General features: G+C 43.5%; 1 pseudogene; it reads left to right on the top strand.

Moving 5' to 3' along the window:
* Nucleotides 1–60,429: 60,429 nt before the first annotated feature.
* LOC147664892 (uncharacterized) lies at nucleotides 60,430–130,224 on the top strand (annotated as a pseudogene).
* The last annotated feature ends 13,955 nt before the right edge of the window (nucleotides 130,225–144,179 follow it).

Below are 144,179 nucleotides of genomic sequence, written 5' to 3'. Positions count from 1 at the left end.
CGTAGCTCAGCGGGGACAGCAGTAGGGGGATTTGGGCCTGCAGAACATGAGCAGATCATCTCATGCGGTGCTTGTTAGGACCTAACATAGGCTTTTCAAATCCCTTTGGAGTAGTGATTAAGGGCACTGAGGTTACCTTGCGCCAGTTGCAGGTGCAGGGGATTGTGGGGCAACTCAATTTTGCTTTATGAATTATGCCCATGGGCAGGGTCTTCTCCAGGAATATTGACAGGGCAATGTCAGGTTTAAGGAAAAACACCACCACACTAGGCTATCGTGGGGGTATAGGATGACTTGGTCACATGGAGAGAATTTTGGAGTGTTTCAGTGGTTCGGGGATTGGGCAACACCCGGCACAGGCGAACGGTGAGTTAGAGCGTTACACAGATGCGGCAGGCAGTGTGGGGTTCAGTGCAGTGCTAGGTCAAGGTGACTAGAGAACAAGCGCATTGTGTTTTGGTCAGGCAGCATGTCGGTACTCCTGGCAGTAAACAGTCAAAGGGCACGTGGGTACTTCGCTTGCTTCAAGAGATGGTGCGGGGTTGCCTCAGGCGTAATGTGTATTTTACTGCCAAACATGTACCGGGTGTGGATAATGCAGTGGCTGAGGCTCTGTCTCTTATTAAGTTGACAGAATTCAGAGCGCGATGGCCGCAGGTGGGCGTTCAGATGACGGTCTTCCCGGAAAGCCTATGGAGGTTTGGGGCCCCATTGCTCCCGAACTTATAACGGCGTTGATGGCACGTAAGACTAAGTGGATGTATGAGAAGGCATGGCAGGTATACATAGAAGTGGTGTGGAAAGATGGGAGCACAGTGGAATTCACAACACAGGGGGTGCTACGGTTCATAGTTCATCAGAAAGAGAAGGGGCGGTTTGTGTTTTTTGTGTTTTTTGTATTGGCCAGGGCCCAGCCACTCCTGGGGGGCTATGGATTTACATTCAAAAGTATAGACCAGAGCATCACAAATGGAAGGTGTAGCAGCTTGGTGGGGAGGGCAAGAGCGCCAGTGGGCTACTTGCCCTGTGGCGGGGTCCCGGACAAGAGGAAAAGGCCAGGGGACTTCTTTATGCGGAAACTGCCTGACCTTGCAACAGGGAGGCAGTCATTGGGGCTCTGGGCTGGCTGGAGAGGGGGCCGTCCTGCTGGTGGTCCTGGACTCTCCGGCCCTACCCTAGTAGCCGGTGCTTGGATGAAGCAACATGGTATCTCATATGGACGAAGTGGTAAGGGGTTGGGTTGTGTCCTGCTGGTACAACACGCCTCAAGTGGATCTAGAGCTGACAAATTGTAAATACATGGTAACCTGTGGCGCAGATGGATACTGCGCCTCCTTATGTTCAGTAATGGTATTAAGTGGTAAGGGGTTGGGTTGTGTCCTGCTGGTACAACACGCCTCGAGTGGATCTAGAGCTGACGAATTGTAGTGCAGATGGATACTGCGCCTCCTTATGTTCAGTAATGGTATTTTGATGGTTAATAAAATTGGTCAATAGTTGGAGGTTTAATAACAAATAAAGATGGTGTTATTGACAAGTAATAAAAGCTACGCAGTGAACACCAAGTTCGTGTAAAGTGTATTTGTGGTGGGGGGGTGTGGTGGACGAATGGCACGGATATCCCCACTATAAGTGTCAATGCGTTCCCTTCTTTAGGCAGCACGGGCAGACTGGATATTTCATGGAGTGCCATTGAGTGAGGGTTGGTTGGGTGAAGTCCTCTGCGGTCTTGCTCTGGGTGTTTCACCTGAGATGACACAGTCTAATATAAGGGAAGTGAGGAAGTCACCCCTGAACCAACCGATATGGAAGCAAGGCACCTGCTTTCCCCAGATACAAAGGGCTGGTGTGCAAGTGCCGTACAGAATAGGAGTGAAACACTGAACACCGTAAAAGATAAAGCCAGTCAAAGTTAAAAACATTTAAAATATTGTAAAAATAGCAGTTTCTTTGGTGAATATTTAAAGTAATGTCAGATTAAAATAAGGAGCCTTGCCCTAGTCTGCAGCGCGGCTGTGATTCTATAGCCTTAAAACAGCCTAATGGCCGAAGGATGTCAGGAACATTATGACCTGTAACAAACTAAACATTAAATAGCCAGTTAGAGTTAAAAAAAGCCAAAAGATCCATATCTATTTTTGTTTGAGAAATTAGTGCCTTGGTGGGAAACTGCAATGAAGAGCTCTACTGAAGTATTTGCAGAGATCATCAAGGAACAAAACCTAGATGGTGGACGTTAATAGCAAGGGTGGTAAGTGGACTAGTATTCTAGCTCACGGGAATCGCTCTCCCCATTAATGGTCATGCGTGAAGTTCGTGCTGCACACTTCAACTGACACTTTTTCCTGAGAGGCAGCCTCTCTTGTTTTGTGTCTCTTCGAAACATTCTGTGTAGTGTTTCTATTCAGGGTTTTATGAAATTATTGAAACACATGCTCCAACAAGTGAAATCTCGTCTTTGTGCATTCTTCTGAGATGACAAGTGAAGTTCTTTATTGAGAACACAAATTAACGGAGGGAGAGGCAAGATGGGGACTGCATGAGCCAGTCACTTTGCTGCTCTCTGACCATGGTCCCATTCTGAAGTGAAAACGGCAGCAACGGATAACTACAAGTCGGGGAAAAAAGTATGTTTGCCGACATAGGTAACTCACTAAAAAGCCAAAAAGAATCAAAGGAAGACGAGCGGAAAAAAAGGGAAAAAAAACGAAAAACAGAGCCAAAAGTAAGAATAGGAGTGGAATGGAAGCGCCGCTTGAATACCTAAAGCTCTGTCCCGGTCCCACCCAGCGTGGAGCTGCATTGTGCCGTGTGGAGCTCAAGAGGGCGTTCCTCACTTTTTTTACCACATTGATGTCCGGCGGTGAGAAGAGGAAACACTGCCTATTCTGCTCGGATCACTGCCGGGTGTGCTTTGGGGAAACCATGTCTCCAAAAATCCCAGTGGCTGCTGGAGTAAAGGTGAAAATGCAGTCGGGCACGGGTAACGGCGCTGGCTTATCCCCCAAAATGATAACATCTTTGGACCCTCACCTGAGATTGGGTGAGGGAAAAAAACAAACCGCGTGGACTGCGGTACTCAGGACTGAGAAGTTTGAGGAAAAGAAAAATCGACCTGAAGTGCCACCCGAAAACGAACCCTCTGTGTTAGATCTCCTGCAAGTGGCGCCAGGAGCAAAGCTGCCACAACCACAAAAAGGTATAACAGGTGAGCAGCTCCAGGAGGGGAGAGATACAGAAAGTGGTGGCGTGATCGGGGAGGCTGATGGGACAACTCTTGATGTTTCACAGGAAACCCTATCTGTGACTGTGACTGTTGATGAATCTAAACCCAGTCAGCATATTCAGCTCCCTCCTGTTCCCGTACCCCCCCTGTCTGCAAACTGGGCCAAGAGGCAACACTGATGGATGTACTTTAGAGGTGTCTCGGGCTCAAGCAATAGATATAACGCCGGGGGCTATCTCGCTCAATCCCCCTCCTGGAGAGGCTATGGCTATAAATCATGCAACCTCCTCGAACCACAGTGAACAGGATATGGATTCTTTTTTCTCGCTTTCAGAAGGGATCTGGTCAGCATCAGGCTCAGAGTCAGGGTCTGACTCACTTGGAGACTCTAGCGAGGAGGTCTTGGACAGCAGCAAAAGAGACACAATAGCCACAAAGCGCAAGACAGTGAGAAAAACAAGTCACCTCAGCCTACAAAACAAAAGTCTAAAATGGGACCACTCGGGAGCAGACCTACTTAGCACCTGTACAACACCACCCTCTAAAAGCGATAGTACACCTTCCCCAGTATCTCCAACGTTAGACACTGTCCTCCAATGCATACTCTCCCATTGTGAAGAAACGTGCCAAGATAGCAAACGTGCACAGACAGCTATGCGGAAGATTCAAGGGGCTGTTAGAAAAGTCACGAAGTTGTGTGTTGTCAATAATGAACGCCTCACAACCCTTGAAATGCAAACTGAAAACTTAGAGAACGATCTAGCAGCCACATGCACAAGTGCTACTGCTCATGATGCCCAACTATCTGACATACAGAGGGATTTAGAAGACCACGAAAACCGGCAATACCGAAATATTCTGTGGGTACTAGGTGTAGCAGAGGGAAAGGAAGGGTCAGATACTCAGGAGTACATGGCTGATATGCTATCTAATGCATTTCCGGATCTAGATAGTTGGAATTGGCCTCTAGAGGTACAAAGAGTCCATCAGGTCCTGTTCAATCTCAAACAGCCTGTGAAACCCGACACGAAGTCCTGTGCCATACCTGTGTATTTTGGCAATTTCTTACTGCGACAAGCAATAAATGATAAGGCAAAGCCAACAACGAAGCACAACAGCGGGGATTATTCTTTCTTTGTCCAACCAGACTTTTGCCACTACACAGTGGAGAGACGATGGCACCTTCGTCAGATGATTAAGCCAGTACAAGATCGGGGGGGCAAGCATATCTGCTGCATCCAGCTCTTCTAAAAGTGATCAAGGGAGGTCATACACAATTCTTCACCTCCGAGATCAAAGTGAAAGAGTACTTGGAGGACTGGTACCTCAAATCTTAGACTAATTCACCTGATATTCGAGCTTTCTATTTTTTCCTGTTTCACTATTCTAGTGGCCACTGAATATTTCATTTGGATTTTGCTTCTCTTCTTCTCGTTCTTTTTTTGCCTTCCCTGAAAGCAGGAAAAGGGAGAAAGGGGGAAGGGAAAGGGGAAGAGAGAGAAGGGAGAAGGGAGTGGGGAGAGAAGGAGAAAATAGGCTTTTTTTATGTGCTAGCTACCAGGAAACAAAATATATGGGTCAGGGGGCAGCAACCATCACAACAGACTAACCAGTCTGGATGCGTTTCTACAGGGGATGGGGTGGGGGAGGGGTTCAAGGGTACCGGGGGTGGGAAAGGTGGGAACGGAGTTGGGGGAAGGGGGGTTTGGGGGCTGGAACACAAGGTAGAGGGTGAGGAAAAAGAAAAAAATGGAGAGGATACAAACAAAAGGAATGAGATAGCAAGTATAAATAAGCAAGAGCAATTAATTCAGAGGAAATTAAATAACTCAAATAGGTAAGATCGCTATTTGTTCAGTCAATGTTGGCGGTCTTAATGACAAATTAAAGCATATCAGAGTTGTCAAAATATTAAGAGGCTTAAAAGTCAATATAATATGCCAACGAGAAATGCATATTCCCTGGGGGAAACGAGATATGTTAGCTATAAGGGTATATGATCTTGTAGCTTGCTCTACACAAACTTAAACTCTTAGGGGAGTTGCGATTCGTGTAAAGAACTGCATCAGTCCTGCTGAACAGGTCCTGGAAGATAAGTGTGGGAGATGGGCTATTGCACAACTCCCCATGGGATTGACCATCTGTACAATATATGGATCTAATTTTTTATGATCTAATAGCCAAGCTAGCATCATGGACATGCCTGATAATAATCTGTGGAGATTTGAATATTCACTATGATACAGGCTACGGTAGAACCCAGAAATACCAGGGGAGGAAACCCCATGTTCACCGAGCCCTTTTGGCTCTGCAGGCTATTTATGACTTGAAGAACAATTGGGGGGTAAAGCATCCTGCCGACCCTTGTTATACATATTTTTCAAATCCCCATAGGAAATGTGTTGGGCCAGATTACTTCTTGGTGTCATCCTCTCTGATTACGACTGCAGGGGTAAAGAAATTACCCAAATTACTATCAGACTACAATCCTTATTCATGGATTTAGTATTTCAGACTGAAGACCATCCACAGGCGAAGTGGACGTTTGATAGATCTTTATTATCCAATGACCAATATCTTAAACATATTAAACAATGGGCCACAGAATATTATGAAATGAACCAATATAGTTCTTCGAGATGTGTAGTTTGGGATGGTTTTAAAGTATGCCTCCGGGGAGAAACAATTAGTTTTGGGGGAGGACGATGAAACAAGAGAAGAAGGAGATTAAAACTTTGATAACTGAAATGGGGGAATTAGAAGAAGAACACACTAGCGCAATTAGACAAAAACAAGAGAGGGCAGAATTATTAATGCGACAAAAAATAATGACCACAAAAGCCGAATTAAGTAGCTATTACATCAGGACGGGGGCAGCTATCTATCAGACACACAAAAGTGAGAGATATGAATATGGCGAGACCGTAGATAAGATTCTCGCTCTGCGGACTAAACAAAGAGCAACCAGAAACAACGTAACGGGAATTAAAGGTCAAGATGGTCAACATCATACAGAAATAAAAGACAATATTAAGATCTTTGAAAAGTTTTATCAAGATTTGTAGCAGCAGGATGGTCTTGATCCTATGCTCTCCAATGAAACTGAGTTAGCTCTAGGAAATCACTGTAGACTCAGTGAAGAATTGCGGCAAGAAATCAAGATAGAAGAGGTGCTAGTGGAGTAGTGGAGGCTCACTGGTTAGAGGCGGCAGACCCGAGAGCAGAGGACGGCCTGGGACCAGGGTTCGATTCCCGGCGCGGCAGGTTTCTGGACCAGGGTCAGCGGACTCGATAATTCTCTCGCCTCGGTGCCCACTCTGATCAGCGTTCACACTCGGCAACTCTGGGCATTAGCTTGCCTCATCTTCACTAACGGCCCCCCAGACCGCCGGGGATGCCTGGTCTCACCCTGGAGATACCCATTAAGGGACCATCTCTCAGGGAAGCCAGGAAGGGTTTCGCAGCGGTCGAAGCGCCAGGACGCCTACGGGTAGCAGTGCGCTATATAAATGCCTACACATTTACATTTACATTTATCATCCCTGAAATCCATGGCTTCAGGAAAAGCGGCAGGTCCTGATAGGATTCCATTATAATTATTTAAAGCAATTCTAGAGGAAATAGCTCTGATACTTTTAGACCTGTTTCTTGGAATATAACATAGCGGGATACCCCCTGAGTCTTGGCAAGGAGCAGATATTGTGGTCTTCTTAAAAAAAGGGAAACCCTCTGACAATCCTGCATCCTACAGGCCCATATCCCTCATGAACGTTGATGCCAAACTTTACTCAAAAATCCTCGCAACTCGTCTAGGGGGATCATAGCCCATCTAGTCTTACCGTGGCAACATGGCTTTATACCAACAAGAGGTACAACAGACCATACCAGGCGTGCTATAGCCTTGTTTGATATGACTGAGACAACTGGTAAGAAGATGGCTATGATCTCCTAGATGCCGAGAAGGCATTCAATCGTGTCTCATGGCAGCATCTTTAGGCAACTATGGGCAGGATTTGGGCCTGGCTTTTTGACAGCCATACAGGCAATGTATCACAGACCATATGCAAGGCTAAAAATAATGGGTCCAGAATCAAATACCATTGACATTGCAAGAGGGACAAGGCAGGGCTGTCCCTGTTCTTCAATATTATTTGCCCTTTATATTGATATTTTCATAGAGAAAATATTCCAAGATCAGATAATCACACTAGTTAACTGTAATGGATACGATACAAAGATAATGGCCTATGCTGACGACCTGGCAGTGGTAACTACTGACCCAAAAAACGCAATTAGTCAAATTCAGAAATTAGCCAGTGAATATGGTCGAAAATCCGGTGACCTGCTGAATACTGGGAAAACTCGAAGATTAAATGAGTTAATCTATCTAGGCATTAAGATCAGTAGCAGTTAGAAACCATTTGGAAAATAAATATGCTACCCATGATTAATAAGATCAGCACAGATCTACGTAGTTTAGATAGATTACATTTATCACTTATAGGACGATGTAATATACTCAAGATTGTTATGCTCCCCAAGGTCCTATATATGTTTAGGTCTATCCCACTAGAAATGAAAGATTTATTTTTAAAGAAATTAGACAGTAAATTTTGTAATTTAGTTTGGAAGTATTCAAAAATCTGATGCTCTCTTAAATTTTTAGCATTACCACAAGATCGAGAAAGATGGTCTGCCCCTAATATTAGATACTATTACTAACCAACCTTCTTACAGCAAATTTCTTTTGTGATTTCATCTGGTGCCGGTAACAGACAACACAATGTAAACGGGGATCTCCCCCCGATTTATGAGTTAGCAATAGGAAAAAAAGCACAGGGAGTACTTCTCTGACAGATAGAGACCAGTTACTACAAAAAAACTAAATTTAAGGTGATAATTGCAGTCTGGAACATATGGAAAAGAATGATAGAGCTCATGAAAATATCAAAATATAATAGGTATTCGCCATTGTGGCGATCTCCTTTCTTTCCAATATTAATGTATGATAAATTGGCTGGGCAATGGGAGGATAAGGGAATCTTGAAGGTGGGGAATATCTATTTAATTGAACAAAGGCTTTCGTTCTGAGAGCTACAGCAAAGGTTCGGTATAGTGGTCAGAACATACTTTAAATACAGACAGCTTACAAGTTTTTAAATCAAATTAAGGAAGAGGGATTTTCCGTATGCAGGAATTTTTTAATAGAGACTATGTTTCGGCCCCAGACAAAAATTAAAAACATATATAAAATGTTGTAGATACGCATCCTGACGACCTTGAGGTAGTAGAAACTAAATGGGCTACCAAAGTAGGGGACCCTGACATTGATCTGTATAATTTGTTAGCTTTAGCCGAGGGAACATTCCTCGCAGCCAACTTGAAAGCTTCCGGCTCGGAGGTGGGTATTGAGCCATGGCTGAAATCTCCACCTCTGGGCCGGAAGCTCCGCCTCCAAGCCGCAAGCTCCGCCTCCGGGCCGTAAGCTCCGCCTCCGGGCCGTAAGCTCCACCCCAAGCCGGAAACTCCGCCTCCGGGCCGGAATTTACGGCCCGAGTGCGGACGTAAAGTTAGTAGTCTTAAATCTATTCTGTGAATACCGAAAGTAGTAAGTTCACTTTGTGAATCCCGAAAGTAGTAAGTGCATTCTGTGAATACCAAATAGTAGTAAGTTTAGGATTTAGTCTTAAGTTCATTCTGTGAATCGGGCCCCAATACCCCAGCAAGTCACAAACACCCTTTAGTATGTTGCTCCTCATCTTAACTTATCTTTTACTGCGGAATTTCGAAATGTTGAAATTAAGGCAATTGTCAGTCATGATAGATTCAGGAGCTACTGGTAACTTTTATGACATCAAGTACACTAATTGAATGGGAATCCAGTTTGTTAAGAAGACATGTTTGAGTCAGTTTGTGCAGTTTATTACACTAATCTTTCTTTGGGTCCAATCACAGATGAGACAGAATCTATGCAATTGATTGGGGCTAATGGTCGTAAGGAAGTAATTGTATTCAATCTGATTTACACCCCACAATTTCAATTGATTCTGGGATTGTCTTGGCTCACTGGGCACAACCCAAGGATTGCTCAGGGTCAAAGAACTTGGTAATGGACTCCCAATATTGTAAGGAATATTCTTTTCATGATAAGAATAATTGATCTGGAGTGTTTCCAGCTGCAAATGTATCCTCTAGCTGTACTATAACCTGTGCTTTGGATACACAAGAAATTCTTTCACAGTATGATGACCTAGCTTCAGTATTCGATAAAAAAAATAACCTGGTCATATGATTGTAAGATTGTATTGGAGGCAGGAGCAGTATTGTCTTGCAGTAGGATATACATGCTAACAGAAGCAGAACATCTATACCTAAAGCAATATCTGGATCGCTACCTCACCAATGGATTCATATGACCTCCGCAATCTCCAGTTTCTTTTCCGCTGTTTTTCATCGCTTAAAATAGATTGAATCCTTTGTGCTTGCATCGATTATCAAGCCTTAAATCAAGTAAATCAGTATTCCTTACTATTGGTTTCTGTATTGATGGATCAATTCATGAAGCCAAGATCTATGCCAAGCTCATTCTTAGAGGAACATATCACTTAACTTGTGTGGCAGAAGGAGAGGAATGGAAGACAGCCTTCCAAATGTGGAATGGTCTCTTCGAATATCAATTGTTGCCGTTTGGGCTCTGCAATGCTCTCGCCACATTTCAACATTTTGTCAATGATGTCCTACGTAAATTCCTAGATTGCGTAGCAGTGGTCTATATTAACGATATATATTAATCTTTTCAAACAATTTGAAAGAACATGTCAGACATGTGAGAGCCATCCTAGAAAGGTTGCAAGAGAATCACCTATATGTGAAGCTGGAAAGATGTTCATTTCATGTAGAACAAGTGGAGTTTTTGGGATTCATTCTATCCCCGAAAGGAGTTGGCATTGATCCATCCACAGTGAAAGCTGTTCAAGCATGATCTGCCCCAAAGAATGTGAAAGATATCCAAAGCTTTATTGAATGAGCTAATTTTTATGGAAGATTTATTCAAAAAAAGAATTCTCAAAGTATGTCTTATGACTAAACCACTAAATAAAGGGGTTAAGCTAAAGAACAAAGTTGAATGCAAAACTATATATATATTATTAGCTTATATATATATATATATACATATATATATATATATATATATATATATATATATATATATATATATATATATATATATATATATATATATATATATATATATATATATATATATATATATATATATATATATATATATATATATATATATATATATATATATATATATATATATATATATATATATCCAAACCTCATCAGAGTCCCAAAAGTGAAGGAGACCAGCCTGGAAGTTGAACAATGAATGCAGGTTTATTGACAGCACACTGGCAGCAGGACACGAGGGGAAAACTCCTCCAAAGTTAAGGAAACCAGACGCGTTTCGGGAGTAACCAGCTCCCTTCTTCTGTGGTTTTGTTTGCATTGAAAGAGCCTCGCTGCAGTCTTTAAATTAATGCGGGGCACCTGCCCCTGGGAAGGGGGCGTGGCCGACCATCGGACTCATGGGTGCTGTAGTCCAACAAAGATGAATCCCAAGTGGGTGTGCAGCTCGGTTCAAGGTGAGCAAAAAATAAATCCCCAGTGGGTTGGAGAAGTTGCCAGGCGTCCTACTGTCTTGTTTTGTTGCTGAAAATAGCATCGCGGCGAACACGCACTGGCATAGTGCTCGCCTTCCTTCCATCCTTTCTCTGTCAAGCCCCACCGGAGCTGACAAGGTCCGTGGAACCACGGGCGGTCTCCTCCGCGGCCGGGAATGACCGCTACTATCCAAACCTCACCAGAGTCCCAAAAGTGAAGGAGACCAGCCTGGAAGTTGAACAATGAATGCAGGTTTATTGACAGCACACTGGCAGCAGGACACGAGGGGAAAACTCCTCCAAAGTTAAGGAAACCAGACACGTTTCGGGAGTAACCAGCTCCCTTCTTCTGTGGTTTTCTTTGCATTGAAAGAGCCTCGCTGCAGTCTTTAAATTAATGCGGGGCACCTGCCCCTGGGAAGGGGGCGTGGCCGACCATCGGACTCATGGGTGCTGTAGTCCAACAAAGATGAATCCCAAGTGGGTGTGCAGCTCGGTTCAAGGTGAGCAAAAAATAAATCCCCAGTGGGTTGGAGAAGTTGCCAGGCGTCCTACTGTCTTGTTTTGTTGCTGAAAATAGCATCGCGGCGAACACGCACTGGCATAGTGCTCCCCTTCCTTCCATCCTTTCTCTGTCAAGCCCCACCGGAGCTGACAAGGTCCGTGGAACCACGGGCGGTCTCCTCCGTGGCCGGGAACGACCGCTACTATCCAAACCTCACCAGAGTCCCAAAAGTGAAGGAGACCAGCCTGGACACTGAACAATGAATGCAGGTTTAATGACAGCACACTGGCAGCCACGAGGGGAAAACTCCTCCAAAGTTAAGGAAACCAGACGCGTTTCGGGAGTAACCAGCTCCCTTCTTCTGTGGTTTTGTTTGCATTGAAAGAGCTTCGCTGCAGTCTTTAAATTAATGCGGGGCACCTGCCCCTGGGAAGGGGTCGTGGCCGACCATCGGACTCATGGGTGCTGTAGTCCAACAAAGATGAATCCCAAGTGGGTGTGCAGCTCGGTTCAAGGTGAGCAAAAAATAAATCCCCAGTGGGTTGGAGAAGTTGCCAGGCGTCCTACTGTCTTGTTTTGTTGCTGAAAATAGCATCGCGGCGAACACGCACTGGCATAGTGCTCGCCTTCCTTCCATCCTTTCTCTGTCAAGCCCCACCGGAGCTGACAAGGTCCGTGGAATCACGGGCGGTCTCCTCCGCGGCCGGGAACGACCGCTACTATCCAAACCTCACCAGAGTCCCAAAAGTGAAGGAGACCAGCCTGGAAGTTGAACAATGAATGCAGGTTTATTGACAGCACACTGGCAGCAGGACACGAGGGGAAAACTCCTCCAAAGTTAAGGAAACCAGACGCGTTTCGGGAGTAACCAGCTCCCTTCTTCTGTGGTTTTGTTTGCATTGAAAGAGCCTCGCTGCAGTCTTTAAATTAATGCGGGGCACCAGCCCCTGGGAAGGGGGCGTGGCCGGCCATCGGACTCATGGGTGCTGTAGTCCAACAAAGATGAATCCCAAGTGGGTGTGCAGCTCGGTTCATGGTGAGCAAAAAATAAATCCCCAGTGGGTTGGAGAAGTTGCCAGGCGTCCTACTGTCTTGTTTTGTTGCTGAAAATAGCATTGCGGCGAACACGCACTGGCATAGTGCTCGCCTTCCCTCCATCCTTTCTCTGTCAAGCCCCCCCACAGCTGACTACTTTTACCAGAATGCCTGGGGGCGCGCCCACGCCCTTTAAGACACGAGGTCAAGGTGCCAAAAAGACAATCTATGCTGTGAGCAGACGATCAACTGCCTCTGAGGAAATGCGCTATGCGCATGAAACGCGCCAGGCAATGCAACTTTGGTGCACACTTCTTCACAGCATGTTTGCAGCTCTCTTCGAAATAAAACACTGATTTGAACCTACCTGAAGTGGTTTCTCTAAATGGGGGCAATTTATTTTTGGATTTACTAACGGCCAGTCCCGGTCGTAGAGAAAACCCGACCATGGCTTCCTGGACCCGTGCAGCGTCAGGTGAGGCTGCACACTGAAGGGCAGGAAGGTCGTGTTGGAGAAAGCATCACAGTGCAGACTTGCTGGTGTTTGAAGTCTGCCCAGCCCACTGTGGTTTCAATTTGGATCCATTTCACTGCCACGAGCAACTCACTCCAGTTTATAATTTAATGGCTACTTTTACCAGAATGCCTGGGGGCGCGCCCACGCCCTTTAAGACACGAGGTCAAGGTGCCAAAAAGACAATCTATGCTGTGAGCAGACGATCAACTGCCTCTGAGGAAATGCGCAATGCGCATGAAACGCGTCAGGCAATGCAACTTTGGTGCACACTTCTTCACAGCATGTTTGCAGCTCTCTTCGAAATAAAACACTGATTTGAACCTACCTGAAGAGGTTTCTCTAAATGGGGGCAATTTATTTTTGGATATACTAACGGCCAGTCCCGGTCGTAGAGAAAACCCGACCATGGCTTCATGGACCCGTGCAGCGTCAGGTGAGGCTGCACACTGAAGGGCAGGAAGGTCGTGTTGGAGAAAGCATCACAGTGCAGACTTGCTGGTGTTTGAAGTCTGCCCAGCCCACTGTGGTTTCAATTTGGATCCATTTCACTGCCACGAGCAACTCACTCGAGTTTATAATTTAATGACTACTTTAACCAGAATGCCTGGGGGCGCGCCCACGCCCTTTAAGACACGAGGTCAAGGTGCCAAAAAGACAATCTATGCTCTGAGCAGACGATCAACTGCCTCTGAGGAAATGCGCTATGCGCATGAAACGCGTCAGGCAATGCAACTTTGGTGCACACTTCTTCACAGCATGTTTGCAGCTCTCTTCGAAATAAAACACTGATTTGAACCTACCTGAAGTGGTTTCTCTAAATGGGGGCAACTTATTTTTGGATTTACTAACGGCCAGTCCCGGTCGTAGAGAAAACCCGACCATGGCTTCATGGACCCGTGCAGCGTCAGGTGAGGCTGCACACTGAAGGGCAGGAAGGTCGTGTTGGAGAAAGCATCACAGTGCAGACTTGCTGGTGTTTGAAGTCTGCCCAGCCCACTGTGGTTTCAATTTGGATCCATTTCACTGCCACGAGCAACTCACTCGAGTTTATAATTTAATGACTACTTTAACCAGAATGCCTGGGGGCGCACCCACGCCCTTTAAGACACGAGGTCAAGGTGCCAAAAAGACAATCTATGCTCTGAGCAGACGATCAACTGCCTCTGAGGAAATGCGCTATGCGCATGAAACGCGTCAGGCAATGCAACTTTGGTGCACACTTCTTCACAGCATGTTTGCAGCTCTCTTCGAAATAAAACACTGATTTGAACCTACCTGAAGTGGTTTCTCTAAATGGGGGCAACTTATTTTTGGATTTACTAACGGCCAGTCCCGGTCGTAGAGAAAACCCGACCATGGCTTCATGGACCCATGCAGCGTCAGGTGAGGCTGCACACTGAAGGGCAGGTAGGTCGTGTTGGAGAAAGCATCACAGTGCAGACTTGCTGGTGTTTGAAGTCTGCCCAGCCCACTGTGGTTTCAATTTGGATCCATTTCACTTCCACAAGCAACTCACTCGAGTTTATAATTTAATGACTACTTTTACCAGAATGCCTGGGGGCGCGCCCACGCCCTTTAAGACACGAGGCCAAGGTGCCAAAAAGACAATCTATGCTGTGAGCAGACGATCAACTGCCTCTGAGGAAATGCGCTATGCGCATGAAACGCGTCAGGCAATGCAACTTTGGAGCACACTTCTTCACAGCATGTTTGCAGCTCTCTTCGAAATAAAACACTGATTTGAACCTACCTGAAGTGGTTTCTCTAAATGGGGGCAACTTATTTTTGGATATATATATATATATATATATATATATATATATATATATATATATATATATATGTATATATATATATATATAAATATATATATATATATATATAAATATATATATATATATATACTAGCAGCCCGTCCCGACGTTTTCCGGTGTATGAATTGCTGCCGGCCAGTAGTATATTGTTTTGTAGGATTTCGTTTTGATAGCATTTCTTATCTGTGACAGGCCTGTGGTTTTTTCAGTGAATTTTCAAGGTTTTGTAAATGCTAATTCCTAACTATATATGGTTTATAACCTATGGTTTTTTCAGTTAATGTATATATATATATATATATATACTAATATTATATGAAGAAGAGAGGAAATGGAATAGAATATTATTACAAAAACATTTAAGAATGAATCCTATCTTCTTAACAATTTATGTTCCAAATAACACTTTACATTGATGGTCTTCCTCTCAACCTGTTTTGATGCAGCCTTTTAGTCATACAGCACAATAATTCATATTTTTCTGTTCCTTTTCCCCATTTCTTCGTATATTATTAGCTTTTATGCTGTGGGATGATGATGTATAATATTGTATGTCTAAATGTGGCGTTAGTTGATGAAAATTGTATTATGGTTTTAGCTAAGATTCTGTTTAAAAGTTCTCAAGTATGTTGATATTAAGAGATTATCATTTCTTGTTTTTTTTTTTTAACAAACAGCCCTGAAGAAGCGAGAAACTCATGAAACACGTGTTGGCTAGTTGTAGAATATACACATTTGAATGGAGAATTTTGAATTGCATATTAAGCGATGAAGCTTTTGAAAATAAAGACTTTATATGGACTTCTACATTTCCAGGTATGTTTTTCTCAAAACATGAATTAAAGTGGACCATATGGATAATTTCCTGTAAGGGAGATGGAGATGGGGATCTGAGAAACAGCGCTGGGATAGAATTTTATTTTCTCTGTGTCAATTCATATATAACACAGTTTAAAAAGGGTTCCAAAGAAGCGGGTTCATAGTTCCATCGATTTATTGCATGAACACCCAAATGGTACAGACAAGTGTCCGCCCCAAAATAAATATATATATATATATTTTCTTTTTTTTCCACAAAAATACCAAAGGTTACAATGACGGTATATAGTTAGGGTCATATTTACTCATACAAAACTATGAGAAATGCAGCCGTTATAGTTAGCTGACCTAACTATAACTTGTGTACCCGCATTGCTCTGCTGATGATGTCACATATTTCATCACTCATGACATGGCCATTGACATCACTGATGGGCCCCGCCCGTTTCTCCACCACTGTGCAAATGCACCATCTGGCTTACTACTATATGGGGTATGAACTCCCCCTGCCCCTTGAGGGTCCCTTGGAGCTAACTAGCCCTCCTGTTATCTCAAGTAAGCCCCACACAGTGGGATTGCTGAGTGGTGGTCAGAGGCCACGCCTTCTTTCTCCACCACTCTGCAAAAGCACCTCCTGGCACACTGCTGCTTGGGGGATGACGTCCACTTTAGTCCTGAATCCTCAGGACACAAGGGGACCTCATCGCCCCACCAGCAGTACACCAAGAGGCATGTTTGCAGAGTGGTGTAAAAAGGGGCATGGCCTCTGACCACCTACCAGCAACCCACTGTGTGGGGCTTACTGGAGGTAACAGGTGGTTTGGTTGGCCCCTAAGGACCCTCAGCATTGAAGGGGAATTCATCCCCCAACCAAGAGCGCACCAAGAGGTGCGTTTGCAATGTAGTGGAGAAAGGGCAATTTTTTTTATTTTAGGAAGGGGGCCTGTGTTGCCTCCCTTCCCTTACACCCTTTTGGGCTCCGGACTTGACCCCTTTTTTTTCCATTAAAAAGGGAGGGGGATGGGTGCCCCCTCCCGAGGCTCATTTCGGCTTAGGGACCCCATTCCCTGGGGCTAGGCCTATTTTTTATTTTAATTTAAAAGGGGGGGGGGGCAGAGTGGCCCCCCTACTCCAGGCCATTTTTTTGAATGTCACTTTATTTTAAGGGATGGGGGGCCTCGCTGCCTCCCTCCCCAAGCTGATTTCAGCCTCTGTCCAAAAACAATTTTGCTTCGCTTCATGGAGGCAAGAGCATTTTCCCTGCTCTGGCTTCCATGAAGCAAAGCAGAATTTGCTATGGCTTGGTGGGAGAAGCCATAGCAAACTGCAATGTCATGGGGTGGGCACGCCAGGACATTGCTGGAGCCAGCCCTTGGGGGTGGTGGTCCCCAGGGCTATTTATGGCTCCAGAAGAAGGGCCGTACAGCCCCCCCTCCCATCTTTGAAATAGCCAGCAGACATGGTGGTCCCCAGGGCTGTGTGGGGGGGATGGAGCCCCCTGCACATTATTTTTTAACATAACCACGGGGAGGTGGCAGTTCCTGAGGCTGCATGGGAGGGCTGGAGCCCCCCACACATGATTGTAAACAGAGCCCTGGGGAGCTGGCAGTCCCCGGGCCTGCGGGTCCCACGTGCCCCCTCACAGTTCACATAACTAGCCCTGGGGACATGGCGGTACCCGGCACTGCATGGGAGCTGGAGCCCCCTACACATTTTTGTACAAATAGCCTAGGGGAGGTGGCAGTCCCCGAGGCTGCGGGGCAGCCACGTGCCCCCCACATTTCCAAAGTATTAGCCTTGGGGGAGTCTGAACAAAGCTATACCTCTCTGAAGAGCTCTAATGAGAGCGAAGCCTGTGTCAGGGGTTGCTTTTATTAATTTCAGGTTGGCTTGGAAGGTATTTTACCAATCCAAAGCTGTGATACTGTGCCTGGAGTGGTAAAAGCCTTTGGTCATTTTACAGCTCGGCATGGATAGCACTGTGCAAATCCTATGCTTAAAGAGTTTGCTCTAGAAATGGCAAAATACTTTGTCCCTTTCTATCTCAGCATGGATGCCACTGTGCTAATCCTATGCTTAAAAACTTTGATAGAAAAGCAGACATTTAAGGTGAGCAAATCTAGAGTGTTGCTGGTATTGAGAGTGCTCTATAATGGAGCTGATTTCCACCTAAATTTGAGAACTACCCAGAGTTCTCTGCTTCTTTTTTTGTATAATATATGCATCCCTCTTTGCCTGAAAGGGTTTATATACACACACACACACAAAATATATATATATTTCTACTGAGATTTTTACCAACATAAGACATTAAGCATTTTCATTGATGTCTCTTGTTATTCTTTATTCTTATTTCCTTGATGTGTCACACATATACAGCAATACTGACTCTCAGTGGCAAGCTCTCTTTTATCCACTTTCCCTTTATCTCCTGCTGCCTGCTGGTGTGCTTGGGTGAATTCGAAAGTTTTATCTGACACCCTGTATATTGGAATTGAGGGCTACTCCTGTTCCTGTGGAAATCGCAATCTGAGTAGTCCTGACAGAGGAGCACTAGACAACAACTAAACAACAAGCCCAATGCCCGTTAAAAGGAAGCCTAGAACCAAACTAATATCTTATTATAAAAAGTCCAACTGATGGTCAACATCCAAAATTGCCAAAAAGGCTATAATAAATACAAGCAATGGAGCAGAAGGCACGTGCAGGAGGCAGCGCTAACACAATTGTGACATTAAGAGGTGGTGGGAGGGAGGAATGCTATATTACATGTAAGCAGCTGTGGTGCCAAAGCTAAACACAGGCAAACAGTAACCGAGCAGGAAGCCAAGAAAAAAATATTCACCCGAAGAACAGATTAAGAACCATAGCTTAATGACACAGTACTTAGTCTCTGCTCTGTGGGAGGAAAGTAAGAGAAAAGGGAGGGACAAACAGGCAGGACTGGAAACTAGCAAGCAAGGAGTTCTAAAGGACACTGACATAGACAAATAAAATGTAATGGACGGAGTTTAACCCCACAAAGCATATACAACAGCGCACTAAGCAACAGCACAAGCGTTGCCTAGGTTCAACCTAAAAAGGTACAGTAATACAAGAAACAAAGAGGGGTGGATAGAATTAGGAAAGGTGAGGGAAAGAGGGAAGAGAATTAAGTAGAAAGGGTGCATTTAAAGAAGGAAGCTTGAAAAGAAGGAAACTTAAAAGGATGGATAAAAACAGCAAACTATGGAACGGTAGAAGGATGGAGAGGTGGATGAAAGAGTTGATGCAAAAGTTTACAAATGGATAGATGAATGGCTTGATGGATATGTTGGGTGGGTGGATGAATGAATCGATGTGCTAATTAAATGGTCTGTGCATTGCTGGAATTGGTAAAGAATGGATGGGATAAAAAGATGGATGTATAGAAGGGTGAATCAATATAAAGTTGAAAAGAAAGAATGTATGAATAGAATTGTGGATGGAAAATTGCCAAGATGAATTCATATGGGTGGCTATAAGGATGAATGTGATTATTTTAGGATGGGTCAGGCTTATTTTCTTAACTTCCCCTCTCTCTTAATGGTTTGGTTTAAATTGGGGTGTGTTTTAATTTGTTGGCTACTTCTTTGCTTTCAATTCAAAATATGAAACATAATGGTTCAGACAAAACCTGAACAGAGGTCTGCAAACGTTTTTTTTTAAAACAATGCAAACTTGGTAGTCTTTGGAAATGTTATTAAATTACAAATAGTTTGGGAACAGTTTTCATGCAAACAAAGTTGGAAAAAGTGAATGCCAGCAGAAAATGTGATGTTTGTGCAATATGTTATGACCTGATCCATCACACTCTTCGTGATAAAAGGTAGGATGGTTAATTAACATTTCCTTGAATGAGTTTAACCTTTTGCCTAATGACTCTATCTAAATGAAGAATACATTTAAGATTCAAAGTCCTGACTCCCATGGTGTGTAACAAAAACAGAGGCACCTACCAATATGTAGGTTCTTGCTATAACAACTAATGTATCACTTGAAAAAGACAGATGCACTTGATCATGTTATGCACCACTGTGTTCTGAGTGTCATAATTTGTCAAACTGAGGGACATAAAAGCTACATTTATAAGGACAATGGACCATAGCCTCAAGTTTTGCAAAGCAAGTCTTCTTGAGAACGTGGCATTTTTTCCTTAAATCTCCAACATACATTGGCACAATAAGCCTGATTTCTGCATGTTATTTCCAAAAAAGTGATGATCACCACGTTTCCTCACCTCCAAAACTACAGGAAATCCTTGTAATGGTGAATTTCAGGGGAGGGTAATTAAGGGGATTTTAATATACTACTTGTAATCAAGGCCCTAAGGTGGTGTGCCAGCACCTGTTCACTTGCTAGCTCTCGCTCTCTCTAAGGTTTGAAGGAGGAGAAATAGGGTCTAATGTAGAGAACAGTTTACATGCAAACAAAGTTGGAAAAAGTGAATGCCAGCAAAAATAAGTATCCCTTTTTATTTTTTTTGAGAAAACTGCACTCACATACCGGTAGCGTACCAAGCTCCATCACCATGTGAATCCGATCCACCATATTGCTAAACTCGTAAATGATACGCATTTCGTATCCGACAGGTTCGTGACACCGCGTCCCGCGTAACATCATATACGCCTGAAGTCGCCCCGGCTGCTACTTTGGTATCCAACAGATAGCAGTACCAAACTATGCGTATCGTCATGTACGTATGGGGTCGAGCCCGCTGCGCATTGCGTATGAGACAAGTGCACGCCGCCAGGCCCTGTGTTACGTCACAGACGTGTGGTATCGCGCCGGGTATGCCATTCCCTCTTTTTTTATCTCAAAAGTATATCTAAATAACTTTAAACAGTATATGACAGCAGCGATGATCTAAAATATTTTAAACATTTATATATTTCTAACTGTAATAAACGTATATTATGATAAATATATTTTCTCAAAATCGAGTCGGGTGCGGCCTCCTTGCACGCTCGGTGCCCGATTGCCATGTGACCTTAAAAAAACCATTTGATTGCTTCATAACATTTCCCATTGTAACAGTTGAACGACCCCACCCATTTTAGTCATTCTCTTTACAGCGTTTGATGAGACACACCTCTTCAGCTTAAACAGCTTTTTAAAAAAGTTTTTTTTCTGTGTACATATTATACTACACACAACATGCAACAATCATCTTGATCAATATTCATGGTCTGTACATTAACCCTCCACGTGTGATGGCCATGCATCTGAAACGTTACATCAAAAAACAAATGTGTGTTACACTATGCCCCTGGTGTGTGTGTGTGTGCACATTATTGTGCTGCCTTTCGTCCTGGGTATTGGTGGCTTTAAGGAGTATCATCTGCCACGGGCAGAGTGCACATCCTAGATCACATGTAACAAACAGTAAACAGTAATATATAGATTTGTTATTGCTGTACGCTCTGTTGTCAGGCTTTACCAATATAGTAGTAAGTTATATGTGAGACTTTAAGGTTCACGTTTGACATACATTGCTTGACTGTAATGAAAGCTATCACTGTGTATGACGTAGCCTCACTGCTAATCCTCCCTTCATCCGAGCACATTCACATGTGTAGCAATACTTTCAATAATACCGCACACCATTGACATGCATGTCTACGCATATCCACAACCTTGACAACGACATGTGATGTTCGCCATTCAATCTTTTCAAACAGCATCTCACAAGCGATAGTTGCTGCCCTCCCGATACATGCTACATTAATCTAAATTGCGCATTCTGCGACGTCAAAACTGCAAAAGAAACACACATAAGTACACTTCCTGGCCAGGCAGGAATTGAAAAACGCCCAGATCCCTGCAACAATTATTCACACCCCTACGCTGGCCTGGCGTACACGAGCCCAACTCACTTTACGTATGTATAAATTGGATAACGACAACGCCACATGTTCCAGTTCTTCCACACTGCCTCAGGTGATGTGGCCGCATCCACCTCGCGTATCACAATGCACAATAAAAAAAAGGGATCCATGAGGTGTACACCATCCTGGCAATCAACAGTGGTTCTAAGTTGTGAACCCTACTGGACGTTGTGTTTGGAAAGGTTCAATGAGGTGTAAACCATCCTGCAATCAACACTACAACTGAATTGTGAACACTGCTGCCCGTAGTGTTTGCACACACAACAATGACAGCAGGTGAACAGTGGGGCCTGGGTGCACCGCAGCTCCAATTGAGCGCGGTGCTGCGGGAGGGGTGGGCTGCACCAGCCTGAGAGCTCAGGTGCGAACAAGCAAGGTTTCCCTGTGTAATGATGTGTTCTCTGACCTCATTCAGTCACATCTCTGTCGCATTTTAAAGACCTGCTGGACTGTACTGTAGGGCTGAGCCAGGGAGCAGCACTGCCCTGCAGACACATGTAGAGCGTGGTGCTGCAGGAGGGGTGGGCTGCATCAGCCTAGGTGCGCAGGTGCGACAAAGCAATGTTGCCGTGAGTAATGATGTGATCTCTGACCTCATTCAGTCACATGTCGGTCTCATTTTAAGGACCTGCTGGACCATACTGTAGACCTGAGCCAGCGGGCAGCGCTGCCCTACAGACACATGGCGCTGGCTTTTAGGCCACTGTAGTGAGCTCATTACTAAGTGTACATGCACACAGGCTTCCGTCACTCCATTACACATGCACATTATGCTTCTAGCATGCACTCTGTTCCTTTGTATGTAACATTAGCATGACATATTATTATTTAACCTTGTGTATTGTCGTGCACTTCAACCCGTCTTTGTACCATGATTACCGCTAACAGTTGGTAGAACGTACTCCAGAAATGAAGGATGCACTCAACTGGTGTTCTCTATTAAGCTTGAAATAAACCTTCATTTACCTCCAGACGTTTCCACCATTAAATTATTTCTCCATTTTCAGACACTGAATTAATTAACCAAAAATGGGCGGAGCGGGTGCTCACCCCGTAATGATGCCCTTGGCATTCTGACGCCTTCCATCGTGGTATCAAGACACCATCCCCGACCGGAGACCTGCTCTCTCACCCGACAAAAGTACCCCGGACTCGGAGTTTGCACCAGCACGTCGTTGGACACACCAATGGTGGCAGGTGAGCAGTGAAGACTCTGTGCGCAGGACCTACAATTGACCATAGTGCGGGGGAAGGGGTGGGGTGCAGTCCCTGGTTGCAGAGGTGCAGGCAAACGATGTTCCCGTAGCTAGTAATCTAATCTCTGGCCATACTGCGGGAGGGGTTAGGTGCATCAGTCTGGGTGCGCAGGTGCGAACAAGCGATGTGACCGTCCATAATGAAGTGATCTCTGACCTCATTCAGTCACATTTCTGTCTCATTTTAACGACCTGCTGGACCATACTGTAGGCCTGAACCAGTGGGCAGCGCTACCCTACAGACACATGTAGAGCCTAGTGCTATGAGAGGGGTGGGCTACATCAGCCTGGTTGCGCATATGTGTAAAAGCAATGTTGCCGTGCGTAATGATGTGATCTCTGACCTGATTCAGTCTCATCTCTGTCTCATTTTAAGGACCTACTGAACCTTACTGTAGGCCTGAGCCAGCGGGCAGCGCTGCCCTACAGACACGTGACGTTGGCTTTTAGGGCACTGTAGTGAGCTCATTACTAAGTGTACATGCACACAAGCTTCTGCCACTGCATTACATGCGTACATTATGCTTCTAGCATGTGCTCTGTTCCTTTGCATGTAAACGTTAGCATAACATATTATTATTTAACCTTGTGTATTGTCGTGCCCTCCAACTCCTCTTTGAACCACAATTACCACTAACAGTTGGTAGATCATACTTCAAAAACGAAGGATGCACTCAACTGGTGTTTTCTATCAAACTTGAAATAAACCTTCATTTACCTCGAGATGTTTCTTCCATTAAATTATTTCTCCCTTTTCAGACACTGAATTGATTGAGCCAAAATGGGCGGAGCGGATGCTCACCCCGAGATGATGCCCTCTGCATTCTGACGACTTCCATCATGGTATCAAGACACTGTCCGCAACCGGAGACCTTCTCTCCCACTCTACAAATGTACCCCAGCATCGGAGCTTGCACCAACACGTCGTTGGACACACCGGTGGTAGCAGGTGAGCAGTGAAGCCTCGGTGCACAGGAGCTGCAATTGAACACAGTTCTGGGGAAGGTGCTGGTGTGCAGCACCCTGCTTGCCCAGGTGCAGGCAAGCGATGTTCCCGTAACTAAAAGTGTAATCTCTGGCCTCATTCAAATGTTTTATTTTAAGGACTTGCTCAACAACACTGTTTCTCGCGGACCCCAGCGTCCTAGACAAACAGGTGACGGGACGTAAACACTGAGGGCTGGATGCAGTAGGCTGACACTCTGTCTCCTCCTCCTTCTGTTCTTTTGACTCTCCCACCCCTTCTGCCTTCCACCCACTCCATCTCCCTCAAATTCTAACTATCTTCCTTTCATTCAGACTACCTTTCTTTTCCTCTTACACATGGCACACATACTTATGTTTCATTTTTGTCTTTCAGGTTTTGTACACTACTTCCAAAGTAGTCCCACCCACGTATTTCATGTTATACTACTGTTTGTTCTAATTAACTTGCTTTTCCATGCATTTGTGTTGTTTTAATAAAGATATATTTTTTCCAATAAATAAGTGAGTGTATAGGTCTTCTTTTTCTGACAGCACTTGTTTGTAGTTTATTGTGAAAATCGTCTGTTTATAGGAGGTTATGAGTGAAAACATTTGTAATTTTGTGGTGCACCTACCAAATATAAACCAACAGACTATTACATAAATGAAGCCTGCATAATTCTACAACTGCAAGGGTTCTATGCATGTATCACTTTATAACACCATGAATACTGCCCGTGTGATTAAAGAACCAATAAGGCACTGCCTATGACCACTGCGGCTTCAGGAACTGCTGAGGCCGACCCTGCCTATTTAAGTAAAGCCTCGGAGGGTGGCGATCCCTGGGCTTCAGTTGGCCTCAAACCCCCCTGAACAATTAGTAAACAATACCCGGCAAGGTGGCAATCTCCTAGGCTGCGAAACCTCTCTGTGCCCTTCGGTGCCTAATTTGCATGTGACATTAAGATCCTCAGTCCTACAGAGACCCCACAATATAATATTAGGTTTATCCACGGAACATTACCCACCAGGAGCCTCATTTTAATCAACGAGTGAGACCCCTCTTTTTTTTTTACTCCATTTTTACCATCCGGATCCGCTCTATTAAAGTGATACGAGGTTTTCCTCTTCTCGCTTCAACTAGTCAAACAAGGATTTGCTATCACAGGGTGAAAGCAATGCAGCCGCCCTCTAATAGCAAACATAAATGTCCCACGGATGCACAACCAGGGACATTGTATGAGCTGCGCCTGGGAGGTCGCGCTCCCTAGGACCATGATGCATTGGTTAGTATAAACGCATACTAACACTACTTACACATGTGTAGTACAGGGACCAGAGTGTAGTGAAGAGGCAGAGGAAGCGCAAAATCTAAAAATATAAATCCTACCAGCGGTCCAATGAGCATAGTTCAATGAGCCGACGACCCTGGGATGAGTAGAAACATCCACACGAAGAAAACGGGTCTACAGCACAACGCAAGCAACTTTTAAATATTGGTGAATGCTGCCTTCTTTTTATCTTCACCCGCTCATCGCCAAATTTATGTAGTGAAGAAGCAGACAGTAGTGGATCCGATAAGTAGATTTATTGCAAGAAAACAAGACACCTTAAACACCCACCAACAGGAGCAGACAACAAGGCAAAAGTCTTCTCCAGGACCCTGTACAAACTCCCCACGGTTCCCCTCATGACTGCCCTACATTCTAACATTACATACTTGCATTCTAGTAGAATTCCATACTAACATTTGACTATGTCTTACATTGGAATACTACACAGAGCACATGACTTTACAGCAATGAGCTCATGGTTTCATCCAAGAATCTTGATACCGATAGGGGTGAGTAGTTCGCTTCCCACTCCAAGTATTATATAAACACAAACTAACACTACTTCCACAGGTATGCTACAGCGCCCAGAGCTCATCACTTTACAGCAATGAGCTCCCAATTTAGGCTCACAGTTTAATCCCTGAGTCTTCAGACCAGTAGGAGAAAGTAGTTCGCTACCCACTCCCAATATACTATAAACGCATACTAACACTACTTACACAGTTATACTACAGCGGCTAGTATCCTACAGTGCCCAGAGCCCATCACTTTACAGCAATCAGCTCGCTTTGATCCCCAAGTCTTCTCACCGGTAGGCGTGAGTACTTCGCTTCCGGGATAGTATAAACACATCATAGCAGTCAGTAGCTCGCTTCCCACTCCCTGTATATTATAAACGCCTACTAACAGCACTTGCACACGTATACTACAGCGCCCAGAGCACATACCTTTACAGCAATCACCTCAGTTTGATCCCGAAGTCTTCACACCGGTAGGCGTCAGTACTTTGCTTCCCGCTTCCGGTATAGTATAACCCACGATAGCAGTATGTAGTTCGCTTCCCACTCCCTGTATGGTATAAACACCTACTAACACTACTTCCACATGTATGCTACAAAGACCAGAGCACATCACTTTACAGCAATGAGCTCACGATTTAGGCTCTCAGTTTCATACCCGAGTGTAGCAGCATATCATCTCAGCACCATATCACTCTGAGCAACACTGCACTTTCAGACCGGTAGGAGGGACTACTCCGCTTCGCACTCCCCCACAGACCTTACAGTGCTCCTACCCTCCTTTCCTACTTTTTCACCCTTTTTTCCCCTTACTTGCTTCAATGAAATCACTAGTTGCAACCGCTCGCAACCAATAAGCAGCAAGCTCGTCCTCGTAACGCCTCAGCCAATCAGATGGCAGAATTCCCAAATATCGATACCTGTAAATTTCAATATTTTTCAAAAACTACTGAATGGATTTACACCAAATAAACAAGGGTGTGCTTTCTAGACAAAGGCCCTTCTCCCTGCCAAATCTGGGGTAATTCCGTTCATCCATTCGACCTGTAGCCTTGTCTAAAGTTTCCAACGGAAGTTAACATAAAGAAAACACGTTTTGGGACCCCCTTTTTTCTCACCCCCCCTTGACAAATCACCCCCAAACTTTCAACATAAGAGCTGATATGAACAATGAATTAGTTAGGAAAATTTCACGAAGATTCATCAAATATATATACATATATATATTGAATTGTACATAAAACTATCCGCATTCGAGTGTATAATCTCATAAGTCAGTTGCTGGTGTTCACATGTATTCATATTGATGTTATCTTTTAGTATCTTTATTACACACATTCTTATAATGCATAAAGTGGCTGACAGCTATGCAGGTCTTTTCTGATTGCACCTTTATATTGTTAGTCTGGGGTTCACTTCTTTATCTACTGGATCACAGTTCACCTTGGGGGGGTGGGTCACATCATTCTTTTCAGCCAGAGAGGATATGACTGCATCCCATGCAGTCACAACAGTGACACCACCTTCTTCCCTTGGTTGGTTTGTCACAACAGTGCTTTCACAGTCAGTCCATTTCTGTAATTCAAATTAGAATTTGTGGGCCATGTGGTCATTTCTTGGACTTTGTTCTGCGTCTCGTGGTCCGTAAGAAGGCCACATTCCCAATATTTACTTTCAATTTTTTGCTTTTTTACCTTGGCATTAAGCTTCAGCCCACAATCCAGACCTTGGTTTTCACACACTATGCCACTCTAGACAAGGACCACCAATATGCAGATCAGTCTTGAACCTTCTCCATTAGGAACTCTCCAGCCTTAATTGCTAGAACAGATCACCTCCAGATGGGAACACAAGCACAACTCTAGAACTATTTCAACCTTCCTAGGCCTTGCCAGCAAGGTTTAGCTTGAGTTGTGTGGCACAATGAGAGCGTCCTAGTCTAGCTGGTCTGTAATTGCACTTGACCAACTCTCTCTTGATCAAGTCTCTAGGATCGGCAATCAATTACAGCCCTCACCCCACCTAGAATCTCAATTTTTTTTTAATTACACTGTACCTTAATTCTTCTATGTTTTTTAATGCACCCTTCTCCCTCACTGCACTCATTTCCTGGTCTCCCAACGCCCCATCGATTCATCAGCATATAAAAACTTTTCCTGACTTTTAAATATGTATGTGTGTGATTTTCAACAGCGCCCTTTAAATTTAACACAACTGAGCTGTGAGGGTGAAAGGATCAGGCAATGTTCGCCATCTTTGCTGATTTGATTAAATTCTGTTTTTTTTCTATCAGCTTTTCTAGAGAGTGGCCATTTTGCTGGGACAAATAATTTGAGGTTATTTCATAAAACGTAATTGTCAGCATTGTTTGTTTTGCTGGTGACGTGTTGGCAATATTGTCTATGGGAATTATAATGTATGACACAAACAGAAAGAGGCCATGAAATGTGCAATCATTGGACTATATACTGAAAATACACTTAGTCTGGGTGCTTTGTGTCCTAAATACATAAAATACTTAAATGGCCAAAAATGTTTTGCTCATTGTTACAGAGTGGATATATAATTATAAGCATCTTTATAAAAGCCTTTTAGTACTTGGTTACATGGTCTTGCCGTAGGCAGTGCTGAGCCTCTGTCAGACACTATATTCTTGTTGTCAAGAAAGTTGACATTTAAAAGCTTTTTCTGAAAAATATGAATTATTTATGAAGCCTTTGTGTCTGTGAAATGTATTTTAAACAAGTGTAGGAAAAACAAAAACGAACATTTAAAAGGACGTCGCATGTTAAAATGGAATACAAAAACACGTGTTTCTTCGTGTTTGTTTAGTATTGAAAATAAATGCTGTTGTGTCTTTATGATCATATATGTGTGCAACATTATTAGATTCTTCAGTGAAAAATATATTTTAGGGGCACTTTGAAAATGTTGTATTGTGTCATGGTTTTACTAAAGTTGGACGTAGTTACCAAGAGTGAACCTAATTAACATTCAATTCAGGATAGCTTCATGATTCTTCAAAAAATAAATATATATTGCTTTGTGTTCTAGAAATGCATCTTTTTATTGTGTACTTGAGAAAAAACGTTTCATGTAAAACAACTCCTTCATATAATAGGGCCTCATGCTCTCAAGGATGTATAATTGAAACAATTCCCTACCTTGTTGTCATTTTGATTCCCTCTTCATTCTCACCTGCCTACCAGAGAGTGAAGGTTATGACACCCCTACTGCACCTTTTTTACCTTTATGTGTAGCAAAATAAAAACTGTGGGCATTAGCTACCTGTCACTCTGATGATACAGTGTTGTTGTTTCTCTCTTCTCATGCTAAAATGCCAGCAGGCATAATGTTTGCCTATATTGTTTTGAAACTAAAACTATAGATGGAAAGTAGGAGAAATTAATTTATTTTGAAGTACTGCTCATGGGTCTAAATGCATTTATTCTATGTTTGTATACTGATGAAAGTAGGTCTCCTGATCCACTCTCATACCAGCTTCTTTTGAATGCACCAAAGATGCTGCATGTGCCTTTAGGATGTGGACACGTAGCCCCTTTTATATACTCTCCCAATGTTATAATCGTGAAAGCATTTCTATTATGATGAGGTGAGTCTATGTTCTGACTGGTGTCTTTATAATACATGCCCTGGGTATTTATTTGATTCTATTTCATGAATTTGTACAGGGAACACTGGTTAACGTGAGTGCACTTGATGCAATGAATTTGTATGGAAAACGCACTGCGCTGGGAACATCCACCTGACAAGTAGCTGAAGGACATAGCACATTGGAATGGTCAGTGAGAGGCTGATTGTGATAGAGGAATAAGTGGGGTTGTCTGGCACTGTTGACCTCTCAAAAGCCAAGCCTAAAACAATCCCAGAGCAGTGTTGACCTAAAACCTTTCCTAGGGTCCTCCTCATAAAAAGGCTGGGGCTGACTTTCTTACTTCCAAAGCAAGAGATGGGACCTAGATTACAGGATCTCATTTGAACCCATGGTCATCTCCATGTTCAAGTTCAAAATATTTTAATGACATTTTGCATGAAAATAAATAATAAAGACAATACAAAAAATATTATTGTTAATCAAATAATACCAAGAATAAAATGCATAAATTAACCATAGGCATTCAAAATATTACAATGGGTATTACAACAAGCGAAATCAAAAGAAAAAAGGGAAGGAGGGGGGACGAGGAAAGGGGAGACAAATAGCAAGTACTTAACAAAAATAGTTATATAGAGCTACTATAATATAATTCAAAATAGTCTATATAGTGTAAAACTGAGAATCAAGTTATAACAATAACATTAAAAGGAATTATGGTTAATCCCATTCATAGACAATTAAGCACCTCTTCTAGTGAAAATAACCCAAGACCACCATACATGAACAGATAACATAGAAACATCTTTCCAACAATAAGTGATAGATTTTAGTGCTGCTGAGATTAGAAAATTGAAAAGTTTGCATTGTAAATCACACAAATCTGATGTTAAAAGCACAGATTTACATAATATTAATTGATAAGAAATATCTGCATTAATAGTAAAAATCTTTTAAATAATTGCCCATAGTTCAATCCAAAATTTAAAAACTAAGGGACAATCAAAAATTCAAATTCATATTCAAAAGGCTTTATTTGAATTGTAAAAACAAATTCATAAAAGCAAACAGATAAAAATACACATTAAAAAACTGTAAGTACTATACATGTTGAGTTACTAGACTTACAGTAGATAATTAAAAGGAATGCACTGGTTGTTAAAAACATTAAAACAAAGATTTCATAATATAAAACCGGGACTCTGTTTGAGAATTCATTTTGATTTTTGATTTTTACAGTTACCATGGGCTAGGCATGGTGAAGAACATGTTAAATTTACAACGAATTTCTAAGACATTAGGTCTCTTGTGTCCTTTTACACCCCAGTCAGGGTCCTGCGCTCTGCCAATAAAAACCTTCTGTCCGTCCCTCGAACCGCCAGGGCCAGATGGGGAGGGAAGGTCTTTTCTTCCCTGGCCCGAAACTCTGGAACTTGCTTCCAGCAGAACTCAAGGGCCTGGCTTCCCTCGACTTGTTCGGTAAAGGTCTAAAAACTTGGCTTTTCGTAGAAGCCTACCTGTAACCCGTCATCTGTGTTCACATTTCACTCAGCTGTTTTCCATATTATGCGCCTTGATGCCTCCAGGCAAAGTTGCGCAAAACTAATTACAAATTCATTCATTCATTAATTCATACATTCATTCTATGCCTTACAATTGCCTTTAGGAAGGAAGTTACAGTTCCAACGGTTTTCTCATTTTCTAGAGATTTTAATGTATCATATGACCCTCTACAAGTTCGCAGGCTCCATGATAGAAGTAAAGGTTTCAACAGGTTTTTTCTGGGATAGGAGTAAAAAGTGCAAAAGAAGATACAATGGATGTTGGACTGATAAGAAACGTCGTCACAGGGGCACGTTCTTTTTTCCTTGGACCAATCATTGCACTGTGGGAAGGCTGTTAACCTGAAGAATGTATCTAGACGGAAACGAGTCAGGAGCATACGGTTAAAGGGGGGCTGTTCAATCAGCAGGTACAGCTGTACCCCTTCGGTAACTGTAATCATGTTGTGATCCATGACTGTCCTCTTGTGTTTTTCCGCCCGCCATCTTTTACTCTCTAGATGTTGCATGAGAAGTTTTTTAAGGGCAGTTCTAGACATGTTCATCATACTATCAGGTTTGAAAAAGAATTCAGGGTGCCACATTTCTTTCAGCAGGTCTCTGACGTAGCAACACCATTTGATGTTGCCGGCTCCATCTGTTGCCCGGCAGTCCTTTAATATCTCTCTATTTAAGGTGGTTTCTGTATTGGCCCACACATTGTGCCAAAGCAGGACTGGAGAGGATTTAATGATATCTGTAACATATGACAGTCCCACTTCCGTGTGAGTGACATATGTTGCTGTACTCTTTGGGGTGGCCAGTAGATAGTGCAGAAATCTATTTTCGACGCGTTGAATAGATTCCACGGGCTCCGTCCCCCAGAGGCCAGCCCCATATGTCCCGGTGGAAATACATTTGGCCTTAAAAATGTGAAGAAGTTCTTTTACTGGTCTTCCACCTAACTTTTTAGCAAAGTTTACCAGGGCACCAGTAGCTCTAGTGAACGCAAGGCCTCTGGCTGTTACTGCTGGTTTCCATGAGCCCCTTCTTTCAAAGCTTATGCCTAGATAGCAAAATGTATCAGTGAGTTCTATCTTTTTGCCATCCAGGAAGATTGGGCAGGGTGTCCTTCGGTTCTTAATTCCACAAGACATGGTGAACGTTTTAGAAACGTTCACACGGAGACCTCTAGATCTCATAAATTCTGAAAATGTTGACACCGCTTTTTGTAAACCAACCCTAGTCTGGGACATAATTGCCGCATCATCTGCGTAGAGAAGTATGGGTATTGGTGTCCCATTTACTGTGGGGTAATCATGGTACACTTCGGTCAAGATGTATCCAACCTTATTTATATAAAGAGTAAAGAGCAGGGGCGCTAGAATGCACCCCTGTCTTACTCCTCTGCGAATTTGGAACATGTTAGAGCACTCGCCCAGCCTGCCAAATCTAACACGAGCACCCGCCCCATGGGAGAGTTCTTTGATGAACATAAGGATTTGATTATCCAGGCCTATATCAGTTAGAGTTTGCCAAAGTATGCCATGGTCAACGCAATCGAATGCGGAGCTGAGGTCCACATAGGTTACAAAGAGATTTCGTTTTTTGGCGTGGACATACTTTGCAGTTATGATGGCTAGGTTTAGTCCTTGCTCGATGGTCACTTTACCTCTCCTGAACTCGTATTGCAGATTGGAGACCACCTCTTGCTCTTCTAGCCATCCTGCATTCTATTTAGAATGATCCTGCCTGCTACCTTCATTAGGCCATCAAGAAGTGAGATTGGCCGGCAGCAAACAGGATCATTCCTGTCCCCCTTTTTGTAAATTGGTACCACAATTGCCTCAGACCAAGTGGCTATGAAGCCAATGTTGTTTGTGGAATTGAGTACATTGGTCAGCAGAGGCGCCCAAAGGTCAGGAACAGTCTTAAAGATGTCTTCTGTTGGTATGCAGTCCGGCCCTGGAGCCTTCCCCGCCGGGCTTTCTGTGAGTGCTTTAATCACTTCGTCTAGATGAAACTGAAAGCCCAGTGGGAAGGAGCTGCATTGATTCTGTGGCAACAGTGCCTCCGCTTCGCTAGGAATTGCTTCCAGGGTGTCTATAGTATTGTAAAGACCCTCAAAATGTGTGACCCAGGCTTGGGCAGGGATAGCTTGATCTATTTGTGGGCCCCTATGTTTTTGCAAAAATGGGGCGTTGACTGCCCTCCAAAATGCAATATTGTCATTCTGTTCGGAAGCTTCATGGAGGGCTAGCGACGCCTGTTTTTTTAGTTCTTTTTTCCTATTTGTTAGTGCGGCCCGGTACGCGCGCCTAGCTGTTTGGATATTTTCCCTTGACCTTGGGCAGGAATAAGGGACAATCAAAAAGCATATGTTGTAGTGTACCTGGATGGGAATTGCAATGCCAACAATCTGCAGATGGAAGAAGTTTAACTTTTTTTCAAACGTGATGGGGTCCATAAACGGTTATGTAAGATATACAAATTGGTTTGATAAATTGAAACAGGAAACCAACCAGATATACTATTAAGCAAATATCTTTCCAAGAGTCCATGGATAAAGAAATCGAAAGCTCAGTATTCCAAAAATTTGAACTCATATCTACATTATTTCCTAAAGTATCTGACAACTTTTCATAAAGAATGGAAACCCCATGAGATGCTGTAGAGATTGTTTGAATATAAATTGACAAATCAGCAGTAACATTAGAAGGAACAATATTTGGAAAAGAGTCTGAAATAGAATTACATAAATATTGATATTTAATAGAGTTGGAATAGTGTAAACCAAATTTAGCTTGGAGTTGATCTAAAGGAATAAATGTATTAGAGGAGTATACATCTTTGAGATAAAAAATACTGGCTTTATTCCATGAAGACCAAAAGCTGATATTTCTATTTCATTTAAGGATAATTCCGCAGTATTATTCACGGGACATAGAAAAATTTGATCAAGATCATGAAATAACATTTTAGAAGATTTAAGAATAATTGAATTTTGGAAAAATGTTGTAGAATTACGCATAGTGAACAAAGTAGATAACGGAAATGGAGTAACTAATGATTTCTCAATACAGAACCACGCAGGTGGATTATGAAGAAATGATTCGTTAAACCATAACGAACTTTGTTGTAAAATAAAAGCTTTATGATAAAGAAAAAAGTCAGGGATACCAAAATCAGCATTACGTTTAGGTACTTTCAATGTTTTATAACTAATACGAGGAGACTTGTTGTTCCACAAACATTTTGACAAAAGTTTATCAATAGCTTTATAAAGTATTAGTGGGAATTGTGTAGGTAACATGGATAGAGTGTAGAAAATTTTGGGGGCAATAGTCATTTAATAGTATCCATTCTACTCCACCAAGAAAGATGTAATGGAGCCCATTTTGCCGTTTTAGTTTTAATATAGTTGAGAACAAAATCACAATTTAAACTGATTGTAGATTTTATAGTATCAGAAAATAAAATTCCAAGATATTTTAATTTAGTTATTTGCCAGATAATTTCCCGCATAGGGAGCATATCAGGAGTTCAATAAATATTTAAGGGAAGAATTCTGTTTTATTTTTTAGAATATTTAGTAATAATATCCATAAGTGAAGAGAAAGAGGATAAAGGGTCACTAACAAATAAGAGTACATCATCAGCATAAGCAAGGGTTTTTACATTAACATCTTTAATATTGATTCCTTTAAAATTCTCGCATTTTCTTATAGAAGCCAGAAAAGGTTCAATGCCAATTAAAAATAAAAGAGGAGAAAGAAGGCAGCCTTGTCTTGTACCTCTAAAAAGTAAAAATTGATGCGAGATTTGGCCATTAATAAACAAACCTGCTGTAGGGGCATAATATAAAGCTGAAATCATGCGTATAAAAAGGTCTCCAAAATTAAAAGTTGACAAAGTATGAAATACTTATTGCCAATGAATTTTATCAAATGCCTTCTCAGAATCTAAGGCTAAAATTCCAGAAGGTAAAGTTAAAGTATGGCTTTTTTCAATAATGTGAAGCAAAATTATTGTATTATAAGCGAAATGTCTGTTTTTCATAAAACCAGATTGGTCTGGATGTATAATAGAATATAATATGGGTCCCAACCTAGTCGCAAGGATTTTAGCATACAACTTACAATCTTGATTAATAAGGGAAATGGGGCGTTAATTAGAAACTCGAGTGGGATCTTTATCTGGTTTCGGAAGTACTATAATTAAAGCTTCCGTAAAAGAGCCAGATGTAGTTCCAGTAGAGCCAAAAAAAGTAAAAGGTTGGTATAAAAAAGGTAATAATTGTGACTGAAATTCCTTATAAAATTCCGCTGGGATCCCATCAGGGCCTGGAGATTTATTCTTCTTAAGAGATTTTATAGCTGATAAAATTTCATCTGCAGTAATAGGTGCGTCTAGATCATTTTTGTCTGATTGTGAAATCCCGGATAATTCACTGGAATTTAAACAGGAATCAATCAGGGATACATCTAGAAAATCAGGTTTATTATAAAGTGTGGAATAGAACCTAAAAAATTCATCAACAATATCATTGTGAGAAATTGTCACAGACTACATGTCCCAGAATGCTTGTAACTTTAGTCTTACTTCTCTTTTCTTCGTTTTGCTATCTAAGCTCCTTTGCCGCTTCACTCCGGTGCTTGTCACCTGAGTATTTTGATTCGGGACTTGTTAGAGGAAGAGTTTGTTCACGGAGACGCGTTTTCAGTCGGAATCGTTTGGAGCCTTGGCGGTTTGAATTGACACGCATTCAGCGGCTTCACTTTGGCGTGTCAGAGCCGTTGGTGGTACGCGACTTTCCTTTTCGGAGCTAGCGCTGAAGCGCGAACACGGCGACTGCCGTGTTCATTTATTTTTATTGCAATACCTGAACGTTTATCGTACTCTGCTTCGAGAGAGACTCGGAGTGCGTCAAGGCAAAGTCCGAGGGGGGCTATTGTCAGAAAACAGCGTGGGAAGTCTATTGTTTGTATCTACGCTATCAGCTGGAGGAGAAAACGCGTAGATACAACTGAAGGAACATTTCATCGGCCTTCACGGAGCAGCAGAAGAGATAACCGGGGTTTTATCTTCAATTTCACTAGGCAGTTTGAATCTGTCTGCCAGCTAAGTACTAATCATTAACAATTCTCTACGGTTGGGTAAAGTACTTGGTGGAGTCCTTGCAGTAATCCTGACTTTATTAAGAAGTCAACACTCTTTGGTTCTTTATTTTATTTTTACTTTTGTGCCTTTTTTCATTAAGGAGTTGGAGGCAGATTACTATGTAAGTGCAGTGTATGATAGAGTATTGGAATATCAGAAGAGATGACGGCAGGGTTGGTTCCACTCATTGTATGTTTCTTTTGTCTTGTATGCAGGAAACCGAGAACAAGCATAGAAGTGACGCTCCACTTTCTGCTTCATGATCTTCATTGATTTCTCTGCCTCAACTTTATTGTTTCCTTTGTCCCTTTTTACCCTTCCCCCCGCTGTGGTATATCTCTGGAGTGGTTCATACATAACTCAGAGAATACCATAGAAGGGGTAGGGGTAGCTTAGCATCGCTTCTGTTGCATTCGGCTGAAAGGTTAGTGGAACCTTCATTCTATGACAGAAATAGCAATTTTACACTGGGAACCATGAATCGAATTAATTTGTAATTTATCTTTTTTTATTCAAAGATAATTAGCTAATAGTCTTCCAGACCTATTGGCATTAAAACTAAATCTAGCTTTAGCATTAGAAAGTTGGATACCCGCTCTTTTACTAAGAAGCAAGTTAAATTCATAATGCAATTTTTGTAATTTAAATTTATACTGTGGATCGTTTGATGTAATAAAAAGACGCTCAAATTTCGCAATCTGATTTTGAAGGTTTTTAACACTTGCATGAAAGGTTTTATTTTCATGAGCCATAATAGATATGGAAACACCCCTAATATAAGCTTTGAAAGCATACCATCTAGTAGTCATAGAGGTAGAAGCTTCTGGATTATTTAGAAAATATTCTTGAATTGCAGATACAAGTTTATGCTTATTAAACTCATTTAAAATTATACCAGTATTCATTCGCCATCTAGATGTTTGAGTAAAAGCTGTTTCTAAATTCAAAACTAAAAAAATCATAGCATGATCTGAAGTGTTAATGATACCAATCTTAGGAGTGGATATTGAATTAATTAAATGTCTAGACACCAGTAAATATTCCATTCTAGAATGAGAATTATGAGGGTTAGAAAATAAAGTGAAACATCTACCTGTAGGAAAATGTAGTCTCCATACATTTACTAATTTAGTGGCTTGAAGAAATGGTTTGAACGCATAATAAGCTTTAGAAGGATGAAACCTAGTAAGAGACATTCTGTCAAGTAATGGGTCAGAAATAACATTAAAATCACCTCCTCCGTCGTGAGACTAGACCAAAACACTGGATCATCTGCTGTAGGACCATAAATATTCAATAAAAATAAAAATGAGTCATGAACTTTAATCTTAACAAGTAAAAATCTACCATCCTTATCAGATGTTTTATTCAAAATTTGGCAACGAAGTTTCTTTGCAAATAAGATAGCCACACCATTTTTCCTACCATTAGCCGGTGATGAAACAATAACCTCGACCCATTTTTTCTTCATATAATCTAAAACTTTATCATCTATGTGGGTTTCTTGTATAAAACAAACATCTGCTTTGTAACTTTTAAAATAATTTAGTATATAAGTACGCTTAACTGGATGATGCAATCCTTTAACATTTAGTGAAACACCATTAGTGTTAGCCATAAAATAAGAATTGAGAAGGAAAATAGAGAAGAGGATGGAAAAAGAAAATCAAGAGAATGGGAAAAAGGTAGCTTCAGATAAAGAAGAAGGAAAAGGACAAGGAAAAGAAAAAAACATAAAGAAATAGACAACAAACAAAAGACCGAAATGTGAAGTTGGAAAGGCACATACGCTCAACAGGCATGACCATAACCGCTAGAGCCCTTGGATAACGGAATTTCAGTATTGAGTCAAAGGATACATATCAGATGAGAGTAGTGTATTAGAGTCATTTGTATCCATAGAGAGCTGTGACTGATGTTCCAAAAATGTTTTCAAATCCTAAGAACGTTGAAAAAATCTTGAAAAATTGTCCTCCCAAATGCGCATCGTCGATGGATCAAAGAGACCTTATTTGTAACCTAGACTTCGCAATTGAGGACAAAGAGAGGTAAACTCTTTCCTAATTAAGACAGTTTCCCTGGCAAAGTCTTGATGGATAAATATTTTGTTTCCATTAACCATTAGTGAAGGTATTTCCCTAGCTACTTACCGGATTAATACCAAGTGGTGATGACGTAGGACTTTAAAAATCATTTGTCATGGTTTTGTATGTAGAGGTTTCCTATGGGAGGGAATCCTGTGAGTCGTATCAATTTCAAACTTCTCTGAAAATTTAAGTTGTAAAAGACTAGGCAATAGACTCTCCAAATATAGTCTACAATTATTTCCTTCAACATCTTCAGGTAAATTAAAGATGTGTAAATTATACTGTATTTTATGATTTTCCAAGTCCAATAATGCTGTACAGTTTAGCTTTATTATCCTGTATTTTGATGGAATTTTCAGATATTTTCCTTGATAGACTTGCCATTTCTTTGCGTGCATTTTTAATTTCAGAAGCAATAGTATATGTATCGACACGAAGTGCTCGTCTTTCCTCCAATAATAAAGATAGTGAGGGTTCAGAAGACTGCACCACTTTAGATTTAGCAGGAGGTGGAGAAACTTGCTGCTTTCTTTTATTATTAACTGCACTTTTATTTTCCATTGTGAAAGAAAATAAGGCAGAATAATAATGTGGAAAAATCTGGTCCATAATGTCAAGCAAAAGCAGTGAAAACAAGCAAGAAATGGCTGGTGCAGCAGCTAAACCAGTCTGGAGGAGTGGCTAGACCCAATCCAGGCCCTTTCCTAAAGGTTACTCCAGCCCCCCTGACTAACACTCCAGGCTGTACCTTGAGGCAGTGGTGGAAGCTGGAACCAGGGGGAGAAAAACACCACTTGGAGCGGTGGAAAACTCCTCAAAATCGACCACCAGGCAGGTAAGTGTTTCCCCAAGATAGTGACCTCTGTTTGCGGCAGTAACGGACCCAAAATCGTCGTTAATTCGCCAAAACGGGCGGAAATGCGGCAGAGCTCGTTATGCGGTGGCCTTCTTGTTCAACGCGCTCACACGTCTCCAATCTCTATGTTAATAATGCAATAACACACACGTAGAACAATTGGATGCACTGAGTAAATGAGCTGTGCGCATGAGCTAATAAGGTGGCTATCTCTGGTTCCAAAGATTAGCCTATTCAAGAGTATAAAGGTAGCCTAAATACCCTTATAGCATCCTTAACATTGACATGGTTTTTCAGAAGATCCAAGATACCTTTTGAGTTGGCTCACTCTGTCTCAAGTGTCTAGTCTAGTAGATAAAGATTGTGGGAAGCACTGGCATTCAGCAGTTGTTGCCTTCCAGATGAAAGAAATGTTGAGCTAGTGTTTGGATAAGGGATAGTATTTTCTAATGGATTCTGTGTACTCTGTTTGGATATGGTAACTGGAGACACGATTAAGCAGAATGTTTGGTTGGCAGTTTCAACTAAAAGCTAGACGCCAATTATGAACTGACCTCTTATTAAACTTTTTCGGAAAAATAGAATATTATGGGGTTACCCTACTCAACCATCTTTCTATTGCATGACCCATAATGACCACCTGCACGTAATGCTAAATGAACCATGAGGTGAAAATCATGTGGTACCAGCAGTATATAATACGATGGTCCTACGTTAGTGAAGTGAACAAACAGTGGCTTTGTTTTACTTTGTTATTTCAGGTCATATCTATTTGTACTGCTGGGTACAATATTGTCTAACACTGCACATCAACTTTTTTCTGTGTGTAGTGGGTAGTAAGTACCTCTTAGTGTAAAAGTACACAGTGTAAGAGGTGCCTCTATTGCCATCTCTCTAGGGTGACCATCTCAGATGGAGTAGTGTATCTAAGGAGCCTTCTGTCTGCTAAGGAATTTCACTGGAACCCTTTACTGTTGAATGTTTGTGTCACTGACTTACTTAAAAAGTTCAAAACCTTAGCAAAAATAAAACACTGGTTAACAGCCAACTCAGATGTAAATTGCCACATATAATACTTGGTATGTGACCTTTTTGCTTGCAGCTAATGCTAAACTGTTACTTGTCATATTTGTTTTCATCAAACAGATTTGAACTCACTACATAAATAGCACAGTAGATACAATCTCTGTACCGGCATTGATGCTAAGTACATTTTTGATTTTAAAAATGTTTCTGCAGCCCACAAATAAAAAATAAACGAACAACTTGGCTTCAAATAGCCAATAGAAATGATGCTGCCTTCATGGAACATCAGGTGTAGGATCCCCATCCTACAGTGTGAGAGAGAGGGGGAATGTGACACTGACTTGCCAAAAGACTTTGAGGCAGGACAGGTAGGCATAATGGGCCTAGAGAAGAGACAATCGTGTACATATTATACATTCAAATTGCAGGACAAAACAGAGTGAAGAGAACACTTTGAGATACTTAGAAGCACCGTTTCAGATGGAATAAGGAAAAGGATGTACATCCATGGTGTCAACAATTTTGGGATGCAAGCACATAAGGGTGGCTCCTGTGCTCGGTACAGAGGGCAGTGTTAGATCCCCAGTGACAAACTAACCTTTGCCTCCTACATCTAATGACTTTGAAGTCAACCATAACAGCAATAGCATCCCATCTCCTCCCAAAGATGCGGTGCCCGCCGGGCCGAGGAGGGGAGAGGGAGTTGGGATGGGGGTACAGGGGATAAAAAAAAGAATTAAATAAAGAATATAACTTACCTTCACGCCACCCCCGCCCTCTCCTGCTGCAACACGCTGTTCCTGGGCACAGGCTTCCAGAAGGCACGAACGAGAACGAGACAAGGCGCTCGTCAGGAGACATAACGATTGATGTGTACAGTCTATGTGAATGTGAAGACTCACTTCAGGAGTACTCACTTCAGGAGTACTCTTTTACCCCCTTGGAACTCCTGTCAGCTGGTATGAGCAAAAGAGGCTGCATATGGTTGACATAGTACAAGTGTACAATAGTGGAGTGGCAGCAAATTGTGCGGCCCTGATGAATCTGCTAAAATTGTCGTGGCAGTGAAACATGTCGGAAATAGGTAATGGTGTGCATGAAAAGCTACCAGCCTTTTTAAATTAACAGCATACACCCATTTCTCTATGAATAAAGTTATGGAGAGGTGTGTTTGCTGTTTTTTATGCACTTTTTGATTGTCACTAGCAGACTTCCTCTGCTTCCACTGTTACATGCACTTTTTGGTTTGTTGTTTCGGACACTTTCTCTTTTTCTTTTTGAACCGGATGACAACCGATGATGAGACAGGGGCCCTGTCTGGAAATTTCATACCAGTTACCCCGTTGGTGGTGTTTCCGTGAGGTGTCATTCGGTTCTTTCACATTTTTTACTAAGTAGAACTTGGTCCAACCTTATGTGGTTGACACCTGGTACTGATTAAAGGTGTCGGACAGCTGTTTGTTTGTTCTCTGTGACTGTAAAAGATTTGTTGGCCTATTGGTCTTTTCTTTAATTTTAAGGAACTTAGGACGGAGTGCAGTGGAACGTCCCCTTACTTGAACAAAAATATATAGGGGAGGATAACAGTTAGCAGTACTAATAGACTGTTCTGTTATAAAAATTAAAATCAACTGACATAATCCACGTCCCCAAGACAGGGTTTTTTGTTGTTTATTAGTTCCAGAAGGCACGGGCCAATCCTGAAACTTCAGGAAAGCAGCTTTAGGATTGCCCTGAGAGCCTGCAACTAGCGCTCACAGGCAGACTGGGAGCCTGTGCTTTCTCTCTCTAGTCCCAGCTACACAGCTGGGACTGGAGAGAGGTTCATTTCCCATGAGGTGTTTTGCCAGCCCGAGACCGCTGGCCAAACACCTTATAAGCAGTGAAGGGAGTGCCCACCACTCCCCCACCAGCAGTCATCCCCTGGACCCGCACCCAAGACTTGTCAGAGTCCTGGGGGCGGATCCAGGGGATTAAAATAAAACTGTTTTAAAACCAATGTTATCATCGTTTTATTTGCTGTGGGCGGCAGCGCTCCTCTGCTCCAATGGGCGGCCACCTCTGTATATCAGAGGAGGAGATCACATACTTCAATAAATCCAAAAGTCTGATCAGGGGGCTAACTACATCAAAGAATTGATCTTTGTAGCACATAAGTGTGTAGTAAATGCCCTTCTTTGGTTAGAAAAGCGACAAGATTAGGCTCCATTTCTGGGGTGGCATAGACCCTTTCTCGGAAGGTGAGGTTAGGGTATTCTACGTTAAGAGTGCACACAGGTCTGTGCAAGGGTTGAAGCAGTCAATGTGTGGTGAATTGCAGGACATGTTCAAGAGAAATTCATTCTCAGAGGTAGGGTAATAAAGAGAAGTCAGGTGAATCAAAGGCTCACTACTTTGAATTTAAACAATAAATTCATGGAATACATTGCATCTTACAACTCAGATTATAGATTCACAATATTTCTCCAATTGAATAGAATACTCATCTCCTGGTAAAAGATAAGGTTTCTAAACTCATCCTACCTCCCAAGCGTAATTCCAGCGGATACGTTTACAGGGGGATAGTAATTAAGAAGAGATCACTACCAAGAATGCTACACTCATTTTGTACTTTGTTAACTATAGGTGTAAGTTACCCAATTAGGCAGAATCAAGAGCAGTACCTTTGTGCTTGGATCCTAAAAAGTGTAACATTCAAAGGGAAACATAATGAGACTCTCACCTTTTCTCCACAGTCTGACCTTCTGGTTTTACTATTGTAAGCATCCAGAAAAGCTTTTGCCACCTACACTTGTATTACAGTGTATATTTTACCATTGAGTTTAACTCTGAGCTTTCCTGGATGTCAGAGGGATTCTACAAGATTCAATTTGAGAAAGTATTTTTTTATACAATGCAATTGTCTCCTCCTCCAATGTGTTGCTTGACTGCAATATGGAAAGATACAAAATGTACTCACATGTAGTGTAGCATCTTTCTTTTTCCTTGCTGATTGGAAAATTGTCTACTCTGTCCCACGATCTGCATTTCTTTGGAGCTCAAACATCTCTGTGGGCCTCTCATTAGAAGCAACTATGATTTGTGTAACTTGCTCTGTGTTGACAGTTAGGTCGAAAGGATCTCTTTCTCCAGAAAACTCTGACATGAGAAGCACACTGTTTGCTGCCTCACACATTGTGTGTATCAATTACTTCATAGAATGAAACATCCCTCCTAATGGCCACAATTCTCACCTGCCACCTTTGACAAGCTTTCTTTGCTTAGAGCAGGTTATGAATTAAGATCAACTCAATCTGGATCACCACAAGACCCATGCCCCTAAAATATTTTTCATCTTGTCCAAGAGATCTAAAGTACTCAATTTACTATGCCTTTTAATGAAGTTATTATCACTGGATATTTCCCTGCTGAGTGGAAGAAAGCATCCATTCTACCTTTACTGAAAAAGACTAACTTGGATCCTCAAGAGCCTAAAAGTTACAGGCCCATCTCTAGGTTACTCTTCCCAGTCAAACTATGGGAGAAGGGTTTGACCATAGAAAGTATGTCTTCTGGACCTCACCCAATATAGATTCAGAAAGAAGGCACACAGGGGTAGATTTACATGCCACTTGCAACACTTTTGGGCTGCCAACTTTAGTGACGCAGTGGTGGTGTAAAAAATGTGGCTAATTTACAACGTGACGCATCTAGGGAGATGCGTCACAATGTAAAGCCCTGCAATGCATTTAACCTTTGTCAAGTATAATTTATGCAGGGTGATAAAAGTGATTCAGTGAAATCTACAAGATTTAACTGCGCTACTTCTAGGATGCCACTGCATCAAAACCTTTCGCTTACTTGAAGCAGGCGTAAGGCGTTACTCGGAGTAGTGAGAATAGGCCTCACATGCATTGCTGGAGTTGTGTCGTGCTTGTGACACGACTCCAGCAATGCGTGACTTTTGCTCTGTCAATACTTTCACCATGGTGTGTCGTATTACAAATACGGCACATCCAGGGTGGCACGAGGGTTTTGCAGGCTGACTCAGGAAAACTGACGCAGCTCTACATTTGCATCATAGTTTCTTATAAATCTGTCCCACAGTATAGATAAAGAGTTGATAGCCACAGCAGTGGAGTTTTTTTTAAATTATTTTATTTTATTACACCACAGCAGCAACAATATACAGTCTGTGCGCAACATTCCTTCATTTATATACATTGTTCTTCCTTCCCTTCTTCTTTTTACATTTAGTACTGACTTTAATCATGTATCATTGTACCTGAACTGGCATTTACATTTTCTCCATCAGGTCTACACCGATTACATTGGATTAAGACAGCAGACAACTGTACCTATACCATTTTTACAGTTGTTCAGTGTAACATGTACCTGCAGGGCTGGTTAACAAGAAACACTCTCTGGTGCAATATTTTTTTGTTCTTCGGAGCCCCCGATCCGACCAACTGTTAAGATCCATCTTGTTGTTGCTGTAAGTAGTCTACGAGAGGTTGCCAGAAATCTTTTGGTCTGGAGGCCTGAGGTAATTCCTCCTCATATGTACCTAGTGTTTTCTTGCTATAGAGCATGTCAGTCAGCCAATCTTTGAATCTGGGCGGGCGTTTGCTACCCCACTTTATGACTATATGCCATTTTGCAAGCAGAAGTGCCACAGCCAGCAGCTTCCTCCTCCTAATCTGTTTAATCCTGTACACGCCTAGTAGGCATCCCAGAGGGGAGTTCGGGATGTGTTCTGCCAACATGTGTGTGAGTGCGTCCTTCACCTCTTTCCAATACTTATTGAGGTCAGGGCAGGCCCACGCCATGTGTAGGAAATCAGCATGAGGCGCAGAGCATCTCTGACAGTTATCATCCGCTCTTAGGCCAAACTTGTGCATCTTGACCTGTGTGTAATACGTCTGGTGTATAAATTTAAAATGGATAATTCTCAAATTGCAGTTTGGTGTGAGTAAGCTCAGCTGCATACAGCTGTAGCTCCATTCTTCTTCAGAGATAGTCATTCCTGTCTGATCTTCCCATCTTTTGAGCGAGCTGTTCGTGTCCACCCACTGTTCATTTTGGGATGCCGCATATAGTCTAGTTACTAATTTCGAGCGCGTTGTCGCTGATAACAAAATCTGTAGGGCCTGTAGCGTCGGGGGTTCGGCCGGGAATGTGTTGTACAGGTCTTTAATCGCAGCCCTTAATCTATAGTATGCAAACATTTTCAACGGTGATCGGTGGGCGCATAAGGATGGGCTTTGAGAGGAGATAAACTTATTATGTGGGAACACCAAGCTCATTGTCAATAGTCCCATTTCACCTAGTTCCTTTTTCATCTTCTGTTCCCGTGTAACCAAAATTTTGGGATGATTCGCCAACGGAAGTGCTGGTGCATACAGCGGTAGCTTTCGTGCTTGCGCTGCCAACGTGTGCCAAGCACTTGATATGCATTTAACTGGTTGTATCGTGTCATTGGCATAGTAACTGACAGGGTCTGCAATTTATTGTGTTATTCGGTTCGGGTAGACACTATCTGTTTCCACCGCTATATGTGGTATATGTGCATGGGGTTGCAACCAATAGTGTGCGTGTTGAGCTTGTGCGCAGTATTAGTATAACTGTAGGTCGGGAGCTGTGAACCCTTCTTGGTGATAGGGTTTCGTGAGTGTTTTCCAGCTTACCCTTGGTTGCTTCCCCGCCGATGTGAGACGTTGTAGCACTGTGCGCAGCCTAGTGAAGAACGCATTCGGGAGCCAAATTGGCAGATTCCAGAATAAGTACAAGAATCTGGGTAATACTATCATTTTCTGAAGGGCAATTCTGTCTGCTAACGATAAAGGTAGTTTAATCCACGTATCTACCGTCTCCTCCAGCCTGGTCATGGCCACTCCGTAATTTTCTTTAAGGACTACTTCCGGGTCTCGATGCACCCAGATTCCCAAATATTTCACTGGACCAGTCTCCCATTTTAATGGAAAATCTAACGTCGGCTGTGGGGTCTCTGCCGTCAGGGGTATCACCACCGATTTTTCCCAATTTATACTCAGGCCCGAATATTGTTCATATCGAATGTATTCCCTTATCAATTGATTCAGGTTTACATCCGGGTAATGTGTGTAGAGCACCATGTCATCAGCGTATAGTGAAATACCTATAGGACTAAGGGAAAATTGCAGCGCCGTTTCTGGGTGCTTCTGTCTGATTTTACAGTCCAATGGTTCCAGCGTTAATGCAAATATTATAGGGGATAGTGGACAACCCTGCCTCATTCCACGACTTATGACCATATGTTGTGATGTGCTGCCATTAATTCTAACTCCAGCTCTAGGTTCATTGTACAGTAAAGCGATCCATTTTAAAAAGGAAGGCAGGAACCCCATTCTTGCCAGAACGGTGAGCATAAACTTCCACTCCACCGAATCAAACGCTTTCGCTGCGTCTACAAGTGCCGCTGCAGCCGGCAGCTCGGGGTTCAGGCTTTGGTACATTGTGAAGATAGTACGTAGGTTTTGTGTTGTGGATCTGGCGGGGATGAAGCCCGCCTAGTGTCTGGCAGCACTAGGAACCCCAGAAGCAATTGTATTCTAGTAGCTAAGATCTTTGCAAGAATTTTGACGTCTATATTTATAAGAGAAAGAGGGCGGTAAGACTCACATCTCTTAGGATCCTTTCCTGGTTTTGGAAGTGCTATCAGTAATGCCTCTCGCAATGACTCTGGCAGCGCACTTTCCCCATAGGATTCTTCATACATCTGGGCTAAGTGTGGCAATAGCAGGTCTCTGAATTCCTTATATAATTCTCCCGGTAGGCCATCCAGGCCTGGAGCCTTGCCATTCGGCAGTGAGTTAATTGCATCTTTCATTTCATCTTCCGTTAGATGATGACCAAGGAATTCTCTATGCGTGTCTGAGAGCCAGGCCAATCCTATGTCATCAAGATAGTCATGGACATCTTGCCTCGTTTTTGTGAACTATGTGGTGTATAGCTTGGAGTAGAATGTCCGGAAGCTATCCAATATAGTAGGGGTATCATACACCATTTCGTCTTGGTCATTCATTATGTGTGTTATTAGTGTATTACTATGTATTGACTTTACCTTGTGCGACAGTATTCTGCCTGGTCTACCACCCTCTCCGTATGCTCTGGCTCTGCAGTGTTTTGATAGGTATTTTACTTCAGAGTCTGCAAATTCATGGTATGTGTCTACTTTACATCGTATGTCTGCTAAGATAGAGTCCTGCAAAGTGTCTGCGTAGGTAGCTTCCAGCTTTTGAATATACTTTTCTACCATGGCCAATTGTTGCCTAATATCTCTAAGTATCCCTGCATGTTTACCAACGCAATGTCCACGTATGGTTACCATAACCGCCTCCCATAGCGTCCTATTACTATCTATCGAGCCCTCATTGGTCTGAAAAAAGTCTATAATGGCTTGGCGCAGCTCGCTGTTAGATATTTGGTCTTTCAGTGCTGACTGTCGGAGTCTCCATGCGAATTGCAACGGTGTATGTGTTGGTACTGCTATTTCCATTCGTACTGGGGAGTGGTCTGACAGCGTTTTAGGTAGATGTACCACTGCTGTTACCCATGTACTGACTTCCTGTGTGGTTAGCCAGTAATCTAGTCTTGACCAGGTGTTATGCGTCAGTGAGGTACATGTACCTTCTCTGCGCCCGGGTGTTGCAACCGCCATACATCTACCAGTGACCATTCCTCCATTCCGTCTTGTAAAGCTTTGGCCGACAATCAACCATGTCTATCTGTACCAGCTGATCTGTCTAATAATGGGTCTATGCATGTGTTGAAGGTACCCCCGCCATATAATAGTGTTGGCTGCGTTGTCCTCAGTTTGGTGCAGATGGTCTCATAAAATTGTGGATCATCAATATTAGGCCCTTATACTAAGACAATTGTGACATCTGTGTCTCCAAAGTTTCCCCGCAAGATAACATATCTTCTCTGGTCATCAGAGATCGTGTCTATGAGAGTAAAGGGAATATTACATCTAATCAATATCAGCACCCCTCCAGCGAATTTGAATATGATGATCCCGCTCGTACCTGTGCCCATGTATAACCAACCCTGCACTCTCAATGGGGTGCTATATGTGTTTCTTGAGGCAGGCCACGTCCACTTTATGTCTATCTATATATGCAATTGCTTTCCTAATCTTTCATGGATCCTGTAGACCACGCACATTCCATGACAATAAGGTCAGTGTCCTAGTCTGTCTCACATTAGTCACCATATTTAACATTCAGCTGAACATTACTCTTGAGACATTGCAGGAATTCAGAACACATACAATATTTAACTCTGTTGCTGTGACCATCTGTTTCTGCCCGGTGATTTTCATGTTTGCCCCTCCCCCTTCCCCACCCCCTCCCACTCCATCGTGTTTCCCTCAATGAAGACATTACCCCGTCCCTTCCCAAGTAACGCACCCACCCCCGTATCTATACCAGCAAAACTTCCCAAACAATAACAATTGTGAAGTACACAAGTGGGCAGGAGCTGCCTAGACTCTTCCCCTTGTTGGCTCGTGACGGGGGGGCATTTAATAACATAATATAGCACTATTAATTGTGAACCTCAAACCTTTCCTAGTTCTTCAGTAGCTATGACAAAGTACCGACATATCATATGTAACTACATTTACATCATATCTCCCACTACACAGCAGTGGAGTTAAGGTCCATTTTAGATGGAGGTGGCCCGCTGGCACTGATATCATTGGATATTTCAGCATGTCATGTGGGGTGCCTCAGGACTCGTCATTGAGCCCTACTCTCTTCAATCTTCATGTCAGCTCACTGGCAAGACTCCTTAAATCATTTGGATTCTCAATGGTATCATATGCCAATGATACCCAAATAATGGTATCTATATCCAGCAATCCAGATGACTGCTTTAAAATGTAGTTCTTGTATGTTCCACATAGATTGTTGGATGAGGCAACATTTTCTAAAGCTTACTGTGGGAAAACAGAGGTCCTTCTAGCCAAAGACAATTCTTTTTGGTTGCCTCAGGATATGGGGGTTACTTCCCTTACCAGTGCAGAAAGTGAAGAACCTGGGGATTGTTTTTTTAAGATAAACTTAACTACAAAGATCAGGTCAATGCACTAGCCTCATCAGAATGTTTTACTCTAAGAATAATTAGTAACATCTGTCCCTTCATCCCCCCTGACCTCCCAAAAAATGGTTGTCACTACTCTAGTCTTAGCCAAAATTGATTATGGGAATGCCCTATTTGTGGGCATCCGGAAAAAATCCCTCCATGAACCTCAGATGTTACATATAGCCTCAGCCCGGCATCTGTCAGGAATCCCAAAATATCAGTCAGTGTTCATGCACAGCTGTGTTGGCCACAGGGCCATGACTCCCTCCAGGCCCTTTCACCAACTCTTCCCAGGTGACCAACCACACCTACTAAATAAACGTTCCCCCTTTTTTCGACATGACTCGCATATCATGGGACTCAGAAGGGTCTATGATTCACAAGCTCCGTAACAAAAAAATGTTTTGATTGCCTTTGGTACTGTGGTTCCTTTGACCCCCGGACATGGGGCTGGCGGTTAATGTAGATGAATCCCACCCCCATTTCCTTTTTGTTTTTCATTTTTCTTGACACTCTGCTCAGTGTTGTGTATGGAGGACTTCAACTGAATATTTTCTGTGATGGCCAGCTATCATTGTGGGGCAGATTTGTGAATCTGTAGCTGGATTCATAAATCCAAAATGAATGATGGGAGAAAAGCTCCTAGTCCACTGGTCTGCCTTCGTTTAAAAAAAAAAGGATTTGCAGATCTTCCAGGGATTTAGAAGCCACATAAGATCTGTGATTGCTCTCCTGATATCTCTAACATGTAATCTCTTAGTTGACTGAGGGCCGTTTTTGTTACAGAGGGTCAGCAATATCGGCCCCAGGTAACAAAATCGGCCGAAAACGGCCCTCGCAAACTGCTCGGCTGCGCTCCCCCTCACCCCAGGGGGAGGCAGCTGAGCAGTTTGCCAGGGCCGGTTTCTGTTCCCAGTCCGGCCCTGGATGCAGCGGAGCAGCAAGAGAATGTGGACTCCTCCAGGTATTTGCAACAATAGCAAGCACCATTGTGAAGTGGGTGCGGCCTTATATAATGCATGCACCCAACATGGCTGCCTGCTCATGCAAGATTTCAAAACCTCGCTGGAGTTAGGCTGTGGTTGAAGATGGGAGTTTGGCTGTGTTAGAAAGCAGGCCTGTTCCCTTCCGCCTCAGCCCCATTGAGTGAGGTTCTGATGGGGGAGGCCTTGGGCCCCTAACAATTTCCAGGGTAGGAGCGGGCCCTCTTTTCATTCCTTCCAGGGCTCCCCAATGGGTTTGGGCTTAGCAGAATTCTTCGATGAAACAGGCATACCTAATGTGGAGCGGCAATATGGTCATCTGCTTTTCTCAGGCCCATAACCTTTCCAATCAATTAGTATTATAGATAGTTTCATACCTGTTTGGAATCCAAAATAGCTTTTACTTCGTATTCCGGATTATTATACACCAGAAGGGCTGGAGGCCCTTATGTTATGTGCATGTCTTGTGCACGGATTTTAGCAATGATACATGGAACACTGGGTGAATGGCCAATGTATATGGTAAGTCCAATTTCATTGCTTCTTCATTTTGAAAGACCAATGTAATGTGGCTGGAATTTCAACAGGCCTTTTCAACCAAAGATATTTGGTTGACAAACATACCAACTGACCTTCCACCAAAGTCTGGGCCAGGACAGCAATGTTTATTGGCATGTAACATTTGTTGTTGTTTAGCTAAGATAAGATTGCCTTGTGCTGTGGTTTGTACAAAGACCAACTGTTCAAAAAAGTCTTGAACACTAGACGTCAAAGTAGTAGGCAACACATCAACCTGTAACATCTTTGGATAGTAACCATATTTACAATAAAACTGAGAAAAATTGGACAAAGTTCTAACAGAATTATTATAATCAAATTCCGCAGCCTACAACCATTCTGCTTAATCTTGATCTGATTCCAGGATTTGGCAGCATAAGTATTGTTCTATACACTGCTTTACTTTTTCTGTTTGCCCATCAGTCTGTTGATGGCTGGAAGATAATTGCACATCCATAGCCATGAGATAACAAGGAGATTACCAAAATTTAGAAGTTAATTATGGACCTCAATCAGAGATAAGGACTGTTGGAAGCCTGTGTAAATATATCACAGATTGTAAGAACACAGTAGCTAGTTTCTTGAGTTCAATAAGGCCTTAAGAGGGGTGAAGTGCGCCATCTCAGTAAAGTGGTCAACTGTAACCAGGATTGTGGTATTTCCATCTAATGTCCTAGATATTTCGACTGCGAAATCCAATGAGACCATGTGAAACTGTTTGAATGGAACTGGTAGAGGCAACAGAACGCCGGCTGGAGGTTGATGATGGGTGCTTTTCCCTTGTGCACACACAGTACAGTTAACAACAAATCACTTTGCATCCAGTTATATGCATGGCCACTAAAAATATCTTTGGTTTTCTTTTCCCTTCGATGCCCTGCAAGAACACTTCTGTGACACCATGTCAGGTCTTGACTTTGTGAATCCCATGTAGGTAAGCATAGCCAGTGATATATGTCCTCTAAACAATGTCTATTTTCTCTCAACTGTTAGTTTGAAATAACCAGTTGTGCTTCTGTAGTGTTTTTTCCTGTTGTACCTAAAGTAAGAATTCTGCAGTGGAAGTTAGAGCCCCCTAAATCTTTAATGATAAACTAATAATAATCAAGGAAGGATCTACCATGTGTTCCCTAGCTACATACCTATAACAAAAAAAAGAGCATCTTCTTTCAAATTCTTTCTCCCAGGTTGGAAGTGAATGACAAGATACTAGTTGTGGAAGTCCAGTGTAATTGGCAAGTCCACAAGGCTGAGCTGATTCTGCTGAGCTGATTCTAAGAACTGGGGGGCTTATTTATACACTCCTTGCCCCACCGGCGATTCACTTTTTGTGACACTCTGCTGACGCAGGAGCCTGATTCATATGTATTAGGGAGCACTAAGCCACTTTTTGGGCTTAATGCTGCCTTGTAAATATATTGTTCCCTTTAGCACAGTTTCCTGCATTAAAAGGGCATGCAATGGGTGTTGTTGGGGGTGTTTCCAGCAACATCCATGGATTCTTATCACTGCCCCAGATTAACTAGAAATCGTAATTCTGAGACACCGCCAAAAGCTTGTGACTTCCCAGAGTAGGTGTAAGGAAGGAACAGCAAGAAGAAATATCTTTATTTCTTCTCGTTTTGCCCTTCTCTATGTGTGCTGCATCAAGAGGAAAAAGCTGTGTGTGATTATTTTTGTGCACCATGATGCAAAAGTGCCTTCGTTAGCAGACAGCAGCCCAGGAATGCCCCGTATCTGATAGATACTGCACATTCTTGCCCTTTTCTTTTCCCTTAGGGCAGTGCAGCAGTAAGGCATTCGGCGCTGCCCTCAGGCAAAGATTCAAAGGTCCTGGACATTTCTATGATCCATCAATATGGTGACTCTTTGTAATACTCCTAGGAGGTAATGTCTAGGCGTGGACAGTAAACTCCACTGTGCCAGTGGAGTTTTGCTGCTCTGCACTCAGCTTGGTGCATGGAATTCAGCAAAAATTCTGACGTGTGGGGGAGTTTACTTTACTTGTTCCCAGTCCCGTCTCCCTAGCCACCATTATATGCTGCCATCCTGCAATGTTTGCTGGCACCTGGCTGGGATTAATCTTGAGTTAGCACCATCTTCAAAAACATGATAATGTCAGAAGTAGCAGCCTCCTAGCTGCCACTCGATCCTCGGGACATGGGCTTCTCAGCATGTGATGGAAAGCATATTATTTAAAGTGAGTGTACCACATAGCGGGCCTTTTCCATTTATGTCCTCCTGAAAGAGGTCCCAACTCAGACCTAAGGCTCTCGGGTCTTTCTGGGATGCCCAAGAAAGCTTTCAGCCCTCTTTGTAGAGGAACTGCAGTACCTGGTACTGCCATGTGCCTCAGCCCACAGCAATCATTGTCTGCCTTTGGATGCAAATGCTTCAGAGGCAGTCCGTGACGTCACGGCCGAGCATGACAGAGGCTGCAGCCCAAGGTCAATGTCTGCTGAGTACTTCACTCCTTTCCCAGGGTCTAAGGGGTAATCTCCAGGCCCCTCTGCTCTGTATACAAACTGTCCAGAGTAGGGTAGCAGCAGCAGCCCTTGAGAAGGCCAGGCCGTGAAGGGATGCTCCCGGCTTCATCTGGGGTGGTCAATCTCTTACCCCACTCTCAGACTCAGGCTCTGGGTTTCTGAGAGCACCACACAGCCAGAGGCGCCCCACCCTCTCTTGACTTGTGCACATATGCGAACGATGTGTTCATGCTGCCACCACAGCTGTTGACTCATGGACTTGTGTGTGTGCATGGAGAAGCAATTTGAATTTGAACCACATTCAATCTGGAGACAAGACCAGCACTTCCAACATGAATGTTGTACATTGCTGGTTTATTGGGAGAATATCTCCACAGAATTTGTACACTTCAAGACTTGAAAGGGTTGGGTCTTTTAGGAGTCAGCATATATTCGCAGCTGAGCTGTGCATGTGACTGATCACCCTTCTACTCATTACTTCTGCATAAATGTGCATAGCTGGGAGCAGTCTTATTCGGAAGATGTTTACCTCGCAGTCTGTGTTCAAATAGTATGAATACACTGATCTTCAAACAGGCACCTCACATTCTCCCTTTCTGCCTGCCAAATCAGACAATATCAATACTTTATCCATTGAAAGGAAAGAGAATGACAAATCCCTCACTGCGATGTATCTCAACACACAATCTATACCTATACATGCTATAGAGCTATGGAGCATCTTAGATGCCGACAAACCAGATGTTTGTTTTTTCACCGAAACTTGGCTCCATAGCCAAGCCTCACCTGACATAGCATCTGCTTTTCCCCCAGAGTATTATCTAACTAGGTTAGACAGAGAAGTGAGTAGAGGCCGAAGCATAGCAATTGCGGCCAAACCTCCCACTCAGATCAAGTTACTGAAGTCCTTCTCCAGCGTAACTGCGGAAATCATGGTCGTTAGCATTAAGATTTCCAGCACCGAAACATGGCAAGGGCCCTTAGTCTATAGACCCCCTGGTCCTAAAACCAAATTTGTTAATCATCTTTTAGAAATCATAATTTCTCATACACTGGCAACTGACAATTTTGTTTTACTTGGGGATTTTAATTATCTTGTCGAGCCCTTATCTGATCCCGAAACAAGCCATTTAATTAGAACAATGGAAAGTCTAGGATTAACCCAAAGGGTAATACACCCGACCCACCTAGCGGGCCACACATTAGACTTAATTTTCACCAACTCATCTAAAATGAGCACTGAGATTCCGCTCCCAATAATTTGGACCGACCATTACCTGTTAAAGTTCTATCTTCCTAGACACACTCTGGCCAAATCAGTAAATAAAAAAAACGCTCAAACGACCGTGGGGCAAATTGACGTCTGAAACTTTCCTTGAACATTTTAAACCTTTAACAAATCAGCGGGTCCCACTGGAACTAATGGTAACCAACCTGGAGACCTCCATCCCGCAAGCGTTGGACGAGATCATCCCTGAAACGAATGTTACTGTGAAATCCGTTGCCTCTCCATGGTTCACCGCAGCTCTAAACATTGACAAGCAATCGAGTCGAGCAGCAGAACGACAATGGCCGAAAACAAAAAAGAAGTAGGATCACATGAATTATAAATTGCTGCACTCCCTCTATGTAAAAAAAACCAAAATCGCTAAAAAGACCTACTTAACCCCAAGAATAAACAACGCGGCTAACTCAAATAAAGAATTATTTAAGATATTAAAAGAATTTACTTCACCCCGTGCTTAACAGCCTCCTTTTGTACCCATTCAAGAATGGGTCGAGTCCATGTCCATTTTTTTTTATAATAAAATTAAATCAATCTATTCTTCTTTCTCGAACATTGACCCTAGTCCAATCCAGCAAAATGACTACCCACTTACAAAACCCACTTCTGCGAACCCCAAGGATATTCCTTGTTGGACTGATTTTGACCCTATCACTGTTACTGAAATATTGGTGGCCTAAACAAGGTAAAAACTGGTTCCCCTCTGGACCCTTTCCCTCCCCGCCGCTGCACCAAAGTTACTCCATTACTGGCCGATTCTCTTATGGAAATCTTTAACACCTCACTAGAGCAAGCCATGGTGCCAATTAAATGGAAACATGCACAAGTTAAACCTATCCTAAAAAAAACCTCCACCGATCCCACATTACCAGATCACTATGGGCCTATTTCACTGTTACCCTACTTTGGGAAAGTGCTGGAACATCTAGTCATCATACGGATTACGGCCTTCATAGAATCCCATGGGGTACTAGACCGCTCATGGCACGGAGACAGCGGTCATTGAGATCGTGGATAACATCAGGCTCGCAGTGGACAGAGGTGATTCATCTATTCTCATCCTTTTAGCGCTATCCGCTGCATTCAATACCATCTCCCACAGCCTCCTGAAACACCGACTGTGGGAGATAGGTATCAGAGGAAGGGCCCTTAGTTGGATTGAGAACTATCTTACTGACCGCCTCACCACCGTGCGAGTAGACACTCTGGTCTCTAGCAGCCACCCTGTAACTGTGGGGGTACCCCAAGGATCGATTCTTAGCCCTTTACTATTCAATGTATATCTCACTCCGTTGGCGAAGATCATCAATTCATTCGGTTTTGCAACCGTTTCGTACGCTGATGATACCCAATTGCTTATCACATGCGGTACAGATTATTCTGGCACCCGTTCCCGTTTCAAAAACTGCATGATTGAGATCAGCGACTGGAAGAACAACAACAAACTGCAATTGAACGCTAGTAAAACCAAAGTCATTTTGTTTGGCAATGCTGAAAAATCTTGGTCGCAAGACTGGTGGCCTCCTGAACTGGGAGCATGTCCCACTCCAAAACCAGCAGTACGTAATCTGGGAATAATGATTGACTGTGCCCTATCCATGAAAAACCATGTTAACCAGGTCACTGGAATCTATTATGGTATCATTCGTAATCTCCGGAAGATTTTCAAATGGCTTCCTATCGAAGCCAGGAAACCTCTGGTACAGGGCCTGATCATCAGCCATTTGGACTATGGCAATGCCATGTATGCCGCACTCAATGAAGACCTGCTTTCAAAGCTGCAGATCCTCCAGAATGCTGCAGCCAGATTGGTTTTGAATCTCCTTCCTAGAACTGCCTCTGCTCCATGCTTGAAAAAACTCCATTGGCTCCCTGTTCGGAGCCACTTTAAGATCTTGAGTATGACACACAAGACTTTGTATGACACAGGTCCTGAATATCTTCGAAAAAAACTCAACTGGTATGTACCCAAAAGACCCTTAAGGTCTAGCAACAAATCTTTCCTGATTCAACCACGGGTTCGCACCTCCCGCTATGGCCATCGTTCCTTTTCCTATCTTGCCCCTCTGCTTTGGAACAAATTGCCCCCCCACTTGTTATCCATCACCGTACACAAACAATTCCGTAAAACTCTCAAAACTCGGCTCTTCCCTAAATAACTCCTGTCACCTCCCACAGAAGCTACTAACGTTGTCTACCGTTTTGCTGCAAGCGCCTTGAGACCTCACGGTGAAAAGTTGTGCTATATAAAAACATGTGACATGACATGACATGACATGTTCCCCAAGCATCCTAGACCGGTCTTGCTGGATTGTTCATGGAATTTTGCATAGGGCCCTGTTTGGCCATCTATCTTTCAGATTCAATGGCTCAGTGGCGCAACATAGGTATTTGGGGTCAGATGTACGACCATTAGATGTAGCTCCTCACAATTTGTGACAAATTACGAGTCGCAAAATGCGAGACGATAAATCCAATGTAAAACAGTGTCTCAGACACTGTTTGCGATTCCCAATGGGGTTGCAAATTGCGAGGCTCATGAATATTATTGAGCCACTTTCAATTTGCGAGCCCTTTCGGAATGACTGACCTTCCCATGGATGGTAGCCTGCTGGGCTCAGCAGACCACCATGTCTGGGACTGCTTTTCTTATAAAGCAGGAAAACAGGATGCGTTTTAAAAACAAAAATGAAACGCTTTCGCTTTCATTTTTTTAAGGGTAGGTAGTGGTCCCTGGGACCACTGCCTGCCCTTAAAAAATACTTTTAGAGCAGGTCACAAAGGGGAAGGGGTCCCCTGGCAACCCCTTCTCATTTACGACTCCATTACCATCCTCTTGAAGAAGGTAGTAATTTGGGAGTGTTTTGTGACCACAATTGCGGTCACAAAAAGTACTATTTTGCGACTCGCTATTTTTTGCAATTCGCAAAATAGTGTTTGTACAATGACCATGTAGGTTTTTGCATGCGCAAACGAGTAGCAAACCCGTTTGCGCATGCAAAAACTGGTCGTACATCTGGCCTTTGGTCTTGAAAAGACTTTCCTGTAAATGAGCAACATTAGTGTGTTTGATTTCATGCAGTAGAGATTCAGATATGAAGGCAGATGAGAGGAAGTTGGGTGTGGTGTATTTTTTGTCAGAATATGAGAATAGAGTGATGGAATGTACAAATGATGAAGGTCAGTTATTGATTTCTTATGTGAATCCATACAGTGCAGCAGGCACTGCAATGAATGCAATATGGATGAAAGACGTTATGGAATTGATGTGAGCATGTTTAAGCCACATTCCTTGCAGGGACAATGGCGAGTAAGCAGTATTTGTCTGGTGGTAATTTGGAGGAAATATTTAAGGCAGCTGATTGGACAATGCTGGTACATTTGCAAAGCATTATTTTAGACCAATAAAGCATGTGTCACATGTGATGTTGAAAGGCTTTCAACATGCATAATGGTAGCCTCTGGCCTTGAAACTAAATCGCAATTCTCAACATGGAATGAATAGAGAAACAAGATTTCACTAAAGACACAGAGGCTAACATTAGTCCACCGTCCTTATAAGTAGTAACAGTATAAAACAAAAGAAGAAGAAAAGGTTATGAGGGGGAGTTAGCTGTATGAGAAATTTGAATGTTTTCAGAGCAAATAATTATGCTAAAGAATCTAAGGAGACATAATATGTTCAACCGTAGAAGGAATATTATATTATGTAAATGTTGGTGACAGGTTTGATGTTTTTCCCGCAGAGTAACGGTGAAGAGAAAAGAAAGAAAAGAAGACATGGCGGATAGCAGAGAAGTCGGAGTTACATAGAAGGAATGATGATTCGCTGCATTAATAAAAGATAATGTTCTGTGAAGGGTCTAATTATGGGCTACAGTATTCTAAGTTCTAGATATGTCATTGTTATGAGGTTCTTTGAAGGTACTGTACTCTATGCCACTTCACTCAACGATATTCCACTATATTGCATTCCACTCTATGTCACTACCCTGTACACCACTACACTCAATGTTATTCCACTCTGCACCAATCCACTGTATCCTACAGCACTGTATGCCACTCCACTCTACGGCACTGCTCCCTACACCACTACACTCTACGCTATTCCGCTCTACACCATTCCACTTTATGCCACTCCATTCTATGAAACTTCACTCTACGCTATTACTCTATACATCACTCCACTGTACACCACTCTACTCTGTGCCACTGGACTCCACACTACTCAAATCTACACCACTGTAGTCTACACCATTCCACTCTACCCCACTCCTTTTACCCCACTCCAATGTACGCTATTCCACTGTATTCCACTTCACTATACACTTCCCCACTCCACACAAACCACTCTATGCTATTTGACTCTATGCCACTTCATTCCATGCCATTCCAGTAATTGCAAATCCACTGTATGCCACTACACTCTCCCTCACTCCATTCTACGCCACTGCACTTCAACCCACTCTACTTACTGCTGTTCCACTGTATAGAACTACACTCTATGCTACTCCACTGTACGCCACTCCAATGTACTCCACTCCGCTCTACGCCAGTCCCCAAGACGCTATTCCACTTTAGGCAATTACAATCTACGCCAGTCCACTTTACACTTTTCCACTGTAAGCTACTCAATGCTATCCAACTCCCCTCTACGCCACACCACTGTACTCCACTGCACTGCACACTACTCCACTGTGCCACACTCCACTCTACTTCACCCTAATCTACTCCACTCTACAATACTGCACTCTGACACTCCAATACAAGACACTGTCCTCCACTCTACTTTACAATACTCCTTTTAAAAGACTCCACTAGATGACATAAAACTGTACATTTTGAAATACATTTTATTAGAATAAAAAAATAATTAAAAATGGGAAAACAAAAGGTAAAAAATTTGTTATAGTTAGAAACACTATTATTTCGGGGCGTGGCCACGGTGGCGACCAAGATGGACGCCTTTGCTTGAAGCTCCACCGGCCGGGCCTCATAATTCATCTTTTGTGAGATGTAGAGCCACTTTGAACGCTGCTGGCACCTTCCAACGGTCCCTGGAGATCGGTGGGATCATCATGATGCTGGCTGTGTTCGGCGGCGACGACCGGGGCTCACTCTCGGCGGGCCGGCGCGGAGGGCTGTCGCGGCCTTCCTCTGCGGTTGCGGTGACATCTATGGGGGTGGTGAGTTTGGCCCTGGCGGGTGCCCGATGCCACATTGAGCTCCCTTCTGCGGGCTCTCCCCACCCATCCCCCCTGCTGCGCCTTCTAGCCGGGCCAGCTGTTCGTGCTGCATGTGCGGGGCTCCTGAGGCCCTGTGGGCATGGCCAAGCTGGGGCCTGGCGTGCTGGGTTTGGTGGGGGTGAGGCAGGTTTGTGGGGAGGCCCCAGCAATCCGCCTTGGAACTGCGGAGGTGCTGGGTCTTGCCGGGCGTGCCGACTCCCCCCAGCCCCTTCGTCACACGCCGCGGCTGAAGATGATGGCAGCATATCCGGGGCGAGATGAGGAGCCCCCCCACTGATGTCCTGGCACCCACTGACATGGCGCCTTGAACTCTTGGCCACCCTTATGCCCCAGCTCTGCCCTGTTGGACAGTGACCATTAGGGGGCTTCACTTCCTGCATGGGGCCGGTACTACCGGTGCTCTATTGTGTGCTGTCCGCCTGCCTGTGCCCTATGAGTTGGGCTTCCCGACGCTATCCACATCACATGTCCTGGTGTTGGCGTTTGCGGCTTCGCGGCTGAGGCAGGCCACGGACTCCTCGGGGCGCTACATTGGACGTCCTACAGATCCTATTCGGCCTCACCTCCATCCTTGCTCTGCCACCTAGATGATTTGTGTTCTCTGCCCAGGGTTGCCACAGATACTACATGGTATTGTTTACCGGGTGATGGTCCTGCTCCTTGGTGAATAGACTGGTTTGCATCCACGTGCTTGGCCCTCTATCCTCTGGACTTGCCTCAGTTGTTGATATCACGGGCCGCAGCCCCCTCCTCCCCTTCTAAGATGGGGAAGAAAGATCTCAAACAGCGAATGCTACAGTTTGATGAGGCTGGCCGGGCCGGCTTCAGATGTCCCTCCTGGTTCGGCTGGGGGGGCCACAGGATCTAACGATGCTGAAGACCCTGCCTTTCTTGCTACTGCTATGCTAGCTGAGATGAGAGCCGGTTTCAAGGCGCTGGATGGCTGCTTTGATGACTTGGACAAGAAATTAGCCGACATGGGCACCAAAATCCAGGTACATGACCGTCGGCTGGACGTCGTGGAATTCAGGGTCTCGGACATTGAAGATGGTGCGTTGACCTCCCTAATGCGGCTAGAAAGTGTGGAGAAGATCCTCAAAGACGCAGCTATTAAGAACAAGGATTTGGAAGCTCGTAGCCGCCGCAACAACATCCACATCATTGGAATTCTGGAGACGACCGCCACTGGACGTATGGACACCTTTGTGGAACTGCTCAAGGAGCTGTTCGGCAGGGACACATTCACGCACGGCTTTGTTGTTGAGGGCGCTCACAGGTCGTTGGGTCTTCGTCCTCGTCCGGGCCTTCCCCCGCGGTCCATCATAGCCAGGCTTATGAACTTCAGAGACAGAGATGCCGTCCTCCGCTCAGCCCGCGACAAGGGCGATATCCAGTGGCAAGGTAACAAACTGGCATTTTTTCCTGATTTTACCATCATGGTCCAGGAGGCGAGGCGCAAATACCAGGGAGTCAAGGCAGCTTTGAAGAACTTGGGGCTCCGGTACGGGATGTTGTATACCCGGCGAGGTTGAGGGTATATGTAGAGGGCAGAGCTCGTATATTTGACACTCCGACAGAGGCACAGGAATTCTGCCAGGAATACAGGAAGAACCGCTCTGGGCCAATTGATGGTCCTCATACAGCTTCACCGTTACAGGGGAGCTCACAGAATAGCGTGGAACTCTTTTCCCAGCCCGGGACTGGCTAAGTGATTTTTACATTTGTAACTGTGTTCTGCATTGTTTAATCCGTGCTTCTATTTTCTCTTCTACGTGACAATATTGTATTTTTTACTGCCCGGTTAGCATGGCGTTGCTGCGCCCTATGGTGAATGGCATCATATTTTTATATACTGCTTTCTCTTTGAGAAATGTGTTCTTTTCTCTTACAGTTGTGCTGCTGATTTCATTGCACAAGAATTTTGTTGCTAAAATTGGGGTATGCCTCTTTGGGGTCAGTAGGAGGCTGGGTGGTGGGTGAGGGGGGGTTATTTGTTCAGCGGGAAAGGTTTTCGCAAAATTATTGGTCAAGTTGATAGTTTCAGTCATGAGATAGGCATGCATTGCAGTGCGCTTGAAATGACGGTTCACCTATGGTTAAGTTAGGACAACAGCCCGGTCCTTCCGGGCTTTCCTTGATGTCATGGAACATCAGAGAGTTGAATAATACCAGAAAACGTAGGCAGGTCCTCAACTATATTGCCAGGCACCACACTGACATTGTATTCATGCAGGAGACCCATCTATCTAACTCTGATCACACTGCTATCTGCTACGAGTTGGGATTCCCACATATTTTTTCCAATTACAGTCTGTATACTAGGGGTGTCGCTATTTTTATACACAAACGTGTCCCTTTTTCACTACACAAAATCTTGACTGATGCGGAGGGTCTCCCCCTGATCGTCACTGGCTCGCTGATGGGACATGGGGTTTCCTTGGTCGGTACTTATGGTCCTAATGTAGACTCCCCAGCCTTTTTCCATGAGCTACAGGTTTGTCTCCTGTCAATTGACCCCGGGCTTTTGATACTTGGGGTGATTTCAACCTGTTATTGAACCCCTCCAGGGACAGCACCTCCACCTCCACAGACACGAAGCCTCGTGACCGACAAGCTCTTAAGGACATTTGCACCCACTTTTCTTGATAGACGTTGAACATACATTGCACCCACACCTTCCGGAATTCATTCACTATTCGAGGTTTCATAACACATGGACCAGATTGGATTACTGGCTGGTCTCCCCGGGGTTGCTGGTTGGCTGGGAGGCTTACTTACTCTCCCTTGTACACTTTCGGACGACTCTCCGGTTGTGCTTCGTTTGAATGTCCCCAGACTGGGTGGCTACGAACGTCAATGGCGCTTTCCAGGAAGCGCGCTGCGGGATCAGGTTTTCAACGAGGAAGTAAGGCAGGCAATTGAAGACTATTTTGCAATCAATACCGGGTCAGTTGAAACCTGGGCCGTACTATGGGAGGGTTTCAATCATATATAAGAGGAGTCTGTATTGCCAAGCATGCTGGTGTCCTCCGGGAAGTCCATTCTGATTTAAACCTCATTGAAACCAGCATAACGGCCTTAGACCGCGAATTGCTTGTCTCAGTCACCGGCACGGCAGAGGCACGACATTTGGCCTTGTTGCTTGAATTCAGGGATGTGGCGGAGCGAGAGTTATTGTTCCTTAATAAACATCACGGTGCGCAATGGTATGGCGAGGGAGAGAGACCTGGCAGATTACTGGTGCATACCCTGCGCCCTCCACGAGACCTTGCTCACATCACGGAGCTCACTGTCCCGAATGACACTCTGTTGCGCCCTATTCCTGACATAGGCGACCATTTCCTTTCCTATTACAAGATGCTGTATACTTCCAGGCTTACTGGGGATCTGCAAGATCAGGGGAACTATTTGGCGGAAATTGCTCTGGTTTATTTAGAGCGTTATATGCAAGATTTTTTGTCCGTTCCCATTTCAAGATAGCATAATAGAGGCTATTGATGCATTACGGGGTTCTCCGCCGATTTTTATAAAACTTATAAAGACATCTTAGTCCCACGGTTGGTCGAGGTCTATGCAGAGGCACTGGAGGTGGGTATTCTCCCTCCAACATTCAGAGAGGCGGTCATTATTCTTCTTTCCAAGCAAGGCAGAGACCCTATGTTGTGTAGCTCATATAGGCCATTGTCTTTATTGGATCTTGACTATAAAATATTGGCTAAGGTTATCGTTATATGTCTGTCCCTGTTAATGGAATCCATTATTTCTCCGACGCAGTCTGGCTTTGTTCCACATCGATCCAACTCATTGAATCTGAGGACCCTCTTCACTGTATTGCACAGGATAGATCCTGCCACCCTGGCTGCCGCCATCCTTCTTGATGCCGAAAAGGCATTCGAGTCAGGTCAGGTTTTTCAGGTTTTAATGTCTTTATTTCGATGATAAAATCATAAAAGACAATTTTAACAAAATATTTAAAAACAGTTTCAAAGTCTCCACACTATACAAAATCATATTAGAAGGATAATGTCAATATATTATCAAATATACAGTCAGCCTAAAAACCACAGTTAAAAAATTATTAAACCGTTATTGAGACGAAACAAGACATTAGATATAGCTAATCATAAAAGTTGGTTTGACATATACAGGTAAACACTATGCACATTGCACTTTGTGATCAAGAGGCAGTTAAGTTCCATCTGGCTCTGATTGCCCATGCCCAGCCTAAATACTTAGCCAACCAAATCACGATAAAATCAGAGGTGTTTGTTTTTAAAGCCCAAATAGCGTCCGAGGATTTTTTACATGTCATGCGTTTAAAAATGGGTTTTAACCATTTTAGACGGGGTTCTCTGTATTGAGGACAGGCGAACAAAAAGTGACCCTCAGTTTCCTTACATCCGGGGCAACGACTGCAAAAGTTAGTGGAGCTATTGCCCCAAGATGAGGTAAAGGAATTTAGGGGTAGTGAGCCCACCCAGAATTGGTGGTATCATTTTTTATCCATTGGCCTGGAGATAAGGTCCCAGTATGCCTCCCGGGCTGGATCCAGTTTAAAACTTAAAAAACGCCCGTCAAGTTTTCAGAGCTAGAGGCGTGTGCCAAGGGAAGGCGAGTTGAGGCCCAGAATAAACCCTTAAATTCCTTTTTCGAGGGGAAGTTGTTCGTGCCTGGCGAGACCCACAGATGACTCAAGCCCATATCATACAGGCTCCTTTTCACCGAGCGAAGCCATGGGATTCGCTCCGAACCCCCCATAGCCTTCACCTCGGTTAGCTCCTTTGCAAAGAGAGCCAAATCCTCCGTAGTCCATAGGCGCCTCCAAGTGGACACTACTCTGTATCTTGCCATGTCCGTTATTGGAAGGCAACCCATGTCGTGGCAAAGTGGGATCTGTGGGGTTGATTGGGGCAGCCCCACCAGGTTGCGAAGAAACCTACACTGGATCCTATACAAACTCGAGAGGTCCATGAAACCCCATAACTCTGCCCCATAGAGTGTCGCAGCGTTAATTTTAACATCATAAATTTGTAGGGCGGGGACAACCCTTTTGGTGATTGATTTCTTTTGCTCACGCAAGAGACAACCAGTCAATTGGGCAAGTTTTAGTTGTTGGGTCTCTATTTGTGGTTTCCAAGACAGTCGGCAATCCAGAGTGACCCCCAGGTACGTCATTGTGTCAACTTGCTCCAGGTTAACCCTGTTTAGTTGTACACTACTACGTATTGGTTTTTTCCTGGAGAAAACCATAAACTTAGTTTTCCCCACATTTATCTGAAGGTCATTCTGTTTACAGTATTCCTCAAAGTGATTTAAAGCCAACTGTAAACCTCCCCTGGTCTTTGAAAGGAGGAGGGTGTCGTCAGCAAAGATCAACATTGGGAATTTAGTCCCCGCCAAGGACGGTGCATCAGTATTGGTAGACCCGAAGAATTTCACTACCTGATCTATAAAGAGTAAGAAGAGGGTGGGGGCGAGAACGCACCCCTGGCGGACTCCCCGTGAAACCGGAAATGAGTCAGTATATTGCCCTTGTAACCCCCATCTTACCCTGGCAAAGTTATCTTTGTGTAGTCTAATAATCATCTCCACCAATTCCCCCGGCATTCCTAGGTCCCTTAGTACCTGCCATAATTTTCCCCTCGGCACCAAATCAAAAGCTGATTTCAAATCTATGAAAGCAGCAAAGATGGTGCCACCCCCCAGTATAACGACCTTCCAAAAGATCATGCAGAACCTCAGAACCTGGTCAATGGTACTTGTACCAGATCTAAAGCCCGCCTGTAGCGGAGACAGTATTCCTTCTAGTTCCATCCACCCTTGGACCCTCGCCAGGATCATGCGGGCAAAAACTTTCTGAAAGCAGTCAATTAGGCTGATAGGGCGATAGTTCCCTGGGTTCGATCTATCACCCTTTTTGTGTATAGGGAGGATCTCCGCCCCCTTCCAAGTCTTGGGTATATGGGCACCTCTCGCTATGGTGTTAGCTATGCTAGTTAAATAAGGCACCCAAAGACCCAAGTTTAACTTAAATAGGTCTGCTGGAATTTGATCCAACCCAGGGGCTTTCCCTCTCTTGGTTAGGCCTAATGCAAGCTCCGTTTCCGCTTCTGTAAAGGACATAGTCTCGTTGCCAGGGGGTATTGCAGGTAGCAGATTCGATGCAGACGTAGGGTCAACAACTACTGTGCAAAATTGGGAGGAGTAATGATTTATCCAGACTTCCGGGGATACGTTGTTAGATGGAGTACGAAATTCACCGTCTTTTCCACATTTAACAATATCCCAGAATTTGGTCTGATTGTTGGATTTACTAGCGTCCAAAAGGTCTGCCCAAAAATCATCTTCCCATTCCCTCTTTGCCTCCCATTGAACTCTTTTATACCTTTGTCTGGCCACTTTTACTGCACTTAGGTCTCTGGTTTTAACTTTCTCTATTAGGTGACTATGGGCCTCTCTACACTCTCTATTGTACCATTTTGCTCTTGGAGCATTCTGGTGCCCGGTGTTAGACTTACATGGTTTTGAGAGAATAGTTTTAAGCTCAGAGAAGCATTTGTCATGAATGCCCATGATCTTATCTAATTCACCCTGACCCCTCTCAACAACAACAGACCTCACATTATTTAAAGCGTTAGTCACCACATTTTCAATGTTGGCCTGTAACATTACATCATTTGATATGATTGACCATTTCAGTCTCCTCCGGTCATTTGATATGGTTACAACCCCTTGCCCCCTTGGATCTGGTTCCGCTAATCTTTTCATGCCATACATTTTGAATTTCAGGGACAGAGGGTTATGGTCACTTTCCGGACGCATTACAATTTCCATATCAACAATTAGGCTCCAATATTCCATTTTTATGAAGATGTAGTCAATGCGACTTTTCCTCACACCATTGTCAAAAGTGGGATTGGCTCCAATGTCCGATTTGGTGGGTCTGTTTGCAGCCCTTAATCCCCAAGTGAGGCAAAAAGCAGTCCAATTCAGAGCAGCCTCCGTTGCTTTAACTGGTATTTTGTTAGAAAGTTCGGGGATTTTCCAGGTCGCATCTTCTTCAAACCCCCAATTATCTTCCGGCAAGTACAGTGGTTCAATTGTACAATTAATATCACCCGCTATTATAATAAATGAGCCTTTATTCCAGCCCGTTAGTAATGTATCTAGGGCACCTATCAGCTTGGGACAACGTCCGCCAGGGAGGCCTCTAGAGTATATGTTAATAATAAGCATTTCCTGCCCCCCTGCTTCCCTCAGCCTTATAGCCAATATGTCGGGATTATCCACATACAATTCGGAAACTGAAAAACACCAGGCCTGTTTTACCCAAATGGTCAGTCCCCCTGACGCCCGCCCTTTAGTGCCTTTTATTGCTGGTTTGAAAAAGTTTGTAAATCCAACCATGTAAAACGGGGCTGTAGCCCATGTTTCTTGCAGGAGCACAACCTCATGTTTGCCTATAAAGTCCAACCAATCCTCGGAAATCATGCGGGTCTTGACTCCGGCAACGTTCCAAGATACCATATGTGAAATTAATGAGTCTACTTCTACAGGGTTATTGCTAACAATGGGAGGGGAATGGGAGCTCGGTAAGATGGCATTTGTTAAACTGGTCTCATCTATATTAGAGGTGGAAGCCTCGTCCTCACTCAGCCCCCTCGGCATTCTAATGTTGTTATGGAACAGGGACTGTTGCTCCTTTACTGATTCCGAGGTAGGGTTGAATGGGAAGCGCACTCCCTCCCCCTTCACTATAGCTGTATTCGATGACTGGGTCGGTGCACATAGTCAGTCAACCCATTCTAGGTCTGACAGTGCCTCGAAATGGTTGAAGAGAGGAGGGTAGTAATGGGGGTGATGGATTATGGGCTCCCGGGGCCTTCCCCCTTTGAGTTTCCAATGATTGAGGCCCGTTTGATTAATTGGGTACGTATGGGGGTAAAAGTAACCAAGGTGTAAGGTCTGTACATCACCCAAACGGGCAAATCTAGCTTTCCTTTGGATTCTTTCCACCACCCAGGGGTCTCTAAATGAGATTAAAATACAGTCACCTTCCAGATCTTTTTCGCCCTTACCTACCCATTCCACTCTCCTTACATAGAGGATTTCAGTGGGAGATGACAGAGGGAGTGGGCGATGTTTGTTTAGCCAGAAAATGACCTTATTCCGCAGATCCCCTTGTGATTCTTTAATACCCTCTCTTAGGGGGGCCACTCCGGTTAGAACGATGGTATATTGTGACGCTTCAGGAGGTAAGTTAACTCTGGGAGGGTGTCGTGGATTTCTGTTATCTGTCCTCGGTTTCCTGTCTTGGTGAGTGGTTTTCCTCTCCCTACCCATTATAGATGTCTGTGCTGGAGTGTTATTTGGTTGGTTTACTGCACCATTTGCTGGAGGTTTTTTCCCCTGTGTGTTGTTAGTTGCCACTGGGCGTTTAGCCTTTGGTGTTTCTTTAGTAGGGGCTCTGCTAGCAGTAGTCAATGTGGCAGCTGTAGTTTTTGCCCCTATTTGTGGTTTCTTATTAATAGTGGTAGATGATGTCCCTACGGGGATAGTTGTGGTTGTCCCCCCTTTTTGGTTAGCACCCCCTGTGGGGTTAGGGCCCCTTGTCTTGGAACTAGTAGTTGTTAAGTTTTGCAAGAGGTCCATATTGATATTGACCGCTGCTTCCAGGACATCTATTTTAGCGGACATTATCCTGGTACTTTCTAAGACCGGAAGCAATAAGGTTTTAATCATTGCTTCCATTTTTGCCAACAAGACATCATCACTACTAAAACATGTTGGGCAAGGATTAGAAGACCCTGAGTGGACCAATGAAGGACAGTACACTATTGGGGGTTCTTGTATGGTCTGCGAGTGAGAGGGACTATTAACATGATCTATTTTAGGTTGTTTTTGTACTTTTTCTCCCTGTGGGCTTGAAGCGTGCTTTCTTTTCCGTGAAACCTGGTTGGTAACATGGTTGGTAATTACTGGTGGCAAAACGGGCATACTGGGTAAAGTGGGAACGTATAATTGTGGGGTTCTGGACAAGCTACTCTCATCGTCCTCCGTGTTTTGGCTATCCGCTTCTAAGCAGGTCAGGTTGTTATCAGATTTCAGTTCCATGTTATCATTGGACGTGGATGTTGGGTCTCCGTCCCCATCTACATGAACTATCACTTCGGTCTCTGATGTAGAGATACAATTAAAAGCAGCATTAGTTAAAGGGCTTTTAGCACGGGCCAGGGCACCAATAGATGAGCGTTTCCCAGTAACTAAGTCCAGGGACAATCTGTGTTCAACTAGTTCAATTTCTTTTTCTAATATCCCTGTGGCTCGGGTGATAAAAGCATCAAGAGGGCCTGAAACAACACCCTTTGAGGTTTGGATATGCACTAGGCGCTGTTTGCCCGATCTTAGGGCCATAATTAGGAACTAGTAATGGTGCCACAATATAACAAAAAATGTAGTGTGCAGTGTAACAAGATATTATATGTACGGAGAACCAGGACTCTAAGCCCAACCCAACCTCGTCCGACCACGGACGGCCACAGACGGTCCCGCCCTTGTCCCGGGCTTCTCCCGCGCGCTCCCGCGCAGCGGGAGCGATGCTTCCTTTATGTAGCTGTTCAATTGGGTAGCTAAGGGTGGGAGGGGCCGGCAGGGAGAGCAGCCCAGGTGTTCTATGGGCGCGCGGGGACTCCTGGTCCTCGGAGTCCCCCGCTGTCGCTCGCAGCCCTGCCGGTGGGTCCGAGGTTGTCCCTTTAGAGAGGCTGAGATTAAATGCAGCAACACGCCGCGAAGCGGGACCCGCGAGGCGGGTCCGGCGAGGCTCGGCGGCAGAAGCAGGCTTCAAATCAAGGGATTAGCAGCGTCCTTGGCAGGCTGCACGTTTCCGTTAGGCAATCCACTGATCACCCGGTCACATCGCTTTTTTAACACTGGAGAAGGGTGGGAGGGGCCGGCAGGGAGAGCAGCCCAGGTGTTCTATGGGCGCGCGGGGACTCCTGGTCCTCGGAGTCCCCCGCTGTCGCTCGCAGCCCTGCCGGTGGGTCCGAGGTTGTCCCTTTAGAGAGGCTGAGATTAAATGCAGCAACACACCGCGAAGCGGGACCCGCGTAGCGGGTCCGGCGAGGCTCGGCGGCAGAAGCAGGCTTCAAATCAAGGGATTAGCAGCGTCCTTGGCAGGCTGCACGTTTCCGTTAGGCAATCCACTGATCACCCGGTCACAGCGCTTTTTTAACACTGGAGAAGGGTGGGAGGGGCCGGCAGGGAGAGCAGCCCAGGTGTTCTATGGGCGCGCGGGGACTCCTGGTCCTCGGAGTCCCCCGCTGTCGCTCGCAGCCCTGCCAGTGGGTCCGAGGTTATCCCTTTAGAGAGGCTGAGATTAAATGCAGCAACACGCCGCGAAGCGGGATCCGCGTAGCGGGTCCGGCGAGGCTCGGCGGCAGAAGCAGGCTTCAAATCAAGGGATTAGCAGCGTCCTTGGCAGGCTGCACGTTTCCGTTAGGCAATCCCTCACTCGAATGGCCTTTTTTCCTGTCGGTCATGCGACGCCGGAATGCTTTGTTTCCACGGTGGCGCTTCGGTACACTAATCCTACCGCTAACTGCGCCTGAATGGAACTCTATCTGACCCCTTCTCGCTGTCCCGCGGTACGAGACAGGGATGTCCCTTTTCCCCACTGCTTTTTGTTCTGGCCATGGACTCATTGGTGCGCCATTTTCAGGATAAACATTTACACAGTGGCCTCCAATTCCGCACTGGTCCACTTCTAGTTACGCTTTACGCAGACGACACAATTCTATACGTTAGGTTGCCCCAGTTCAATCTGGAACCCTTAATCCTTGAGATTGTCCGATTTGGTAAGTTTTCAGGGCTCAGCATCAACTGGCAGAAGTCAGTAATTTTTCCACTGACGGCTGGCACGGCTGCCTGGCCCTGTGAGTTACCTCTTGAGTGGTGCAGTGACGCGGTTAAATATCTTGGCGTATATGTTCACTTGGATACAGCCACTATGATCAGGCTGAATTATGGCAGAACGATTAGCTCCCTTGAATCGCAGATCGAGAAATGGCTATGTTTCCCGTTGTCGATGGATGGGAGAGTCGCCATAACCAAGATGGTGGTCCTTCCTCTGTTTGATAACATTCCCATCCCTCTCACGAAAACCTTTTTTTCACAACTTCAAACATTGTTGCGCCTTATTTGGGGCGACAAGACACCTCGGGTTCGTTTCCAGACCTTGACCCTTCCGTATGAAAGGGGGGGCTTTGGGGTCCCAGACTTTTATTTGTATTATTTAATTGCTCAATGTTGCTACGCGCATGTCTGGTTTCACGCTGATGCACGCGTCTCATACTTAAAACCGGATGCGGATCTTGTGCTTCCACGCAGTCTCTCCACTATCCTACCTACGGGATTCCCTCGGGACCCCCAAGACATTCAAACCATGTTCACTACGTGTTGGGCATGGCACAGGTTGCGTAGGTTGCTGGGACTCGAGCTACTCTACTCTCCAGAACCGCCCTTACCTAATCCTTCATGGTTTCCTATCACGGGTGAGGTCTTGGTCCAGCGCACTCTGGAGAAATTTCACATTCATAAGATAGGGGATTTATTTCCTGAAGGCCATGTCTTCTCAATATCAGAATAGGCCCGGTTCACAGACCGGACCTTTATGGCCACCTTTATCATGACACGTGTTCACTCCATGCTTCCGGCCGCATTCCCTTCATTCCCTGCGGCTTCCGAACCTACCCCACCATTGACACTGTTGATACAGAGCCCCACCGGCACACACTTGTTCTCGAAACTATATAAACAATGTGGGATAGCCAAACCTGTGTCAGATGCCAAGATATGAGTGGTCTGGGAGGCAGATTTGGGTGGGCCTATTACTGAAGATCATTGGGAGTAGTGCTGTAGGGCTACTAAAGATGTCTCATTGAACAGTAAACACAAACTTCTACACTTTAAGTTCCTTCGCAGAATGTATCACACTCCCGCACGTGCACATAGAATAGATCACAGCAGACCTCATCATTGCCCATTTGCAGACTTTGCCCACCTAGCCTGGACACGTCCCAAGATACACCAGTACTGGTCCCTGGTCCACTCTACACTTGGAGACATACTGTCCAAGTAATTGTCTCCCACCCCTGAGATTGTGCTGCTCGGGTATGTGATCAATTTCCCCCGGAAAGTTAGAAAACTTGCAGCTCTGGGATTTCTATTAGCTAAAAGAGAGATTGCTTTGTTATGGGGCAGTAGCAGAGTTCCCTCCCTTCAGGCATGGCTCCGGAGCTTAACATTTTGCAATGTCAACTACGAAGAGTATTCCACTCTAATCCCTGGTCCGTCACGACCAGTAGACATCTGTAGCCCGTACAGGGACTGCATTGCTAAACAGCAATCCGCCCAAGACTTGCAATTGTCAAATGGTATTGTCCCTGAGGGGATTGGTTGATCACCTGTTTTGTAACATATGATTGCATTACTGACCCTCCTGCTGCCTTCTGTCGCTATTACTGTGATACCATTTGCAATGTTTCACTCATTGAAGATATGTTTATCTCTTTATATGATGTTGGATGTTATTGATGACATTGGATGCTTTTTTCTCATGTCTGACCGTGTCGTGTCGGCTATTTGATTTGCTTTTTTGCGAATCCCTTGCATCATATTTGTCCTACATGTATTATTATTATTATCAATGCTGCATTTTAGGATGTACTGATTGTCCTATCCTTTGCATGCAAAACCTGGAAAATAAAGTTAAAAAAAAAAAGAAACACTATTATTTCTATGTTAACCAAACCTAAACTACACAAACAATACAAATTCTAAAGTTATAGCTCTACCATAAATTTATAATGTATGCACCCCTTTTAAAGTACTATAACTTTATGTATTATTGAGATACAAACCAAAGTTCAACTACACAAAAATTGCAAATTGTATGCATATAGCTCTTAAACCTCTCATTTATAAGTTACACAACAATCCACAGTGTATTGAACTTAGTAGCCACTACAACTCACCATTCAACCATGCACTGTATTCTCGCAAATGATGGAATTTGCGTTGTCATGTGTTATTGTAAATGCTAATATTCATTACGCTGTGTATGGAGGTGCACAAGTTAAATTAGTTTGAAGGTGTTGCATAAATTATATCCTTTAGCATTAGTATCCATTTTTTGCAATAAATTATTGCCACAGAACGGACCTCTTAATCTGCCTTTATTCACAGAATTTGCACATAATGTATGTATGTTGCCTGTTTTTGTTGCCTCATAAGGTAATCAGCTTTAAAAATATATGGGCATATTACCAATGCGGGCGATATGTGATTATCGCCGCTTTAGCGGCCGTTTTTAGCTGCTAAGCAGTGATAATTCTATCGCCCTATTAGCAAGCTGTCGCTAACAGCAGTTAGCGCCAGCTTGTAGGCGATAGCGAGCGGTTTGGGGCCCCCTTTGCATGTCAGCGATATTTATCGCTAATGACATGCAAAGTGGCCGTACCCAACCTGTTAGCGACTGAAAGCAGTCGCTAACATCGCTATCGCCTATTAGCAAGGCAGGCGTGGCAATGGAAATATTCGCGCTAAGCGCGAATATCTCCAAAGACTAACGCCTGCTCAGACCAGTTCTCAGCCATTATATCCAATCGGAGGTGGATATAATGGCTAAGACTCTGTTAGCAATAATGCGTGAATATCGCTGTATTCCCAGCGATATTAACGGATTTCGCCTCTATTGCGGGAAATATTATCGCTTTTGAGATAAACGTTGCTAATAGCACGTTATCCCATCGATAATATCCGGCGATGCGCGGCGATAAAAAAAATTGCTGCTAAGCCTACTTAGCGATAAATATCACTAGTTGTTGGTAATATGCCCCATAGTTTGGTCTTTCGCTGTCCTATAAAAAAAGCCCTCAACCTGTGCCCATGCATGTCAGGTTGGCAAAATGCTATATGTAGCATGAGTGACATCACACACCCTCTGAACTTAGTGAAATCATATGACCTTGACTCTAAGTCTTACCCAGAAGACATTTCCCATGATTAGCCCTGATAACATCACAATAATTGACATTACTAACATTCTATAAGGCCAGCATGATTAATATAGGAACACAACATAGACAGATGTATATTTAGATTTAATCTAAAATAGGGTGCTAGTATCATACGTCAGGAGAGCATTACTACATTCTTTTTGTATTACATGAAAGATTATGGGCCAGATGTAGGTAATTCCTATTTAACTACTCTTAAATACCGAATCATACCGATTCGGTATTTAAGAGTAGGTAAATAGGAAGGGGGCAGATGTAGGTAATTCTTATTTTAGAAATACCGAATCGGTATGATTCGGTATTTACCGATTCGGTAAATACCGAATCGGTATTTCCTATTGATTCCTATGGGCCTTGAAGCCCATAGGAATCAATGGGAAATACCGATTCGGTATTTACCGAATCAGTAAATACCGAATCCTGCAAGGGTGAACGGGGTGTCACTTTGACACCCTGTAGCACCCCAATTCCAGGCTTGTGTACCATGTGGCACACATACATGCCCTAAGGGCATGTCTGTGTGTCACATGGCACAGGTGTACATGCACAGATTTGCATGTACACCTGAATTCGGTATTTTACCACCCAATTGTATTGGGTGATAAAATACCGAATTCTGAAGGCCTGTGCCACTGTAAACAGTAAACAGTGCTACCTACATCTGGGATTTACCGAATCGGTAAAATTACTGATTCAGTATTTTACAGAATCGATAAATTTACTGATTCTGTAAAATAATGGCCCCTACATCTCAGAAACCAATTGTTGAAGAAGAGGATAACTAATCCAAACCAAAAAGGTGATGAAACATTGATGGTGGACACTGCTGGGACACAGGACTGTGTGAAGACCGAAGTTGAATCACTGAGGATTGTTAAATTATCACCAGAGGTAACACACTGCCTGAAGAGGCACTCTGATAACATGGATAAAGGAGGATAAACAAGAGGATAGAGGAGTGCGAGACTGTGCTCGATTTTCTGTTTAGATGTTTTTTTCAGATTTGATATGATATGAACCACTAAGCTTAAGTGAACACTCCACCAATATAGTAACACTTGGAGCATCAATAAAAAATTGTCCAAAAAAAAGAAAGTTCTGTGATCATCATTTAGCAAAGTTGCATTGTTGAAGATGCATCGGTGCATAGACATTCAGGATGCAACAGCAGTGACTTTAACTCAAGCGGTTGGAGTCCTTTCTCTAGCGCACACATGCAACCAAGGTTCACAGTGGTTGGGCAAACAGCAACTTGAAGCAGTAACAGGTGGAAGGTACAGCTTCAAGTGGCACATGCAAGATCCAAAGTTGAGTCACCATGTATTGATGTAGATTACCTGATGAGTGCAGCAAGATTCACAACATTGTTCCCTAATCACAAAGGGGTCAGCACAACAAAAAAGGGAGGAAGAGAACATTAAGCAAGGCACAAAAACCACAATATTTTTCCGTTTATGTACTTATGGCTTTTTCTCTCAATCTTTATGAGAGGCACATAGGATGTATCTCTCTCTTTCACAATGAGAGACTTTATGACAGCCCTACAATATCCTCCTTTTGTTCACAGTCTCCATTCTTGCTTCTCACATTTCAAGGGTAACAGTCCTCATAATAACATTTAAGAAGCTGGATCTTCAGACCTTAATATGATTTTAGGAAGTTTGTCATCATTTACACCAGACTCTTTGAGCTCATACAACACCAGTAGTCATTTCCCACAGCTCTTTGAGTCTGATTCTGACTTTATAGGACAACCAAACTCCCTACTCTTGCATTAGTCCTTCTTCTGTCTGGTGAATAGAGCCTCCCCATGAAATCAAGGATTTGTCTCAGAGGACTATCTTTTGTGCTTTTTTACAAACTGTTGAAGTTAGGGTAAGGCTAGGAAACCAATCAGAATTCTTTCAGTGCTTAAATTATTTAGATCCAAACTGGTTCAAGTGAATCTTTCTCAAAATACAGTTCAGTTCTTATACAGTGAACATCTCCTAATGTTCTTAGTGTCTCTTGGTCAATTATAAGAACAAGCATTCAGTAACATCTGCATAGATTTCAGCTAGACATTTTTCCAAATGAACAGGTGCTATCGCATGGGTCCATCTCTCATCTGCCAGAGCTGACCTCTGGTGGTGAGGATGCAGTTAATATCCTTCATTCATGTGATTGCAGTGTTGATGGCCTTGCCAGAGTCGTTTTGAGTGAGATGCATCATTGTCAGTCGCAGTGCCTTGCTCAAACTAGTATGAATCAGTGAGGCTAACATAAAGCTTATCCCTTTTCCAGCAACACCTTAGTGCCCAAACGAGGCACTCAAAACATAGCTATAACAGCATGTAAAGGAATGAAAAAGAGGTTAGTGACCAGTATATGACATGCAGGGAAATTGTTTAGTATCTTAAAGCCTACATTGTCCGCCTTGATGAACCCTCCCTACTCATTTGGGGCTACACTTACCCTGGAGGGTTATCAGCATGATGTATCAGTATTTGTAATTTACATCTCAATCTGGTACGCATGCAAACACACACAAACACACAAACGTATGCATGCACACACACTCACACAAACAGACACATAGATACACAAACACATACAACTACTTCACACTCCATGGTTATAGGTCAGTCACAAAAATACCATTCTTTGCAGATTCAACAGAATGAATTATCAGGCACCCTCCACAACTTGCAATGCTGATAAAAAACAGAATGGTTAGTAAGCTGTCACCAACCCTTGGAAATGTGATCACTTTGCAAAGGAGACATTAAGACTTTCACATCAAAACGAAATTCAATTTAAGATAAATCCCACCTGTAGCATTGTTTAGCATTTTTACTGGCACATTTGACAAGAGTCTCTCATGCTAGAAAATGCTGGATATATACAGTGTGGCACAGGGTTAGTATGCAATGAGCTACTTCCTACACAAGATATGTAACTATAATGTTCATGGGCTGTGCTGTGGGTTTGAAACTGTTTTATTTGAAATGTGCATTAGTACTTCAGTATTAATTCCTTTTATTCATTGAACATATTTGTAGGGCAGAAAGGATGTTAGGATAGGAGGTGTGAGGAAATAGGGTGTATTATATGGTGTGGTACTGCAACCTCATCATGTTTTACACTTACCAACCCTTTTAGGACTCTTAGATTTCACCTGTCAAACTTCCAGCTCCACCTTAGGTAGCTGTGGCACTGAACAGCAAGGCTTGTGCAGAGGAACAAGTTTCAAACATTTAAACAGCACCAAAACAATTGAAGAAGAAATCGCCACAACATCCAAGAAATCTGACACCAATTTATAAAACTAGACTGCATTTTCATAAGAATTTAGACACTAGAATGAAAAAGATCCACCAGACAGTTCCTGAGATAAAGATTTTACAAGCATTACCAAATCAAAGCAATTTCACTCAACCGCCTTGGTAAAGTGAGCAAATTGGAGCTAATTGGGAAACTGTTTAAAGGAAAACTTAGATAAGTGTCAATACTGTTGGTTACAAGTGCATGGGCGACCAACTCAGGAGCTAGTCAGGGGACCATCAACATCCTCAAGAACAGTTACCTTCACAGAAGGTGCTATGGATTCCTATAGCGAGGTCCTGATGCAAGGATGAAGGATGTTAAAGATGCTCCAAGAATGCTGTGGCTGTGTTGCGGTTGACAAGGGTCTTCCTTGAGGCACTCCTTGGTCCACGAAGATCGTGAAGGGTCCTGATTGCAGGGTGGACGTCGCATAAGGTCCTGCCCGGTCTGGGTGCAGTCCCTTTGCCCCTGCACTACCAGTTGCCAGGTGCTGCGGTCATTGACCAATCCTTCCTGGGTCGTTAACTCACCTTCTGAGGATTCCAGCAACTCTCTGACAACACTCTTGGATTTAACTCTGTGCATTGGTATTGATCCTTGGTGCTGCATGGTTGCAGTGGTACTAACAGAAAGACTTTAAGCTGCTAACTTGCCATAGCAGGATTCTTCAGCTGTTGTATCCGGGTGCTGTGCACAGTAGGCCAGTTGGCTGGCCATTGGAGACTCTTAGCTTGACTGGGTTCTGTAGATAGCTTCTCCTTCAGCAAAATACGACATACACAGTTCCTCTCTTTGTGAGCCACCAGGTGCAGCAGGTACTATCTTTCTCTTTGCTGGTCCTTCAGTGCAGCAGGGCAGTCCTTCGTTGGTCCTTCTTCAAAGTCAGTCGAAATCTGAGTTCTGGGTGCCAGGGGTGACACTCTTAGTCTTGGAAAATGCCTGCAGGGAAGGATGCAGTTGGAAGCCACTAGGCTATCTGGTTCCCTCCCACCTAGAGGCCACTTCCTGTTGAGGGTGGTATCTGGCTATCCCAGGATGCACCATTCTGACCATTGGCAAGATGGTTATACCCCCTCTTTCGGTGTGCAGATCTCCCTTGCCCACCCCGGGGTGCGGCTATCTCAGGGCTACACGCCCCAAGGGAAACTGGTTTGGAAATTGGTTTCTCTCCTCTGCTCCCCGTGTCTACCTTAACAATGGGACAGCCCTCCCCCTGGAGAAACGCATTACATCAATTTCGACTTGGGATACAAGTTGGACTCAATGTAATGAGTTGTTTGATACCTTGGAGTGCTAACTTGTTTGCACTGTTCAGGAGTTGGCACAGCTGAGCCGTCAGAGTGCAACCCTATACACAACAACTGGGTGACCAAGTATTCCACAGTAAAAATTGTGGTTTTGTGTGTCTTAAAGTCAGGACATGTACAATATATGTCCTGCCTGCATCACATGTTGTACGGTACCCTGCCTTTAGGACTTAGTAAGCCTTCCAGAGGGGTGACTTACACATATGGTATGGGGAAGTGGTGGCTTTGCCATTGCTTTCAATTGCAAAGTCTGGCTAGCAGTGTACGACTGCTCTACCAGTCCACAGTAGCGGGCTGGGGGAATCGCTTTACTTGGGGAACCTCCACTGTGACACAAACAGTGCTGCAAACCCTGGGGCACCCCTCTAACTTACATGCCTTGGGCACCAGGGTACCATCTACTAGGGACTTACAGGTACGTTATCCATTTCCAATTGGGTACAGCCAATTCGTCGTGGACTTTAGTGTCAGGGCACTGGCACTGAGATCTACTTAGCAGGCCTCAGCACACACTCAGGGTCGAAAAACCAGCAGCTTCAGTCAAAAAACCTGGAGGTGACCATGCAGAAAGAGGTATTTCCTAAAAGAAGGGCTGAGTATCAATAGTGAAGGGAAGAGGAATTGAGAGGGAAAGCGATGGAATGGGTGGGAATGCGTCAGGGTCTCTGAAAATAATGCCAAATATGTATAATGTAGCAAACAAAACACTAATATCAAAATAATTACATCACAATAAACAATAAAAACAATGAACTGTAAACATTTGAAACATTTGCAATGATTCTTGTAGAAACCACACCATACATGACAATAAGCAAATAATGTCTCTCACTACTATTTTGGTGGAATAAGTGAGCTATTTACCACATGTGGTAAATACCATTACCCCAATAAGGTTTATTTATCACATCGGTCTGTTTGGTTATAGACATGGGCCCTGATTATAGGTGTAAGGCTCAATCATTTCAGATCCCAGAAATCGGAATTACGAGTATCCAAGTTCTAAGACAGTTCAAACCCTAAAACTCTATATATGCAGCCAAATCCCAGGCCCCACTGAAATATGCAATATAAAATCAGGCATAAAAACGTTTGTGCCCGATATCAATGTCACCTAGCTCTCGCAATGTGTGTGTTGGCAGTGGCGATTCCTGGTCCAACTGGTGAACACCGCAGGAGCTCTAAGGCCTGTGTTTTCTGTACGCAGTCATCGAAAAACCTTTAAACACATTCTCAAGGTCACTGGTCAGTTCATGTCCAGTTGGTTTCTCAAAAGCCGGTGCACAGAAACCATTACCTCACATGTGAAGAAATAATCATCATTTGAAGCGTATTGTGGGCAAATGATCAGTTCGTACGAAAAAAGCCTGTAGAATAAAACGTATTGTCCTACTAATCTTTCCAGCAAGCACAGAAAGCCCGCCAAAAATCAATGTCTCATAAAGGGGCAATTAACCTTCCCTTTCTCTTATTGTGGTGTCTGTCTTCTCCCTTTTGGTCTATTAACTGCCCATTCCGGTGTGTGCTATGGAGTGTTTCAAACATACTAATTCACTGAGTTTACCAATAATGTAGGCTTTTGTTATTTAGTGTGCTCCAGTGTGATCAATGAATCTATTATGTTTTATTTTACTTTTGGTGACAAGGTCAAAAAATAACTGCAGCAGCAGTCAATTTCCACACTAGTCTAGGAGAAGATTCGAAATACAGTATTGCTTTCGGGTTTGTGTGAAACACTTTTTATTTTTAGAAGCGTCAACATATTCCATCCGATTTTTAAAGAGAAATTCAAGTGATGAAAATACCACTTAGCTCCACATTAACACCTGATGGCTCAGACTTATTTTTAATTCAAATAAGATCAGCTGTCGATCGGAGGACGTATTTAGGGAAACCTAAAATGATGAACGTCATTAATATTAAGGCGTTTGTAATTTGGGGATTTGTCAGGGGAAGCATAAGCCCTGGGCCTTATAAAGGGCACTCACTTCGTCGCGCACCGATGACGCATCTGTATGTGGAGTGAGCACGAGCTCCACCAACAGGTAGTTTTGCAGTTTTTTCCAACAGGTGCACAGTGGCACACATGAAAAAACAGGGATATGGAGCCCACAAAATGTACCTGGTCGGGTGCCCTGTCTCGGGACACCATGCGAGACGACTGAGACTGAGGAGTTGGGATAGGATATAGTCTAACGCTAGGGCTGTCAATCTCAAACCTGGATGACGCTCAACATCCTGTGATTTTAAGCAATTCACGTAATCTCCCGGTGCCTCCTAAAATGAATGTGACTTGTGTAACGCAACTGGTGCTCATTCAAAGCGCTCTGATACCTTCGGGTCAAGTTAGGGCTATATAAACTCCGAAAAATAAAATCGATAGAGAAGAGTCGAGATTTAAGGTTATTTTCCTGACAGAGTAGGGTTGGTGTGACTCAGGAAGTGAGCTATAAAGTACATCTTCTGTGAGTACACACGTATTCTGTATTAGCGATATATTTACTTAAGTATATTTACAAAAGAATGGGACGGCATTACAGTTACCGTTATATGCAGATGTATATGTGCATATGGCATACAGTGAAAATGTAGCCAAATAGCTTATGTTATTGGCTGCATCTGAACTAATAAACCTATATTCACGCATTTATTACAGAAGTGCCAATTTATACAAGTACAGCAACATTGACAAGAGAAAAGTACTTGTTACTACCTTACAAATTGGAGGTAACGATTTCATTGCACTGTAAAACAACTGTCCTAATATTTGCACGGTCTCTTAAATGTAAGTTTAACTTGTGCAAACATTTAACCTCTCATATTCTGTTTTTCGTTAAATGCATTTTCATAAAACAATTACACATGAGATAATCAATGACATAAATCATATAAGCAGATAGTACAGAGTATATCATGCTCTGGCTTCATGACCATTTCTCTTGTGACACATGGTCCCTCCCCGTATTAAAAAAATAAATAGAAACATTTAAGGAATATTCGGATCTGATATCAATTTCAATTTCAAAAGCTTTATTCGACAGCATTGTCATAAAAGCATGAACACCTATACATCAGAAAATACTAATCTAAAATACAATCACATTTTAAAACACACATTAAATTCAAAACGCTGACGAATCATGACTAAAAGGAACGCATTTTGTGCTAAAAAGTCCAATTCACTAAACATGATTATTTAAATAATTAATCTACATCAAATCACGTTACATTTACTCTAACTCCGTTGGCTAAAGAGCGAGTGCGAATAATCCATGCCCATCCCAGATATTTTGCTACTGCAATAGCTAAAGGAGGGGAGCTGTTTGATCCCAAAATTCTAAGTGCTTCCTGGCACCTACGTGCCCCTAAATTCTGACACGCTGGTTTTAACCACCTCCTTCTTGGAGAAGCATAAAGAGGGCAGGCAAACAGAAAATGCGAGGTATCCTCAACCAAGTCTTTACAATGGTTGCATACATTAACATTACTAGGCGACCATTTTTGTGTAAAAGCGTTAAGGGGCAAACTACCAGCTCTAAATTGGAAGTACAATTTTCTATCCATAGGTTTTGTAATAAAATCCCAGTATTGTTCACAAAATGGAGCAAATTTGGTTTCCAAATACCGGGATGTTAACATGGAATGTGGGTTAGAAGTCAACACAGATTGCAAAGTCATATCCCAGTACATTTTTTTCACAATCTCCTTTAATGGGAAGGCAGTTGGGTCAGTGTTATTCCATAGATGGTCTAGGTGGAGTTTTGATAATAGGTTCCGGATCTCGTTGAGCCATGTAATTGTATGGAACCGGTCCTTCTTAATAATGTCCATGAGGGCGGAGGTATAATGACCTAGCTCCGGCGTTGACATTATTCGCCTCCAGAATAGTAATGGGCGCAGTCGAGCCAGGTCCTCAATCTTTTTCCTCCCCAGGTCATACAACAGGGGGATTGTTGATGTGCTCTGTGGAACGCCAACCAGACGTCGCAAAAACTTGTTCTCAGCAGTGGACAAAATGCTCAAGTTGGCAAAACCCCACAACTCTGAACCATACAGACAGGCATTTAGCACCTTCATACTATAAATCTCTAACACAGGATGGATAGGTTTGGTTAGTGAAGATTTATGTTTAAGTGCTAGGGCCCCTGCTAGTTGATGGAACTTTAAAACTGCTGAGTCAATATGGGACTTCCATTTCATATTGCCCTGTAAGGAGATACCAAGATATGTAAAAGCATCCACATGTTCTAAGGCGGCCCCATTGAAAGTTATTGTGCCCCTATATGGCTTGGCTGGATTCATGCACATAAACTTAGTCTTTGAAGTGTTTAATTCCAAGCCCCGGATCTTGCAGAAATCCCCGAAAGCATTAATTGCCTTCTGAAGGCCACTAGGAGTTCGTGATACCAGCAACGTGTCATCAGCAAACATTAATACTGGTACACGAACCCCGTCAAGTATTGGGGCATCCGTAGGGGATTTCTTCAGGTAGTCCACTATGCCATTGATATATAATGAGAATAAGGTGGGTGCCAGGACGCATCCCTGTCTAACCCCACGCTCTACAGGGAAAGAATCATTTACCTCGCCCTGGACCCCCCACCTGATCCTAGCATAGTTATTTTCATGCATGCGGACTAACAATGTCAGTAATTCGGGGCTGATACCAATTTCCGCGAGGACGCTCCACAATTTTTGTCGCGGGACTAAGTCAAATGCTGACTTCAAGTCAACAAATACGGCATACAATGGACCATTGATCAAGTTCACGTTTCTCCATTACAAAGTTAGAAAGTGAAAGACCTGGTCAATAGAACTTGTTAGGGGGTGGAAGCCAGCTTGTTAGGGGGAGAGAACATCCTTCTCATCAATCCATGCTTGTAGTTTGTTTTGTATCAATCGACCCATCAGTTTTTGTGCAGAATCGATAAGACTGATGGGTCTGTAATTGCTTGGGAGTGTCTTATCACCTTTTTAAAGACTGTGATGATCTCCGCACCCTTCCATGAATTTGGTATGGAAGCTCCATGGGCGATGGAATTTGCTAACCAGACAATGTATTGGCACCATGAAGCCCGGTCGCTTAAGAAAACATCGGCCGGTATTCCGTCCATTCCTGGCGCTCTCCCCCCAGACACCCCATCCAACGCAATGTTTACATCACCCAGGGTAAACACTTCGCCTTTGAAGAAGACCATTGGGGGAGGTGGATAATGGCCTGTGTCCAGATTACATGCATATTGTGGCTTAAAGAAGTCTATCCATAAGTTCTTTGCAACATTGTTTTGTGGACACTCTGCTACCCCCCCTGTCCCATTTTACGATTGCCCAAAACTCTTTTTGCTTCTTAGCTGCACATGCTGATTTGAGGTCAAGCCAATGTTTTTCGTCCCAGAGCTTTTTCGCTTTGGTTTGTACTTTTCTGTAGACATTCTTGGCCGTCCTCACTCCTTCTCTGCTTTGACTCCTTAGCTCCAGACTAAGTTTCTGACGTGCTCTTCTGCATGTTTGATCATACCACCCCTGTTTTGTTGGTAATTTTACCACCTTTTTTTGGCCTACTCGTTTTAGAAAAAAACCCTGAATTTTGGAAAAAAACTCAGAGTGTGCCTCCTCCATGAATCTGGAGAAGTTGGGTTCGGTACAATGTTCTTTCATAATATTAATCTCAGAGACAACTAGCTTCCTTAGATCTTCTAACATCTCTGGCTTCTCTATCAGTCTGCCCCACCTTACATGGCGTTGGTTATTTGTAGAGATTTTATCCAGAGTGACTGCGCCCCTTTCCGGGCCTGGAGCTGGCACCCCCTGGTTAAATTGTATGATCAAGCATAGTGGATTATGGTCACTCTCTAATCTAGATGTGATGCTCATATCTACCAGCCTGTGCCAATCCCTTACATCCACTAGGATATAATCTATTCAACTTTTTGCCCTTCCATTATCAAATGTGTGAACACCCCGTCGGTCGGACGGGGTGCGCCCATTAGCTGCTCTTAAGCCCCTTGCTAAACACAAGCTCTTGATTTGAATTGCTACCTCAGACCATCTCTTGACCAATGACAGGTCCAACTGGGGGATTCCCCATTTATGATCCTCTTCTAAGGACATTTCAACGTCCTCCGAGCCCAAAGGTTCGAAGGTCGTATTCATGTCTCCACCCACCAAGATAGAAAGATGAGATGGAAGGAGCTCAAGATCATTATCAAGTGCTGTTATTATCTCTGAGGTTTTTCCCCCTGTAACTCCCCTAGTGTATATGTTATAAATGGCCACCTCTTGGCCATTGGCCCAGGTAATCTTAATTGATAGTATGTCACTATTATTGAGGGATCTTTCCTGGATATTACAATGCAAAGATTGGCGCACCCAGATAATCAATCCCCCTGATGGCCGCCCTTTGGGGTTCTTTTTTGCTGGGACATAAAAATTTAGGAAACCATGCCGATAGACTGGGTTCACTGCCCAGGTTTCCTGAAACATGATAATGTCATGGTGCTCTATGAACTCCCACCATTCTGGAGAAATCATTTTGTTAGAAATTCCAGCAAGGTTATATGATAGGAGGTTTAGATTTCTGTTAGCTGGTATAGCTATATCCTGGGACGGCACTACATTTTGCCTATTGGGTGCTAGCCCAAAATTAGATAATAAACTGTGTGTCCTGTTGCTACTGGGATTATTAAAAGTAGATTCAGGGATGCCCTTGACACTACTTGACTTGGTGTTTGTGAGGCTGGCTGAATTGTGATCAACAACAGCTTCTGTCCCATGAAGTCAGTCGCACTCATTGAGATCTGATAGTGCCGAGTATCTATTTTCAAGGGACACACCCCAACTATTTTTTGGACCAATCGTATTTCCCTTTTTTGCCACAGTGTTCCATTTGGTTCTTAGGATGGTAGGATTCAAGATGTTACCTCGTCTGGCATAGAAGAAATCTAATGTTAAAGGGATGATCTCAGCGGTTCGGCGTTGGGGAGGATATATATTCAACAGAATGTTTGGCAGGACTTCCGGATCTGTAAAGTGCAGCACCACGCAGTCCCCCCTTAATTTTTTAAGGCCACCCCCAATCCATTCCACTCTCCTTGCCTTCACTATTTCTTCAGCCAACTGATGCATACCCCCGGGTGAGAATGCCATGTTTTGCGATAACCAGTGCAGGGCCTTACTTATTAGGGAGGGTGTATTTTCTATTTGCCCAGGTTTCAAATGGGGGACATTGGCCAAGACCAACACTAGGGGGGAGGCCTCCACAATTAGCTCTACTGGGCCCTTCTCTATCCTAGGATCTCCAATCTTTTCCCTTGGGCCTAATCCTGAGGGTGCCCCATTGTCTAGATCCTGACCCCCTCCCCCCGAATGACTAGTCATAGTTGGAAGGGAAGATACATTCTCAGTTGACCCCGGGCAGGGAACTGTTGGAGTCTTTTTGGTCTCTACTCTAGATACTACTTGATTAGGGATATTTACCACCTCTTCTAATATCTTCTGTAAGAGCCCCCCTAATCTATGCATCTCCTCTGTAAAATGGTCAATTTTTGCCAGGAGAGGTTTTGTAATGGTCTTAATCTTAGTATCTAGGATATTTACTAATTTCTTGAGCTGGTCTTCATCCAGAAGTATTTTTCTCCCCCTTTCATCTTCTACATCCCTTTTGGGGGGTGGGGTATCTAGTCTTTTTTTGCTTGAGCGTAACCCACCACGCTTGGGGTGGCCCTTGTCCCCCCCTCTAGTGCCTCTAGGTGCTGGGACCGGCTCCGGGGGCTCGTCCTCTAATAACACTTGCTCTTCTTCATGTGTACTCTCTGTGTCCGTCTCTGCTTAGGCCACTATTGACTATTTTAATGTATTATTATCGTGCTGATCCTGCAAGAAAACCTCATTGCTGTTATCTGGCTCGGGTACTTCTACAGGCATGTTTTCTACCACAGACAATGAAGGGGATAGGCTCAAGCCCAATGAAGATCTTCTATCATTGTTAATTTTGGCAACCACCTGAACTAAATAGTTGTCGAGGGTGTTTACTGCTAGGGGGGTTTTTGACTTCGACCTGCTACGCAAACGCAGTAGGTAACCCTTTCCCCAAGAGACACACTAGATAATAAACAAGAGAGAAAGTAGGACAGTGTGCCGCGCCAATGTTAGAGAGCAATACTCCAAGGGTTCCACAATAATAACTAAGAGAAGACAACTCACAGCTGGTATTTTGGGCAGCGTTCTTGGCTCAGTCCAGTCTCTGCCAGTCTCGGACTGTCGCAGACTGTCCCGCCCTTGTCCCGGGCTACTCCCGCGCCCTGCTGTGCAGCGGGGTACAGCAGTTCCTAATAACGGAGGGAGGTGGTTGGGGGGCGGAGCAAGCAGGGACTCCTGGGAAATGGAGTCCCTGTCCTGGCGCTCGCAGCCCTGCTGCTCAACTCTATGCCCTTAGTCGCCTGGTGATGTAGCCTCGGTCCGGTGATGAATGCCCCAGCAAGATGAGCGATGCGGGACCCGCGCAGCAGGTACCGCGAGGTTCTGAGGAAACAGGAAGGCAGCAGCCAAATAGGACTCTCCACAGCGTCTTTCAGCTCGAAAGGTAAGGCTTCTCCAACAATGGAGGAGCAGGCAAGCACTTTTCACTCGGCGGTCGGGGGGCGGGGCAAACAGGGAGAGCGTCCAGGTGCAGGTAATGATCACGCAGGGACTCCTGGGAAATGGAGTTCCTGTCCTGGCGCTCGCAGCCCTGCTGCTCAACTCTATGCCCTTAGTCGCCTGGTGATGTTGCCTCGGTACGGTGATGAATGCCCCAGCAAGATGAGCGATGCGGGACCCGCGCAGCGGGTACCGCGAGGTTCTGAGGAAACAGGAAGGCAGCAGCCAAATAGGACTCTCCACAGCGTCTTTCAGCTCGAAAGGTAAGGCTTCTCCAACAATGCAGGAGCAGGCAAGCACTTTTCACTCGGCGGTCGGGGGCGGGGCAAACAGGGAGAGCGTCCAGGTGCAGGTAATGATCACAGAGGGACTCCTGGGAAATGGAGTTCCTGTCCTGGCCCTCGCAGCCCTGCTGCTCAACTCTATGCCCTTAGTCGCCTGGTGATGTAGCCTGGGTCCGGTGAAGAATGCCCCAGCAAGATGAGCGATGCGGGACCCGCGCAGCGGGTACCGCGAGGTTCTGAGGTTCTGAGGAAACAGGAAGGCAGCAGCCAAATAGGACTCTCCACAGAGTCTTTCAGCTCGAAAGGTAAGGCTTCTCCCAACAATGCAGGAGCAGGCAAGCACTTTTCACTCGGCGGTCGGGGCGGGGCAAACAGGGAGAGCGTCCAGGTGCAGGTAATGATCACGCAGGGACTCCTCGGAAAAGGACAAGCTTCACAGAATGGTACCACATAGACGGTCAAACGTCACAGGCCACTGTTGACCTGTTGTTGGATCTTGTGGATCCATTAGATAATTTCTTTAAAAAATAAACATGGGCATAACTGTAGACCAGGCCCTGTGGCTAACCCCTGCTGCACAAGTATGCAGCAGGGGTTGGCTGTCCTCAGAATACTGGATGCTGGGCTTGGCTGGAAGCTGGCCCCACTGCAAAACCTTGCAGTTCACATAATTTATAGCTGTGGTCATCTGAAAAGTGTTGGGTACAAGGCATAAAAGCTAACCCTAGCTGTGCAACGCCATTCCCATATGTAGCAGTTCTTAGGCATCTGTGGAGGTATGGGCTCAGCTGGGGTTGGCCAAACATGGAGTGTTAGGTGCAGGCCTTGCAGCCAATGCCTGCTGTGCATGGCCGAAGACTGTTTGCAGTGCACGTTGACTACCCACAGAAGTTGAGTTTGGCTTCGGATCATGTTCACCTGAGTTTGATTGCCAGTCGAAGATTGGGTGGAGGGCCAACCTTGCTGTGCACAGCAGAAGACTGTGTCTACTTGGATTTAGTTGCCAGCCAAGTCACGCAGCCACCTCTCGGCTGCACACCGCTGACTGGTGGCCGTCCATAAAGTTTGGTTTCAGATTCTGGCTGGAGAATCAGAGACCAGACCTGTGGCCAAACCCCCAATATGCATGGTGAAAAGCCATGTGCAGCATGGGATGGATACTTGCAGATAATTGGGTGCAAGGCTTTGGCTGATGATGGACCCTGTTGTAAATACTTGTCTGTCATGGAGGGCCGACCAAATACCAGGCTGGAGTCAGGCCATGTGGTCAGCTACCACTGGGCATGGTTAAAGGCTTCACATAGCTGGAGTTTGCCACCCACTGAGGATTGGATAGAGGTCCAGGCCAGAGGATAAGTATTGTGGTCAACTACTCTTTGAGCATGTCTGAAGGCTGTGCACAGCTGGTGGTGACAGCCACGGAGGGCCGGGTGCAGGGCCTAACCAAATGCTTGGCAGGTGACCAGTCCACGCCTACATTCAGCAGAAGGCTATATGCAGTGGAGGTTGGCTGCCTGCAGCCAAAATTGAAGTGAAGTTATGTTTATGAATTAATGCCGATAAACCACTGAAATCTGTAAATTATAGTTAGGAGCACAATCCATATCTTGTGTTGTCATATAGTTAATGCTTTTCTATATATTGTGTTAAGTTAGCATGAGTTTGTTAAATGTTTAAACAACATATTTTCCTTCGGCTTCAGTTTGCACACGGCACATAATTATTATTGTAGCTTTCAACCTAGACGAAAGATGTGATTTATTGAGAATAATATGTTATTGCTCTGATATCAGTCGTGCCTGGGACACTTGGTACACTGTCTGCACACTGAGAGCTATAGCCTCTAAGAATAACCTAACACAAGGTTGCTGGGAGGCCTGATCCTCGCACCACATTAGACATAACACAAATAATGTTGCTGCCAACATTGGGCTCTACGCGGGTTTAAGATAGAGTTACTGAGAATGCAAAAACACACTTGATGGTGCTTCGCATGCAGAGAGTTGGTAGCTGATGATGTGATCTTCTTCTGCTGACATTTAGAGGAATGGGCCCGCCCTGCTAAAACCCAAATGAGACCTTCTTAGATATAATATAGTATGCTAAATAGGGTGCGCGAAATATAGGTGATACAGATTTCTATAGATTTTTGCATTATAATATGCTATCACCGTTCGCTTACTATGGACTAGTGACTATGCTGATAACTCTGATTTTTATAATATGTATGTTGGTATTATATAAGATACTGCGTTTGAGAACCTTGCATTGAAAAATAAATATTTCAAACTTGCATGTGTGTTCTTTTACTCCCCGTTGTGGTTTGAAATGATTATAGAGCGAAAGAGTGTTCATGTGTTTCAAGATACCTGAGGTACCCAAAGTTCATGATCAGGTTTGTCTAAGTCATTGGGAGTTTGTTATGACCAATGAGACACTGTAGCTAGCTCGGTAAGGGGATTTCTGATACTAAGGTGAGTTTTGGGTCACCCTAATTCACCCAGGTTCTAGATCTCTGTGCACAGTTCTGTGGGAGAACGGAAACCCTGCTACATGGCGCCCAACTTGCCGTTTCATTTCTGCGAATTAGTTCATCAGATCTTTAATGCCTCCTCCACGTCTGGCTTAGCTCATTTTTTTAAATTGGTTAGCAGTGGTCTCGTGACTACGTTTGAAAAGATTTTTGGTGTTATCCCTGCTTTCTTCCATTCAATATTTTCGAGCTTGTTTGGAGGATTTCCTGTTTTGCTGGCTTTGGCTGCATGCGTTTTGATATTATTCTGCTTCCTAAAATATGGATGCCCATCCTGCGCAAGAAGCCGCTCAGCCCCTTCTGACATTGCTTCGCAACCGGATGCTTGATTACTATGGCACCCTGCTGCTTGCGACCTTAAGCACAGCATTTGGATTATCGTTTCGATTTTCCTATTTCACATGTGTCCAGCCTGTGTTTCATTGCCTGAGCTGCGATTTTGACTGGGCCATTGATTTGTGTCTCTGCTTGCCGTTATCTCCTGAAGTCGATTTTAATCACCTGATGGGCCCCATAGTTGCTCACGAGTTGGTTTGTTCTGGCGAAAGGATTATGGCCTTGGCAGCGATGCATGGACTAATGGGTCAGTGGGACATCCCCGCAGCGGCGCATGAGTTTCTGGCACATAGCGTTCTTGAGAACCCACCGAGTTGTCCTCTGATGTTGCTAGAGGGTCCGGTGTTGGAGGAGCACGTATGTTCTTTCCCATTGCTTAATTGGATGGCTGAACTGTTTTCGGATGATGACAGTGATTTTATGTTGGAAGCTGTGGCTACCTATTTTGCATATTCTATCCACCCATGAGTGGCTTTGGAGACTTTCACTATACTGGCACGTGACTTTTTAGTAATTCTGAATGGTGCCATTTTTCTTACGAACAATTTACTTCATATGTTCTAGGCCTGTGATTTTATGTTAGGCCTCGTGTTCGAGATTTTTTACATTTTTGTTTGGCCACTATAGGCATTCATACATATTTTTGTGTTGTTACTTTTTATATCCATATACATAAATTTAGCTTGGCTCAATTTTATTGAACTCTGCTTTCATGTTATGCCTTTATTATATTATTGGCTTGTTTCTTGACCGTCCTCGGATCATTAGGGGGGTGCCATATAGTTAATGCTTTTCTATGTATTGTGTTAAGTTAGCATGAGTTTGTTAAATGTTTAAACAACATATTTTGTACAGTGTAACAGCCATGTAAAGCATAACATATACACCAAATAGATTGATTATGTTCCCACAGTACTTATACCAATGGAAAAGACAACACCTAAAACAGAAATGCAATTAAACAACAATTCATTGCCAAACATTTTGCCAGAGCATCTGCTTCACCGAGGTTGAAGTCATGAGCATTGCTTTCTCTCTCACGATTTTTAACTCTTGCTAATCTATCTTTCTCCAAGGCCATTTGCATATGGGTGATTTGTGCATGGCAGTGAGGCTGTGCATTGTTTGCATTTGTAAAACATAACTGTCAAATTTCAGAGGTTTTGCACGTTTGATCTAGAATCATACCTCTGTTTATATTTCAGTGATTCTTTTTTTAAAATACACTTTATTAAAATCCCCACAGCGCCATAGGGCCTTCAGCCATGCACAACAGGAGCTATACACAGGTTCTGGCCTGTGGCTCAGCATGCCCCTATCCAGGCCCCAGTGAAAAGGCTTTGACATTAAAACAGGTCAGTATTTGGCTAACTCTTAATTAATATCTTAACCTTTTTCATAAGACCATAGCATAAGGAGCATAAAATACAAATAGAACATGGAAATGTAAACACTAAAGTATAAACAACAGTGATGGAAGGATTGCTTGAATGAATCTCAGCCACAAGTAATTACTCAGGGTTGCTTTCCAGTCAATCATTATTTTGGACACCACTCCACCTCAGTTTTGACCCAGCCATATGCAAATCAGTCTTGACCCTACTCCAATGGGGGTGTTCGGAGAGAATATAAAAAAAATGGTTGTGATACAAAAATATTTTGTCAAGAATATTGGGATATCTAAAATAACGTTGTCAGGAATATTTAAGACAACACCTTTAGTGTCCAACAACTTCCTTAGATTGGTTTAGATTGGAGTTAGGATAGTAAATGTTACCACTTTAGTGTCCAAACCCTTCCCCAAATTGATTTAGATTAAAGTGAGAATAGTAAATGCCACTTTTTAGTGTCCAACACCTTCCTCATTTTGGTTTAGATTGGAGTGGGAATATTTGATGTAACGCCTTTAACGTCCAACACCTTCCTCTGTTTGGGTTGAATTCGAAAGACTTCGAAAGAAGTCTCAGGTTCTCCGACGCCCAACTGCTTGTATGTCCCCGGTTCAGACTGGCCACAAAGGGCGGGAGATCTTTCTCCGTCCTACTACCTAAGCTTTGGAACAATTTGCCTGAGGCCCTCCGCAAGGATGGCAATCTACTCCGTTTCAGGAAAGCCCTAAAAACAATTCTATTCAGAGCAACGCTCAGCCCAGCATAGTCTTGCCCAGTTCCTCCACTCCCTTTCGGCTAACTTGGTTGTTGTGTTTTGCGGTCAAAGCGCCCTGAGACCTGCAGGTGAATTGGCGCTATACAAACTGACAATAACAATAACAACAACAATAGGAATAGTACTTTTAACCCCTTTAGTGTCCAATGCCTTCCCCAAATTGGTTTAGAGTGGAGTGGGACTAGTAAATGAAATCCCTTTAGTGTCTAATGCCTTCCCACTGTATGGATGGATTGGAGTGGGAATAGTAAATGTCACCTCTTTAGTGTCTATCCATTTTTTACTTTAATTTGTATATTGTAGAAATAATTTGTGTTATTTTATTACTATTGTTGGGCATTAGAAATACAATAAAAAATAAGTGTATATTTGTATGCAGAAATATTATTCATCACATTGTTTTATGTAATAAAGATTTATCACAAATTTGTATCTTTTATTTATTTGTTCAAACTTTGTTATTGTATATGTTGAACTTTTTCGTTGCATTTATTGCATGCCAAAAACATACATTTCTATGAAATATATACAACTTTTTACAAATAAAAATGCAAAATATATATACATAGCAGTGTATGTTGTACATTTTTAACTTTTATTTTACCTTTTTGAACAGTTTATTAACATTTTGAAACATTTTTAATATAGATATTTTAAAAATTATTTCATGTCAAGTTTATTTAAGTATATAATAAATAAGTGTAAATATATTATCAATTGTATATATTTTATACCATATATTACTTAATTTATACTTTATAAGTTTTAAAACTTTTACAATACATTTTGACATGTTTTACATGGTAATATGTTTTTAAAAAATTATGCATTTATTCAACATTTTTACAATATTTCCGATTTGTTTCCATGGGTAGATAGACATTTTTTAGTTTCATTTAGCTGTCATTTTCCTTTCAGTGCTACCTTCTGTTTTGTAATCGATTTGTGTTATTTTAGTCTAATTTCCCGGTACCAGGTCATGGTAAGATGCTGCTGTTTGCCGTGTACAGGTAAGCCCTTTTTTGAGGATTCTTTCAACGTTCTGAGTCGATATATAGTTTTATTATATCAGTCCTTCTTAATAATGGTATTTTAATTGTTTTTTGACTGAAATAATAAAATATTATATTCACTATTTAAACTACAAAACATTTGGGCTGCTGGTTTAGAATTCATCTTAGTTTTTGAGGATTTTGGTAGGTTATTATTTTTTTTTAAATGCTTTTTGCTATCATTTCTAAGTAATCTACTCCTTTGTTGTTTAGGAAGAATTGTAGCATATTGTACATTCTTTTGTTTTGTTTGCAACGTTAAGGGGCAATATAGGTAACAGATTGTTTCATTCTCAGTTGTTGGTCTTTGCTCTTTTTGTAATGGTTCTATACATTTGTAAAGTGTAGGTTGGGTTCTTTCTAATGTGGATTGGAAGTCATTGTGTCATCCTTCTACTGCGTTGTTTGTTTTGGCTTCCTGTGCCAAGGTACTGTCATAGATATTCCACCATAGGATTTGGAATTTGGGTTGGTGTCTGTGTCCTGAGTGATGCAGTCTGTCAACCCAAGTGTCTTCAAAATATTCCATTAGTGGCTGTTTATCTTCATTTTGTTGGTAGAAAGGGCGTTCTGTTAGTAGATTGTAGTGGTTGGCTACCTCTGTCACAGGGAATTGGCTAGTGTTATCATGGTTTTGATTTCAAAGGCAAATTGGCTGTGTGTAGAATATTCTACACTTAGGACCTGATTATGAGCTCGGAGGTTCAGACACTTAAAGACCGTGACCACGAGAAGACCGCAGCGCTGGCAGTCTTCTGACCGCCATATTATGAGTTGACAATGGTTTGGCTGCTATGGTGTACAATGGTTTACCATATTTATCTATGCCTGTGTGAGCATTTTGACTGCTTATGTGTCAAATGCATACGTATGGATGATACTTATGGAAAAATACCACCTACCCATTGCTAGAGTCCGACCCACATTTGGGCAGTCCAGGCAATGGGTATATGGTAGAAAATGCATTTACATCGCAGTCAGGGTCGTATTCCTCGGGATGAAGATGCTGCTGTGAAGGGGGTTCTGGATAAAGTGATTCATGTCGAAATTTGCAGGGAAGAACAGAAAAGGCGTATGTACCCCAAATCCTTCATTTCCGCCGACTTGTAGACTGTGGTCCGAACACTGAGGTTGTCTCATTGGAAAGCCCTCATAATACGTATGACAGTGTTGCTCCTCTGTACTGCCCTATGGTAGCTGCTTTCCCTTGACCGAATGCCCAGTGCTCATCGGTGTGCTTGCGGTGTCAGCGGTACAACCCTGGTCTTTACAATTGCAATACTCCCACCGCATAATACTGTGGTCAGACCATGGAAACATCGGTTCATGGGCTGCTGCACTCGTAATAACGCCCCAAGTGCAGAATTTTGGAGGTGCTTGATTGATATTATGTCAACAGCCTTATATCGATGTGTGGGGGTAAATGTTTTGAATAGTTTGAACCATGGCTTGCTCAAAATCTTTGATTTTTGGGGGGTAATAATTATTTGTTTTGTGTCTATATTGGTTTAGCAGCTAGAAGCAAGTGGTGCTTTGTTCATCTGGTAGTAGAGCTATATATGTAAAAGGGATTTTGATGTTTTGACATTCACCATGTATGGTGTATATCTAAGTGAATGGTTTGGGACACATTTTGAAGGTCCCATCCATCATACATGAGTTAAATTGTCTCTGTTTTAGTAAGTTATGTGCTGTAGCAAATATTAGGATGTAATCTTTATTCAGATTGTTTGGGTCCATAAACGAAAATTAAAACAAAATACTATTTATATTTCTTTGATTATAGGATTTCATTCTTTCCATGTGGAGCTAAAACAGTTTTCCACTTTATGAAGAAATGTGTGTTTATCATGCACCAACATTTTTAAGAAAAAATAAAGAAAATACATAAATGAGCAGGGTGGTGATCACTGCAATAATACACAATACATAATTTCACTCTATGTATTCAGAGTATATAAAATCAAGATATTCACTTTAATAAAACTTTCAAACAAATAAAAAAGATGTCTTTAAAAGCAATTCAATTAGAGATGTGCAAAATGCAATTTCTACATTAATACTAAAACTAGTTCAAAGTTCACAAACAGACAATATTTAAAGGCCAAAGTCTGTTACTACATCATTATTATTTTTCGTAGACCAATTTATAAAACATAACAAGTGACTTCCTTTTAGTAAGGGCACATGTAATAAAAGTCGAACAAGCAAGGCAAATAATGTCTGCCTCAAGCTTACATAATAAAGTAAAATGCTTCTTTATGGAGTAAAAAATATCTTTGGTAAAAACAGAGGGCATAAAAAGCACTTTCAAATATCACCCTAAAACCTACAAAAAATAATAAAATCGATTGTGTGGTTTCCCATCACATGGACACTTTGGTAAATTATTGGTCCACATGTCTCTTTTCAGCATTGCCACAAGGTGATGCAAGAAACCCACCTGTAATCTAGAAAGATAGAATCTCTTCTGTAGATCATTTACCTTTTCTAGGTACCCTTGCAAGCCTTGATGTATAGGCCCTTCCAGATATCTGAATACAGTTGGTTTCTCCATCTCTTTATTTTCTCTCTCCTTATCACATTTGTTGGAAATGATCAATTTAAGTTCTTTTTTGGGGTACTGTAAGATGCTAGCAGGGCTTTTGATAGAAACATCTATATCGGTTTCCTTAAGTAATCTGCCCACATGTGCCCACCATCTTATCTTATTGTAATAACAAAGGGTGAGGCAGCCATTGAATATATCCCTAATTAATTTTGTTCCAGCTTAACTCCAAATGTATACCATCCTATTATGATGCACTGATCTACAATATCATCTCAATCAATCAATCAGTGACACTTATAAAGCGCGCTACATACCCGTAGGGTCTCAAGGCGCTGGGGGGGGGGGGGGGGGGGGGAGCCGCTACTGCTCGAACAGCCAGGTCTTCAGCTTCTTCCTGAAGGAGAGGTGGTCTTGGGTCAGGCGCAGGTCGGTCGGGAGGGAGTTCCAGGTCTTGGCGGCCAGGTAGGAGAAGGACCTTCCTCCTGTAGTCTCTCTTCGGATGCGGGGGACGGCGGCGAGGGCGTGGTTGGCTGATCGGAGGTGGCGTTTGGGAGCGTAGAAGTTGACTCGGCTGTTGAGGTAGCTCGGGCCTTGGTCGTGTAGGGCTTTGTGTGCGTGGGTGAGGAGGCGGAAGGTGATTCTTTTGTTGACGGGGAGCCAGTGAAGGTCTCTCAGATGTCCGGAGATGTGGCTGGTTCGTGGGATGTCGAGGATGAGTCTGGCTGAGGCGTTCTGGATCCGCTGGAGTCTCTTCTGGAGCTTGGCGGTGGTACCGGCGTAGAGGGCGTTGCCGTAGTCCAGTCGGCTGGTGACGAGGGCCTGGGTGACGGTCTTCCTGGTCTCGGTGGGGATCCACCAGAAGATCTTCCGTAGCATGCGTAGGATGTTGAAGCATGCCGAGGAGACGTTGTTGACTTGCCTGGTCATGGAGAGGGAGGAGTCCAGGATGAAGCCCAGGTTGCGTGCATGGTCTGTCGGTTTGGGTGCGGTGCCCAGGGCGGGAGGCCACCAAGAGTCGTCCCAGGCGGAGGGAGAGGAGCCCAGGATGAGGACCTCCGTCTTGTCCGAGTTCAGTTTCAGGCGGCTGGTCGTCATCCACTCGGCTACCTCTTTCATCCCTTCGTGTAGGTTGGCTCTGGCGGCGGCGGGGTCGTTGGTCAGGGAGAGGATCAGCTGGGTGTCGTCGGCGTAGGAGATTATGCTGAGGTTGTGTTTGCGTACGATGGCCGCGAGGGGGCTCATGTAGACGTTGAAGAGGGTGGGGCTCAGAGATGATCCTTGGGGGACGCCGCAGATGACTTCGGTGGCCTCTGACTTGTACGGTGGTAGGCGGACTCTCTGTGTTCTTCCGTCGAGGAAGGAGATGATCCATTCCAGCGCCTTGTCCTGGATTCCGACGTTGCTGAGGCGCCGTACTAGGGTGCGGTGGCAGACCGTGTCGAATGCCGCGGAGAGGTCTAGGAGGATGAGGGCCGCTGTTTCTCCGTTGTCCATCAGGGCTCGGATGTCATCGGTGGCGGCGATGAGGGCGGTCTCGGTGCTGTGGTTGGCTCGGAAGCCGGACTGTGAGGGGTCGAGGGATCCGTTCGTCTCGAGGAAAGCGGCCATCTGCTTGTTGACGGTCTTCTCGATGACTTTGGCTGGAAACGGGAGGAGCGAGATGGGGCGGTAATTCTTGAGGTCGGTGGGGTCCGCTGTTGGTTTCTTGAGTAGAGCGCTGAGTTCGGCGTGTTTCCAGCTCTCAGGGAAGGTGGCGGGGTCGAAGGATGTGTTGCTGATGTCTCGCAGGTGGGGTGCGATGACAGCGTCGGCCTTGTTGAAGACGTGGTGAGGGCAGGGGTCGGTCGGTGATCCGGAGTGGATGGAGTTCATCGTGCGGATGGTGTCTTCGGTGCTGATCGGGGTCCAGGCGTGGAGGGTGGTGGTGGGGGGTGGTTGTTCGGTCATGGTGTGCGTTGGTTGGTTGTTGAAGCTGTTGTGTATGTCATCTAGGAATATTGTGTCTAATTCTCTATGTGTGATGTAGGCTGGTACTGAACAGGAGACACCAAGGAATCTACACAGAAATGAGAAATCCTCTTTTTGCAAAGTCAAATGCCACATCATACCTCAAAGGGTTGTCATATATATAACTGTGGGAATGCATTTGCCCAAATCCAGCTGCAGTATCTCACATATTGGTTTGTTTCCAGTTTTGGTGGCAAATCTAAACAAAGCCTCTATTGTCCTTTTAAAGTTAAATTTTGCTAAATCTGTATGGGTTTCTCAGGATCCAGATTTTGAGAAGAGTACACCTTAGTCGGAAAAGCTGTGAACTTCTTCCAATTTATAGCTCCTTACATAATGCACTTTTTTCTTTGTCTTCCTCCCTTCCACACACCATGATAAAGGTTAGTTTGAAGTTTTTCTGCTTCATAAATGCTTAACCAGTCAAATGGTGAGAAAAAGGCCTCCACTCTCGGATCTGAGCTGTCTGTAAGGAACGGGGAATTAATAACTTCCCAGTTTAATATGCTATCTTTAGTTGCCACAACCTGTTCCAGGCCACCCTATGCCTGTTCTTGCAATTCTTTTCTTCTCCTGCCTATTGCCTGCTTATAATTAAGTCTACTTTTTTAATCTCTTCCTTATCCCTCTTTGTTTGCTGCAGGGCCTTTTTCATTTGCATTTGGCTTGTGTGCAATGCTGATCAAACCAACCCAGTTTCTCTTCCTTTATTCTTTTATTGGTCTTTTTTAAGGTATCTGCAAATGCTGATGCAATCCTGTTAAAAGTTATCACAATTTCATCTTGGGGGCCTCAGTTCAGTACAAACGAAAAAGCCCTCCCTGTTGCTTTTCACCACCTTATCAAGAGGAGCTGTATTGTTGATCCCCGTACACTTTAACCTGATCCCATTTCCCTTGTGATATCAATATGGGCAGCCATCAAAGGTAGTTCACTCAGCTTATTTGGTAAAATCAAGGTGAGTGTGAGTGGAAAATGGTCACTAAAGCTAGTAGCTATTAAACTAGTGAGATAAGAGGTTTACACATTCATTGAGGGCATTATATGTTCTATAGAAGAACTGCTCCTGCTCCCTTGAAAAGTTGGTAGAGGGGCTTTACCTCTGTCAACACTTTGTAGCAGGAATTCTATATTGTACCTATATAGGTGTGTTAATCCCAGATTCCTGGGCATGTATACACACAGGGAATAATATTAAAATCACCCACCCAAATGTATATACATTCTGCTTCATAGCGATTTGTGAATTTTTCCAGTATTTTATCGAGTTCCATCACAGCCTTCTATCATTTACCATTAAAAGTAATATTATAATAATTTATCAATACAAAAGATAAACTCATATTGGACTGTAACAAAACCAGCTGACAGTAGGGGGAATTGGAATAAAACATTTTAGGGGACACCGGAGCTAAGGTTGAGACCAAGATGTCCACACCTCCTTTTACCGTCCCTTGGACTGATGGGGTAGACGGGGTTGTAATTGCTACAAAACCATCAATTGAAAACCTTCTGTATTCCATATCTCCTGTAAACATAGCAAATCTGCAGTATGGATATGAGATTGCCAGTCTTTATTGTCCAGCTTATTTTTTACACCTGCAACGTTCCAGGATTTTAGGATTAATGAATGAGTCTAAAGTGGTAGCTTTGTTATATGCTCTTGGGCAGCATTCATTGTTCTTACATTTGCCCCTTAGCTGGCTATGTTAATTTTTCCATCATTTTCCTGTTGCCAGTCTTGTCCTTCAAAACTTAAGAGAGGGGGAAATCTGTTTACAGTTGTCACAGTAAAATAGGACTTGTGATTACCTTGATTACATAGTGTTAGAGGGACTTGAGTCTGGGTATAAACTCTGGTGGTCTGTAAAAAAAAACAGTGGTACAGCAACAATCTTCCCCTCTGAGCATGATTGGTTCGAGTGCCTTAACTGAAGAGTTGTTAATACAGACTTTACCACTGCGGGGTTTCTAAAATTAGCTGTAATACAGTCACCATCACCAGTATTCAGGTCATAACCTACCCAGTGTGTCCTACTTACCATAATATTTTCATGATGGATGCATCAGATGTGCATTACATCCAAGGCCAGACATTCAGTAAGTCACCTCATTCTTTATGATAGACCAGGTTTGCCATTTTTCTCCAAAATGGGGACACCCTTCAATACGATAACATAGGGGACAGTATCAGGGGTGCAAATGCAGCATGTCTAGATCGGGTGCGCAAGGTGTGGTCTGGTCCTCATATTTATGATGTTTCTCTTTCCCCACCTTTACTGAAGTGGATACTTTTGTTGTACCCATCTCATTCGATTGGTTACCACTACCTGCAATTTGTTTATTGAGTATTCTAGACCCCCAGCCAGAGGTTATTAGCGTGGAATGATCTAGATTTTTTGGCTCATGTGCTATTGGTGTTTCTGATTGCACAGTGACTCCTCTCCCAAGTGTGCTCTGGTGGAGATTAATAGTATTCTCAATTATAGCAACGACCTTTTTAATCTCATTTAAGTCTGTAAGGACTATACCTTCAAAGAAATCAAGATTGATGAATAGTTTGTTTCATGTCACTTCCAGGCTATTTCGGAAAGATAGGTCATGTTCACTGTTGGATCCCTTAATATTATCGTAATGTATTGGCATACGTGCTCTGGATGTTTTAGGCATCTTTTTGTGTATAGCTCCCATACTGGTTCCTTCTCTGGCTGTTTACTTCTTTTTGCAGGTTGTGAGTTTAAGTCCTGAGTAGCTGAATAAACAGACTGCTGATATGAGACACAGAGGGTGTGATATGCCTCAGGGAAATTTGCAGTATTGTTTGGGGACATAAGACCATCAGTTGCCAAATTAGGGTTGCTCAAATTGTCCACAGTCACTAAGGGGATTTACTAAATGCATGTTTGGCTGCAGTTATCCTCCAACAGTTATCATGTCATTCTCAATCGGCCATAATGTCTGCTAAGTAGTTTGTTATAGCATAAACAGACTTCAAACCTCTTGGGTTCTTCCCCTTTAAACCATGAGTTAACGTCCTTTTAATCATGATATGTGATGTAATGGGAGTATCTTTACATAGATATTGCAGGTAGGCAAAAGGTTTTCCCTACCTTGAAGATTGCACCGGTACCAAATCCACACACCCGGGGGGGAGACTGGCACGACCACATACTGCCCTGGCCCAGGCTTGGCCTGCATGCATCCTACGCCGGGGATGATCTTGAGGCCCTTTATAGCATGCGGCGGACCATGAGAGGCAGGCCAGAGCAATGTGGGAGATCCAGTTCTGCACATAAACAGAATCCCCAGCAATACAGCATACCACCATTGTCATGTAAAAGGAAAGGTTCTTCATTTTGTGTCACTGTTAAGTGTTCAGGTATATGAATGTCTTGGCATCTTCTAGGAGCAGGTGGGGTATCGCTGGTGGCTCTTTTAGTTCATGCAACTAAATGTTTGAAAGATGTACAGATACAGGTTGCAAACAACACATTGACTACCACTGCATATAGAAAACCTACTGCAGGCAATGCGACTCTCCACGCCTCAAGTGCTCATCCAAAACATCTGATTTCAAGTATACCCTACGGGGACATACTGCGACTTAAGCGCATATGTAGCACCCTGAAGAGTATGAAAAATGCAAAAAGGAAAGTTTAGAAAGAATGCGAAACAGGGGCTACACAGAGGATGTTCTAAGTAGAGCTACAGTTAAAGCCAGTGAAAGACCAAGAGCTGAATTACTGCCAACACACACTGAGGTAGAAACAGAAATCATGAAGAAGATTAATTACCACGTTCAGCAGGCAGGAGCGCAAAGTAAGAGCGATAGTAAACAAAAACTGGCCAATTGTTTTAACCGACAGCATTTTAACCCCTTAAGTGCTGCTGACGGCCAATGGTCGTCAGCAGCGCTACCTCCCCAGTGCTGCGCACGACCATTGAACGTCCATTCAGCACTAGTTCTAATGGACAGCGCAGCACTGGGGAGAAATGTTTACACGCAGCTAAGGTGTTAAAAGAGAGCCTACCCGATAAACCTCAGATAACTTTTGGAAAATGCAAAAATTTGGTCGCATACGTATCAAAACCATGAGTAGCAGGGGCTCCTGCATCTATGTGGTTGTCTGCAAAACAGGGCTTTTTTAAGTGCGCAACCTGTCGGGCGTGCAAGTTTGGCGTTAATACAACTGAATATAGCACACCTTTTAACTAGCAAAAACAAAAAATCCAAGGCAATTATGACTGTCGCACAGAATTCACTGTCTATATACTCATGTGCACCTGTGGTCTTAGGTACGTTGGAAGTACCAAAACCCGGTGCACATGAGAGTTTTACAACACATTAGAGCGATTATCAATTGTGATCCCACATATCCGGTAGCGAGACATTTTAAAACGACACATGGAAAAGACATTAACTACCTATCCTACTTTGTAATTGACTCGGTGCCGATGCCCAAAAGAGGTGGAGACAGAGAAAAGCTGTTAAGGCAGTTGGAGACAAAATATATCCTGAATCTCAATAGTAAGTCCCCTAATGGATTGAATAACACAGAAGACATGCACACATTTCTGTAATATACCTTCACGAAAATCTAAAATGTAACTGTGAAATTTCTCTCATTCCAGATTTAGCACTAAGCACTTTTTGGCAAAGATAAAATTAGATCAAATGAGCAAGGAGGGCTGGTTGTCCGGGCTCGGACACTAGACCAAATGACCTAAAAATGTTCATGAGATATATGAGATGGAGAGTAGACTATAAAGGATTATAAACAACAATAGTTATCGGTTTTGTCATATGAGTAATCTATTCTTGCAATATTTGCACATATGCTATTTGCACTATTATTGCGTCATTTTGCACTAATTGATTTAAAAGCATTGATGCTGTTATTGGTTTTAACTCTGAATATGTATATCTTTTGGAGTCTGCACTACCAAGGCGTAATTTTACATAAGGGGATTTTAGAAGCATTTAAGCTGAAATTGAATTTTAACTCTGAATTTTATTACCATTTAGAGTTCCCTTTCAATAAGATTGAGATGGTGCCTGTAAATGTTTAAGAAAAAGTGAAAGAATCTTTTCTTTTTTTTAACGGCCCAGTTTCTCATCTAAAAATGATGTAAATATATGAATTATATTATTTTACATATATTTATTTGTCATTTATTGCGATATGTTTCACAGTGCCATTAATGCATTAATGCTGAAATAAGTAAGTACTGCAAGCAAAAATGAAACCGAGATCAATGAATGTTAAATGCACAGTTCAAAACTGCATACTCAAATATCCAGACACTTTGCCTTTAAGAGTATGTCAAACAAAACAGGTGATGGACAGAATGTGGATCAATGTCACACATTCACCCCAGTCCAAAGATCTGGGCCCAAATCAATCGTTTTTTTGCACTCCACACCACCCTGGGTTAGACAATGGCGATATGCAAATCAGCTCTGACCCTGTGCCCCATGGGAACAGTCCAGTCCGAACTACAAAAGCCATGTCCTTCCCAGAACGGAATCAAGCATCCGAGGACCGGACCGGTTTCGAGGTAACACCTCTCATCAGCCCGGCTAGCCTGACTCCAGTGGTGTGGAGTGCCTGCCCGGCTAGCTTGACTCCAGTGGTGTGGAGTGCCTGGGACCCACGTCTGAGCATCCCCAGCGCACTTATGGCGGCAATTGTAAACAAAACAGGTGATGGACAGAATGTGGATCAATGTCACACATTCACCCCAGTCCAAAGATCTGGGCCCAAATCCATCGTTTTTTTTCACTCCACACCACCCTGGGTTAGACAATGGCGATATGCAAACCAGCTCTGACCCTGTGCCCCATGGGAACAGTCCAGTCCGAACTACAAAAGCCATGTCCTTCCCATAACGGAATCAAGCATCCGAGGACCGGCCCGGTTTTGAGGTAACACCTCTCATCAGCCCGGCTAGCTTGACTCCAGTGGTGTGGAGTGCCTGGGACCCACGTCTGAGCATCCCCAGCGCACTTATGGCGGCAATTGCAAACAAAACAGGTGATGGACAGAATGTGGATCAATGTCACACATTCACCCCAGTCCAAAGATCTGGGCCCAAATCCATCGTTTTTTTGCACTTCACACCACCCTGGGTTAGACAATGGCGATATGCAAATCAGCTCTGACCCTGTGCCCCATGGGAACAGTCCAGTCCGAACTACAAAAGCCATGTCCTTCCCAGAACGGAATCAAGCATCCGAGGTCCGGACCGGTTTCGAGGTAACACCTCTCATCAGCCCGGATAGCTTGACTCCAGTGGTGTGGATTGCCTGGGACCCACGTCTGAGCATCCCCAGCGCACTTATGGCGGCAATTGCAAACAAAACAGGTGATGGACAGAATGTGGATCAATGTCACACATTCACCCCAGTCCAAAGATCTGGGCCCAAATCCATCGTTTTTTTGCACTCCACACCACCCTGGGTTAGACAATGGCGATATGCAAATCAGCTCTGACCCTGTGCCCCATGGGAACAGTCCAGTCCGAACTACAAAAGCCATGTCCTTCCCAGAACGGAATCAAGCATCCGAGGACCGGACCGGTTTCGAGGTAACACCTCTCATCAGCCCGGCTAGCTTGACTCCAGTGGTGTGGAGTGCCTGGGACCCACGTCTGAGCATCCCCAGCGCACAGTGATGTCATGAGTGATGTCACTGACCATGTCATGAGTGATGTAATATGTGACGTCATCAGCAGTGCATAGCAGGCGCGCAAGTTATAGTGAGTCCAACTAACTATAACGTGGGAATTACTCACCTGTGGTTACCTACATGCTGCTGCGGACTGCAGTCCAACACTGCGTGGAGAGGCGCATTCATTCCGTTGTGTCTCCAGCCTTGGTGCCGCTTCGTGAAGAGGTGGGAAGTAGGGGACCCAGGGTGATTTATTCCTCCAGTATCGCCATTCAAGATTCCTACTGCAGCTCACGAAATTCCAGCCAGGTGTATGATGGGACTAGTGGTTCGTGGCAAGGGACCACTGGGCGTCGACACAGTAATGAGCGGCAGCTGGGCCCTTTGCTATTTGAGGTGGGAGGAGCTCATATGAACATTTTCGAGGACTCTGAATCATGGACTGAGGCATTTGAAAAAGGCTGTTAGCCGAAACCGGTCATGCCGACTTTTCTGAATAAATTACCCTGATGAGCCCCGCTGTGTTCCTTTCTTCTGTCCAGGAGGGAGAAGGTTTTTTCATGTTTTGCGCACAGCCTGTGGTGCGCTTAAAGGAACCCTTCCCGCAAGTTGGTCGTGGAGAACACTGGCGTGTTGAAACTGCGTGTGGAGACAAGTTGTGTCCGAGGTATCGGAAGTCCACGATCGCACCTACTCACCTGTGGTTACCTACATGCTGCTGCGGACTGCAGTCCAACACTGCGTGGAGAGGCGCATTCATTCCGTTGTGTCTCCAGCCTTGGTGCCGCTTCGTGAAGAGGTGGGAAGTAGGGGACCCAGGGTGATTTATTCCTCCAGTATCGCCATTCAAGATTCCTACTGCAGCTCACGAAATTCCAGCCAGGTGTATGATGGGACTAGTGGTTCGTGGCAAGGGACCACTGGGCGTCGACACAGTAATGAGCGGCAGCTGGGCCCTTTGCTATTTGAGGTGGGAGGAGCTCATATGAACATTTTCGAGGACTCTGAATCATGGACTGAGGCATTTGAAAAAGGCTGTTAGCCGAAGCCGGTCATGCCGACTTTTCTGAATAAATTACCCTGATGAGCCCCGCTGTGTTCCTTTCTTCTGTCCAGGAGGGAGAAGGTTTTTTCATATATATATATATATATATATATATATATATATATATATATATATATATATATATATATATATATATATATATATATATATATATATATGTATATATATATATATTCACTGAAAAAACCACAGGCTTCAGGGGTGTTATAGTTAGTTGGACATTTCACTCGCACAAACCATTGAAATTCCCCTGTTATAGTTAGTTGTACTAACTATAACTCACGCGCCCGCAATCCACTGCTGATGATGTCACATATTATACCCAGCACTTGTGCATGTCCTCTAAACAGTTGAAAGAATGCAAATTACCAAAAACGTGCGGAAGCCCACGTCTAAAAAAAAGATATATCGCTAGAATGCGTGGATCATACGCGCGCCCCGCAATTTTACAAAAAAAACAAAAATTGGGGCTCTGGGGGTCCTTTGGGACCCCCTGAGCAGACCTTGAGGATCAGGGTGTGTTTACCCTTCCCTTTTCATGTTTTAAAACCCTCATTGCACACGCTTCTCCAGCCTCCCTTCTACCGAGGCATAAAATGGCTGCCAACAGTTTCTAGTTTCGAATGTTGACAACCACTTGTCAGCCAATTAACATTCAGCGTGTGATCGAAAGGGTACCCTTATGGTACGATGAAAATAAGCGGGGTATCCGTATTCAATTTTTTATGGGAAGGTGGCCAATTCCGGCACCGGGGTCCCCATCCCCCAGGGCATGGCTAATTACATATTTTTATTTTATGGAGGACGGCTACATAGCCCCCGTCCTGAAGTCACTTCAAGGTCTTGGGGACCCCATTCCCTGGAAACTGCCTTTTTAAAATATGTATTTTGGTCGTCACCGTTGAGGACCGTGGGAGCGTCTCCAATTCCCCCACTGTCGCACCGGCTCCCCTACTCCTGCAGGAGCCGGTGTTCAAACGACAACCGAACTCCATCTGTGTATTTACCCCATAGAAGTTGCCTTCACTTTGCGCATGCTTTTTTGTGGTATAGTATGCGTGTTAATGTTACGCATGCGCACAATACGTCCCACCGTCTGGCTAAGTACCCCTAACGTATTTTATTTTATTTGCGCATGCTCAATTACTACATACCCAATCACAGCTCTCACACCCAGTGACATCATGCTCAACCAATCATCGTTCTGCAAAGCATTTATAACCTGCCAACCTTCTCGAACTTTTACTACTCCGCAGTCCGCCGGCACAGCCATTGATACTGTTTTATCCACTTCTTCGTAGTTGAGCGCTTTTTTTAGGAGTAATTAAATTAATTATTCTGAACGATCTTTAAATACCACATATATGCAAACTTTTGTTTGATTTGACAATGCTGTTTTTAAGCACGCTTTCCTGCTTTTTTTATATCGTTAAAGTTGACTTCGTAACTTTTGTTTCTGTGCAAATCACTTAATCCAGCTGTGTTTCTTTAATTTGCCAAGATCCACGTGACCGTTCCCGCACCAGTGTGCTACGTGCTGTTCAACCTAATGCGATGTTGTTTTTCTCGTGTAAGTAGTGCGTCACGTGCCCCATGCATTGCATAAGTAATATTTTCGGCAATAGTGTATTTTAGTACAGTTTCCAGCTCTGTATATCGAACAACTTACCTTGGTAGCCGTTGTTTCTAGGCAAATCACTTAAAATTGCAATGGACCTAATGGAGTTATCAGGTTTAATATCAACATTTCAAGATAGAAAAGCATTCTGAGATGAGCATTTGTAGTTGTTGAATGAGCTTTATTCGATAAAAAATTATCATAAAAGCATGTACATATAAAAGTTCTAAAGCTAAAAGCATATATCAGGATAAAAATGCATCATACTATACATCATATTGCATACAATTTAAAACGGAACAGAAGATAGAAAGGGCGGTCCGTTGCCACAAGCTAGCAATATCAGGTAACATGGATGATAGATTGCAATGCACGTTATGCTCTCAGAACTTTGATCTATCAGCCATGCGCATCCTAAGTATTAGGCCATGCCTCATTTTTCGCTTGGAGCTTTGTTCTTATCAGCCATGCGCATCCCAGATATTTGGCCACTCCGCAAATCGTAGTAAGAGAGGAAGTATCAGTTTTTAAAATGCGTAATGCAGCACGATGGTTCGTTGAGCCCATTATTTTACAGACCGGTTTGAGCCATTTGTCTCTGGCCATCCTGTACGCTGGGCATGCAAAGAAAAATGGGCAATAGACTCATTGGGAGATGCTCAACCCGGGCAAGGCGCTGATGTTGAATTAGGCCCCTTCCAGGTTGCGATACTATTCAATCTAAATCCACCTCATAGAGCTCAAAACAATCGAAAGGCTGTGGTACGCCAGGGATGGTTGGGGAGGTCTGGGCATAAGGGGGCGCAAGGCCTTCTTCTCCCGAATAAAGATTGGAGAAGTGGTCATGCCATTGATGGTCTGTAATATGATTTGGGATTGGGTCAGATCCCTTTCTATTCCCTCTATTGATTAAATCCCAAAATAGAGATGCATCCCTTTGTTTGGAGGCATGTTTAAGTTCCTGCCAATGGCCTCATCCCAATTACGTTTGGCTTTCATCAGTGCCTTAGAATAGTCCTTTCTTGCTGCTTTAGTTGCCAATAAGTCTTTCTTTCTAACAGCGAGGGATAGTGCCGCCCTCTTTCCCTGCAGCCTGATGAATACCAAGGGTGTGTAGGCCTTGCTCGGTCTCGCTTTGAAGCCGTTTTCCCTTTCACAATAAAGAACAAACTTATCCTATCTATTAATTCTCGGTAGAGCAGGCAAAATTTAGATTGATTCTGCATTTCACTATGGAACACCACAAGCTCCTTATTCTTAAGCTAATGAACTTCCCTGATACTTTGGAGTTTGTCTTCTTGCTGAGAGACTTCATGCCATTTACAGTGGGAGGGGGTTACCTCTCATGTTGACATTAGAGAAGGTTTTGTGCACCTTTGTCCCAGAGGATGGCCAAACGTTGTTGACTTGTGGACAGAGAGGATTATGGGCGCTGTCTAGAGAGGGTTTAACTACCATATCATGGAGGTCCCCCCATAGTCAAACATCAACAAGAATGTAGTGTATTCTGGACAGGGAGATTATCCTTTTAAAGGTATTTGCTCCACTTGGATCAGAATGATCATGAGCATTTGTGTATTTCATGTGTTTGCAGACAGATAACTACAAATGTGGTGTTTTTTTCATGCTGGTAATGATACTTCCAAAAACATTAATTTGTTGAAGATACATTTCTTTATGTTATTTTATGTTAATAACTATTTTGGTTAGAATAGTTGTAAATAGGAAAGAGGGCTCTTACGGATGACACTCATGAATGCCTACGAGCGCGTCCATAGTGCCCCTCGAAAGCATATTGGTATTCGCATATGATTTTGTCTAACTACTAGTATGGTCCTAACGCAGTTAGTTTGAAATCTCTGATGATTGCTATTCAACCTCAATCCTATTGGGAACAATTGTTTTTATGTACATTAAAATTAAGCTTGGACACATGTACAACATATACATTTTTTATTATTTTTTTCATTTTGCAGAATGTTAGATAAGTCAGCAACAAATTGCTGAGATTGAAGAAAGTATATCCTCCTATTCTAGCTCATTACACCGATATCTCAAATATGGCATGAACTAGTTTGAGAAGCCAAAAACACCAACAAATTTGTAACGGATAACATTAAGGTAAATACTATAAATATGACTAGTCGAAAAGTCAAAAAGTAACGGATATGTTGTTGAGGGGTTTTTAGTGGCAGATAATCTCCAATTCACATTTGTACGGATGGTTCTGATACAGGGTGGATCTCTGTATAACTAATGAATGATTAGGTATTAGGATGGCATAGAGAGCTCCCAACCTTCTTACTTTTTCACTTAAAGGGTTCCAAATTGGTGACAAATATTAGACTGTGCAGTAGAGGTTGACGGTGTTGCTCCACTGGTACTTGGGACTTCTCATGAAGCAGGAGGAGCCTCTCTCAATCTCCTGAACCCTTGCAAAGTTGACCGGATTCTTAGTCTGCAAGTGCTTCCGCATAATTGCAGTTCCACACTAGGACTTTTTATTGGGGTCTCCTCTTAAAAACAGTCTTGCATATGCAGGAAAGTAACTTTTCTTGCATTCACCTTTTTTGAGACTTGTGGAAATTAATTTCAAAACATCCATTTTGTTAGACCAAAGTCTGCATGTACAATGGCCAGTGGAAGCGTTTTGAGAGTGGGTACACCCAAGATCAAGTTAAGAGGTTTGATTGATGAGGCATAGCAAAGGAGGTGGCAACAACGGGGAGGAAGGTCGATGGGTGGTGGAGGCTGGGTTTGTAAATCTGCTCCATCTATTACTTTCTCTCACAGTTTTAATGTTGTTTTCTCTATCTTTCTCTCTCTCACATCGTTTCTCTTTCCCTTTTAAAGTCATGGGCTCTGTGTGGAAGTTGAAGTTGTGAACTCTGTTGCTCACAGTGTTTACACAAAGTAAGCAGAACGGCCTAGATATACAATACCTCCGATTAAATGTATTAGAAATAAAAGAGCTTATTTACAAACCACTTGCGCCACTTTTGCGTCACTTTCAACATGAGAAAAGCAAAACAAAAGTGGCACAAGAGTCTTGTAAATAAGCCCTAAAAAATATTGTCCTGCATAATGACTTGATCTCTCACCTAATTCCGTCTCATCTCTGAATCGTTTTGAAGACCTGTTGATCTCAAATATAAATCTGACGCAGTAGGCACTTCTATACAGACACCGCTTGAATGTAATCCTATAAGATAAGTGAAATGTATCAGGCACACTGCACACATTAAAATTCTTTAAATATTGTCAATTGTTACTTTGACTTGTAATGTTTGACCTCATTTAGTCACATCGATCTAATTTTAAACATCAATTTTCTTTTTTGTTTTGCAGATCAACTACCGAACTTCTATTGGAGTCCACGTCACATGTTGTTTATTATATTGTTTTGTTAAAGTTATGGTTCTAGTTATTTATTGTATGATCTTTTAGTTATATTTCCAGTTATTTATTGTTTTAATAAAAGTATATACATCTTTTTTTTGTGAGGGTAGCATTCCCCAATAGAAATGATATTTATAATTTGAAGTATATTTCTGAGGCTAACTCTTTACCACATCTTTACCAGAGTCTATACATATAGTGTGGCAAACTTCTAACCTCTGTACTCACATAAGTGTTCCATGAACTGTTACTATGGTAACAGGCAGAAAGCCGTTTGGGGGTAGGGTTAAAAGGTACTCGCTGTACAAAAAACGTTATATTTACCCTGGATCCTCTACAAGACCAAAAAGGAAAGCAAAGTAAAACAAAACACTGTGTACCAGATTTACAACCCCCTTGCACCACTTTCGCATCCAACCTCCCCCCTACAAAATACAAGTATGTGGGCCTCAACGACCCCCCCCCCAAGACCCGGGAATCACCACCCCCTGGAATTTGTGTATTACGGAAGGCAGACTGCATGGCCCTCCGCCTGGTGCCCTCGAGGGCCCTGGGAACTACCACGACCAACTCCTGCAGTGTCCCGGGGTGCCTACCCCCGGTATACTGCTGTTTGCTTTGATGGGACGGGACTCTTACAACTCCCGCCCTCCCATAGCTAACTTAGTTTGCATTTTGAAAGATAGAGCAGTGAAATCTGTTGTCACTTTCAAAATCCAAAGCAGATTGCATTTCCACATACAAATTAGAATCTACCCATGCAAAAAAGAAATGCTGGCTCCCAAAGAACGCAAAAGTTCATCACACAATGTTACTAAATAAAACAGCAAGTGTGCTCAACTTCACAATATACAACCTTATATTACTTAATGTTATTTTTAATCACGTTCTAATAATCAATAAAAATCATGCTTTTATAAAACAGAAACATGCACCCTAGTTTTCTTTGTAGAATGTTGTCAAACAACTGAGGAAATAGAAATTTTTAGGTAGCCAATGTGTCCCCCACTCGCACCCCATCCATGCACCCATGTTCCATGTATGTCGTGTAATTCCCTTCCCGTGCCTGCCATGAAGACGCATATGCATTTGCGTCCAACGTTAACATGTCAGTTATTCAGTTCTCCAAGAAAACCACGTTAATTTGGCTTTTAGGCCCATGGTGCCAACATCTTTACATGGTGCACTTTTTAATATCGCAAAGCACACGTTCTTCACGTTTTCCTGGTTCAGTCGAGCCAGGCCCTTAATTGAGGCTCTGAGTCTCTTCTGCCTCTGAAAACTACAGTTTAGGTATGCATCCCTGACCTCTACCTTACCTCCTGCTCAGGCGAGCGGTGCCCGGCTCGGCCTGGCCTGCCTGCCAAGATGGTATTTTGCCTACAAGTTATCTGCTCAGCCTCCGCTAAAACACATTCCAGTTCAGTGAAATAGGTAAACATATTCCAGCCTGCAGAGCAAAGGGCCCAGCTTTCCTGTCTCCTTGCATGTAATTTACTGCACCCGTTACCATGGTAGACCCATGGCCCCCGCGCATTGCATGAAGAACCATAGACACGCACTAGCATTCAGTATTGAACGGCCTCTGCCCGAGAGACCTTTTACTTCAGACAACACATCCTCCAAACATAAGATATCAGATATGTTATAGGTGCAGGTCGTTCTGACACCCCAGACACCAGACTCCTCTACTAGTGCTAAAGTCAAGCCCCCAGCTCTCCCCAGTTATACGTCATGCTCAGTTGCGCACGCATCCAGGACAAAGGTTTCTGCTGACCCTGCAGAATCTCTCTGTGCATCCACCCACCTATGACACTTCTGTGACGTTTCCAGTACACACCTCCGTGTACGCCCCTGTACACGCCTTCTTTTACGCACATGTGTTCTTATCTTCTCTCTTTTTCACTTGTTACGCCTACTGTATTCATTTCCATTATACAGTTTTACTATATATAATGTGTGATGTTAATAAAATGTTGAATATCCCTTCCTGAACCTTAGTGGTGATGGAACTCGATGTCCAGTATCTCGAGATACTTAATTAAAGCCCGTATGACTCAGATACCACAGACTCTGCCTCTCATTTTTGAGCTATCTTTATTGTCATGTAATGTATAGAAAAATAGTCCGGTAAAATTTATTTACCACATAATCAATCATTTATTTTTTGTTTTTCAACACTTCATCTTATCCACCATTTTAAAATGATCTTCATTTTCAAACTTCCATTTCAATTTCAGAGACCATCTGAGTGCATCGAGACATCCTTTCAAGATGCTTAGAGTGTGAATTGTGGGACACAACTATATTTTCATGAGCCAAAGGAATTCAGAACACAAAGGAATTCACAAAGACCTAGGTTTACCAAATGTAGACATTAAATGGATTGGACAGAGAGGATTAAAGGGACACCAATTGATGCCATTGCTTGAATCCTTTTTGCATCTCCAACACCCTGACCTCATAATTGTGCACTGTGGTGGCAATTACCTAGGCACTTTGAATGGGGTAGGTCTGCAAATGTTTATGGTGGACACCTTTGGAGAATTGATTTCAATTTTCCCCCAAACTCCATTTGTCTATTCTAACATATGCCAAAAGCACAAATGGAACTAGTCCAATCAATTTTGTCCACAGATTGAGAAATCTAGGAAACATGTGAATAAATCTGTTTCTGCTTTCCTCCAAGACTATAGAATGGAGTCCATATACCACAACAATCTGCTTTTCAATATGGATGTCATCCTTAGGTTAGATGGTGTACATTTTATAGATGAAGGGAACAGAGTCTTCCTCATGAACTTTAGACTCTGCATCGGTACTTACTTGTAAGTACTAAAATCTCTCAATAAACACAAAAGCTCTTTTTAGAGCCACCCAACATCTAAACACATAAGCTTGTTATATATCTAAAAAATACATACTTTGTTTTTTCCAACGTCGAAATGTGCGAATCCTAAGCGCATCCCGCGACTTTTAAAAAAAATACTATCTTACTTTTTAAGCCCTATGGGTCCTTATAGGACCCCCTGAGCAGGCCTAGGGGGTCAGGGTGTGTCTACCCTGCCCCTGTTCACGTTTTGCCAACATATTTCACAGACTTCTTCACCCTCACTTCTACCGAGGCACAAAATGGCTGCCAACAGATCCTGGTTTCGAATGTTTACAACTGCTTGACAGCCAATTCGAATTGAGCGCGTGATCGGGACGGTGCGCTTATGCTACGATGCCAACCTCGCACAATCCGCGGATCCACTGCGCCCATAGATATATAAATGACTTTAACCGCAATTTTCTCAAAAACTACTGAACAGATTGACACTATTTAGGCAAAAGGCACAATTTGCCACTGAGGACTACCTCTTTGCCAAATTTGGTGTAATTCCATTCAGCCATTCAAGCTGTAGCTGTGTCTAAAGGTCCTATAGAAAATTACATGGGGAAAACATGTTTTGGAACCCCCCTTTTTTTTCGGCCCCTGCTTCACCAATCACCCCCAATCTTTGGGAGAAGGAGTGGAACTGAATTGGCAAAATGCTTGGAAAATTTCAAGAAGATTCATCAATCGAAGCCAAAGTTATTGCCAATAGAATTGTGCGGTTTTCCTATGGATAATAGGTCCTAACCTATAACTATCTACTGGCGACCACCAGTAGATAATATATACATATATACATTTACCTATCCAGTGGCATTATGGGAGTTGGAGTCCCGAGTGGGGTTGGGAGCATGGGCTCGATGGACTGTGGGCTACGAGTTCACTCTTTGTCCAGTCTGGTGACCCCGGGAGGAGAATGTAATTATCCGGTCCCAGTGTTGTGTGTTAATGTAAATGTAAATGTAGAAGTACTTGTAAAGCGCACTGATACTCCAGAGTGTCCTGGCGCTGTACTCATACCGCTAGGGAACCCTTCCTGGTTTTTCCCTGTGAAATGTCCACTCCTGGGCATCCCCAGGGTGCAACCAGGCATCCCTAGCACTGCAGGGGGCCTTTGTGGAGAATAAGCAAGCTAATGCCCAGAGTTGCAGCGTGGGACCCATGCTTAGAGTAGGCACTGAGGCGAGAAATCCGGTCTGAGGAATTATGAGCCCAAGATCCGCCGAGACCAGCCGAGGCAGGAATTGAACCCTGGCCCCGGGCCAGACCTCTGCATCAGGGACTGCCGCTCTAACCAGTGAGCCACACTTCTCCAAATATAATAAGAGAGTGATAATAACATTACAGCAGTACTCGAAGTGATTTAATAGTTGGGGTCAAAGGCCTGGCTATTGCAAACTTGTTATCAGCTCGGGAGAGGTTTCCAGGACATTGGGAAAGATTATGGGACACAAATAGAAATGCTTTGCAGCAGCGGCTTTTCAAATTGCTTTTCATATATCTGTTTTTATTAAGGCACTACAGGATTTATGGTCTGGCTACAGAGTTCAAATACCCACACTAATTCCCACTATGTATGACGTCTGATGTGATCTATATGCATAACTGTCCATGCAGTCTGCATTGTTAGTAGTTTGGGCAACTACAATATATGCACTGTGTATAATATTTTTTTAAGTTATGCCTTACCTGCATTTTGCTGACTTTCAGCAGCAGACACCAAGTATACAATGTTATTTTGTTGGAAAATGATTACATACAGCATCGTATGTCTTCTATGTACACTCAGAAGTCCATTGGAAGGGGCTATATAATACTTTTGTAAAACAGCGCCAAACCAAATTGACAAAGGCCTCTTGAGGCCGAAACGCACCTCTCCTTGTGCTCGGGATTGAGGGCGACACCAACTAATAAAGAGATGCCGAATCCTGAACCACTTCGTGTCCATGCTTCCTTCCATTGTGTCACTCTGGGAGGTGGATTGTTTGGTTCATATATATACTTATATATATATATTTATGTATCTCTCTTGTTAGCTCAGTTTAGCTGACGGTCTACGCACTCTCAGGTGGTGCATAGCCCTCGTACGGCAGAGCCTTGCCGTTGCTATTTCACCAATTTCAGTAAAAACGAGTCGCACTCATGGGCGCAGGAAGCGTGACCCATTACTTTTTACTGCGGTAAAATTGGTTTTATATATATATATATATATATATATATATATATAAATATCCTCCCAAACAATGCCCATGCATTTGGACACGCACTCCTCCAGCTGGCGATTTAAACAAAATCATTTTATTCGAAAGGAACAGGCATCCTCACTCCAATATTTTAGTCCTGCTGCCTGACGCGTTTCAGAGCTTACGAGCTCTTTCCTCAGAGGCAGTTCGAGTATGCACCTTTGACTCTCCCACAGTTCCCTGCATTTAGCTTTGCTTAGCTTAATGAGCCTCCGGTGTGCTCTCCTTTGTGAAATAATTACACTGCATGCCGGAACTTGTGGTTTACATTTTCGAGTTAGTTTAATCCTCCAGTGGATGTGTGCAAAAATCGAAACTTAGCCAGGACACAATTAAAATCCCTCCAGTGGGCCTCAGAGTTAAAATCCTGTTCCTGCAGTATAAGGAGCCAGCTGAGCCGTATTTCTCCCCCAAATGCTTCAGGTAAGACGGGCCCCTCGTGAACTTTCTGAAGGGTGGTGCGACCTTCCCACGGCTTGGACTTGCTGTGTATAACATCCTCCCAAACAATGCCCATGCATTTGGACACGCACTCCTCCAGCTGGCGATTTAAACAAAATCATTTTATTCGAAAGGAACAGGCATCCTCACTCCAATATTTTAGTCCTGCTGCCTGACGCATTTCAGAGCTTACGAGCTCTTTCCTCAGAGGCAGTTCGAGTATGCACCTTTGACTCTCCCACAGTTCCCTGCATTTAGCTTTGCTTAGCTTAATGAGCCTCCGGTGTGCTCTCCTTTGTGAAATAATTACACTGCATGCCGGAACTTGTGGTTTACATTTTCGAGTTAGTTTAATCCTCCAGTGGATGTGTGCAAAAATCGAAACTTAGCCAGGACACAATTAAAAGCCCTCCAGTGGGCCTCAGAGTTAAAATCCTGTTCCTGCAGTATAAGGAGCCAGCTGCGCCGTATTTCTCCCCCAAATGCTTCAGGTAAGACGGGCCCCTCATGAACTTTCTGAAGGGTGGTGCGTCCTTCCCACGGCTTGGACTTGCCGTGTATAACATCCTCCCAAACAATGCCCATGCATTTGGACACGCACGATTTAAACAAAATCATTTTATTCGAAAGGAACAGGCATCCTCACTCCAATATTTTAGTCCTGCTGCCTGACGCGTTTCAGAGCTTACGAGCTCTTTCCTCATATATATATACCACACAACGTTGCTCTGACTTCGGGGGCCCCAGACCCTGGCAGGGCGGCTTCAAAGCACAGAGCCTCCCACCTTAACATCCAACAAAACCTCCTCGACAAAGAAGGACCTTGAAACCAAATTCCAGGGAATCCAGGTACTTTTATTTAAGATAAATTCATAAGGCATGCAGCATTAATATCTGTCCCAACGCGTTCCAGCTTTCTTTTAAGCCTTGATCACAGGAAAGTAAAAGTTCATGCTTCCAGAAATGACCACGTATTTTAAAGGCTCCTTAATTATGCGTTCTGTGGAGTCTTGAGTGTCATTTACATGCGCTTGCACAGAGAACATCAATCAGCCCTTTATTGTTTTTCAGCATCTTTGCTAAATCACTTCGTGCAAATGATTTCTGGAAGCATGAACTTTTACTTTCCCTGGAATTTGGTTTCAAGGTGGGACAGATATTAATGCTGCATGCCTTATTAATTTATCTTAAATAAAAGTACCTGGATTCCCTGGAATTTGGTTTCAAGGTCCTTCTTTGTCGAGGAGGTTTTGTTGGATATATGTATGTATATATATATATATATATATATATATATATCTATATATATATATATATATATATATTCAAAAGTAGCGGCGTTCCTCACGAGCACTCAGACAAGGATCACACAGCAAACCTCAGGGTTACCAAGATGAAAGATTTATTACTCCATAAATCTCGTCGTGACGCGTTTCGCACTCGTGTGATCAAGCACTCTTTGGAGTGCGAAACGCGTCACGACGAGATTTATGGAGTAATAAATCTTTCATCTTGGTAACCCTGAGGTTTGCTGTGTGATCCTTGTCTGAGTGCTCGTGAGGAACGCCGCTACTTTTGAATATTGAATCCGGCTGCTCCGCCGGCTCGAGCCACACCCACGAAGGCGAGGGGTTGCAGTAGGAGCGCTGTCTAAGTGAATATATATATATATATATATATATATATATATATATATATATATATATATATATATATATATATATATATATATATATATATATATATTTATATATATATACTTTATATTTAAAAGGAGCAAACTGTATATTATACCACAAAAATATATATATTTATATTTACAATAATATTTAGTTTTTAGTTTAAAGGTTTCTAGTTTTTAGTTTCTGCTTATATTTTTCGGGGTTTGTTTTGCTATAAGTTTTTGTTATATATTTTTGGGAGAGGGAAAATTAAATGTAATATATTGTTGTTTAATTCAAGTGTGTGTATAACACATTTTTATTTCATTTTGTTTTATTTTAAGCAATTGTTAAAAGTGTTTTTATATATGTATTAGTGATTAGTTATTTTGAAGATATTATTTTCATCGATATTGTGTGTTTCAAAATTTGTGGCATATTATACTTTTAGGTAAAGTTAACAATACTTTTGTATATGATATTTTTATTTTTGATATAGTTAAACATCGATATTTATCACAACTTTATTTTTGTTATCAATATTTGTGCTTTTAGTAATTAAGTAATGTAAGTCAATAATTTTGTGATCAACATTTAATTTTTGATATTTTTGTGTTTCAATATTGTTAGACCTGGCTTTTTCAACAGGTTCACCCCCAAACCTTTTATTTTTTTGGCCTACTGTTTTTAACCTTATTTGTGTTGGCTTTAGGATTCTGGGCACTTTACCAATGCTATTAAGTGCTAAAGTGCATATGCTCTCCATGTAAATTGTGTTAATGTATTGGTGTTTCCATGATCAGCTTATTTGAATTACTACTATGTCCCTAGTACAGTGCACTGTGTTCTCACAGGGCCTGTAAATCAAATGTTGCTAGTGGGCCTGCAGCTCTTATAGTGCCATCCACGCAGGCAGACTTTCAAAGGTGTCTCAGACCTGCCACTGCACCCATTTGCCAGGCCCTAGCATTCCCTGTTCTTATATGTAAGACACTCCTCAGTTGGCCCAAGGTACCCCTGTGGGTAGGGTGCAGTGTATGTGAAAGGTGGGTTGTGTGCTGGAGTGTTGTACTTGTCCCGATAGTAAAATACTGTGCATTTCGCTTTCACGGTTGAAAGGCTATCTGTTCAACAGGATAGCATGGGAGATACTTTGTAACAGCTTACAAGTGTAATTTTCCATCGGGACATGATGGAAAAATGGGGTTTAGGTTATCTGAACTCAAAATTTAAAAACACATCTTTTAGTAAAGATGGTTTATAAATCGTAGGTTTGAAAATGCCACTTTTAAAAAGTAGGCCTTTTCTTGCTTAGCCATCCTATATGCCTCTGCTGAGTTGTATATTGACTGTCTGGTTTAAGAGTGAAGGGAGCTGGGGATTTGCATTCACTGCAGAGAGCTACTAGTGGGGTTGAGATGTGTCCTGCCTTTCCTGAGTGACTAAGAGCTGGGCTGAATAGACCTGGGCTGCACATAGAGCAATGGGAGGAGTTTTCCTTGCAACTGAATAGGCCCTGTCTCCTGGGCCCGATGCTGTCTCCACCTCCTGCCAAGAAGCTGGTCCAGAGAGGAAAGAACTGGTTTGAACTGACTTGAGAGATATTTTGCAACAAGAGAATAAAGGAAAATGTGTTATAAATATTGGGCCCCAGACCACAGAACTTTAGCTTACTTCTGGACTCACGAGGAACCTCTGCCAAGGAAAAGAGCTGGAGAAGCTGTAAGGAGGAGTACTGCCCCATTGCTGTGTAGATGGATTGCTGAGTTGGCCTGCAGTGGCTGCTTCTACCAAGGAAAGGACAAAAACGGAACTGAGCTGTATATCCTACTTGAAGAAGAAGATCTCCAAAGGCTTGATTTAGAGCTTGCCTTCTGTTGTGAAGTCTCAGGGACACACAAACTTCACTCTCTCTGACCTCCTGCATCTGGAACTGCTGTTTCAGTTGCCACAGAGGGAAAAAAGCAACATGGAAGCCGGTGAGCTACACTGTGACCTGCAACGAAGCAGTGGGCATCACTCATGAAGCGCATGACACACCTCCCAGAGTGGCACTGCAGCCTCGACGCCTGTGGACAGCGCATCGTGTCGACTCTGATGCCGTCACCAAGGCCGCTGCCTGCACTGGAGCTGAGGGCACTGCTTGTTATGCTCACGACGCACTGCCCTGATCGCTCCGCAGTCCTGACCTCGCCAATGCCATGTTTCACCATTGTGAAGCCGATACCTGAAGTGGTTGAGCGCCCGAATTCATCGACCCCGCACTATCATAAGGAACCGCCGCCTCACCGCTGTTGCAATGTCACCACCCTTGCAACAGTAAGGAACCAATGCCTCACCTCCCCTGCATCGCAGTAAGGAACCAACGCCTCATCTCCCCTGTGGTCATAAAGAACCGATGCCATCCAACGTCCACTACGCAGCACCTCCCTGACGCCGTATACGTCCTTGTTTTTATCGTTTGCCAAGGAACAATTCTGTGGGTTCCATGTGACTCCTAGCCCGATGCCGCACACCTTGCCCTCGTGCTGTACTTTGGGATTTTTAGCTGTCACAACCTTGTTAGCTCCAGGTGGAGCTATTTGTTGCTACAAGCTTTATTGTTGTGAATAATATATTTTTTATTATATCTAGATGAATGTATGGTGGATTTTTTTCATTTTGGTCCTATTTTGTTTAGCTAAAGATTTCCTATTTTTCTAACCTGGTGTGGTGTCCATTTTTAGTCTTTTCACTGTGTTACTGTATGTATGCACAAATTCTTTACACATTGCCTCTGAGATAAGCCTGCCTGCTCGTGCCAAGCTACCAAGGGGGTGAGCAGGGGTAACTTTCTCACCCTGATTAGATACAAAGATCCCAACACAAAGGTGCAAACGTGTGCCAACTAGAGACCCCCATTTCTAACAGCTATTGTATGCATTGATATTATGTCAGTGACCCTCAATGGGAACAGTCCAAACAACGAGGTCAGGACCTCCCTGAATAAGATCACAAGCAACCTAGTATGTGTTTCACCCAGTTTAGGGCTCAACAGCCAGGTATAGCTTGGCTCTAGTGGCACAGTGGATATGGGACCCACATCTGAGCATGCCTGTCACAGCCTAGCTGCTGGTGTCCTAGGCTGACTAGAAGCAAGGATCCCTACACAAAGGTGCAAACGTTTAGCAACTAGAGACCCCCATACAGATATTGTATGCATTTATATTATGTTTTTTTTTTTTACATTTGTTTATTGGGTTTTAGCATTCATTATGACATTTATGGCTCAGTACATTAGTTTAATGCTGTGGAAACACAATAAGAAGAAAAAAATACCCGTAATACATTCTCAAGCATGAGCATTGTGCTGTCGAACCGTTTTTTAACTGTTTGGTCCATGGTTACATAAATCATGTTCCTGCAACGTAGAGCTCAACAGCCAGGTATGGCTTGGTTCTTGTGACACAGTGGACATGGGAGCCACGTCTGAGCATGCCCTTCCCAGCCTACCTGCTAGTGGCCTAGGCTGGAGTCAATGTTCACCCTAATTGCTGTTTCCAGGGTCCTGGAACCCTTGGCTGTGCCTAACTGAATTCTCTTAACATCTCTGGAAACATTTGGCCTAGAAAGTGTGTTTGACCTGTGTAGGACGTAAACTAACTGGGCAAGTAGATCTGCCCAAGGAGTGACCTCACTGAGTTGATGAAACAAGTGTCCCCAACAATGGGCTGCTCCACAGCATCAAATCAATTTCAGCGCAACCTCTGTAAGAAGATATCCGGCCTCATAGAGACTTTGTTGGACTGGATGTATAATATCTTGAACTGTGGACACAACATTATTTTGCAGGGTCATGATGGTGCTTCAACAGCAGTCCACAAAGACTGCTTTTATGGTGAGAGCTGCATAATTAGTAGTTTTGGATCTCATGTTTGAATGCACTTAGTGTGTAAAAGAGGGAGGTTCATTTTCAACGCTTACATTTTTTCCTCTGCTCTCCATGCTCTTCATGCTTCATTTACTCTCTCTTGAGTAGGAACTTGCAAGCATTATACATTTGAACAGCAGTCTTTGTTTATCGTTTAAAAAGTGGATTTTATTTTTATGTTGCAAGCAAGTGCTTGTCCAGCATTTTTCTTCCTGTATGAAAACAATCCTGCCTGCAACACACGCACCTTTGCAATGAAGCAGGGGTGCCTGCATTTGCGCTAGCCATGCACTCAGAAAGAGCAGGAATGCACCATATGTTGTCTTGCCGCATTGCGCTGCATCCAAAAAATGATAAACCTGGCCCACAGTGTACTTCAAATACTGTTTTTAACATTATTTCTTTGAAGCTTTATAATATGCATATGTGTGCCTTTAATAAAGTTCTGATTCTTCTATCCCAAACTATTGGAAATATTTTAGTTGCTAGTTTTAGTTGCTAGAATGCTTCCTATGAATTCAATTTTTACACTTACAACAATTCTAGCCACAGATCAAACACCAGTCCTTTACCACCATACTCTTAAGTGCATATGATCCTGTTGTTTCTGAAAAATCATCAATAGTCCTTCAACTACACCCATAACTGTTGACTTCAGCATTAATCAAAATGGTACTCCTTGTTTAGTTTTGCTGTTTAATAACGTATCAACACTTAATAAAAGAGGTTCCTGTTCATGGCAGAAGATGATAAATGCACAGAGTGACTTGAGTACGGCAAAGATATATTATCCTCTTGGGCTTCTGCTGACTTAAAAATCATTTTGCCCTTGAATGAAATACACCACTGTTCTGTATGACTGACTATATATCATCCTGGGGGCGGGCTCAGAGTCAGCAAAACACAGAAAATGAAATTCTGCTGTCTGTGTGATAGCCATTTTTATCAGTATTATCAGTTTCACTCAAGAACGTGCATGGGCTCAGCAACGAATGATCACTGATTGATAATAGCAAACCTATGACCTCATTTAGAGTTTGGCGGACGAGATACTCCATCAAAACGTAGGAGATATCCCATCCACTATGGTACAAGTGCCATGAACTACAGTGCATTTCAAATATTGCGGACGGGGCATCCTCCATATTTGTGACAGAGTATCCTGTCGGCCAAACTCTAAATAGGGCCCCAGTTTTGGTTAGACGTTGTTTGGAAACCTTTGCTTTTAATTAACAAAATTCAATCTGCGTTGATTTGTCGCATGCTTTTGATGTCTTTCAATGTTCTTTTAGTACTGTACTATTCTAAGTGTGTTGCTGAATTTGGTATAATCATACTTGGGTCTGCAGTGCAGTGCGTCATGGTAGAATATATATATATATATATATATATATATATATATATATATATATATATATATATATATATATATATATATATATATATATATATATATATATTATATCATTCTTGTTGGCGGAGTGCAGAGATCAGAGATGTGGTCTAGGGGTTAAGTTGCCATTTTGGGCAGCCAGAATCCTGATTTGATATTAGAGTATGTATCTAAAAAATGTATGTTTCTCAATAAATCACTTAATTTCCCATGGACTAAAAATGTAACTAGTCAGTGTTTGTGCATATGTGTTTGATGTAGAAAACGGAACTATACAGTGCGACGCCCTGGATCGTCCAAGGTGTAGTAAATTTGGCATAACTTAGAACTCCAGTCACGCCCAAACAGGGATTTGCTGCGAAGCGAGACTAGTAAGCAACCTCTTAGTCTCATAATGTCACCATTTACTTACAGATTTGACGCACCACAGGTTTTCCTGTTAATGACCTGTTTTGTGTTATGTCTAAGGAGTTCTCCGCAGTGTGTTTTGCCTGGACTTCATCTTCCCATTGAAATGCGCGTGTGCTGTGGATGTAGGTCCACCCTGTTCTGATTGGGCATGGATTGTGATGTGTGTGGCACTTATGGTAATTTGTAGCTCAAACTAGTAATTGAATCCCCTGCAGTTCGTTCTTGGATCACAAGCTCTCTTCAGGTGTGTTTGACATTTGCACCTGTCTCTATTCTGATGTACTCCTTGTTTAAATCTGGGCTAGATGGTTGTGTTGATGTCAAACATGTAATATAAATGGGGTTTTGTGACTGTTTTCCAACCACAGTAATATCATTCACATTTCCATCAACCCTACTGAATGTATATTGTGAACCTGCCATAATAAAACTATGCGGGAGATTTGTGATAGCAACAAGGCTCGAAAACAGTAACCGGGAACTCTCATGCTCCCCGATTCTCCTCCCAAAACCTCCATATCCAAGTGGCAACCTCAAGGCACGTGGTGATCAAGCTGATTATCTGCACCACCTCTCACATAGAATGCCATCTACAAGTGCCTGTAGGCAGAGCAGGCTGCTGTTCCTAAACCAAGTACTTGAGTCTTGGCAGAGAAGGTAGTCAAAGCAGAGGGAGTGTCGTCTTTGGCCATTTTGCAATAAATATCTCCTCAAGGGTGCAATTAAGAGTGTGCCGTGGAAATGTTGGAAAAAAATGATAAGTTGTCCTAATCCTGTGGAATAAAGGATATAAAAAACAGAAGAATGACATCAACAGGAGCGTTTGGTATGTCTTGGCCTACCACAAACATGACACCTTAGGTGTTGATGGATTCACATCACCTCAAATACCTTTCTGATCATGTGCGGACGAAGAGGCAAGTCGAGGTAAGGACGCTGGAAGCACCTCACAGCTGCTGGTAGATATGTACTCCCTTAATAACATTGCTTCCTTTTATAGTTGTAGCATTATACTGGGCATATTGTGGGTTGGGTGCATACTGCCAAATTTGCAAGTGTCTATGCACCTTTACTTTTGTTCAACAAGAGTTCTGTCAATTGGACATTAGTCCAGGTGTTGTACACACCAATATACTTCCAGGTGTCACCTGCAGAAAAACCTTGGCTGGAAACTTTGGGATACCATGTGGCTTTACTTGTCTGCAAGATCAAAATCTCATTGTATCACACATTTTGATGGGATTAAGAATTGGGCACCTGTTTGGGTAAGACCATTTAATGGAACATCCCTGGTGTGTAACATACCTGAATGATATGTGGGACTCAATGTGAATTGGATGTGCTTAAAACTTTCACACACTAGTTACAACATCCCTAGGACATGTGATGATTCATTTGACCTTATGCCTTTTTCCTCTTCTTCCGAAACTTATTACAGAGACTGCTCAAGATAATAACCGGAACCTTTGCTTTGCCTCTATGATTCACATGAAATGGGTCGTAATATTTTCTAAGATCTATATAAAAGGTATGCCACATACATGTTATGTGAACCCAGTAAATACATTGTTTGGTCTCAAGTATAATGTTGCTGTTTTCAAAGTTAGGTAGCCAGTATAGTTTGATTTATTCTTCTGGCCTACAGATATACAAACCACCATATTTGAGGTCTCTGTGACCTGACCACTATGCACTGTAGATCAATGCAACTGCACTAAAATATTCAACACAAAATTTCAAAACAATTCTCACTTTTGTTCAAAAAAAATTCAAAAGGTATTATATGACAATATATACACTATTTATCAGACATGTGTACAACACAGTGCAATCCTTCGTGTTTGATAAGTTCATATACATTTATTTTAGAGGATCACATGACAATACATATATCCAAGATTTCTTCAAATTTCATTCTTGCCCAATGCATTTCGGGCCTGTGGCCCTTCTTCCGGGCTCAAATCTAAAGAAATGCAAAAACAACTATTAGAACATTGGAATGTTGGGAGCTCCATTGAAAACAACGGAGTGCTCCGGGCTTATAATGGCTGGTATAAGCCCGGAGCTCCAACATTCCAATGCTTCTTTGTTCACAACTCTGGCTGTGAACAAAGGCTTCAGGGAGCCTGAGGGGATTCCAATCCCCTCACGCTCCCTGAAGACTTTGTTTTTTATTGTTAGAACATTCTGTCCTCTAGTGGCAGAATGTTCTAATAGCTTCTCCCTTGTTAAAGGCCCTCGCCTTCGGCTTGGGCCTTTAACGCTGGAGAGGGCCTTTAATAGCGGGTATAGCCCTCTACGGCGGGCTATAAGGCTATATTATAACTCAATAACACACTCATTGTGCAGAGAATTCTAAATTATAAACATCTCAGTTGTTAGATTTGTACAACAACAGTATTATGTACATTTATACTTTCCCGCAGGGGAAGACAAGCATCTACATTTAATGGATTTAATACCAAGAGGGAAAATACCAAGAGAAAAATAAACAGTAAGGAACTGAATGAAAAACAAAATAAAGAGAAGAAACATGAAAACATAACTCTAAGGTGCCCTTATAGTGAAAGAATCCAACACCACTAATGACGTGACCAGCTATCCACTACCCGCTAAATGTCTCATACGCACTGAAGCAAGTTTGTAAAGATCACTCTGTAAGGAAAAAATGCAATCCAAATGAGCATGGGGTTATATAAAGTTACCCTCTCATCCCCGATTCAACAATAGTCACGACTTCAACACACCTGGAACTACCTCCAAAACCTCTTCTACCGATTCCTGGTCAGTAGTACTGGGTAGCCCAAAACTACTCAGATCGTAAGGGAACCACAAAAAAGTTCGCATGAGCCTTATTTTGCAACCCGGGGAAGAAACCACTTACCTCCTACGCGAGTATGCTCTCCTCACCGCTTAGTTTGCTGAAGTGGACTATATGACAAATGACTCACATCTCCATCTTCAAGACGTGTGACTAGTGACAGTGCTCGACTCTGTTTATGACTGCGAAATTACGCCGGAAGAGGAACGTACCCTGCGTCCTACAAGATGGAAAACTGACTCATCTGGATCGTAGGCGATAGTCGTAATAGACACCATAGACGTCTTAGGAACTGAACAGCCACAAGCGTATCGGCTATACGAATACCTCCTAGGTGGCAGAGAAACTCCCTCGATCACCTAAAGCAAACAACTTAGCCTAAATTAAAAAATATATATATTTGATAATAAAAATAAAATAAAAAATTAAATCAAAACCCCAGAAAAGGCAGAATAGAAAGAAGTGTATGTAAATGTACTCTTACTTAACATGAATCCCAATACATGTCATACATATATTGCAAAACAGATTCCACATAAGTTTGTAGTGTCAAAGGTAACAGCCATAGTAAATTTTCTCATTCAGACCCCTGAGGTCTTGTGTGTCAAGTCTCCTTATCCAGTAAATTTCTCTCTGGAGGTAGGATCTCATTAGATCCTTCAATGGGAACTGTGATACTTTCTCTATCAATTGAAACTTGAATTTTGCCATAGTGTGACGGGCCTATGCCCAATGTATTGCCAGGCTACTCGCTATGTTCTCGATTCTAATCGTGCTTTTGTGTTCTGACATACGTGTTTTACCTTTTCTTTCCATTTTTCCAACATACAGCAGTCCTTACGGACATTTTATGCAATAAATGATGTTCTGTGAATTACAATCTGAGTTGTGGTACAACTTTATCTGTAATTTGTTACCTACAATCACATTATTGCAATGCACACAATTTGAGAATTTCTTGGTGCCTTTAAACTCCTCAGTAGTTATTTTTGGTGTGGCTGTTAATATTTCCTTTAGGTTCCTTGATCAAGTGTAGGCATACAGAAGTTTGAGTGTAAATAAATCGTTGAAATCTGCCTCATTCTGTAAGAGTTCCCAACGCTTATTGATTATGCTCTCAATTTTTTTTGAATTTGTAGAAAGTTTAGAGACAAAAAATTGTCTTTCACATGGTTGTTTAGATCTTTTCCGCAACAGACAAGTTGAAAGACAAGTTTTTGCCATCACAATAAGGATATCTATTTAGTGCCTGATTTAGATCTTTGTGGTATAACAGCTGTCCCGCCATGGTGGTGGTCCTGTACTCCGCCGTTTCAACTCTCTTTTGTTCAATGTATTTAAATGCATGCAGGCTGTCTCACCGTCCGTGTTGACAGAGTGTTTCCCGCTGCATTCACGGCACACTGCCTCCAACACAGTGGACACCCATGCTGGTGAATACTACTCTGACGCTGTTAGGGCACTGAGTTCCTGCCGAACAGATTACAATTGCACAGTTGTGCTTGATGTCTACTAGCAGCTGTCTACTAGTGGCGGGTGTCTCAGACACGCTCAAACATGTACCATCACTATGGCCATTGAATTGATGCTAGGAGAACAACCTTATGTCAATTGGCAAAATGGAAACACCTGCATACCACACTATGGAACACACCCCATTTCGGACCATATTCCATTGCCATTTCAGCTCCACTACAAAGTGTGATCCCAGAGAGTCTGCCAGAGGAGTGAGCCATTTTGTTTTTCACTTTCCTTGGTTCCTGTCCCTTTTTCTTCATTCATTTGGTACCTTGTAGTTAATAATTGACTGATTTTCCTTTTGTGAGCAATGCCATGCCCCAGACACTGAGGGAGAATTGTCAGTCATAGTGGATGAAACCCTAAGAGTAAAGCCACAATTGTTTGGAGCCCAAGTCCAAAATACACCCCTATCACAGAAAAGGGAAATTTGGGCCAGAGTAGTTGACATGAGTGAATGCTGTAGCAAACAACCTGTGCACACAGGAGGAACTTAGGAAGAGGTGGAAGGACCTGTGGTGGAAGGTGTATTCCCTGGCCTCCAAGCGTCACATAGAGGCCCACAGGACTGTTAGGGGTTCTCCCAGGCACCCAATACTATTCATGCCCTGGGAGTAGAAGATCTTTCGGATCCTACATCCCGAAACCCTGGTGGGGTGGAGTCTGGTAAGGGACGCTGTGGAAAATCACTTTAAACCTCAATTTCCTGTTTGTTCTCAAATCAGCTGTTGCCAATGCCAGATTTTCCTAACACACAAACCTCAAAGTATCCGATAATTTTCATTGCTTCTATGAATGTATTGTGCTTCATCTAAGTTTACAGGTGTTAATCTCCATTACATGTCACATGATGGTATTGTGCCTGTAAGTGTAACAACAAAAATAACCCATTACCTAAATATGTATAAATATGTAAGTGTCTGGCCCTTTTCCACTGCATATTTTCCACAGGCATGTTACATTAACCATTTTGCATGTGTTGAGAAGTTGTCTTTGAAAGGACTACAACTACCATGATGCCCCGTTTCTGTTCTAAAAAAAATTGCTATATCATGTTGCTCATTCTCTCTTTCCTAACAGATTTCAACACATGGTAAATTGTCATGTAGTGATCAGAACCTTTTCAATGTTCTCTAATGAAATTAGTGTGTGTTGTTTTCTGAATGTTGTCCTGTATCACTCAAAAAATTGTACTGAAGTCATGAGTTTCAGTCGTCAAACTGTGTTGACACAAAATTTGTCATGTACGCAAATGACTAAACTGAATACAAGTAGTACTTACACCTATTAGTGCTGCAATGTTCACATGATGACTAATACCAAACATCCATACAAGTAGTGGAAATGGCTGTTTTGCAGTCAACTAGGCCTTGAAAATATCCATTATATATTCCATGTCTCCATTGTGTTGGGCTGAATGGTTGGGAGATGTCATCTATACTCACTAATTACTTCATGAACATTTCAGGATATCTGATTACCTGCTGATTTGAAGTTCTACTGTTTGAAATAGAAAAAAGGTTTGGGTAATATTTTTAATACCATTGGAAGCTATTTATCGCAATAATCTACATTATTTGTTTTAAAAGATTTGAATGTACAATACACACTTTTTTCATAAGAATGTTCTCCATTTCTCAATAGGTCAAACTGGCTGACCACACTGGCAAGTTCCAACCACTAAGGGACCCTCCACTTCAACCCAGGATCAAGCCTTCAGTGAGGACAGCACTCCTGGTGATATGGAGGAGCTTGAGGAGCCTGGTACATCTGGTCAATCTGGCCCGACAGATTGAGGTGACACTCCCTGCACCCATACCAACCACTCCTACCCCAGCTGTGACACCTCAGAAACATGAAGACTCCACATCCAGTGTCCCTCCCACTATGGCACCGATAGTATGCCCCCCCAGTCCCGCGTGTTGTTGAGACCACACCACCACCAACTCCAGCTCATCTAGGAACCAGTAAGATAGGGCACACTAGATCAAGGGCACAGGGTAGTGGGGTTATGGGTCATGGGAAGGTGTTTGTGGGCCAGGGTACTGAGTCCACTGGGGTCACTGACACCCAGACCACCATCGACCAAGTCTTGGGAGTCTACCATCAGTCTCAAAACACGATGGGCCAGGTACTCACTGAGCTGTGGGTGATGAAGCAGTGGCAGAGGGAGTTCAACCAACAGATGGAGGCCCATAATTCCAATATGAGCTCCCTGATTGGTGTGCTACAGGACATTTACACCCTCATGTGCAGAGCTTATCCAGCACCATCTACCCCTTTCTGTGGTCCTACCACATCAAAGCCATTTATATCAGCTACAGCCACAGGAAGAGAGGCCCTGCCACCAAAAGAACCCACTGCACCCCCAGCACCTCCAGCTGGGGATCCCCCCACACTAGGGGACATCCAAACAAATCAGTAGGAGGTGAGGATGGCAAGACCTCTGCCACTGCCGGCAAGACACCTCAACACTAATCTCAAGGACTCTGAAACAAAGACTACGAAGAGAAAATGGAGTATAAATATTGGACCTTAGACCCGAGAACTTTGAATTACTTCTGGACTAAGAGGACCCTGCCAAGAAGAAGAGCTGAAAAGCTGCCAGGAGGAGTACTGCCCCTTTGCTATGTGTTGCTTTGCTCGGTTGGCCTGCATTTGCGGCTTCTGCCTGTGGGCAGTGGAAAGAACTAGACTTTTTTCCTTGCTGTGGTATCCTGCTTAAGAAGATTCTCCAAGGGATTCAAGTAGAGCTTCCCCTCTGTTTTGAAGTCTCAGGGACACTAAAACGTCACCTACAACTTGCTAAACAACACCCGGATTTTACTGCTGGACTCCTAATTGCCGGAGGGTGCCAATTCCAGTTCCTGGGTCCTTGCAATTGTGTGGTTGGTGCTGGAACCCCTAGAAAAACAAAACTGACTCCGTCGGTGCCGGAGCCAGTGATGCCCCGACTTGCATTGAGGCCGTGGGCACAGCTCGTGAAGTGCACGATGCACCGACCTGCCTGCACCGCAGTTCTAATGACTGTTGCTGCCTTCAAGGCATTGACATCCCTGACATCAGCACTCTCACCGACACCTTTCGCCGCCAGCGCCTGCATCTCATTACCCCGGAGCCGATAACCGATGTGGGTGACTTTCCAGACACATCTACACCCCACTGTCAAATGGAACCGAAGCCTCAACCCAATGCCGCATTACCTCCCCTGCCAGCCCTACCTCAACACCTCACCTCCTCGTGAACTCAACACCTTGCCTCCAGTGTGGCAGTAAGGAACTGGCTTTGCCTTGGCCTCGACGACTCACCTCCGTGATGTCGTCCCCCTTCTGTTGACTGTTTCCAAGGTACTGTTACTTGATGGTCATGTGACTAAATGGCTGGACCACACGCCTCACAGTCGGTGTCATATTTTGGATTTGTACAACCAGCACTCAGACGATGAGGGTATTGAATTGTGTGCACAATCAGAAAATTCAACAAGTCATAACTCTTTATCTGCCTTCATTCAAAAGTGGTTCCTTATTTGTTACAGTTCACCGTCCAAAAAACTGCTCATATAAATTACAATAAGAGCACCCCAAGGAGCATCCCAAAGTCCTATCTCATATCATAAGCCAAAATTAAGCAAGTAAACAATAACCAATAATGTATAAGTTCCAAACAGGTTTATTTCATCAATGTCTTGAATGGTTTTTAACTATTTCGGCATCCTTCAAAGAACACAAGTCCACAAATATATTATGCGATATTCACACAAGAACAGTTCCTTGACTTGACTTTAAGAAATAATCATCGAACATAGCCTACGCGTTTCGTCCCATCCGGGACTTCATCAGGGCTGTAAAAACAAAAAAGAACAAAAATCACTATGTTTGTCATCAGAACAGGAAACCAAAGATCATAAAAAATTAGGTAAATCCCAAAACTGTTATATAGGTGCCCTACCTATATACCATTCTACTCATCAATAAAGATGTCCTAATTACATATATTGCATTCCTTTCACAAGATCCTGCCTATATCACAATCTAAAATACAATCATTATCAGAAAAAAGGACCTCAGTACAATGAACAGTGAAATATCAGTTTACAGTAGTCATCGGTATAAATATTCGTAATGTCAGTAATCACTCAAAAAATCCCACCTTAAACTTAGTGTCAAATGCAAACAATATAAATCTTCTGATTAATTAATATTCTTTACTCCTAAAAATCCACACTCAGCTCAGTCTATGGAGATATCCCCGAAGAAGTAACACAAGAAAGAAAATAGAGGGAGTACTATTAAACACTAAAATATAAAAAAGACGACATGTCACAATTTACTACAAAGCCTGGTATATTGCACTGACCTTATATTAAATGCAGATGCCTAATAATATGTAAATGCTATCTTGTTTGTATGTATGATCAACGAAACTTTGCCACCAGTCCCAAAAAATCGGTAAAGTCCTGTAATCAAATAAAGTAATTCTAAATTATTACCCTTCAACTTCGTATAATATATAGTCAATGAGTCTCATCACCTAAAGTGAACGCTCACCTTTTGTAAGAAAAAACAGAGGTTGCTCGTATATACCCAATCTAATATTCTACGTCCTGTTGACTCGTTTAAAACCTGGTAAGTATAAGAAGAAAGTAAAAGCCTATCAGCCACTGTAATGTGGAAATGAAAATTAGTACACTAACACTGGGAAGTCTAGAATAACTATGTTAAAACATCGCCTCCAAGTAATGCGGCTTGGTTTTACCTCCAAAATGTATAAATTAGATTCCCACAAACAATAGTCCTCCTGCATCCATGTTCAATCCACAAGTAGTATATCCAACCTATTTTCAGGTAGCAACCTACGGTATTAAAAAAAAGGGGGAGCCCTGTAACTAACAAAATATCACTGACATAATCCCTCCTAATCGTCTCAGTTGTAGCGGAGTGCTCACCTTCTTGTTCAAACAAACATCTTAACGTCCCGACGGCTGGTCCGATAAATCCCTCCGTAACTCGAAACTGTTTCTACCACCATATTTAAAGGGCCTACCTGCCAATCAAATATTACCGTCCATTTCACGTGGTATAACCGCGAAAACGCGCCACAGTTCCCTATCAGGTCCGTCACCGGAAATACTATCTGACGGACCAATCCCCAACTAGAATGCCAAATCTCCATACCCAGAATCTGATGTCCGTCTCCGCACTGGAAATACATTATTCTATTTCCTGTATAAACAAAAAAAATAACTCTATTTCCTATGTGTTAGAGGTAATCTGATCGTACCTTACTAAAAAATCTAATTCATAATTCGACTATATGAATATAAATGACCACAACGGGAAACTGATAAGCTCATAATAATTCTAAACATGAGTCACTATCATGTGAGCTTTATTGAAAATAAACTATGTATTAAAACATACCCGTTTGGACTATTAAACATACAAAAACCCTCATTAGGGTCCATCTAAAGCGCAATACTAAAAAGTATCACGGTATCATGGTTATAATTGTATTTATTCCCACCCAACATACAAAAAGAACAAATATTAGTAAAATACATATTCCTATGAGGGAGACGGGCCAAGGATCCTATATTCGTAACATGAAGGGAATTTCTACAATGCGGCTCAAAATATTACCTAAGCTGAGTTTCCTAGGCTACAGTATCAAAAAAGATCACATTCATATTCTTTTCCATATTTCTATCTATACAAAAGAAAGTGAGTAATCCAGTATCTCATTTATTGTAAAAAATAATGTAGTTCCGAATCACTGTTCAACCCTAGCTTAACCGTTCTGCAACGGCTAATCCACTTGGCTTCTTGTTGTCTGATGTCTAATTCCCAGTCCCCTCCTCTACTTTTCTGCAAAATTTTCTGAATCCCATGAAACTTACATTTCTTTTCTGCACTGTGGTTCAATCTCATGTGTTCAAAGAGCGGTGACTTAGGATCTTGATTAACGATTGCTCTTCTATGTTCCTGTATCCTGGTTTTGAGATTCCTTTTAGTGCTCCCAATATAAATCTTGGAGCAAGCACAAATAATCGCGTAAATGACGCCTGTACTATTACAATTAATACATTATTTTATCCGATAAGTTCTGTCAGTGTTAAATTGAAATTCCCTGATTCGATTAATCCCTAAATGGCATATGCTACAAGATCCGCACACATAAAAACCTGTGGGGGGTAACGGGATCCAGTTGGCGGTCAAATTTTTGGAGGGTTCAATGTAATTTCTCATAATTAGATTACCCACCGTGGGGCTCCTCCTATAGATAATTCTCGGTTTTTCTCCAATATTACCTACTAGTCCTGGGACCCCTTGAAGCATATGCCAGTTCTTTTTAAGAATCCTGAAAATCTTTTCTTTTTGGCAATTGGAAGTCGTTATCAATGCCAATGGTCTTTGAGTCTCAACTTTATTTTTAGGGACTAATGTTGTTTCTCTTCGCATATTTACAATTCTCTTAGATGCTTTATCTAAAACTTTTTTCTTATAGCCCTTAAATCTCAACCTGTTATTTAGTTTATTCAGTTCCTCATAGAAACAATCTTCAGTGCTACAGTTTCTGTGGATCCTGACCATTTCACAAAATGGAATTCCATTGATTACTGATGGAGGGTGTGCGCTATCAGCTCTCAAAATGGAATTTGTCGCTGTACTTTTCCTGAAAAGTCTACTTTTAATAGCTTCACCCTCAGTAAACAGTTCCACATCCAAACATTAAATGCTCTTTTCTTGAAAATTTAAAGTCAGTGTGACATTAAAGTCATTGTTATTTAAATATTCCAAGTAATCCCTCATGTTCTGCTGAGTGCCCCTCCACAACAGCAAAATATCATCATTGAACCAGCACCAAAAAAGGACACGGTCAGTCCAATTAGCGGCCCTGTGGCCCCAGGCGTGCTCCCTCTCAAACCAACCCATAAAAAGGTTGGCGTAAGAGGGGGCAAACCTGGAGTCCATCGCCGAGCCCTGTATTTGATGAAACCATTCATTCTGAAATAGAAAGAAATTGTTCTTGAGAATAATGGAACTCATTTCCATAATCATATTAGAATGCTCAATTAAGCTAGCACTCCTGCTCCCTAGAAAATGTTTAAGCGCTTGTTCTCCTTTTTCATTATTGATACAGGTATATAACCCTACAACATCTAAGGTGACAAAGCTCATGCCTTCTTCCCATTTCACATTCTCCAATTTATTTAGGACGTCCATAGTATCCCTTACATATGATGGTAAATTGTGTACTAAGGGTTTGAGAAAATTGTCAACGTATTCAGACAAATGTTCCGTGAGACTCCCTATCCCTGAAACAATTGGCCTGCCAGGTGGATTCATTCTGGATTTATGTACTTTTGGTAAGGTGTAAATAAAGGGATAAGAAGGATTAGTGACTTTCAAGTACTTATATTCCGCATCATCTAATAATCCTACTTCCTTCCAAGAAAATAAATGTTCCGAAATGCCTCACAGAGCATCTCCAGTGGGATTGCACCTGAGTTTCCGATAACAATTTTGATCTGATAGTTGTCTCATAATTTCCTGACAATAATCTATTTTATTTTGAACGACTATATTGCCCCCCTTGTCCGCTTCTCTAATGACGATACTGTCATCATTCCTAAGGTTTTTAAGGGCACATCGTTCTTGCCATGTCAAATTATCATGCCATTTGGTTTTACGACATTTAGATTCCAAATCCTCCATTCTATGGAATTCCTCTAAAGTTTTCTGTACAAACAAGTCTATAGCAGCAAACTGCGGTCCCTTGGGTTTAAATTTTGACATCGGATGTAATCCACTAGTACAGCTGTAATCAGTTTCTGCCCCCAGTAGATTAGCCACATCATCAATACCATACATTTCCCCTTCAGTCAAAGACATTAATAATTGAACCTCACGAACATGAGAAATGGTCATTTCAGAGGTTTTAATTACTGATTTTACATTGACATTTTTGTCCAATACAGCAAAGAAACTTTTCAACTTCAGCAGTCGATAAAACTTAAATAAATAAATCTTCAAATCTTTATAATTACAAACATTTAGAGGACAAAATGATAAACCTTTTTTGAGAACAGAAATTTCACTCTCATTTAATGTTCTATTGGACAGGTTAATTACTTCTAGTTCATACAAAGCCAAATCCTCTTCAACCTGTTCCCTATCAGTCCTATTATCTATTTCCTGGCCTTGTCTTGGCTCCTGGTACCCATCCTGAAACCTCCTGTGTTTTTTCTCCTCCCCCATCTTGCCCTCCTAAAGCTTTCCGTTTCCCTTTCTTTATTCTTGTAATTTCCTCCAAAAAAGATTTTTGATTTGTGCCTGTCACGATGTCGTAAAAGCCTCAGTTGGAGCTATATGTTTCTACCAGTTTTATTTTTGCAATAATCATTCTAAAAAGTGATATCTTGATATATGAAAGTTTGATTTTTGTCATTTTGTTCTTGTTTGGTAATGGTAAAGATACTTTATTTTTCTAAACTGCTGTGGTGTCCATTTGCAGTGTTTTTACTGTGTTACTGTGTGGTTTTGTACAAATTCTTTAGACATTGCCTTGAGTTAAGCCTGTCTGCTCATGTCAAGCTAGCAAGGGGTTGAGCAGGGGTTATCTAAGTGTGTAATCCCCTTACCCTGACTAGAAGATAATGTCCCTAGTTAAACTAGGTGCATAACTGCCATCTAGGGGCCCATTTCTGACATTGGTTGTCAGCGGTGAGGATTAAACTTGTATTTGTGCTTGACCCACAGTAATTGATGTACACTTATTTTATTTATTGAAAGAGTTTGGTATAGTGTGAACATGACCACAGGGAGTAGCAGAGTGTGTTACAGAGTTGCAGTAACACAGGATAAAAGAAATATAAACAAAAACACATTGGACACATTCTCTTCACATGCGGAAAGGATCAGGCATTTGATGGAGAGAGCATCCGGGGGTGCTTGGGAATGGTCTTCGACTGGTTCCAGCGGAATAGTCTGAAGGCCAACTCCAGCAAGTCGGAGGTTTTATTCTTCGGCTGCGCCACCGACCCTGAGTGGCAGGAATGGGGCCGTTGGATATGTGTCCTCCTGCACAGTCATCGCTGGTTGCCAAAAACCTTGGAGTCAAGCTGGACAATAAGCTTATGTTGAGAGCGCATGTTCTTGGTCTGGCTGGCACCTGTTTTGGCATCTTGAAGATGCTCCGCAAGTTTTTACCACTGCTTTCTGTGGAACACAGGCGGATCACTGTGCAAGCCCCTATTGGATCCAGGTTGGACTATGCGAATGCCCTCTTTCTAGGTCTCCCGGATTATTTGGTCCAGCGCCTGCAGGTGGCGCAGAACTCTGCTGCTCGTGCCATTTTTGGCTTTCACAGGCGAGCATGAGGTTCTGGGCTGCTGCAGAAGCTTCACTGGCTGCCCATCCGGAAGCGGATCATGTTTAAATCGTTGACGCTGATGCATAAAGCACTTTTTGGCTCAGGCGCTAGGTATTTGCAACGGAGGCTGTCCTTTTACCGTCCAGCCCGCTCACTGCGGTCAGAATCTCTTTTCATGGCCGTGGTTCCGCGTGTGAGAAAGGCCCGCACTGGGGGTCGCTCCTTTAGCTTCAAGGCCCCTCAGCTTTGGAATTCGCTTCCGATGGTTTTACGTAGCACCTCTAATTTGCTTCAGTTCAGGAAGAGCCTAAAGACTTGGCTTTTTAACCTCTAGGCCTTCTACTTTCTCCCCTTTTTGCTTTGTGGTCTGTTATTTGTCTGTTGTGTTATTTACACTGAGCTACATGTGGAAAGCGCCGGGACACTCTTTTAGAGTAGCCGTGCGCTATATAAACACAATATAACATAACATAACATAATACGAAGAGGCCAAAAAACTACCATAGCAGTAATAACAGTTCAATAAACACAAGAGTAAGATAGCGAGACCTAGGAGGACCTGGGGGTCTGGCCCACAAATGTATTCATCAAAATCTCTTTAACTTCCTAACACTTCAATAAGGACAAGATTGAGATAGCAAGACCTAGGGTGAACTGGGGATCTAGCCCAGACATTTCTTCATCAGAATATCTTTGAAGGAAGTCATGGAATTATTCAGTCATCTATATCAGGTGGCAGGGAATTCCAAACTCTTGGTGCAATACCTTAGAATGCTTGATTGTAGGTTTTCTTTTTCTGGAACTTCTGTGGCTAGAATAGTAAAGTACTGGAGCCCCTAGAGAATACTGAGCCCCCAGAGAGCTCAAGTTTTTGCACAAGATATAATGGAGTGTTGTAAGGGAAAGCTTTGTGGGTCATGCATGCAATTTTTAGATGAATCTTTGAATCTTAAGGGAGCCAATTTAGTGATTTCAGCTCAGGCGTGATGTGATGATAGCATTTGGAGCCTGTAAGGAGCTTTGCAGTGGAATTGAGAGAGACCTTAAGTGGCGCCATCTTCGATCTAGGAAGTCCACATAGGGTTGCGCTACCATAATCCAGTTTAGCGATCACTAGTGCTTGCACCTCAATCTTGAGGTCGTGGTGGGGGACGAACGGTTTATTTTCCTTAGGATACTCAATTACAAGTTCACTCCTTTTGTGAGAGCACTAATGTGCTTCTGCATGTTCATATGCTTATCCAGGATTATTCCTAGAGAGCTTGTGGAATCGATGACGGAATCGATGATATTTTGAGTGCAGTTGGCGGCTGTAAGTTGATGCAACCATTTTGCATGTAATGTCTGGAGCCTGTTTGTCTGGGGTGAGAGGAGGGATTCAGTTTTGAGAGTGTTTAATTTCATGTGATTGAATGTCAGCCAACTATGCGTTTCCTGAAGTACTGAGTTGAGAGACCTGATGTCCTCTGGGGAGGAGACTTTCAGGTACAGTTGAGTGTCATCAGCATACATGTGATAGTGGATGTTGGACAATTTCAGGATTTCTGGTCCCCCTTTTTCCACTGACAACCCCAAAAGCCTCAACTGGTTAATCAGTCTCCGTCTAACCCCTCTCCACTCTCTTTGGGGTTCATGGCTGCAGTCCACCGCCCCACCTCCTCCACACGGCCCATTTCTCCTTGGCTGCCCTATCCCAGAGCGACCTCAATTGGCTCCCCCGCCCACCGCCTGAGCCGACTTCCGCCTTTTAGCTCTTCGCCCACCACGCATCTCCTAGGAAACGCCAGCCACAATCGAGCATTCAGCCGATTATACGCAGAGGAGAGGTATGTTCCTGGCTCCCGCCATTTACGTAGCCTAATCTCGATCAACTGTACCCAGTTCCTAACGACGCATCTCCCAACAGATTCACTCCCCCGAGATCGATCACTTCGGGATCGACTTACTTGATGCCCCAGACCGTGATCATCCTTCCCATACAGGCCGGCAACCACGGGTAAGTTCACACGGAGATTCCTCCGCTTGTCCCCGACCACTGTTTTTCGTCACCCCCAGTCTCACCGGCCTTTCCCCACTTTCTCGCAGCATGCCCGGCCTTTGAGATACGCACCGGCTTCTCCACAGAGAACCCTCCGCTGCCATTGGACTCCACAGCGGACCATTGCTGTCACCGGTAAGACCTCGTCCCACCACCCCGCGCTTTCTCCTCCCTCACTTATCCAGCCACACACCCTGTTCCACGCATCCCTCCCTTCCCCCGGACCGTCACCGCCCATAGTTTCCCCTTGGAATTGTTTGCCTTAGCTTGCGATCGGCCATTCCACACATCCGCTCCCACGGCGACTTAACCATCTATGCCTCCCAGTCGCTCCACTCACAGCCCTACACGGCCATCGCGCTCACCCTCCGCCTCCCCTCACGACACCCCTCTGATTCACCCCACCATGCCTGTCTCAACACGGGCCACTCGAACTCTGTAGTATCTCACCATCCACCCGTCGTGCCAGCGACTCCCCACACTTGCCGGCGTGCCAATTGCCAACTCACATCCTTTCCCCCCCACCCCTTTTTCCACCTCCCCCCACACCTCCCCTCCCCCTTACCCGCCGAAGCTGCCCAAGAGCCTCTTTCTGCTCCATTCCAATCCATAGAGCAGTCATTCCCTCTCACCCTCGCCCCCAGCTACCACTGAGTCTCACGTCCCCAACCCCCACTGCCCGCCCCTATTCAGTATCACGCTCCTACCGGTTGCCCACCATCCTCATTCTCTTCCTCTCATTTACCCCCTTGCACAGCACTGTCTTCAACCCATCCTTGTCCTGAAGATGAACCTGAGTTTTGTGGATCGAAACGCCGTCGACACACCAGCGCAATCATAGGCGCACAAAGTGGTTCATGAAAAATGAAATAGAATTGTGATAAAACCTGACCCGCTCAATCAATCAGAACCACACTGTGATAACTACTCACTGTATATATCTCTACACTAGTCACCTTGCACCGTTCACACTGCTCACACTGTCACCAGAGCTGCTACCTTGGTTTTCACTCACAAACCACGAGCACCTTGTGCCACTTGGGTTAATCCAATTATTTTCATTTATGTACTACAGTGCTGTTATAACTGTATTATCCACCTTGTTTCCTTACCAATTTTCATGAAATTGTTTCTATAAATGATGCCAAGAGCACATACTATAACCAAATGGAGTCTCCTTGTTTTTCCTTGTGGATAATGTTGCTTGCTTGCTTAATATTTGCCTATGAATTATACCAGTTTAGATATCTTTTGTTTATATGGATTATTTGGAAAGCAAGCATATAGGACAGTAAGAGGGTAGAGGCAAGGCTCAAGAGCGGAAGCTGAGAGGCAATGATCACCTCTAAGACTCCTGGACCTCATGATCACTTACAAACCATAAAGCTCCCTCCAATTAGTGGGATAGGCACTGCTAGAGCTCATGAATCAGTCAGTAAGAACATGAAAAAGGAAGGCAATGTGGAGAAAGCAGCGTGTTCAAGGATGTGATTAGGATGAGGCTGACCTATCCAAGATAGCTGTCCTTCTTGGGGGTATAACAGTACTCTTTCAAGTTCTATGGCCCTAAGGACAGATTCAGGTCAAGAGAGAGCAGCGAGTGTCTCTTCTATATCTAGTGAAGCAAGCACTATCTCAGTCATTATGAGCAAGAAGAGCAATGAGTGCTTCTTCTATTTATATGTTTCAAGCTCAACTCTTGGAGGCATAAAATGGCCACGTTGTGGGAGGGAAAATGGCTGCCAGTGAAATTTCGCCTGAAAAAGGATATCCCAGAAAACATCCAGAGCCGGGTACATCAAGCGTGATGCTATGATACAGCACCGAGAAGGCAGTGTACAGCTCGACAAGTAGTCTCCCACGATATGCCCTCAATGGAGGAGACAACGAGGCAGTGCGCTCAAGAAGTATCGCCCCACTGGTCGAAACTTAATCTTTCGAAAACCCACTTCAAATGAGCTAGAGTTGGCATTACGCCATTCAGAAGCTCATTGGAGGAGGGGGTGTGAAGCTGAGGAGACCGGGAATCCTCCAGCAGGAGATGATGAAGGGAGGCAGGGAGTCTCCAGCAAGGTGTGTTCCGGGGGGGAGGGGATCAGACATGCCTCAGTTCAATACTCTTTTGCAGCCAGAGGCCCCCCACCCCTCCAGTGTGGCCCGACCAGCCCTCAGAGAGCAATGGGTGTCATAGTGTTGATGCGGGAGATAGCAGCCTCTTGCTGAGCTCCGTAAGCACAGCTCTCCCAGGGCCTCCTTGCTGGAGCCAGCAGCCTTCAGCACTCACAGTATCCCTGGCCAGTAAACCTCAATGTCTGCTGAGTTCAGGTCCGGTACGCAGACCCGGGTGACCCGGGCCAGCCCCTCTCCAAGTACTCACCAAACCAGGTCAGCCAGCTTGTGGGTGCTAGAGCCAGCCGTCCTCTGCACTTGCAGAATCCCCGGGCAGCAAGCTACTAGTATTCTATTAGTATAGTGCAGACCATTATGTGGCCACATACTGTTTTTACCTTTTATGTTCTCTGGTGTCCTCTTGGAATTGTTGTAGATACTTGGAACTCTGGTCAGTGGTTGCTGTACCTGTGAGGCCTTGACAGAATGGAAATCAACTTATGGAACTTGTATATCCATAAAATGAGGGAGCTAAAAGCCTTCTGTAAGGAAAGGGGACTGGTACTGAGGAGTAGGTCCAGGCAGAATCTAAGGAGGGTGATGTTGGGTACTTTTACAAGGCACTGGATGACAAGGTGAAGGGTAGTATGGTTAACACCTGTGAGGAGCTGTGTGATCTGATTGCTGGAAAGCATATGTTCAGTCCCAGTTTTCCAGAGCTATGCCAACACCCAGTGGAGTGTGAGTTCTCTGACTTGCACTGGAGGCACAGCTTTTGGTGGATTCCAGAGGGTCTAAGAAGGCTTAGCGAGTGATCCTGAAGGAGGTGGCTCAGCTTTTCGTTATCCAAGTGAGGTATGGGAGGTTCGTAGTGACCCAGATAAGTCCCTGTATAGTGTGTTGGGTGACATGTACCATGTCCTGTCTCAGAGTAGAGTGAGTGGGGGTGGGCTGAGTCCCAGGGTGCATGAAACCCAGTCCCATGGCCTGGTTGGTTCCTCAAGTGAGCACCAGGAGGGGGACCTCGTCTGTACCGAAAGGCTATCCACTGAGGGGGATATTTTAGTGTCAGGAGAGCTGAGGGGAGCAGCTTTGAAGAGTGGCCCACCAGTTCTGGTGTCTGGCAGAACCAATCTAAGTGGGTGGGAGGGTGCATGAGTTCAGAGAAAGGGGCGAGGGGGTACAGTAACAAGTGGGAGGACAAGTGTGTTCAGTGTTGCCAGCTCTGAGGTCAGAGCACCCATGACTGACCATAGTGGAGCCACTTCTGGCATGGGAGGGTCTTGATGCACTGTCAGGTGGATAGGGAGCTAAAGACTTATGCCCGGCAGACCCTCACACAACACATGAGGTATGTGTTTCCCTTGGGGGATTAATTCCCTGGAAGTCCTGGCTTGCCAGGCACAGGTCCAGCTTCAGGGCAAGACCCTGGGTTGGAGGGACAGGTTCAGGGTATCCCCTAACCTGGAAGGAGGGGCAACTGCTAGCAGTGTCCCTACTGTGTTGCCTTCTGGGGGTTCCTGTTCTGGGTGGGAGGGGGCAGAGCCTCATGAGGGGGGATAGGGGAAACGAAGGGTATAGAGCTTGGGATGGGAGATGAGTTGCAGGATAGTACCCCTCAACTGGTGGGAGACTTGGGCAGGACACTGGTCCCAGGTGCCCTAGCAGTTCTGGAGTATGGGGTGTCTCTCCACAATGGAGGGTACAGGACCTCCAGGGAGGAAGACAGGGTGTGGGAGAGCCCATACCAGTCTCCCGTGCAGCCTCAGGGTACAGACCCTGGGCTGGTGGACCAGTGTCAGGATGATATCGCTGACCTGGCAGGAGGGAGAGAGGACAAAGGGTGCCACGCACCCCCTCATCCTGGCTGAAGACGGCTGATAGCCAGAAACCGGTCCTAGGATGCTTGATTCCGGTCCAGGAAAGACATGGCATGGCAGTTCGGGCTGGACTGTTCCCATGAGGCACAGGGTCAAGACTGATTTGCATATAGGCATGTCTGAACTGGGGTGGCTTAGGTGAGCCAATTAACGATGGATTAAACCCAGATCTGTGACTGGGGGTGAATGTTTTGCCATTGTGCAACATTCCGTCTATCATCTTGTTTGTTTTGCTGTTCACCCTATGTGGGAAGGGTATGCCCAGACATGGGTCCCGTGCTCACTAAGCCACTGGAGTCAAGCTATACTGGCTGAAGACGGCTGATAGCCAGAAACCGGTCCGAGGATGCTTGATTCCGGTCCAGGAAAGACATGGCTTGGCAGTTCGGGCTGGACTGTTCCCATGAGGCACAGGGTCAAGACTGATTTGCATATGGCCATGTCTTAACTGGGGTGGCTTAGGTGAGCAAAATAACGATGGATTAAACCCAGATCTGTGACTGGGTTTGAATGTTTTGCCATTGTGCAACATTCCGTACATCCTCTTGTTTGTTTTGCTGTTCACCCTATGTGGGAAGGGTATGCCCAGACGTGGGTCCTGTGCTCACTAAGCCACTTGAGACAAGCTATCCTGGCTGAAGACGGCTGATAGCCAGAAACCGGTCCTAGGATGCTTGATTCCGGTCCAGGAAAGCATGGCTTGGCAGTTCGGGCTGGACTGTTCCCATGAGGCACAGGGTCAAGACTGATTTGCATATGGCCATGTCTGAACTGGGGTGGCTTAGGTGAGCAAAATAACGATGGATTAAACCCAGATCTGTGACTGGGGGTGAATGTTTTGCCATTGTGCAACATTCCGTCCATAATCTTGTTTGTTTTGCTGTTCACCCTATGTGGGAAGGGTATGCCCAGACGTGGGTCCCGTGCTCACTAAGCTACTGGAGTCAATATATCCTGGCTGAAGACGGCTGATAGCCAGCA

The sequence above is a fragment of the Lissotriton vulgaris genome, unplaced genomic scaffold, assembly GCF_964263255.1.
Source record: "Lissotriton vulgaris unplaced genomic scaffold, aLisVul1.2 SCAFFOLD_1364, whole genome shotgun sequence".
In the NCBI taxonomy this organism is placed as follows: domain Eukaryota; kingdom Metazoa; phylum Chordata; class Amphibia; order Caudata; family Salamandridae; genus Lissotriton; species Lissotriton vulgaris.
Note: the sequence above shows the minus strand (reverse complement) of the source record. Positions and strands in the feature narration are given on the sequence as shown.